Source organism: Cantharellus anzutake (assembly GCF_015039405.1).
Source record: "Cantharellus anzutake strain C23 chromosome Unknown EI90scaffold_42, whole genome shotgun sequence".
Taxonomy (NCBI): domain Eukaryota; kingdom Fungi; phylum Basidiomycota; class Agaricomycetes; order Cantharellales; family Hydnaceae; genus Cantharellus; species Cantharellus anzutake.
In genome coordinates, this window is record NW_024066992.1 from 365,286 (window position 1) to 498,551 (window position 133,266).

Consider the following 133,266-nt stretch of genomic DNA (forward strand, 5'->3'; position numbering starts at 1 on the left):
TGGATTTGGTCAAAGTGTTTGAAATGTCAAGTCAGCTTGGGGAAAGCTGCCGGCGAACTTTGTTGTTATTCTTGGTGTTGCATGTGGGGGGGGGAAGTGCATGACATCCCCGCAACTCAAAAGAAGCAGATGTTTGATTCGGACAACGGGGGTTGTTGCACGGGGAATTGGGGAGGAGGAGGGGTGTGGGGGGGGGGAATGGAAGTCTTGCACATGGACGCCATCACACTACCGTCATGATATGTCAAGAATTGGGTATGCGCGGTGAGGGAGGTGTTAATTGCGGCTTCGAATGCACGTAATTACATTTGGAAGGTGTCATGACCTCGAATGTCATGCATACCATACTAGTTATTTCATAGAAGTAGATCGCTTCGTTCGGGGAGGGAAAGGTCCTTCTGGAAGCTCGTAGAAAGGTAGAAGGGTCGAATATCCGCTTCTGTACGTACTTGGTGAGTTGACCCAACTTTGGGGGACTTCGAAATGGTGTTGGAGCCACGTCACGAGTGATCTGGGGGGGGTCTGGTTCATCCATGTTACATTGCCAATCCATCAACAACTAGACCGTTGGGTGCGCGGCTACACGGCCGGTATACCAAGGCTTGTTTCACCCGTACCGTTGGGTATGCACAACGGCAATGTGATTTTCCCTGTACTTTTGGAGATAATATATATATCGTCCCAGAACGAAAACCAGAACAAAAAAAAAATTCGGGAGAGCGAGATATTGGATTCCCGGGACCTTTTTTCATTATTGTCATAGCTGACGTCTAGAGAAACGCCCATATGGTCTTGAGTTAGATGTGCCTGATGATCAAAAATTGGCGTTGACAAGCCTGAAGCTGGCCAGGCTCCTGGGCCCATTAATTCAGTTAACAATAGCTTGATTGGAATGCACACATACAAGTGAGCGGAGGAATATTTGTGCAGGGAATTATGGATCAGAATTAAACGGTTCGGACTGATGAACGATCAGTACTGGAATGATCCAAGATCATATCATGATTCATCAGCGTGGTGGTTACGCTAGGGTGGTTTGTAATTGTAGCCAGTATTGTTGTATCGTTCAGGAGCGCTACATCCTTTCGCCTGGCGAGTATGTAAGATCCAACGCATGATACGTTGAAAAGGGTAATCGTTTTTGCCAGGACGGGGGTCACATCGAGGCGGCGTCTTCGGCCTGCTCATGCTTCAATTTCGGGGACCCGCTTAACGGTGCCCGTGCCTTGCGTTGGCCGTCATATGCACAGGGTTAGATGACTCTGGCTGAGGCCTCAGGCTTGCGTCTTGTGACCTTCGGACAAGTGACTCCGTCGCTCGTCATGGCCTATATTGAAGCTCCATGGCAACCGCAACGACTCTGCTTCACGGAGAGACTAATAGGTGTGCCCATAGGCCGTCATAAGGGCTGACGGAGAAGTCTCTCTCGGCCATGACATTATTGTACATCCTCGGGTCGAAGCAGGCTGCGTGTTTGACTTCTGGCCCTCTCGTGGTGCTTGACGAAAAGTCTAGAACGACCTAGAACACGTTAAAGTTTCCTTCATCTGAAGGTCGTGCACGGCCCCGTCATTGGAGGATTGCCGCAACCCGCCGTTCGGCACGGACGGTGTGGATCTAGGCTGGGCCTTTACGGTACGTAGCACACAGATTCCTGCAGATGTTCTCCCGAGTAAGCCCTTTGATTGGCCGCGCTTCGTCAAGTACAAGCGTCTAAGGTATGATAAACCTCAGCTGAACCATTAGTCCATGGAGCCAGTAGCCATGCAAAAACCATTGCCAGCTACAGTAATATCAGTCATTCCCTCTCAGACGTCTCTTTCGCTGATCAGATATGATCACGATGTCAGGAGGGCGCTTTTGTTTCTCCTGGCCGAGGAGAAGGTCTGCTATGGGGCAGGAAGAAAGGCGATTCGCCTTCCGTGATTGTAAATTGAAGCCGCATTAATGAACTGCGGTTCATCTTCCCGTGCCACGTATCCCGGCCATCCACCCTGTTTAGTAGCCACCCGCTCGTAACAACTGAGCCCCCCTTCGCCCAGCTTACCGTGCGTTTGCGAATATACCTGCAAATTTCAATCTCAAACAATGTTACTCATGTGCGGATGGCGGGAAGATCGCGGTCCCTCAATTAGTCAGCCTTATTTTTTCGCACGGGCGCGTGCACCCACGGACTTCTTGTTTTGCATTTGCAAGGCTCCCGCTAACTCGGACAAGCTAGACGGATGTTTGCACTTCTACGCGATGGCAGAGCAGATTTGCTTCTCAGATCGAGAGCCGTATTATAGATTTATGAAATAATTGTTGGGCACACTTGGGGCCTAGAATTAATAGGGTCGGCAGTTATCGAATACTCGTGCATTTTTTCATTGCATGCAGCCCTTAATTGCCGCAAATGGCATCTTGCGTGCCCTGTCTGGGTTTGGCAGAAGGACCGGGCTCACGCATTTCACACTTGTAGGTGAGAGACGAAGTCCAATCCCAAACTGTGCAGTCGATAGATAAAAACCGATGGATCTGAGATAAATAGTAAATCTCGTGCTCTTAGAACCCTGCTGATGACACGATACTATACAGACTTCCAATGCACGAAACTAATATACGATCAAGTGAGTGCTTCTTCCGACTGGCTTCTTAACCCTCATGTTTCTTCGCTGACATGTCGAGTCCGAGGACCTGGAAATTGTTCGAGTCGTTAACCAATACGCATGATCAGCCCAACTTATCGATCTTGTGCGCTTTGTGGCTTTCGTGTTTGTATTTTTTTTTCGGGTAGCTTCCTAGGATGGGATATTCGTCCCTCTGTTCACTGAACAGCCGCACCGAAGCCGTTCGATCCGAGTTCTTGAGAGATGTTGGTCCCATGGAGGTTACGTGCTGCAATTTTTGTTCGGATGAAGATTGACCGGAATGTCCTTTCGGCAAATTTCTCCGCAGGTGTTGGGTCACATCTCGTTGGAGAACTTTCTTATTCAAAGTGACAGGTTACATCGGTGGGTTGCCAGACTGGATGTTTTCCTTGATTGACTAACGATACAAAGCGTTCCTACAAAAGACGCTAAGCAAGCAGTGTGCCGTTTTGCAAGACCAAAGAGACGTGGAGGGAGATACGAGGCAACAATTGTTGTACAACCAAGGTTGTGACATCTGTCGGCATGAGAAGAGGGCTGCTGGAAATTTGAGAAAAGTACCCAGTGTCATTGACAAGTTGGCCAAACGAAAGGAACAGGTGTTGGAAAAGATCAGCGAGGATCCTTATAACGGCGTTAGCTGGAAGGTAGGACCGTGGAAAGTCAAAGGGTTGTAACAATGAATATTGAAAGAGGGTGGGAGGAGGAACGTCCAGTGTAGGTGGGATTGAATGAATGGATGCGGCGTCCAATTTTGATGGACAATAGAGACGCGAGCTTGTTATGGTCCCTATTATGCCTTTTATTTACCCGTCGATGCTCAATTTTAGAATTTGACCTAGGCGCACAGGCTGGGTGCCGCATGCACGACCGTGTTGAGCCTTTGAAACGGGGGTTGATGCATCGTTCGAGGCATTCGGTGGATCCGACGTAAGGTTGTGTTGGGGATGTTGGTCAATGGGCGGAGTCTCGGATGTGTAGAAACCTTGATATACGAAGTGGGTGAATTGGAAGGTCTGAGTCCGCCATCACTAGAAATTTCAACTTGTGGGGTTCGGTTCGGAGAGCCGAACCGAAGGTCCTAAGTCGCAAACGCGATAACAGGTTCGCTCACACTCTGGTACAGTTTGAAGAGTTGAAGGAATGATTGCGTTCGGGCTCGAACCAATTGTCAAGTTGACGCTCCATGACCAATTCGGTTCGGCTCCGAACCGAACTACGGCATCCCGAGCATGTATGAAGCTGGCCAGGCACATGAGGGAGTTAGAAGGACGACAGGGGGGATGGATCACAGTGTAAATTGCTGCAAGGTGACCCCTGAGAGTGCCAACAGATTAAATAATCTCAAGTTATTTTGTGCCACCCAGTATGGTCCAGATGTGAGATAAGATACTAATCGTTGCAAGATGGATAGAGAAAGCTTAAATTGTTGGGCGATGAGATCGACGCAGTATCGGGCGTTGATCTCGGTGCAACGGTAGGATCGAGGTTGGTGGCTAGGCGCTTTGTGCCTACATCCATTATTTTCTCACAACTGACGTTTATGGAACAAAGTCCATCCATTTATTCGGCATTTTTTTTGCCCGACGCCCCCACATAAAGTGGGAGCGCTGTGGCACCGTCGACATGGGTTAAAACTCTCAAGCGCTGGATTGAATCCAAAGAGCCCGGGAAGTGAGCCGGCTCCGTCGTTCAGGATGCATGGCTACGTCAGGAATGACACAATTAATTACTGCACACAATATTCAGATAGTGGTGCAGGTACCGCACGCTCCCAGTAGCCTGAACGACGGTGATAATCGCAGGAGTCCGTCCTACTTTCCTTGGTCAATGGAAGCGCGTGCGCGAAAGAATGGATGTGTTGAGATACAGTCATGAATTTCGACTCTCCTCCACCTATCATGCTATCCGTTTGAAGTCCCAGAAACAAGTGGGGGGCGATGCCCCATAAGAGTGTAAATCGGAAATGATTGGATACTGCTGAAGACAGCGGAGAGCTGTGCGACTCATCATGTAGCCCCTGACACGAGGGAAATCCCGGTATTTTCGGGGCTCCCCAACGTGAAACTTATTCCAAACCAGCATTGTCCCCGAAGGCCGAGATGTTGTGGTCGGGAAAAGTCTGAGGCCTGGCTATGCGTCGGATGCAAACTGGCATCTCAAGCTTCCTTCTACTTCTCATTCCACCATACCGCTCCAGATGCAACTTTCCTAAGGCGTCCTTTTGCACCGTTGACCTCGTTTGTAGCTTTTGTTAGACCAATACGCCTCATATTGGTTAGTTTTCTGTCCTGTTGAGTACTTGCATCGGAGTCTTGCGGCGTTCCATCTCAAGATTCACAAAGTTACCTTTTGCCGTATTCACTCTCTCAGAGGCCGGGATTGACCCTTCGCAACAAAGCGGAAGACTTATGCCAGATATCTCTTCGGCCAGCACCATGATTGCTTCGCGACCTCCCTTCAATTCCGATTCGCCTCCATCGATCGCTATGCGTGGTGTTGGGGTCACAAGCGACCTTGCTCAAGTCCAGCGAACGCTCACGTCCCAACAGTCGAAGCCTTCTCTGACGTCGAGTAGCACGTCCGATTTAGGGGCTAGCGCTGATTCCCAGCCAGGGATAGGCCCTTCAACAACTACCGTCAACGACGAGTCTGAGGTTCCCGATGGGGCCATAATTGACGCACTCAAGAATGCAAAGGAAAGACTGTTTGTTCTACGGATCGGAGAGCAGATGGAGAACCTAATTCAAGAGCGGGCGTGAGTTGGTCTTAGCCTGTGAGAGAGTCGTTGCCACCAGCGCTAAAAAATTGCCAAACCTTCCAGGAAACCTTCCTTTGAGATATCGCCCTCAACTTCCTATCAGCGCATGCTGGTGCATAGATCGGCACAATATTACAAGCTTTCTCAGGAGACTGATGTCCAAACGAAGGCCATTGTTGTTGGTATCACTTCGGATTCAAGAATGTTCGTGTGCCTATTTTTCTTCGCCCCATTGTCCCCATTTTGACATTCGGAGATAACGTAGACCATCGCTTCGTATGGCGGAGATTGTACCGGTCGAGAACGCACCCGCTCCAGCCTTCAAAATTATGCGCCGATCAGCCAATGATCGACCGGTACCACGGAAAGCCCTCTCGAATTCTGGGGAAGGCGAGTCAGATGACGGACAAGGTTCTGAGGCGGGAAGCTCCATAAAATCCGTGGGTTTAGCCCAGAGGAAGAAGCAACACATGACAATTGCTGAGCGTGAGGCTGCTTACAACGAAGCACGATCACGAATCTTCCTTAGTGAAACCCCCGTTGCCAGCGCTGCAAGTTCGAGTACCCAGAGTTTGAACAGCACCCCTGTTACTGGCGACAGCACTGCCAGCGTTACGAGCGACGATGTGGGTCCAGCAACTCCTTCCGAGACATTCGTGCCTAAAGGAAATCAGAAGAAGCGTCACAACCCCAGTAAGGAACGGAGGAATGAGTCTCAACGGGCGTCACCGAAAACTCCGTATGATGTGGGTGACGATTCAGATTTCAATCGTAACGCCTTCACCTATCCATCTCTGTACGAGCCCTCGGCATCCGTGGCTACGCCTTTCGACCCATTGCAGTATATGGGAGCCGCGCAGGCACCGCCTCAAGCTAATGAAAACGGGCCTGTCCCAATGGCTTATCCTTCGTATCCGCCATTTGCTGGTTACCCTGCCCCATACATGGCACACTATCCTTTCTACCCGTATGACCCACGACAGTTTCCTTACCATCTTCCGCAGCCAAATAGCGACGCCCATAACACAGCTATTCCACCGCCAAATGCACCTCAGAATGGGCCATCGTACCCCGTGTATCCTCCCGGCGGACCCTGGTATCCTCCTCCAGGGCAAGTGATGCCACCGCCACTTGGGGTACCCGTTCCCACAAATACGAATAGTCCCCGGATGGGACTACCTGTACCCACCGGCCCATCCAACCCATCTCAGTTTCCAATATATCCGCCAGGACAACCATATTACTTCACACCGCCACCTCAGCAACACGGAAGTCCCCTCACTGAAAGTCCTATCCAGCAGCATCCGACCCCCTCAATGATGCCCCCATTCACTCCTCCACGGGATAATGGCTTCCAAACCCGTGCTCAACCCATGTCTAGAACTTCGTCTCGTGGCAGCATCCAGAATTCACCTGGTGGGGTGGGTTCTCGGTTAAGGCTTGGCACGGGGAGTATTGGTCTGGGAACTGCGCCCCTAGTGAGGCAACCGTGGATTCACAGTCCAGGGATGAGCGTGCCCATGAGGAGTGATAAGAGGAAAGGACCTTCGAGCGGTTCGAGGGCTGGATCTGTTTCTAGTCGATCAGGTTCTGGAGGGGCGATGACTCCCGCAGATGAGACAGGGTCAATTGCTGTAATGTTCTTGCATTAGCATCTGTCATTCGGGAACTAATCTTCATTTTTAGTCGTCGGAGACTTCATCATCATCATCAAGAAAAACATATACTTCAACAGCTTCTTCTGTTCATCCACTGCCGCCCCGTCCTGATTGGGCCATTGGGCTCACACCCCCACGGTCACACAGTAGCCACAGCAGGAATTCCAGCTCCTCGAACTCTACCTCCGCCCTTCAATCCATCTCTGACTTCCCTCCGCTCCCGTCTGGAGGGATTGTTCAAAGTGTGACGACGCTCGCAGGAAGCAAGGCATCAGAGCCTGGCGTATCCAACGTAGTGATCACTGCGGGCGTAACGCCTATCTCTAAGGGCGTGTGGAAATCGCCGTTGGTAAACCGGCCACTTCTACTGCCGAGCGTCCAGCCAGATCCAACTCCCATGCAACAGTCCCTGCAATCGCCTCAGCAGCACACGCAGCACTCACCGCATCCATCCAATGGCGTTTCGGGTGCGGTACATTTGGGGGTGGGAATGACACTCCCCCCTTTGACTTTTCCCCCTCCCAACCGCACGTTTAACCCTGGATCTGTCCCCAATCTTCCTCAGCCTCCAATCAATCATTCCACTGCATTTCGACAGTTCCCGGGTTTGCACACTCGGCTTGACGAGCACGACGGCTCGTTTAACAGACCCCCTCCGAAATCGGTGGAATTATTCAACCCCAAGGGTGGCAACCAGCCGAAGAGGACACCAGGTGCCACACCGCCACATCCTGTGACCCCGCCGGTGACCCAACCGACGCCAGAAAGTTGCGACGGGGGTAAGGATTCTGTCGTCAACGTGCCGGTGCTGAACAGAGGATCCGTCAATACTGAAACTGAAGACCGGATCCGGGGGGAAGCGGTCGCAAATGCGATACTTGTGGATAAGCTCGCCGATCTTGAGATCGGGTTTGACAAGGATTCGAACTCAACGATAGGGAATGATGGCAAGGGAACCGATAGACCTCTAACTTTCAGCTCAACTTCGTCTCTTCTCGAAATTTCAAATACCGAATTTCCGAAAGATACAATCAGCACTGTTGCACTAGCCCCACCCATGGCCGTCGCTATGAGTGACTGATTCCAACTGTGCATAATGCATGTGTGGCCCCCCGGTTTAGAGGTTGGGGAAGCATTACACGGGTCCAGTAGAATGCCTGGGGACATTAGGCGCTTAATACTCGTTGCTTTCATCAGTAGTTAGTTGTTTTTCTGCCGCATTATTATTGTTGTTCATTTCTTGTAAACTTTGTGCTTTTGTCATGGGGTGATGTTGAAACTATCATGTTGATGAAATTCTTGGCGGCTTTGATTGATGCTGGGGAGCAAAATCAACCCCAAGCAAGAACCATAAAAACACCATTCTACACCGTAAGTACAACTCTGTGGTCCCTTTAGCTAACCCTACACAAGAAATGATTTGATATGCGGCCCCGGCTCTTCGTTACGGGAGACTGTCCATATGTTATATGTCAGGCTAGATATGTTTGCTTGTTAGCCTGAAATAGAATCAACAATCAAGTAGCACGTACCAAAAGACGAAGATAACGAAACCATAAATGGTGAGTCCAACAGAAGCCCATTTAAGTCTCCGGGGATGATCGGGTCGAGTGCCGAAAAGCTGCCATGAACAGATGGAGATTCGTTGATGCGCACTCGAGAAGAAAAGATAGGTTTACCTTATAGTAGAACAGACCTGGGAGAATGAGGGTTATGGTTGTAGAGCCCGTAGATCCAACGAAAGACAGCACTGATAACAGCCATCGATCAGCCACGGCCCACGGTGAAGGAACGAACCATAATCAGTGGACACACCCATTTGAAGGTTATCTACAAAGTACGCGATCGTGAAACCAGCGATGATGATTCCGCTAGTCAGGACTACGTGCTTAAGCTCAGACATATTTGTAGCTGGTCCATGAACGGACACGTCGTCGTCATCTTCGTCCGGAAGGGCGAGGGCCTTGTGGGATATGATGACTCGGAGCCGAAGACTTTATCAAGGCAGTTCCGGCAAGGGTGGACCTGGAGGGGTAAGAGAATAGGATAAGAACGACGATGGCGAACTGGCCGAGGGCGATGAAGAGTGTCGTAGATGGATACATGGCTACGATGTCCGGTCCGACCTGCGCAAATGGTCCAAATTCAGCTGCAACCTTGGAAGTCGAGAGCATCTAGGTGCGTACGTTGGAACCGAAGGTAATATACCCGAGAATACCAACTACTTCATACGTGACCATTGCACCCCCAATGGAAGAACCGATGACGAAATTCATCCGTTCTTGAGTATTCGAGGCGAGTTCATTATATATAGGAAACAGCTGTTGTCAAAAAGTTAGGAATGCGGATGATTAACGTGATTTGAAGAAAAACAAACATTCTGTGCACATGTGAAGGCGAAGACTTGGACCGGAAAATTCGAGATAAATGAAGGCGTAAAATGAACGAGGTGCCATTCCCCAGGTTCTGCGCTTCCTTCCGGCGGTCTAAAGTGGCACGCGACCACGATGATAACCACATAAACTTATCGTGCGTTTTGTCCGTCAGAGATGTGACATTCCGGAAATGAAGGAAGAGCCCTCACCGACAGAGAAGAGGGCGACATAGCTCGTGTGTCGCAAACTATCTAACCGCTTGAGGAAGCATAGGGGGACGAGAATAGACATTAATACTGTAATCCAAAAATGTCCGGAGACGATCCACCAAGGCAACTCCGATTTAGAGTGTGACACATAATGCAGAGAACGAACGACGGATGGCATCAACCCTTTGATAATAATTAAATAACTACGAGTATGGGATATCGATTGGCATGCCAAGATGTGAATGAAAGGTAAGGGGAAAAACCATACCTAATTGAAACACCGAAACACTTAATTGCAATAGCGGCATCGATGAGGACGGAAAACGAAGGATATGTAAGCTGTGCGACAGCGAAGAAGGAAGATCGTCGTGGTGGACACTGAGCGGCGCATCGACTGAGGAACCACAACCCGAGTCCGGCAGTGGCGCCGGAGAATACGCATGTGAAGATACCGGGAATGAGTCCACCTGAAGCCATAGCCTATAAATTTTATTGAATTTTTAGCCCATAAATGATAGGGGAAACTATCCATTGGTCATACCATAGGGAATGCAAGCAGGCCAGTTCCAAGGAGAGTGTTGCTCAGGTTTCCAATACAGCCCGCCATCTGGGCGGTCCCATCTAATACTCCTTTCTGAATAACTTCTTCGTCTGGTGACGACCTACTGGAACTTGCAAGCAAAGGAGTTCGGGAATTTGTAACATTATCAAGAGTCGCAGGATCTTGGCGTGTAGTTTCTATCGCGCCATAAATTGGGGGCATTTCGGTTTAACCGTAACTAGCTCCCCGTTTGTAACACTCTTAAAGAATGGAGCGAAAAATAACTGGGATGGTAGCCGGAGAGGAGGAACAGGGGTGTGGTTGCAGCGGCCCTGAAGGGACTCGGATTGGTTCGGTGCGGCTGTGTTGGAGCAGGGTGAGTCACGTTACTTCCTACCCTTAGTGGCCGTCCTCAGCGCGTGCGCTCTGCCTGCTCCTTTCATTGATATCTACCTTGAGAGTGTGACATCGAGGATGGCGCCCGTTGACATGGAATATTATGATCTGGTGGGTGGTTTTTATCTGTCATCCTACCTTCTATCACTCTGGATTTACCTCCATTGCGTAACACGCCCATTCAATGGATCAGTTAGGCGTCAAGGCTGACGTCGGTGACGCCGAACTAAAGAAGGCGTATCGCAAGATGGCCATACGGTACCATCCGGATAAGAACCCGTCTCCAGATGCCGAAGAGATGTTCAAAGAAATTTCAAAAGCGTATCAGATTCTTTCCGATCCCGTGAGTGCACTGCGGATTGTGATTTCATGATTCCAACCAGATGGGTGGGTTTTGAAAGAATTTACGAGCCTCTTATGACAAGAATGGAAAGAAAATGGTGCATCTATTCGAATTGCTATACTGGGTTTGCTCAACTGACACTTCGCGTTACGCCTACCAGGCCGACCAGATAAATCCTACCGATGACACTCAGGGATTCTTTGCCAGTGTCTTTGGTGGAGACGCTTTCGAGGATTTGGTGCGATTGCCTCCGTCGCCTCTTATATTCTAAACTCATCGTTCACCTTAGATAGGGAAAATATCTCTCCTTTCTAACATGAGTGCGAAAGCAGAGGTGCTCATGACGGACGAGGAGCGTGAGGCATTTGAGGCTGAAAGAAACGCTGCTTCTGGATCGCCGAAACCTCCAGAACCTAGCCCACCGACGAACGAGACCCGTCCAAGTAATCTGCTGGATCCTGCATCGACTGCTGCTGGTGCTGCAAGAATGAGCTTAGCACCTGAACTAGTTCCTAAACCTGGGACGCCATCGTCTGATGCTTCTAGATCTCCAGAGAAACCTTCGACTGAAGGGAGAGTGAAGGATAAGAAAGAGCGAGCGAAGGCGAGGGCCGAGCAGAGGGAGAAGCTGACGAAACTGGAAGAAGAGAATCAAAAGGCTTTGGAAGAGCGGTGAGCTTATTATCTACTATGTTCCTTTTGGATGTTGCTCACGATTGGGCTGTCAAGTGTTACAATATTGTCGCAGAAGCTCCTGGATCGTCTGCGACCTTTCTTAGAGCTACAGAACCCGGATGATGTGAACGACCCAGGGAGGCGTGCCTTTGAAGAGAAAATCCGAAAAGAGGCTGATGACTTGAAATACGAGAGCTTTGGCGTCGAGGTGAGTAAGTGGGATCACTAGGTGAATCGGAAAGCTCAGGGTCTTTGTTGCAAAGCTCCTGCACACTATCGGTGGGTCCGGATCATCTGGATGCCATCAATCGGTTAAGTTCCATGCACAGGCAACGTTTACCTCATGAAAGCTACCTCTTATTTCAAGTCAAAGAAGTTCCTTGGGATACCTGGTTTCTTCTCTAAATTGAAGGACGTAGGTTCTACTGTAAAGGATTTCTGGGGGTTGGCCTCAGGTGCACATTCCGTGATGAAGGTGAGTCAATCACCAGGGGTAATTGCGCCCATTGGGTTGACCCCTTCTCCGGTTACTCTAGGATATGACCAAGATTCAAAATGGTCAGCTACCCGAAGAAGACCTACGCGCCCTCGAGGCTGATTTGACCGGAAAGGTGCGGTTATTACCTAAGTAGACGATCACTATTTCATACGCAACGATGTGTAGATCCTTCTCATCTCATGGCAAGGTACTCGATTCGAAGTCTCCCAAGTACTGAGACAGGTGATCGACCGAACTCTGAAGCACAATAATGGAGTGTCGGAGGAAGAACTCCTTCGACGTGCAAAGGTACGGGGGGGACCGGCGGAGCAAGATCACGTGTGACCATTGATTGCATGTACAGGGCATTTTTCTTCTTGGGGCGATTTACAAGTCAATTGAACCCGACGAACCGGCTGAAGAAAGGCGGGAACTGGAGCGGTACGCGTTCTACCATTGGATGGATCTGATCCGCGTCAACTAATGTCCGATCGATACTCTTGTTTTTCGTTTTGCTACTCACAACATAGTCTCGTTGCTGAAGCTGCAAAGCCGAAGAAGAAAGTCAAGAAATCCAAGCGTAAGGCACAAGAAGCGCGAGAGACGCCAGCAGCACCAGCCACAGTTACTCATGACTGAATTTGCGGCATGCAGTGCCAAGAACACCACAGATGCCCCCGCTCGGCTACTGCACCATCTGACTAATGTACATATTCCAATTTCTCACTGCTTTTCCTTCTGATCGTACTCTACGTACACTGGCGGCCGATGATTGTTCCCTTGGATAATAACAATTATAATAGTAATATCGCTGCTTGTGGTTATCACTTCCTATGAGCAATGTCGGCAGTGAGTACCGCCAAAGTTGTGATCCTCACCCGATCCGATACCTGAAATTTACATCCGGGAGGACCGTCGCAGTCAAAGTCAATTTGTGAATATCGACTTTCAGTTTCCTAATAAAATGCCTGTCCAAGGTCAACCTCATCCTTCAAAGGTGCTTGTACCCCCCTCACCCAAAGATCCTTCGGCGACCGACCTTTAATCAGAGAAATGTCTAATTGTGGTGCGGTCAACAATTCCAATAGCCATACGGGCTTGAGGATTGGCGCCATCTTCATTCTACTTGCAACCTCCCTCTTTGGTACCCTCTTCCCAGTCGTGACCAAGAGGGTCTGGAAAATCCCCGTCGTTGCATTTGACTTTGTCAAATATTTCGGTTCAGGTGTCATTGTAAGTCCCCACGCCGTCCCCAAATCCCCCTTTGGTACCCGGCCACTGACATCGGAATGACGACTTCGCCGCCAATAAAAACCTTAGATTGCCACCGCCTTTATACACCTTCTTGCTCCTGCTTTCGCGGAGCTCGGTTCGCAGTGTGTTACAGGCACATGGCAAGATTATCCCTTTGCGTCCGCCTTTGCAATGGCCTCCGTCTTCGGCCTGTTCTTCGCCGAGCTGTTTGCCTTCCGACTAGGCTCTAGCATTCTCGCAAGGATGGGAATGAGTTATGGTGAGTTTTTTGACGGATCCTCAGATTCTTGTGTTACCGTCCGACGAATCTGGTCGTTTCTGACGCCCCTAGACATTCATGCTGGACCCATATCGCACTCGCACGTCCAATCAGGTCGGGATCATTCCCATGCTGGAGCAACGAGCATAGAAGTTCAGCAGAACCCGAGTGCAACTGAGAAGCCACAGGAGGGGTCCCGCAATGAATCTTCAATCGAGGATCTGTCTGCACCAGTCGAAAGCAATTCTGATGTGCTCGCTCAACTCGTTGGAGTGGCCATCCTGGAGTTTGGTGTTATATTCCACTCCATTATTATCGGCCTCACCCTTGCCGTTAATGAGGATTTTAAAACCCTTTTTGTAGTGATCGTCTTCCATCGTATGTGATCATTTCCAGTTTACCAGTTGCTCGGCTCTTCATAATCATATTTAATTAGAAATGTTCGAGGGCCTTGGTTTGGGCTCGCGATTAGCATACCTCGCTCTCCCGAAATCATACAACTGGGTACCTTACATTGGTGGTATAACCTACTCCATCGCTACCCCCATTGGAACCGCAATTGGGCTCGGTGTTCGTTCAACGTACAATCCAGATAGCATGAAAGCCAGTCTCATCACTGGCACACTGGACTCTATATCAGCGGGAATCTTACTGTACACTGGTCTTGTTGAGGTACGTCTTCCTTGCTCAAGATGTGAGAATGTGATGGAGATACGTTTTGAATCATCAGCTATTGGCTCACGAGTTCTTGTTCAACCCGCGGATGCACAACGCCCCTATAGGTAAAGTCCTTTATGCCGGCGTCTGTATCCTGTTAGGCGCTGGAATCATGGCCCTTCTTGGACGGTGGGCATAAGGTTTCATTCCCTTCCGTGCTCTGTGCTCTGTAGTATGTACTAGTACTTCAATGTATGTTCAGCGTTCTTCCCCGCAATGCATGTATTGGATCCCCTGTTGGTGTTCTTTAAACCCCCGTGATATTGAATGAACCACTACATATCACATCCCAATTCTCGGAAGATCGTGACTTTTAGGGATCGTTGTACGAAGCCCGAAGTGGAAAATGCCGAACTGCGCCACCGGATTCAGCTGAAAGTCGATCCCCCTCGTGTCGCGAGGGTCATCTTATGCGCTCGCCGGCGAAGCCCTTACCTTACCTTCCATCTGGACCGGCTGTTCCGGAGAGTGGTGTACCACCATTAACCCCTCAAGCTCATGACCACCTCCGAAAAGTGATAGCACGAGGCGTGGAAGACGAAGACCTGCCAACGTCATGGGTCTCTCTAGTCTTGCATGCCGTCTTGGAAATGGGAAAGACAGTGGCGAGTGAGACTTCTCTCGAAGGTGTGAGACGAATGAAACTCTTGAATCGTCGTGTCGTGAGAGACCTAGAGATTGGAGCGGGTGTGGCGGTCGGCTCCGGAAATGCCAAGCCCGGAGAAAAGGGCCTGAAGGAGATGGGAAGATCACAGGAGATCGGCTCGCTGCTCCCGAGGAGTATCATTATCAGGGAATTCGGCCTCGCTCTCCGTTTCGCTCAAGGGGGGTGGGGGTGAAGGACCACAATGGCGAAGAGGATATTCAGGGGCTCCTTGCATTACACGAGAGAGTCTCACACTCGGCCGCTTCTTCATCTTCGCCTTCCATGCACCATTTGCTTATTACTCTTGCTCCCCTGACTGTTTTCTCTCATTATTCATTGGTGGGACGACCGGCGTGCACGTTTCATGCTAACAGGTTTGAACTTCCTCAATTTGAGTCCCTTTCGAAGGGTTGGTTCGGGACAGGTGCCGTCGATATTACCGGCATCGAATCGTGGAAAAGTACGCTTTTTATGAATTTTCCATGATGCTAAATCTGAGGTTTCAATCATAACCCCTCCTAGCACTCTATCGTCGGAGTCTAAACTCTGGGTCAGATATCCGTTTAGAGGATGTTCATGTCATAGGCGGATGCTTCTCTGTGTCTCACCTTTCATCAGAAGTCTATGATTCGCTGGTCAAAGTTCTGCGTCTCTCCGTAAGTTTAGGTCTCCTGTCATCTTTGTTTTCGAAAAAATAAATCACTGGATTTTTCAGGTATACACATATCTATCCATCCTCATCGAGCTTAGCTTCCTCCGCGACAGTGGTGTCAAGCTCGAATACGTTTTATCACCACCCCTTCCCTCCATTCCTCTGCCTCCTGTCGAACCTATCCCAAAAGGCCGCCTTCACCTGATAGCACACACGAAGGAAATCTCACGGCGGGGGCTATGGTCTTTCATCACCAAGAAGACGGCCGACTTTAGGAACTTAAGACCTCGATCGATTTTTGCCTCTCGACACTCCATTACTGACTCTCCACCATTGCGAACCGCAGAATTGCCTTCACCAACGATGGCCCCTCCACCTACAGCTATAGGAGTCATACCTGTGTCCAGTGCGCCACCCCCACTCCGCCAAGTCGAACGCCAGGCCCACTCACGACTGCATTACGAGGTATACAACATGAGTCGTCTATATTTTCTACATCCCATTCTGTCAAACCTGAGCCGCCTCCAATTATTGTTCGATTATCAAATGAAGAAGGCGAGAGCGAGGCTAAGGTCGGAGGAGAGACTCCTTCCAAGGCACGACACCGCAAACGATTGACAGGGGCTGATAAAGTCACTCTATCGACCATACTTGGCTGGAAATCGGATGGTACAGGATTTGGAAATGTTCATGGGTTCCTAAAACACCAAGCTATCACTGTGCTCTATTCCTCCCACATGTTCATCATGAACAGGGTGCAACAGGTAGGACACGCCCTTCGACCCCTGTACCTATGCCAGGGGGTTTTAGCGCTCACTTAACACCTTCTCATCCACGTTGGAAGACGTACCGATATTATGATGAGACTTATGAGACTCTTGGAGCCTGGATTCAGGAGGTTTCTTCTCAAGCTCAGGAGAATCCCCACACCGGAGAGGTGCTGAAGTATACTTGGTGTCATAGTACTTTTATGTTGACGGCCGACGTGCACCGTGCACCGGAGGCTACTCAAGAGGTGGGGCCTGATGAGGACACGATTACGACGTATCTTAGCTGTAATATCTGTGACGCAAACACGACCTCCGTGAAGTTGGAGAATGCTTCATTGTGAGTTTCGAATCTCAGTCATCTTGGTCAGGTTGACTTTTTTTTTGCTCTCGAATAGATTACTGGATTTCGGAAAATACCTCGAACTGGTCTTCTATTCGAAGGAATTGACCAACCTATCGATACCCCTGTGCAGCCATACCTCGACACTGGGCTCAACATCAGAGTCATCACACTTAATGCCACAACTCAACCTGACTCGACATTACAAGTATCATTCCATAATTATATCGTTCAGGCTATCATCCATTGGAGAAGACATGTATAATGCCCAGATCCCTCGTACTCAAGTCTTGAAAAGCCTCACAGAAGTGGTGAAGAAGGAACATCCGTTCTCATCGTCCTCGCCATCCTCGTGGGGAGATACATGGCTACGGGAGGAACGCGAGAAGATCCGATTGGATATGACATTTATTTGGAAGGCATTAAAGGACTACCTTTTATTACTGGTAAATGCCAGCCACCCTTTGGTTCATGCCCCGAAACACTGCCTAACGGCCATTATGCAACTTCGTAGGAAGAAGATGTCTTGTCAGGCTTCGGTCATAAACAATTACCTACGCCACCTCCTACAGAATCCCCGGAAGATATAACGCCTACACGAAGTAGTATTCAACCCAGTGGTTCTTCTGAGTCGCCCTCGACAAGTCGTAGCTCACCTGTGGTATCAAAATCTTCGAGAGCTAGTTTCACCCTGCCTGGAACAATTTCAACGTCCGTCTCAACGTCAAGTATTGCAGGCCTTAAGAGCCTGATCCACTCGGCGGAGCGTTCCTTGTATGTGCAACTCTCCGAGAGCAGCATCGATAGCCTCAACAATGTCCGGAGGGCGTTTATCAGCAGCGCGTCGGATGCTCAGCAACGGTTGTATGGTTTGCTGCCGCCAGATGAAATTCGAGTCCTTGATGAGCCGATGATTCCGCTTCCAGAGTGGTGGCAAAAGGGCGTGCACTGTTTACCTGATAGCAGTGTTGTAGTGAGGGAGAACGATTTGGGTTCGTTGATCGCGTTCACGCTTCGGTACGTCCTTAGCCTGTATGATATGTATTCGTGTTGCTCAACCAATGTTGCACAGGTCTCCTGAATATCGCTCTGAAGTGCAAGAAATGAGTCTAAATTCCAATTCATCTGGAGATCCCCCCACGATAATGAAAGCTGTACCGTCTATTGGGAGGCGTACATCATCCTTTACATGGAAATCACTCAGCCATCCGCCATCGCCTGCGTCCTACCCCGGTTTCCACCTCGATGGGTCTCTGAAGCACAAGGACTCGGAATGCTCCTCCATCTTGGACCCCGAAGACTTCTCGGCCGGCATTACAAGAATGGAGAATCCTCGCGATGCTTCATCACTTCTGAGCTTTCCGAGTGTCTTGTTACGCCGACGCTCGCATGATGAATCGGGGGCTTCTTCTAAGTTTGCCACTCTTGGGACAGCCGCGTCGCGAATCTCGGGCATCACATCACCCGCTGCGGCCTGGTCCAAGCCGGATGTTCGGGTGAGCCTAAATGTTGGACGGGGCGTAGTATCTGCAGGTACTGGCATCAATGATTCCTCTGGAACAAAACACCCCGAGAGTAGCGATAATCAGACCTCCGAATCTGTTGCTCGGGTGGATAGTGCAACACTGTCACCGTCGTCCTCACGTCATGTCAAGCAGAGGCTTCCGAGCGAACTCTCGACTACCACAATTAGACCTAATCAATCGCCTCCCGATGCACAAGTACAAAAGGAAGGAACGACCACCGCACCTACTCAGCCCCCTTTGGCTCCACCATCTCCACTGTCGTGAGGAGATTATCACTCCTCATTCGAGTGCTGAAGCCCCCACCGCTCCTCTCGCTGAAGATGCTCCTTATCGCCTAGCATTACTTGGGCCGGATCAGAATGTGTCATATCCGAAGATTGATGAACGCCCTCATCTGAAGTACGAGTTCGTCATTGGGAGACGTTTGCACATATCATGCACTGTGTACTATGCGCTTCAGTTTGCTGTGCTGCGCAAACAATGCGGCGTCGAAGACGCACTGATTCGGAGCCTTGAAAGGACCGCGGCATGGGTGGCTGAAGGGGGAAAGAGTCGCTCGACCTTCTTTAAAACGTCAGATAATCGCTTCATCTTGAAGACTATGGTATCCTCTTGGAATGTAGCTGATTTGTAAGTATTCGTTGGACGTCGACGTCCTGTTCGAAATGCGTAATCATCTCTTAGACCTGCTATTCTTGAGATGGCTCCTGCATACTTTGCTTATGTCGGCCAAGGTCATGACAAGACTTCTGCTTTGACAAAACTCCTCGGATTTTACACCGTCGAGATCAAAAACCTCGAGACCGGATTGATAGAAAATAAGGCGGACCTCCTCGTGATGGAGAACCTTTTCTACTCACAAGATGTGGTGGAGTCTTTTGACCTAAAAGGAATTAAGGGTCGAAAGATAAAGGACCTTACGGCTAACGTCCGTACCCTCTTCGATCAGGAATGGATGGATAGTATGTACAGCCCCTACTATTTCTGCGGGTCCACACTTAACGAACGTACAGAACAACGGCATTCTCCTCTCTATCTACATCCACAGTCAAAACATGTGCTGCAAGAATCGCTTAACGCCGATGTGGACTTCTTGTGCGAGAGCAACGTCATGGATTATTCGTAAGCCATCCCAACCTCAAAATAAGAGACCTAGTATTTATTGCAACCGGATACCTGTTTCGTTTCTCTCAAAAAGGCTACTAGTAGGCATCGACAAGCTTCATAAGGAACTTACGTGCGGGCTCGTCGACACGTTTGGTCAGTTCACCCGCTCATTTCACGTTGCGCGTGCTGAACCATCCCCATTTCCAGGCACCTATACCTTTGCGAAGACGCTCGAATCTAAAGCAAAACAAGGGCTTAAGACAGACAAGGAAAAAGAGGTTAGACCTATGCTACCTGTGGTTGCAATATGTTCCTAATCGATTGAATTAGATCACGGTTGTTCCGCCTTCGGAATATCGTGCCCGATTCCTGAAGGCTGTTGACAAATACTTCCTTTCCGTACCAGGTGGGTTGGGACCTCTCTGACTCCTCATCTTTTTTGCCTAGCGTTGCATTTAACTCATGATCACGTCTAGACAAATGGACCAAACCCCTGAATGGTTTCTTTACGCCAGGGGAATTCTTCCGCGCAACTCAAGTGCTCTGAATCATGTGCATACACGTATATGAATCGTTTCAGACCCTCAGTTTCGTATTTAAGATGTAGCATGGTTTTTAGATGCAAACGGTGGATTGATGCGTGAGCTGAGGCATAAACATGCAGTGGTTGTCCCCTATTTTTCGAACCGTTCAAGCATCACCGATAACTGCCGGAGGGGTGCACTGAGATATCTTGGAGGCCAATTGCGTTGAACGGACCACATAATACTATGTGGTAGATAACGGGGTTCGTACGGCAACGAACTTTGGGGGGAGGAAGGCATACCTTCTTCCTTTACGGAGTGGGACGATCAAGTTTCCCTGGAGACTGGTTCGCGGGGACCCTGACTTCATGTCAGCTGGTTACCAGTTCTCGTCAACCTAAGTTCCACTCCCTAGGAGCCTGCCAAAACTGAATAGTAACAAGTTCATCGTTGATAACGATTGTCACATTGCTAAGGGTCTGAATGAGGTCGCGGTTATCAGCCTAAAGGTATTCCACTGTCTGACATGGATCGGGCAACACGAGGGAAGTCCAGAATGACGTAGTATATAGTGGAATATCCTTCTCTGGAATCACAGACGGCGTCCAGCGCTGTAATGAAGTTCCACCCGTTAGCTGGGATGTCTCCCAGAGGATGGAAATTACGAGGGACTGCAGGATAGGGTGAATGCTGCAGCCTATTGATGTGTCGTCGGAGTCTTCGTTACGAGGTCGCCCGCTGTCGATGAAGACGATGAGACCGGGACGCCTGTAACGGCCATACCCGTAATGGATGACTTGATACCTAATGGGCGATTCTCAGGGGTTGCGAGGGCGACCTGAAGGCGGGGTGGTAAAGTATAGCCTTCGAGGATGAGGCAGGCTATTCTTACAAGTATGCGTGCATTCAGTCGTGTTTCTATGTTTTTCACACAGTCTGTCGCATCTGTGCCTCGCGATCAAGACTGATGTTAGGTGTTTCCAAAAGAGCGTCTAGGAAAACCCATGTCAGACAAGTTGGAACAGAAAAATAAATCCAAGCAGAGCCTGCTGCATTTGGCAATAAAAATAATGAAATGACCGGGGAAAGTTTCCGAACCAGGGGTTGATTTAGTGAGCGCTCGGAAGGTGAAAGCAAGCCTTACGGACCGCAGATCCCCAAAGTTGCTTGTACATTTTCTCGCCCTCCTACCGAAAATTTCACCCAGAATCAAGCCGGCGATTTGACAATCCGAGAGCGCAAATAAAGGCTCGAGATACATGGGCACAGAACTTTATACACAGTTGGACGCATCGCGCGACGCATGTCTCTTAGATGACGAGATATCCACCCACGCCAGCAGGCCAAATTCAGCTCTGAAGAACACTGGGATGGATATAAGGGCCTTATCCTGGTAGCTCTTTCCCAAGTGTTCTGTGCTTTGATGAATGTGGGGGTGAAGCTTCTGACTGCCTTACCCGATCCCCCGCCAGCACTGGAGGTAAAGTTGTCATCGACTATTTGGTACCAGCGAATTAATGCATTACATTATCTAGATCTTGTTCTTCCGAATGGCAGGTGCAACCTCTGTCCCTACTTGTAGATAGCTGACAATAAGGGTTCATGAAGATCCTCACATACACGTGGTGTCTCACCTACATGTGAGTCTTTCCCTAGCCCTCTGTTTACGATGGAGGGGGACTTACGTTGCTTCCTCGCACAAGGCGCTTCAAGGAAATACCAGACCCTCTTCTGGGACCTTCTGGTCTTCGAGCGGCATTTGTCCTCAGAGGCGTATCTGGGTGAGAACTCAATCCACCCCGATATTCATGCTTCCGAGTATCGAGTATGCGCTGACCATTTGCAATGCAGTTTCTTCGGCATATTCGGAATATATTACAGTCTCCAATTCCTGTCCCTTTCAGATGCTGTTGCAATCACTTTCCTCTCACCCACCTGTATCGCTATAAGTGGATGGCTATTCCTAAAAGAACAATCAACTTTGAAAGAGCTAGGCGCAGGTTGTAAGTAACTTCTTGAGTGCCATCCTCATGGACTCACAACTATATCGAAAGTCGTATCAATGTCTGGCGTGGTGCTCATTGCTCGACCGGAAACGATCTTCGGAACCACATCATCGAATCCGTCAGTAGAGAAAGGGACGCCTACTCAACGTCTGATAGCCGTGGGGTGTGCAGATTAGTCCAGATGCAGTACTCACCGGAACTGATCAAAGCATTCACGACAGAATAGCACTGATTGGTGTCATAGGAAATACGGTATCAAGTAAGCAGTTAATACCCATCAATCTCTAACGGTGATGTACTCACTATTTCTAGTTGTAACTATCAGATTCATAGGCGACCGAGCGCATCCCATGCATTTAGTAGCATTCTTTGCTGCCTGGTGTTTGGCTCTATCGGGTGTCGGAACGGTCACTATGGACATCAAATGGATCCTTCCTGCCGATCCTAAATCTATGATTGGAATAGTTTTTGTCGCCTTTTGTGGGTTCGCATTTCAAATACTCCTGACGGCTGGTCTACACCACGACACTGCGGGAAGAGCGTCCATTGCTCTGTATTTTCAAGTGCGCTGGATGAGTCCTTCGTTGCGATAAACCCTTAACCTGATTTGGTACTTAGGTGGTATTCAGCCTCATTTTTGAGCTGACCATATTCCACAACTCACCGCACTTCCTCGGTATCCTTGGGACTGCAATGATCATCGCTGGCGCAATGTATGTCGCTGTAAGCCCGATCCATGTTTCGCCAAGCGGTATGGCTCAGACTCACCGTTGCTCTAGGCTTCAAAGAAACCCCACGAATCAATAATGCCTGACGACGACACTTCCATATCGCTCCTCCCGCTGGAATGAGATATGCCTAGTGCCCCATAACCGCCCGTTCTTCTCTTTCAACGCTACTCAGAAATATAGACAAACACACGAATCCACCCATTGATCCGCAGGGTCGACGACGAACCCCTTTCGAGTGTGCAAGTTCACTAGAGGAACTTGGAGAACAAGGAAAGTTGTCCATGCTTCTCTTGCCGCCAGAAAGCATTCCCAGACTGAGTTAATAAGTCAACTTACCGGCTGAATCCTTCGTTTGAGCTGTTATTGTCCATGTTATCTGCTTCAGCGGCGCACAAGTATTAGCTCATACCGCTAGTTGGGATTGACGGTCAAGCATGTATATAGATGTAAGATCCTCAAACAAGACCGCACTGATACCATACGAACTCGTGGCAGAGGGACAGCAGAGCTACCAGTAAGTTATGTAGGCCAGTTTGGTCACACTCAAGCCAGGATCACATTGCCTTCGACTGGCGTACAGTATGTGCTGGTATAATTGATTAACGTGGGATAGGACATTATGGTTAGTAGGGTAACTCCGTTACAATCACAGCGAAGGGATGATCTCCCGGAAAGTAAATCAGTGTAGGAAAAGAAAAGTTTAGGGTGGGAAGCGACGAAACAAAGGAGGAAATCTCCCGAGAGGTTGTGGTTTGGTCTTTAGTTCCTAATCTTTTACCCTTTACGGACCAACGTAGGCGGGACCTCAGCCTCCATGATATCGTAATAGGACCGAGCAGTATCATGGATGTCGAAACAGCAAGGCCGCAGTCCTTAGCTGTTGTGTAGCGGAGCGGGCCGAATTCATTTGTTCGAAACCACGTGTGAAGATTGTCGCCATGAATTTTCCGCCCTGTGGGGACCTTTTTTTGGACTGTAGCTTACACGGTCGACCGCTTTCAACGGAACATATCCCATCCTAATTAGCTACTCTGAGGCAAATTTCGGATATAAGGAAACACGTTCTTATTTTTTCCCTTCTCAACTTTCTGGCATGCCTGCATCAACGACTGATTTCGCCTCTTTCCCTTACCTGGAACCGTCCAAGGCCTTTGACGAACTGAAGAATTACAAGAGGCAAGATGGACTTTCTGCTGTTGAGCTCATGGACTCGATCAAGAATGGGGGCCTTACCTATGATGATTTTCTCATATTGCCCGGGAAAATAGACTTCGCGGCCCACGATGTCGCCACGGAAAGCAAGATTACTCGCAATGTCATTCTCAAAACCCCTTTCATGAGTAGCCCAATGGACACAGTGACGGAGGCTGAGATGGCCATCAGCATGGCTGTGAGTTGGCCCTGTTCTTTTCTTGCTCAATCGATGTTATCCTCTCGAGAACAAGTCTCTCTTGTAGCAGTTCAATTCGCTGACATGACGTTTGGTAATAGCTTTTGGGTGGTATAGGCGTTGTTCATCATAACCAGCCAGCTGAACAACAGGCTGCCATGGTTCGGTCAGTTAAGCGACATGAGAATGGGTTTATATCAGATCCCGTGGTTCTCGCTCCCCATAACATGGTCCAAGATGTGATCGACATAAAAGAACGTCTTGGTTTCTGCGGTATTCCCGTCACAGGTAAGCGACAAATCCCCATCTCGTACCCTGATGATTCTTGCACTTGTCCTGCTAAGTAATGCGGCCTAAGGGTTGCGTAGTGTGCGGACAACGCTTAATTTTTGAGTTCTGATTTCATCTTGTGGAGTGTCGTTGTTTGTATGTTGTGTCGATGAACTGATGAACCCTTTCATTTCTCAGATACTGGAGTTATTAACGGCAAACTTTTGGGTATGGTCACGTCTCGTGATATCCAGTTCCGTGACCCTCGTTCGAAGCTTATTGAGGTCATGACCACTCAGCTTGTCACGGCTCCCGCCGGGACAACCCTTATCGAGGCCAACCAGATTCTTCGTGACTCAAAAAAAGGGAAATTGCCCATTATTGACCCAGAAGGCCGCCTTGTCGCCCTTCTATCCCGCTCTGACCTTCTTAAGAACCAGAATTATCCTCTCGCTTCCAAGAATCCAGTGACGAAACAACTTTATGCTGCTGCCGCGATTGGCACCCGTCCGGCTGACCGGGATCGTCTTCGTCTTCTCGTTCAGGCTGGTCTCGACATCGTCGTCCTCGATTCGAGTCAGGGGAACTCTATATATCAAATTGAGATGATCAAATGGATCAAATCAGAGTTCCCCAAATTGGAAGTGATAGCTGGGAATGTGGTGACTCAGGCTCAGGCTGCTTCTCTCATTGCCGCGGGTGCCGATGGACTTCGTGTTGGTATGGGATCAGGTTCGATTTGCATCACTCAGGAAGTGATGGCTGTTGGGCGTCCCCAAGCCACCGCTGTGTATGCGGTCGCTGAATTCGCGAATCGATTCGGCGTGCCTGTTATTGCAGACGGTGGTATTAAGAACGTTGGGCATATTGTTAAGGCTCTTGCCCTTGGTGCCGGTGCCGTCATGATGGGTGGTCTGTTAGCAGGAACGACTGAGACTCCCGGAGAGTACTTCTGGCATGATGGGAAACGTGTCAAGACTTATCGTGGTATGGGCAGCTTGGTGAGTGCTGCGCTATATTCTAGTGACTTCCCCTCATCACCTCGTTCGATTGCAGGAGGCAATGGAGCAGGGGAAACCATCCCGATCATCGGCTCCTCATGTCAACGGCAAGAAGTCTTCTAGCCCCGTAAATGGTTCTTCAGGCACTGGTTCGGCCTTGGCTCACGAGAATGCCGCGACGTCTCGGTATTTTTCCGAGTCTTCAACCATCAAAGTAGCTCAGGGAGTCTCTGGAGACGTCCAGGACAGGGGTTCAGTGAAGCAGTTCCTGCCTTACTTGCACACGGGCTTGCAACACTCATTCCAAGATATCGGCGTAAGAAACATCCAAGAGCTGCAGGAGAGTGTGAGGCAAAGCTCAGTAAGGTTTGAGTCGCGGAGCGCGCAGGCACAGCTTGAAGGCGGTGTCCATAGTCTGAACTCGTGAGTGTTCATCTTTTCCGAATATTCGGCACGACCAATGACGCTTCTCCAGATACACAAAACGTTTGTTTGCTTAGATGCCGTGCATTATTGTTGCACCTGTGGCCTCTGTAAATATAATCCGCCTGTTGTAAACTGCAAGCACTACCTCTTACTTGTTGATCATATTCGCGAAAAATACATCTACTGGCGAAAATTAAATCCAGCCACTGGATGAACGCTGCCCGGGTACAGGTTGCACCGGAGTGACCCGTCTTGTAAACATCGCTTCGTTCATTATTCTGCTGAACGGTACCGGTCAGTATTTTGTTTTCTTCCCATCTAACCATATCCACAGCATGGATTTGTGCTCTTCGAATAGTTGCTCATTTCACATTCCTTCCATCGTCTACCGTTTCATGATCACCACGCTCTTCTCAGTCGGTGCTGTTCACTTGAAGCCACTTGCGCTGCCTGATCGGTGGTCCCAGCGCACGAAGGACTTTGAACACCGACTGGTATTGATTGAACAATGTTCTCGTATTATTATCAGAGCCTAACACTCCCATCGGGTTCCCTTCCAGGGAATTTTACAACGATCTTCCCAATTTGTGCACCTTCGTTCAATAATTTGAATCCTTCGTGGATTTCCTCAAGTCCACGCAAGACATGCGAGACTTCGGGAACGATGCGATGCTTCTCCATGAACGCGGTCGCGTCCAGCAGATCCTTACGTGAGCCCATGGTTGACCCTAGGACGGGTAAGCATTGGTATCGTCAGATTAAACAGACCAATAGGGTTAGCACCTTTGAGCTCCACGTTCCTGAGTACCTCCCTCATTGTGAATTCAATTTTAGGCACTGAAGTCCTGTACCAGCAATGGGGAATGAGCTCTTCCCAATATGAAGAAATTAGACCTACATTCCGTAACATACGACGATCCCACCATGTTTCAGTATCTTGAGGGATTTCGCGCAGATATCTCCACCCGCCGAGTCAATGACAGAATCTAACAATGCAGTTCCCTCGTTCTTAGCGTTGGCGATGAGGATCTTTCCAAGATGTTCTGGCCACGCCTCTGGGCATGAAAGGCGAGCGTGTCAGCCGATGGCGGATCTAGACAATAAGACATGGCACCCACCATCTCTATAATTGACTCCATCTATAGCACCAAGTTCCTGTGCGCGAGCAATTTTTTGTGGGCTCGAGCTCGTCACATAGACGTTTGCACCAAGTGCAAGACATATTTGCATTGACACTAAGGCAACTCCTCCACCTATCCCTGTCTGGTGAACGCCGATATCGACCGTGCATCCCGAAGGAACAAATAGCAGACTTACGATAAGGACGTTATCACCTTTCTTTACATTTGCTTTAATGACAACGGCCCTAATTTCATGCATTTAGTCAAGCAGTAAGCAGATAAATGAACGGGCTAATATCTACCTCCAACCAGTTACGCCAGCGACGGGCCATGCAGCAGCATGGACCATTGGGAGATAATCTGGAACGGGGAAAACGTGCATTCGATGAATGACGACAAAATCGGAATATATCCCGCCCAACGGATTACCACCCAATAGTTCGAGCCTTTACAAACACGAAATAGAAGGTGATGTGCCTCGTGATTGAGCTGGGCAGGTGAATAAGGCATTACCTAGCCTCCTCTGGTCCATCCGGATTTGATTCCCACCCACGGGTTGGATGGAAGAAGACACGACGTCGAATAAGGGGATCTTTGGGGTGGTGGGCAAAAATTACTGTTCCTAATGTTGATCGTTAAGACATGGTGGACTTTGAAGTGGCAATGGAGAAGTCCAAACGAACCAACTCCGTCCCCTCCCATCACGCAGTCAGCTGTCGTTCTGGGATATAGGTTCTTGAGCTGCCATAGCTAATAGTAGGGGAATTTTCCATGTATCACTAGAGTTGGTAAGCGACTTGTTTCCAACAGAACCCAGGACCCACGTCGCGGTGATTGAGGCTAACTGCACCTATCCTGACGAGCACTTCCCCATCTTTCAAAGCCGGAACAGGACGAGTCTCCAAGACAGCATCAAAGTGATATCCAAATGAAGGCGTGGTCTTCTTCTTCAGGACGAGGGATCTAGTTTCCCTCGGATAGAGAGCCATGAAAAGTCTTTAGTTCCGTGCTGGGTCGCAGTGGCTAGTAGCCGGCATCAAGCCGCCCGGATATCGTAATTTGAGAGCGTGCGAAAAGCAGTCGTCTAGTTGAATCCCGAACCCGACGCCAGCATTTCGTAACAAAGGGGGACCCCAGTTTGTAGCTTTCCAAGTGACCTCTATTAATAAATCCCTGCCGAAGAGCCAAGTTGCTACGTCCTCTGATGCATGGGCGATCTGGGCCCGCATACCCTGCTCTATGATCATGGCATGATCATGGGCCAATTACGCTGCCGCAAAGGGAAACTAGCGGAGGTCGAAACTGCACTCGATCGAGAAGTCGACGGGAGCGCTACTCGCCATAGTGCTGACAATCACACCTGAACACATTGAGCAGATGCTGTGTGCTCCATGTTGAGATTCGTCTCAAATAACCCTGGGATCACCTGCACAGCAGTGTCACTCTCCACCTAGTTACGCAATGACTGTAACCGTGTTCTTTCTTGTTTTTCATCATTAACAGGAATGTCCTACTCGGAGTACGTGCGTATTGGATTCGATATCGCGCACCATCCTCCTTCGACCGCGTGGATCGACACCGGTAGGTCATTTCTTTGCTTCTCTAGTTAACCACAATGCCATCCATATTGACTTCCGTTTTCGGTGTGTTCTTGATGGGGACTCCCTTTCTCAATAGGAACTTTCTGTATCTCAATAACACTAAAGGGAAACTTGAGACTATTGGAACATCTGACCGCAGTGCGTAACGTCAGAAAAACAAAAGGGAAGGTTAAGTGGCGAAAGGGTGATGTAAGTTAAGTGGGAAGTTGCTGAGGAGGCAATAAGGCTCTCGCTAAGGTTCACTTTGACCCTTTCTTATTTATCTCTTATTTTATTGCTTGTTTATACAGTAGCAAACATTAGGCGGATTGAATGTGTCTCAGCTTAATTCTGTTCCCACGCTCTCGAGGTCAAAACAACGACAAGGGGACAATATTTGGCGTGTGTCACGCGACTCGTCGGCCGGGGAAGCTTTGTTTCACTCTGGGTCAGGGTGCTGCATAAAACAAACATCTTCATCGCAGGGCCAAACCTGAATCACTCCGCGTAGCAAAGCGTCGACCACTATATTTATTGAAAGGTCATCCTCTTAATCTCCTCAAGGAGCCTGTTTACTAGTGTGGACTCCTGTGGAAGATGGCACATCGAGTATTCGATCCCCAAACACTTCTTCCGTATTGGAACCGCGATGAGGTCGTTGACCCAAACGATGTGGCAGTTTACAGCAGGTACCTGAAACATTACCAAATGCTGACTCGCCTCAATGGAGAGGATGTGTACTCAAAATCCATCATGGTTTTTGTTGATGGAGCATGCCTCGACAACGGCAGCCCTAATGCGCAAGCTGGTTACGGCGTCTATTTCGGAGATGATTCACCTCATTCTATCAGCAAAGCCGTTAATCCTTGCGAACCCCAGACAAACCAGCGTGCTGAAATTCATGCCGCAATTGCTGCTCTATACCAAATACGCCGCTTGATCGACTTCAGGAACGGAAATCTCACCAAAATAATCCTCGTTACGGATTCGGCTTATGTTGCGCGGTCGATGAGCGAGTACATCCTCAAATGGCGGGAGAATGATTATACGAATTCACGTGGCTCTGACGTCGTTAACCGGGATCTCTTCAAGCGCCTGGATGGCCTCATCATTGAACTGGAGGATGGAAATAGGCGCCAAGTTCAGTTTTGGAAGATTCCTAGGTGTTGGAACTCGGACGCAGACGAGCTGGCAAGGGACGCCGCTGATGGTTGCTGTTAGAGGACTGTCACAGAAACGGATTATCACCATGGGTACCGGTAAGTAAGCTTTCGTTCATGGAATGATCGTTTTATCCCAATCAGTTGAGTTCACAAAAACATTTTTTCTTCAGATCCGCGTTGCCTGCCTCCAAAGACGGAACAAATCCTCTTCATTGATCTCCTCTTGGATTTTTTTTGTGCATAGCATAGTGGAGGGAAGCGTTATTTGTATATCCAACATAATATTGTTCTTGAGCCCTAGTCGCTTGACTCACCGATATATGCAATAGCATTGTGCAGGGATAGCGAAGCTTAGTTCAAATTCTTTGAACCAATTGCTATACTTGTTTGAAACCTTCGCGTCCTCTAACCCCAACTTTGGGCCAGGCTGACGCCAGCTTGAGTCCTCCAGGTAGGCCCCATGGCCTTCTGACAAGTGGCGACGTCTGGATTATGCCATACAATCACGAAGAGGAAAAATCGAGTGTCACGCATGTGTCGAAGAAAGGAAGCAGGCCACTGCCGAGAAGGTCAAGCGAGCATAGAAACAGACAGAAGAGAGGCAGCTCGCAAGACGTCACTAGTTGAATATTCCACACCGAAATAGTGGCAACGGAGTTGACGACGTTACCATAAAGACCAGCAGACATAAATAAACTAACTAGGTCTGGCTCGTCTAATGATAGCATCGATCAAACGCGGAGAATAACACCTGGTCCTCAGCCTAGCACGTCCTCTGGGTGATGATAGGGAGCAGCAACATCTGATTGCCGTACGCCAATAATAAGCAATATTGATAGTGGATATTTCCAGATCAATTTGCAGAAACAAAATCTTGCCATGAGGGTTTCAGGGCTCAACGCACGGCTTCACTCTGACTCCATTCATCAGATTGGTACTCTTGACATTGACTGAGATCGAGACGAAGGCTCGCCCCGATGAGGGTTCCCGAACAGGTAACCGCGGCTGCTATGGCCTTGGTTGTGGGGGTCGGCAATCCACGTTGAAGCGTGCCACCCCCACGTGACCCACTTTTCCCCGCGAAACCTGGCGAGTCCTTTGATCATCCAACAAAGTGCTCAAACTCTCTCCGATCTCTTGATTATTGTTATTAACGTCAATATATGGTCTCTAGTAATCTAAATGGCCAGTTATTTTGAAAATTACTCTGTGGGATTGTGCTGATCGGCTGTCATCATCTCGCTATCTCCCGCATCCTCCATTTCTCGCCCTCTCCTGCGCTCAATTGCTACCACCAGCTCTCTAACCTTGTCGGCCTTCTTTGGCATGCGACTGCTGAGAGGAACTAATGCATCTTGGAGCCTATATGCATTTAGCTGAGGCTCCAGCTGCGCGATAGTTGTCTTCGGGTTTCTTGCCCATTCTATGTCGTTGGTGAGTTCAACCGCCTTTAATGCCTCGATTTTAGCGGTGTATTTGAGTTCCTTTATCTGCCTTTTCCTCCTATTTTCTGCAACCTTCGCTATTCCAGCATCTGCAAGCAATTTTCTACGAGCTTTCTCGGATCCCGACGCGCTGATACATCGACCGGCTGTCCGCAAGATCTTGTGTTTTCTTGGCGTAAGCTTTGCTGTGATGAATTCGTCGACATCATTATGACGGATCATTAGTTCTGCGTTGAGAGTATCTAAAGTCTTTGTTGGGTTTTTGGTCAGTGCACTGCGCATTTCTCCTAGAAGTCCCTCATTTGTGTCGTTGGTTGTAGGCATGAAGGCAAGCTCCTTCTCCTCTGGACTCATCAAATCGATCTCAGACCCTTTCATGAGTTCAGCTGAGAACCGTGTAAGGGTGTCAAGTGCCCGTTTGGTGAATGCGATGAATGCGTCACGGAGGTTGGGGAGGTGTGGAGAAAGATGTTGGATGGCCTGAATGGTATCGGGTCTAATCCAATGGTTCCGCTTGTCAAGGTGAGCCATGTTTGGTTCTGCATCTTTACCCAAAACAAGGTCGGGATTAGCTATGAGGGATTGCATGAAGGTAAAAACGTGTTCATGCCATGCTCCCTCATTTAGCATGTTTACTTCCGTTGGCCTTCCCCTCCTAGCGTGTTCCACATATGGGTGAGAGACACAGAGTGAGAATAGAGACATGACTGCAAGTTCTGTGAGCGTAGGAATATCGTTGAGTGCATCATAGAGGTTTGCCTCAATGTTGGTAAATTCTTGTTTGTCCTTTAAGTCCCGGATGTACTCAAGGAAGCTTCGGTACAATGGTGCTCTAGCAATTAGCTCGCTTGCCGCATCCCCATGTGAACAATAGCGAGTGTTGGAGACATCCGGGAAGGGAGGACAATTTTTTCCGAGAGTCCTTTCCATAAAGTGACGGTAGGTATCATGATATCCTTTTTTGTCGTCACGGTGATTTAGTAGGAGACCGGCAAGCATTGTAGCTTTAACCCCTCCAGCATCACGTCCCGAAGATGGCTTTGACTTTGCATCAGTAGAGGCTGATGCTTTATCTTTGTTGAGAAGTGGCTGAGGTGGGGTAAGGTTGTTATTCCTCCAGAAATCATCAAGAGAAGCGCAGCCAGCCTTGAATATATTGAGATCTTTGTGCATGGAACACCCAACCCAGACAAAGTTGAAGATGTCACGGTGTTCGTGATCTGTAAGTTTGTCCGATACTTCGGTACCAAGCTGATGAAGTGACTGAAGCTTGGCCGCTTCAAGACTTTCCTCCCTCTGAGCATCTGATAAGGCCTCCCAAGCGCTGTTCCCACCCACTGCTGCAATGGCAGCAATCTCGTTCCTTGCATTGATGAGATTTCGCTCATGTTCTGAGAACCCCGACCAAGCATTGTGGCCAAGCTTCTGGATACAGTGCTCCGCCTTCTTTGCCTTCATTAGCCGAGCCCTTTTCTTCTGGTCCTCAGCATGGTCAGAATTAATCCCCCTGAGTTTTGTATAAATCGAGGAAATATCCCCCAGAGTATCGGGCTCGGAATTGCAGTGTCCAGTACGCGTCTGTAGGATATCCCGGAGCGCATCTTCAAATCCTTGCACCTGTGCCTCACTACGATGCGATGTTGCAGTTTGCATGGCAACAAATCGGTTCTTCCGGACTTGAGGGGTGGTGATACCCTGCTCCTTGCGCTTGTAATCGGGAACCTTCATCATGATGCTTGTGGCTTCATATTGTGTTTTCCTGTGAGAAGTTCCATCTCCACTCGTAGTAAAGGCTGTCAGAAATTACTTAGAATAGATATGTGTCTGTAATAGTAATATGAGGCAAACCTTCGGTGCGGATGAGTTCTGAAGCTAACTGGAGCTTCCCCGCTTCAAGGGCTTCTAGGACTATTCTTTGTATGGTACGGGGGCTTGGAGGGTTTTTGAGTGGTTTTCCAAGCATTTTGGAGACCTCATATACTGCCTTTCCAACACTCCGGAAGGGAACTCCATCTCGGACCAAGCGACGAATCAGCGTGCGGGCTTCCGGTGTGAATGTACCATTTAAGATCAATGGAGAAGACAACATGTTCTTCATGCATTTTTTTATCTTGCTTATTTGCCGACAATGGGACCGTTTGAGATTTTTGACCTTCTGACGGAGTTTTGCTATCAAGTTGGACTTCTTAGTGCACGTCTTCTGGGCATCCCTGGTGGAAGACTGTGCGATTTCTATCTCCTTTGCATGGATTTTCGACTTCCGGATGAGCTGAGCCTTGATGTCTGCACATTCCTTCTGTAATGCAATATTCTTTTCTGCCCGGATTGCATTTGACTTTGCTGCACGTTTGATCCTTTTGTTTTGGTTCCATATTTGACATTGTAGGTAGTTCTTCTCTTTGTTCCTCTCCTTGATAATTCCTGGGTATGTTATTGTTGCTTTCTTTTTTGTGCAGGCTTTGGCATTAGAAGGTAATTTGATTGATTCCGTGCCATTGTGTTCCATGATATTAACAATTGATGCAGCTTTTTGATTACGAGAACGGCCATTCCTTTTGACCCGGTTCCGCTGTGAAGCCATGCTACAATAGGATCCCTCATCAGTACCTAACCCCATCCCTTATGGTGTGTGAATGCACTTAAAAGAGCAAAAAGGGCCCACTTTGCGCGCGCGAATTCGGGCTTCGGCAACTGCCGCATGCTCTCGATAACCACAAATCCCGCTGCCCAAATTTCTCCTTCATCTCATAGTGTCTTGACTTTACAGATGAATTGAATATATATTGTATTGGATGTATCTAGGTATCCGTAGGTTTCGTTTTTAAAGTTAATGGCATCTTTCATGTTTTTCACTGTGATTTCTCGCCATATCTCAACAAAGAAGCATATTCAAAACGAAAAAAACCTAAGGTGCACTGGTATGGGTCACCAAGAACACTATTTTGCAATCACTTGAGTTCTATATCTGTTGTGTAGAGAGTCAAATGTCCTGCCGTTCCCAGCTTTATTTGCGATAGACAGCACAGCCACAGGTGGGTGGACGGTCGTCAACCTGAATTGCCGACCCCCATTGGTTGCAAGTTGGTAACATTCGGTGAGTGGCCCGGCAGTGTCCGTTACATTCGCACTCTCAATGCAACGAGATTTGATGTGACCGCCATCGCCAACCGTGTTTTTCCACTCCAACGAGCGAGTGCCGTTTGCCTTGCAACAGTAGCAAGCTCGTATGTAACAATTGCCGTCTCACTTGCAGGGGTGTTGTTGTTGTTGTTGATATCATATTTGTTACCCCGCGGTCACGTTGGCACGTGACAGAGCGGCATATCCCACTACATTACATCTGTACATGAGGGCCTCGACGATGGATGTCAGTCGAGGGGGAGTTCTGCTACCACAGCGAACACCCGGCACGGGCCTAAACCTTCACGCGGTGCCCCTGTTTAAAACTAATTAGGCCTCTAACATCTGAAGGGAGGATGACGTGGCCACCGTGGTAATGCCAATCAACCGCAACCCCGTAAGCCCAGAGCCGCACTGGCTGGAGAGATGCAAGAGCGCGGGTGCATGTCCCGCCGTCAAGCCAACCCTTCCTTTTTCTTCTCACCACTACCTTTTTGGGATGACGAGCGCGATAGTGGCAACGCCAATGGTGACCTCCGTAGGCCCAGACGGGACTGGCCAGAGGACTGTGGGTTCAAGTCCCACCGTCACCCCAACCCTTCCTTCTTTTCCTCTTCTCCACCACCTTTTGGGATGGTGAGGTGCAATAGTGGTAGCGCCAATGGTAGCCTCCATAAGTCCATGGGCAGGCCGGAGGAGTGCAGGTTCAAGTCCTGCCATCACCCCAACACCCTTCCGATTCATCTTTCTCTCCACTACCTCTTCGTGACGAGGCGCAATAGTGGTAGCGCCAACGATAGCCCCATATGCCGACAAAAAGTTGACTGCAAGGAATGCAGGTTCAAGTCCTGCCGTCACCCCAACACTTTCATTTCTCTCCACTACCCCTTCTACCAAAGGCCTATCTGCCACATGCCTTTATTCAACAAGCATGAGCAAGATGCCACCAACACCCATCGCCTTTCGCTGCCACTGGAACATTCACCAGCCTACCGTGACATAAACCCGTGAAAGCACCCTCCAACTCACCCACCCGCAAGAACCGCGCACTCAAACATTGACTTAACCATAGGCACACAGCAGCAAAACATGCGACCCCAACACTGGGGGTCGCGTGTCCTTTTCTCTATCCAACCTCTTTCCACCTCCATTCTCCCTCACCCGTTGTTCAATCTCAGTGCAGGGGTCGCATGCCCCTTTATGTGTTATTGCTTCATCTCACTTTATTCTCCTTCACACCATTGATTACTCGATGTCTCATACTTCCTAGGTCAAACAAATTCCTTTCTTCACATCCTTATGTTCTCCAAACTTTTTTCACCCGAGTCACTATAGTACGGCATATGCCGATAGGCACGGTTACGTACTCTAAAATGAATCCATCCATCCATCCATCCATCCATCCATCTGTACATGAGGGGACTTTCACAACGTGGAGTGTCGTCGGGTTAGTAGGGTCGGGGTGACGGTGTCCTCTGGGGTCTGGTTTCGGGTTGGTTTGGTTCGTCTGTGGATGGGGTTACTCCCCGGGTTCAGTGCTGTCACGATGGGTGGTTTTCTTGGAAGTTTCGGTCGATGGGAACCGAGGTACGATCGGGGGTAAGTCTGGGTCTCTTATCGATGGCGTGCGACTTCTTTAGGTATTTTGCCAGCCTGAGGATTCCTTTCGGTCTCCCCATCAGCATCATGGGTCTGGTCTGCCGTCCGCTACCCAGCAGGTGTCGAAACTTCCTGAGTTGCGGGCAGTTTTGTAGGACGTGGGTTCGTGTCTGGACCGCTGCGCCGCACTGGCATTCTTGGCTCTCTGTATGAATGCCGAAGCGCTGGTAGTATTCCCCAATGTGCGCGTGTCCGGTGCGAAACTGGATTAGTCTGCTGAATGTTTTCCGGTCTAGTGACTTAAACCTCAGGGTGGGTCTGAGTGTCGGGGCGATATGGTTCGCCAGGTGGAATCCGGAGCTGGGGGGGTCACTTGCAGGGGTGTCGTGAGCTTTGTGCATCAGCAGCGCCACTTTAATTTACTGCGTTCAGGCCCAAACTTCAAGTCATGTCATCGTTTAGGCAACACAGCGCCAATGACACTTGCGACACTGCCTCCCCGATCCTGGGTCCGTGCGCTGATCGCACTGCAGCACAGCCTCTATACTATAAACGTTGGAGTAGTGATAATAAAGCTTTGGCATTTACCTTTGTCTCTCGTTAACTCGAGTGTTATCGCTGAGCGCCTACAAGTCGACTGATAACAACACTTTCTGCAATGGAAAATGGTTGCATGTTATTCGACAGCGGGAATTGATGAGGAAACCCACATGTCCACCAATTCTTCGCAATCCTCTTGCTTTCCGTTACCTCCATAGACCGATCACTAAATCGTCTCGGCCACATGTCTGTATTGTTATCTGTTGGCATTTGTTTCTACTTTGTTCCCTTTCGACGTTCAAGCTGGAACATCAAAAGGGTGGCACACTTTCTGTGCAGTGCCAGACTCCATGGACTCTGATTGGACTCCTGCTCTGGGCTACTTTACTAGAATCCCTTTCGTGGCTGCTTGTTATTCTAGATGTACGGGGGCTATACATGTTATGTTCAACATCCAGGGCCATCTTTGGGGTGGTAAAGTGACGCTCGATCCGCCGGCGGACAGACCTAATATCCGACGCGGGAAATTTCGGGGAAATCGGGTTAATTCTCGCCATTTCCTGTGCGGAATTTTTTGGCCCAAACTGTGTACTGGGTAACTCGAGAATAGTGGATGGCGTGTAGACAATGGCAGAGAACTCTTCCCTGCTCATTGACAATGCGTTCATCGATGAACAAAGCACAGGGTGATGGTGTAGTTACAACACAAACGTCATCAAGGAGGTGTGTGGAGAGAACAGTGACAGAGTAGCCACATCCTGATATCTTGAACTGGCCGGGGAACTCAAGGAGATTATCTCTCGAGCCGGAGACTAAGTACTTCAACGTTTCTGCAAACCCGGGAGCGCAAGAGAATTGTGGCTAGAAGCATGACCCAAGTGAACAAGACCAGTGGCACAGAAGATGTGTTGGAATAAACACTGTCGCTTTCCTCAACCGGAGGTAGGCGCCCTGAAACGTCCAAAGCTCGCAAGCGCTTAAACCGTGGCGGGGTTGGATCATACCATGCCCCGGCGCTCTGATTAGTATTTGAAGACATTCGTGCCCATGAGGGATTGCCATCAGTAGCGCTAAATACCCGGCGATGGCGACGGATCCGAGCGTTTCTCGTCGCGGCTCCATCGGGGCATTCCCGTTAAAAGTCATCTACATCGGGGCTGCATACGTGCATAGCGGTGTGTTTCCGTTCAAGCTCCATATTTCCCCTGGACTATCTCCCGGAGTTCGAGCTTTGAGTTCCCGCGGAAAGTGTTTTCTATCATTGGGTAACGAGGGAGTGGGAAAGCGGCATGTCAGGCCTTTCAATACCAGGCTGCATCCGTGTCTTCATTCGTGAATAATTCTACTAGTAGGCGGGGTCTCCTCATAAGCTCGTGTCGTCGTTCAACCCTTTTAACCTCATGCAAGCTCTCCTACTCCCCACTCTCTGTCGTCGTCCCGGTGGTGCCTAGGCTTTTGAGATGTGTCATACTGTAACGCAGCGAACAGGGACGGGCTTGGTCAGCTGTTCTACTACCTTACACTTCAACGCCGCAAATTCATTAGGGTCTGCACTCTGAACTGTTAATCCACTTTATCTAAGCGCGATCTGGAATTAATCGACTTTACCGACGTCTTTTTGCATTTACATTGTCTTGCCAGTGGCGAGGACTTTCCGGAGCATGTCTGCCCGAAAGTTGTCTCAACATTGAGCCGCGCCGGGATCTTCCTGTCGGATGAACACGGGTCATTTGCATCGCCGAATCCCACCGCGGAACGGACTGAGCGGTATTCACGTTCGCGCACAATGTGAGTCGTACCCTTGGTCCGCAGTATGCCGGATACTTCATGCATGGTCAGCGTGCTGTAAGTGACGACTCACCAGGGGAATATGGTTTGGGTTTCATTCGGACGAAGAAGGACGAATTTTTCTCGAGACCCCGCCCTTGGCGCTCGTGTGAGCAGCCTGAAGCTCTGCAGGTTAAATATCCAGAATAAAACAAACAAACAAACATGGTCAGCGCACTCTTCGAGTTTTTTGGGTTTGTAAATCCCATCTTATGGCGCGTGAAGCTCTAGAAGCAATTATGCCACAGATCGCTTAGCCCACCTAACCTGCCTTCAGCGCATTGAATCCCTGAACACGCCCAGAAGCGAAGAGCGCATCATCTCGAGGGCGTAAACACAACCTTGTGCAAGATGTTGGCGTCTCGGGATAATATATGTCGTCGCGAGTTCCGCAAGCGGGTGAAAATCGAAGAGCCCCGGAGTGGAAAACTGAAAGCATTGCCGCACAAGCTCCATTTGTTGCCACCGTTAATTAAGCTCCACTTCACGGGTAAATGTGTTACATCTCTTTGCACCACTTGAAACCGACAGCAGGCCCCAGTTGTGCGGGTCGCTATTGTCTCGTAAAGATATAGACGGGTGCGCAGAGAACCCCCCGAGTCTCAGATTAGCACAACCGGCCTGTCCCTCTTCTGTTGTTTCTCGACCTCAGATATCATGGACGGCTTCATCACTCTCGCTGTTGCTCCTGGACATCTCTTATTTCATCATCAGAACTACTGTGCTCCGCCTCGGTGATTGAGCTTGAGACTGGGAAGGTAGCAATCAACTGAGTTACGGATGCATTATCGGGTGAATCTCCTCGATGTCAGCCAATTCCTCGCTCTTGAATTGCGTTTATCGATCAGGCAGCTCGCCTGTTTTTTCTATCATGATGGAAGACAGCCCACCGATAGAGCGTGAACCAACCTCTCTCCTCTTTCTCATGCCCCATTCACCCTCGAAACCGAATATATCCCTACTGCATTGAACCTCAATCAGTTGTAGTATATCTGGGCCCCTTCGTTCTGGGCGCATCATTCGTTATTTAACAAGCCTGCCCGATCCCGCTTCTTTGTGTCGATGTATATACTACATGCACTGAATTCCCTGTACATTAATCCGGACGCATCTCTTTGGTCAGGAAGCATTTGCGTGACCGCTCGTTGTGACCGTCAACCAATTGTGTGACTGACACCTGTTCTAGATCTGGATTCTGTTAGCCATTCCAATGATGAAGAGAGCAGCATCACTGGCATCCGGGCGTCTAGAACAAATTCTAAGACATGTTTCAACATCCTTCAATGTCCGGCCTCTCACTAAACCAGTAGATTCAACTTTCTTTTCCGTTGCTGAACCCCTTACATCCGATGCTTTGCGTGCTATCTCACGGCAGCTGGAGAAGTATACGCCAATGACCGCTGCAGCCATCGCATGCGACAGCCGGCCCGCTGCCTCGGTCCTCATTGGACTCTGTAATGTTGACGGTGTTTCGGGTGTTCTGCTCGAAGTAAGAGCGAAACTGCGGACGCATTCCGGAGAAATTAGGTGAGCTTCACATCTTCGTATCAGCGGAATGACACGTTTAGCTCCTCCAGTTTTCCTGGAGGGAAGGCCGATGAAGTAGGTCCCTGCTGCATGACCATGTCATTCGAAGTTAATCTTGCAGCCAGATTGACGCCAACCTCGTGGATGCCGCTCTTCGTGAAGCATTTGAGGAGATAGGGGTCAGACCTTCCCAGGTAGAGATACTGGGATGTTTAGCGCAACCAACTGTTTCCTCAACAGGACTTACAGTGCACTGCTATGTCGTAGGTTTTTGCCCACATAATTGGCGGAATGGAATACCCTAATTGTGTATTTGTCCCAAGGGGTTTATACATCCGTATGAGGAGCTGTCCCCCGGTGCCAGGAAGCGTACACCATCACTTGTACCGAACTCACACCCGGTTTCTATCCCATCCTCAATACCATTGCCTTCTCTTTCAATCAACTCCCTCCGTCCGAATCCTTCGGAAGTCCAGCAAGTATTTCAGTTCCCTCTCTCTTATCTCCTATCACCACTTCGCCTTCGCCCTCACAATTTGCTTATGCGCTCCTCTTATTGGGCGATAGACGTTACGGATTTCATCAAGCCTGAGCTACGGGGTTTGCTACCCAACGTGCCGTGCTCGCCAAATGACGGGGACGAGGCGGGACGTATTGTAGATCCTGCAGTGCCCAAGATCGAGGTCTGGGGACTTACGGGTCACTACATGAATGTGTTCATGCGGAGACTCATGATGCTATGAGTGGTACGCTTGAAGATCTGATCCGCATAGGTCACCCCCCATCGCACTGAGTCGCATGTGTTATTGCCTCGTGCGGACGCGCATCAGCGCCGACAATGCTGGCCCATATTCTTCCTGCATATGTCTTCTGTCTCGAGCCGTCCAACACATTATCACTGGGATCTAACACTTGAATCGCCGTCATGCTTTCAAACGAACCGGAATACAGTTAATCGGCAGCATACTTTACTCACGGTTGTTTTGCCAGGCATCTACTTGACGCGCCTTTCTGCGTTGCTGTCCCCACTGGTTCACTGCCAAGAATTTGCACCCACGGGGATGATCCACAGAGTTTGCTGTTACTCGAACAATGTATCATCCAGCCTATGAATCTTCACAAGCAGCCAGAAGCGCACGTTGAATACTTCAAGTTCGTATACCCTACTCCGTGTCTGACGGAAATGAAATCGGCGGTGCATACCCACTGTTATTACATACCGTTCTCGCGAGTCATTACAAAATAAACAACATACACTTGGATACACAGGTCAACAAACAATCTTTCCAAATGGAACCCGCACGGCGAAGCGTGAACATAGCATAACCTGGTCTTCAGTGCCAACAGTACGTTGTTCCCCTTGAAAAGCTTTGAGTGGCACCTGATGCCATGGTCGCCACACCACCACCTCGCTCCCTGCTCGAATATTGTCCAAATGCATAAGGTCAATGCCGGAAGCCCTACCAACGCCAAGCCTCCGCAAACTGGAAAAGAGAACGGTCTCTTCAGCTCCATTGATTGTTGAAGTCGTATGTTTCACTTCCACCTCTGCTTCTGTGCTTTGGTTCGCCCCATTCAAGCTTTGGGACTCGGTTTCGGGATCAGTTGGTTGCTCTATTAGTTTCACTTCTACCTCTTGTTTGAGAACCCGACAGCGTGTTAGAGTGAAGCTGCGACTATCTTTCCCCAGACCTTCAAAGCACCCACAAACATGGATAACCAGGAAGCGTAGATCAGGTTTCAGTACGGTTGAAAGCTTATGAGATGTCGTGCTCTGCTCAACCTTCGAAATTTGGGGCTTTCGGGTGGGGTGCCGCGATTTTGTCTTGGAGGCTGCTGGATTGACAGAATGGTTTGCATGCGTTATTGATCCTTGCCACAAGGCAATCCTCATTTCGTACGACTGTATTAGACTTGAAGCTCGCTCTGCTAGACCATTTCTGGGTCGCATGGTACTGACATGAGCAGGTCTAGCCATAGGCACCACGAAATGCGTACCGTGTAAGTGAATGGTGATTACCGCCAGACTGACGGAGGCGTCGTGTCTTGGACGGGCTCAATCCAAGGCCTCGCTGCAGTTCTTCTTTTTCTCGAGTGTTTTCGGGACTTGTCGGGGGAAGGATATCTTGTCAACGATACGCGCAGTCAGCGGGGTGACGATTATCCTATTATGGCCCTCAGTTTGTTCGTCCCCCTCCGAGGACCCAAACTCGGAAAGAGGTATTGGAGCAGGGAGTGGGCGCGTGGGAGTTGTGAAGACGGGCTTATGATGGTATTCGTCGCGGAAAATTGTTTCAGCAGCGTCAAGGCGCGAAGATAGGGAGGCGAAGGGCTTTTGCCAGTGAGGCGTCTGCGATACGTCTGGAGTGAATTGGCCTGAGAATGGATCGAGCAATGATTTCCGTTTCTTGGGTTGTGTTGGTGTGTCAGGAAAAGTGAATGGTGGTTCTATAATGGTTTTCCGGGCACTACTTGAGGCCGGCTTCGATCCGGGTGAGGCACGTTTAGAGTTCGAAGCCAGGAATTGTGCGAAGTCTTTAGCATCCCGGTTGAAAAGCTCCTTCGACTTCGCAGATGGACATCCAGGCTTCCTTATGGGTATGGAGAATGGACTTGATGATGTGTTAGATGCAAATCCCGCAGTGAACCGAGTGATGGGGTCGTCGTCAACAATTGACTTGCGCTGTTTAGCAGTAGTCACATCTTTCTATTCACGAAAGTGTTAATTAAAAGCATTGAAAAACTCCTTCAGGCTTGATCATACACGCAGAGGTGTGCTAGGACCAGCACGACCGGCCTCCAGAGGCGGATGCTTCGACATCTTTGAAGGAGGCCCATCACGGGACCGTGTGCTTTGCCAAACAAACAATAACAACGCGTCTCCGGATCATTTTTCAAAACAACTCGAGCTTTCCTATCCAATATCTACATGCCACCGAAGAGCAAGAAGCCTAAGACAATCCTAGAGGACCTCGAGTGGACTGGAAGCCAAGATAATGATGGCAGTGATGATGGGTAAGGCCTTTCAGCACGCCCCTTATATTCCTGCTCAAGCCGCCGTGAGATAAGACAGCAAGCATATCTGGAATTATTCATGAAGATAGAGGGTACTCTGGTCGAGGAACCTCCTCATTGCCGCATTTGTCTCTGATTATCGATATGTGGTTCAGCGGACAAAGCAAAAAAGAAGAGACAACAAGAGCTACAGCTTTTGACGACATCAAGGAAAAACCTCGACAGCTGCGTATGTGGACGCGCTAATACGTCAGTTTCTCTGGTGTTGAATACTACGTTAGCTCGTAGAGGGTGCAAAATCGATGAATGAGGTTTACTTCAACCTGTAGGCTCGGAGACGGCGTTTCCGATGCTTACACCGGCTAAATTTCTGGTAGTCAACACGAAATAAAAGGCATGCTAACAGAGTATGCAGAGATAGACGATTCGATAAGGAAGTTATGGGTAGCGCTGATGGAGGAACAGAAGACCTACGTGGTGAGTTGCCCTTCGCTTTCACTCGAAGGAGACAAATTATCGTGGGGCCTTGCTCCTCCCACTTGTTCTTAACCTGTAGGCCCTCTGCGAAGCACAGGACGGGGAGTTCGACAAGATTCGGGAGGAACGCGATGAAGGGCATGATTCAGCTCTGCGATCAATGAAGTCCGCTTGTCAAGGTTTGATGCATCTCTTGTCTTCTCTGAGCCGTTAAACATCTTTGCATGACCAGAACAATCGAGAGCCATTGAACACATCAGCGGCCCATTCCCATAATTTGATTCAAGATCTTTTGCTCGCTGGGGCGTCGTTCAGACTTCGTAACCGTCAGGCCTAAACCTGTTCCTCCGCGCAATATGCAGCGTAATATTAGATAGAGTGTCTGCCGCACCCGTACCGTTGAATCAATGATCTTGAGTGGGAATGTGAGAATGACTCTGGATCATGTAAGCAAGACTGAGTCGGCCATGATTCTTCGCCTCAAGTTATATCGGACGGTGAGTTCATGGCTACCAGCCTTTTTTGACACGGGTATGTTCATGCCGAAGAGGCGAATCTTCAGAAATTGAGACGTGCCCACGAGGGGTGCACGCGTGTTGGGTCAGGCTTGCCGCAGTCACGCCATTTTGAACTACTCCAGCCTTGAAGATGTCCATCGATCTTGGGCTTGACAGAATCAAGGCTCTCCTGGAACATATCCCATATGCTAGACCGACAATTCATGTAGTGGGAACAAACGGTAAAGGAAGTGTGTCATCTCTGATCGAACACGCCTTGCTGTCTGGTGGTCTCTCGGTTGGTAAATTTACGAGCCCTCATCTCGTCCATGCCTACGATTGCATTTCAATCAACGGTCAATCTGTCTCCCCAGTTACATACGAGCGTTTGTCGTCGCATCTCAAGTCCTTATCGGTGGATCACGAAATTGACGCGAGTCCGTTCGAGTTTTTGACTGCTACAGCACTCTCGGCGTTCGAGGAGGAAAAGCTGGATGTCGTCATCCTGGAAGCTGGAATGGGTGGAAGGCTGGATGCCACGAATGCACTTCCAGATGAAGTCATGCTGATCACTGTCATTACTGCAATCGACTTCGATCATCAAGCATTCCTTGGGGATACAATATCTTCTATCGCTCGCGAGAAAGCTGGAGTAATACGAGAGCATGGTTCGGTGGTTTTAGGGGATCAATCACCAGAAAGTGTTGCTGAGGTCCTCCAAGCCGTCGTCGAAGTTGCCTCACAGCAGAGCGCCAAAATAATTAAGTCAAAGCCCGCTACTCGTATCACTGAAGGACCAGGAAACTCGCCTTCCGATGGTGATGCCTGGGAGCCACCGGCTCCCTTCCAGAGCATTTCCCTGCCTTCACTGAACGGTGACAAGGAGATCCGGATACAACTTCCGCTTCTTGGCGAACATCAGCTTGGCAACGCCGGAGTCGCCTACGAAGCTCTCAAGGCTCTCCGGGAGCGACGACCTGCCTTATTCCGAGCTGTGAGTGACGATAGTATTTCGAATGGTTTTGGAAGCGTACGCTGGTTGGGACGCCTTTCTTGGACAACCATACCGTTGCCCGCCTTTCCGCCCAGTGAGGATAAAGATGGCCCGCCTTCTCTAAGGGTCCTTGTGGATGGAGCACATAATGAGGCTTCTTCACAGGCGCTTTCCTCCTATCTTGAATCTGTGGGATTGGGAGGGGGTCGAGGCCATACTCCACGGACCTTCATTGTTGCCTTCTCACATTCTCCACCGAAGACTCCGGAAGACATCCTCAAAAAACTGCTGAAATCAGGAGATCGTGTTGCGCTCATTCCCTTTAAGCAACCTGTCGAGGGCATGCCTTGGGTTCGGAACGCCTGGAGGGATGATGTGAGGCGTTCCGTTACAAAACGAATCGGCTCGTCGGGCGAGATATGGGAGCCTCAACGACATGTCGCCGATTCGCCCTTTCTACAGGCCTTACACTGGGCTAGGCGCAGGGGTGAAACGGCTATCATCGCTGGCAGTCTTTATCTGGCTGGCGATTTCTACCGGGAATTTGGGATTCTATAGCACGCCCGCTGAATGAAAAGGGATTTGAGAAGCGGTACTTCACAATGGCCCTGTCCATGATTGATTAGCAGCATGATTATGCATAACGAATAAGCGTTCTTGGAATCCCGGTCGAAAAGGCCACATTTCATTCACTACTGCCACATCAGATTACGGAAACACTAACACAGGTTTGTGCGCCAGACACGGCTGGAAAATATCAAGAGGCTCAACATCTGCAACCCCCTGCATAATTAAATGGTTCCGTTTTCTAGAACGACATCTAGTGACACGTGTTCAAGGGCCGGGCATGTCAGCCTGGTGAACGGGAAGGCCCCTGCCCCTTGATTTCTTTAGCTGCCCCGACTTTGCTTGTACTCCGACACTCAGCATCCCAATCATTCGGAGTTAATTCCGCTACACGTCTCGAGAACGACTCAAGAGTGCATAGCTCTGGTGAGCCGGGAAGGTGATTCCCCACCGGAGAGCATGCCGGGAGTCTAAGTGATCGATTCTGATATCTTAATCGAACATCTTGGAAATCTAAGATTTATTTGAAGCTTAAGTTGAAAGAACAATTCGCTCACAGTGAGTGGGTTTTGGAGGAGAGATCCATTTTTGGGAAAGTCCCGTAGGCGCGGGAACTGGTGTCCTAAAAAGTTCGACACTGATGTACGCGGTGAAGTCGGGCCAACTGCGGGAATGTGTCAATACGAATTCGCAGATGGAAAACAAACCATCGCCTTGCCGTCCATCAAAAACATCCAAGGTCTGAGCCATCCCAGCTAAGGAAGTATCGTGGCATCCATGAAGCGTCAGCTTTAGAGGATCATGGTCACCATTAAAGGCCTTGTTCCTCAATCGAACTACCAGTTCGCTGAGCAGCCGTCCCTGTGCTAATCGACGGACTTCTTCGTCTTTATCTGAGGGAACATTTCGAAGGTTCGAAGGGGAAGGAGCGCAGCAGTCAGTTAAACGTCAATCTAGGCTGGGTGGATAAACCAAACAATTTGCTGACATCCGTCAAACCACTCGGCTACCACCGCTTTCTCCTGCAACACAGATGACGGTTAAGTCAAGGTTTTCGGGAACATACGACTAACTATTGTGTCTATGACTTCAGGCTCCTCGAATTCGGGCGGTATCGTTACTCCATGCGCTTTTGCGCATCGAACCTTGTGAGAGTCAGAAACCTTAGGGTAATCCCGTGACGGGGTGGACGGGACTCACGGTATCAAGTAATCCAGAAGCACGCGGGCGACCATCAATTCTCACCGGCTTTCCATTGATATACTTCGATATCTTATTGTCTAATTTTTCCAGCTCTGGTGCCCATCGATCTGCCGCAGCTATTGGTTCGGAAGGTAATTACATGAACGACCAAAATACTCATAGCATGCGATATACCTTTCTCGAAACTTGCCATAAGTTCCTTGTACCTAGGACATGCAGCCCAATTTCCCATGAGGTTCTCGTCGGATGGATGCCTCATCCGTATTCTCGGGACACTATTATTCAGAAACATATTGGTCGGCCATAGCCCATGGATGATCTGTTGTGTAGTTTCGACGGTGCGGGGGAAGTAGGTGGATCGGAAATATGCAACTCCCGAATTGGCATCGATCGAATCCGGCAAAAAGCCAAGCCTAAACAGTGCCTATGGGCTTGATTGGAAGCGGGGGAACTTGAAGGATGCCATACTTCTTTACATAAATGTCACGTATCGCGTGGCCGAATTTCAAGCTAGATCGACGGCCCTCGTCTGTAAGTTCCCCATATAAGCTATCGAACATATGTAATTAAAAAGTGCGTCAAAGAAATAGCCACACGGGCGGCGCACCATTCTCCATCGTTACTCTTCCCATCTTTCTTTTCCGTTACGCGCAAAACTTCCAGGGACTCAAGTGTGCCGCGTGTCCCGATAACAGAAGCCTTGAATTGTCGTGCAATATTACAAAACGGCCATACAGAGGGAATATTAGCCGGTGGTCCTGTCATTCTGGCTCCCACAGGTGTCCTTTCTCCTGAGCAAACCGCAGGAAAATACCAATGACGTATGAGCGCCAGTGCAGGGCAAGAGAAACATACCATGGCGAACATAGAAATGCACTTGCTCCAGCACTAGGTTCCGAGGTGCATCATAACACTTAGATTCGAGCATTGCTGTAGAGGGGAAGAGCGCGTGGCTCGCGTGGGGGATGCGGAGAGTGTGGGAGAGTAAGAAAGACGCCGGTCAGATGATCTCGCCGCAAACCATTTCACGCTTGGCTGAGCGGTTGCTCTTTTTAATTTGCTCATGCATCCGTGAAGAGGCGCCCCTCCGCACGTTCGCCGTCTCCTTTCATCGATGGATGTCCCTAAAGTCAGCGATGAGCAGCAACTCGACGTTGTTCGCGCGGTAAAGGACATCACTTTTGGTAGTGTGAGTCAGATTAGGTTCCAAACTGTTATATGACGTCTTCATGATTTTGGATTTAGATTGCTGGGATGGTTGCAAAAGTTTTTGAGCACCCTTTCGATTTATGCAAAGTCAGACTGCAGAGCCAAGTGCTCGATGAGACTCCTCGATTCAATGGACCAATAGACTGTTTATACAAGACTTGGAAGTATGAAGGGTTTCGTGGATTATACAGGGTGGGCACATTCTAGGGACTCGTCGTACCCGAAGGCACTCCTGAGGCTATTTTACACAGGGCTTGCCACCGCCCGTTGTTGGCGCAGCAGCGGAGAATGCAGTTCTTTTCCTTACTTACAATAACATACGACGATCCCTCGCATGGATGGACCCGTCACCGATTAATGACCCTTCCAAGATGCCTTTATCTCATACCTTAATAGCTGCTGGCGGCGCTGGTGCTGTGACAAGTTTCGTCTGTAAAATTGACATCACCTTTTTCTTCGTTCTCTACCTGACATCCCTTCCCAGGACACCGATAGAACTTATCAAATGCAAAATGCAAGTTCAAATGCTTGCAGCTCCCCGCTGCTACCAGCAAGTGGCAGTGCGGGACTCCCACTGCCGACAGTTCAAATGTCCTCACTTCCAGGCCCGATTGAGATTCTTCGCTCGATCACGAGAACAGAAGGCATCCGTGGCTTATGGTTGGGCCATACGGGAACATTGATTCGTGAAACCGGTGGCGGTGTCGCATGGTTCGGCATCAAAGAGCTTGTTGCTAGATCACTCGTTGCGCGTCATGCGCCCAATAAGGAGACAAGTTCCGCTGAACCGCATTTAAAATCTTGGGAATCGGCCCTTGCAGGCGCATGCGCGGGCGTCGGGTATACTGTCTTGCTTTTCCCCGCTGATTGTGTCAAGTCGACGATTCAGACAGAGGAGAGTTGAGACCTCGAGCCCCACCGAAGTACGCGGAGTCTACCCCGCCAAAGTCCACCTTCACTGGCGTATTTAAGGAGATCTATCGGACTAGAGGGCTTAAAGGTCTATATGCTGGTTGTGGAGTTACAGTTTGTCGGAGTGCGCCTAGCAGTGCGCTTATCTTTTTGGTTTACGATGCACTAGAGAAACATTTTGGCCAGCAGTAATAGAATGTATGATGTGGGTGGCCATGGTTATCTTAATAAATTGTAGAATAAGCGCCGGCCTCGGTCTTCGCCGATTAAATCGATATTTGAGGATGTCGACACGGACGCTCGCGTGGGCATCTCGCTCACTGGCACGTCTCCTAGGAGCGCCAGGGCTATCTACCCATCTGCGTGCCGCAAGGCATTGCATCCCCGGGATCGCTCCAGCCTTCTATTACCCTTCATTGCAGCTTATTCGCACCAAACAGACTCGCGGGGCGGACACGCCAAAGGCCTCAAAACAGAAAACATCCACCAACGCACCAACCAAAGATGACACTGTTTTTAAGGCGGAAATGTCTAAGATGGAGGAGAAGATGACAAGGATTGTGAGCGCATTCACGAATCATGTCGCAGTGATGGAGAGCCGTGGTCTGGGGCGAGCTCAACCCAATTCATCGAGAATTTGCCTGTCGACTGCCTTGAGAAGGGTATTAAAAAACCCTTGAATGAAGTTGCCACTATCGGGGTGAAGGATGGGACTGCGCTTATTGTCACAATATTTGAAGAAAAGGTGGATACAGATATTTGTTCCCTTCCGTCACGCACTTACTGGAGGCCATAGTGACTGTCTATTTAGATGCTGCGGAATGTCGAGAAGGCACTGCGCACTGAAAGCATTTATGCCTGCGAGCCTGTCAACACGACAACACTACGTGTGTTCGCTCCCAAGTAAGTCGTGCGCTCTCATCTACTGCGGGGTGGAGCCGATTTTTATCGCGTAGGCCAACTTATGCCCTACGAGAGCAACTGGCTAAGGAGGCTGCCAAACAAGCCGAGCAGAGGAGGATATCCGTCCGGAACGTGAGACAAAACGTGATGCGGACCACAGGTGTCGACAAAAACTCCGCTGAGGCAAAAATGGTACGTTTGGATCCTTAGCATACCATCCCCACTCGCTGAGTAACCCTGCATTCATTGCTAGATCCAAATATATACGGACAAGCACATCGCCAAAATCGATGACTTGTTGAGAGTGTTACAGAAAATGGCGGATCCGAAGGTCAATAGTGGTCGATGACTCTTGGTAGAACTCCCCCATGTATCGACTGTTCCCTGTTGCCAATCCAATCAGCAATGTTTTTCTCACCCCGCGGGTAAAACCGAAAGTGTGACTCGAGTGATGTGACAATCGGAGGTTGAGTCAGAAAAAGCTAGGAGGATTAATTTTTATGTTCTTGAAAGGATCACGCGTTGGACTTTCCACAAGATCGATCCTACTCGCGCGACTATCTCTCAATCTTGCTCGATCTACCCTCGAAGCATACACACACACATCTGGCATTATTGGAAAACATTCTGCGATGTCTATGGCAGATATAACCTCTAAACTACGTGCTTTGAACTTGACTCACGGCGCGTTTGTGTCGCATGCTCCAACTACTTCCCCCGCCTCATGGAAAGAAGAACTCACCAAGACAGGGAACGTCCCTACTCCCTACCAGCTCGTCAAAACCCTTGTCTTTAAGCCAAAAACTGCAAAGAATGCGACTCCGATCCCAGTGATCGTGATCGCCAGGGAAGACACGGAGACAAACTCCTCTGCACTTGGGAAACGATTGAACTTGAAGGACTTGAGACTAGCATCAGCGGATATCTTGCAAGAGTTCCTCGGCGTCGATAAGGATGCCTGTAAGTCCTCTCTCTGCCTCATTCAAATACGATCGGGCACTAATGAATGCTTTGTTCTCTAGTGTCTGCTCTGTCCCTCACCCCTGAAACATTCCCTAAAGTCCACACTATCATCGACGCGTCTCTAGCCGAGTCATCTTCTTTCTATGCCCTTCACCCTTCCAAATCCGACGCAACGGTCTTCCTACGAGGCCAAGACATTGCTACATACCTCAGGAGTCTAGAAACCCCGGAGCACACAGTTCTCGTAGAAGATTTTCAGGCCTTGAAGGCTGAATCGCTTGTTCAGCCTGCTCCGTCGGTGTTTTTTTCCTTGTGGGAGTAAAAAAGAAACTGATTGCTTCGAAGCGCTGCCAAGAAACCGGAACAAAAAGGGGAGAAAGAGGATGCCCGCATAGAGGGCGCAAAGCTCATCGCTATTGGTATAAAAAAAGAAGTAGATTTCGCAGGGTGGTACACGAACGTAGGTTTCACTCTCGGCTGTCGTGTGATGATGATTACGATTTTTCAAGGTTCTGATCAAATCGGAGATGATCGATTACTATACTGTCAGTGGGTGCTATATTTTAAAACCATGGTCGTACACCATCTGGGAAGCCATTCAAGGTCAGTGCTTTCGTCGATCAGTACCATATTCCATGGGATCATTGGGTTTCGTAGAGTGGTTCAATGCTCGGATCAAGGATATGGGTGTTGAGAATGCCTATTTCCCACTATTCGTTTCTCAAAAAGTCCTCGAGAGGGAAAAGGACCACATTGAAGGCTTTGCCCCGGAGGTTGCGTGGGTTACACGAGCGTAAGGGATGGCTTGGGTTCAGGGTTTTACCCGCATGTTGAAGGACTTGTTATGATCTATTCTAGTGGGAGCTCGGAGCTAGAGGAGCCTGTCGCCATTCGTCCCACGTCAGAAACTGTCATGTATCCCTGTAAGTTGTGTCATTTCATGTCGCTGGATAATTCTCATTGGGTCAACGAAAGACTACGCGAAATGGATCCAGAGTTATCGTGATCTTCCTCTCAAACTCAACCAGTGGAATAGCGTTGTGAGATGGGAGTTCAAGAATCCACGTAAGCCGGTTTTGGGTATCCTTCCCGTCAGATATTAATTTCTATATCCTTAGAACCTTTCCTCCGTACACGAGAGTTCCTTTGGCAGGAAGGACACACTGCACATGCCCGAAAAGAAGACGCAGATATTGAAGTCCGCCAAATTCTTGACCTCTATCGCCGCGTCTATGAAGAGCTCCTTGCTGTCCCAGTTATTCCTGGTGTCAAGTCCGAAAAGGAAAAATTCGCTGGAGGGCTGTACACTACCACTGTCGAAGGCTTCATCCCCACCTCAGGCCGTGGTATCCAAGCCGCGACCTCACACTGCCTCGGACAAAACTTCAGTAAGATGTTCGAGATTGTCGTCGAGGATCCTGAGAAACCTGCCGGATCAAAAGACTCCAAATTATTCGTGTGGCAGAACAGTTGGGGTCTGTCAACTCGAGCGATTGGTGTGATGGTTATGGTGCATGGGGATAATCAAGGGCTGGTACTGCCTCCACGCGTAGCTAGCGTACAGGTGGTTGTCATTCCTTGCGGTTTGACGGCTAAGATGTCGGCAGAGGAAAAGAAGAGGATTTTGGATGCTTGTGATGACACGGCTGCAACGTTAAAGAAGGCAGGCGTCCGTGCTAGAGCCGATTTACGGGATACGTATACTCCTGGGTGGAAGTTTGCTGATTGGGAGCAGAAGGTACGGTACATAAAAGATTATTCTGAGTCACAGGGCCATGAATTAGACCGGTTCACTGTTAGGGTGTCCCACTCCGACTTGAGATTGGACCTCAGGACCTCAGAGCTAACAAGACACTTGGTGTTCGTCGTGATGATGCGACAAGACATGACATTTCAATCAAAGAGCTCACAACTGCGGTTCCAGCCCTCTTGAACAAGATTCAAGATGACATGTACAAGCGCGCAAACGATATTTTCCAGGCAAGATTGAAGACGGTCACCGAATGGGATCAACTCGTGCCTACGTTGGATGCTAAATGCATTGCGGTCATTCCTTGGTGCGAGGAAACGTCTTGCGAGGATGACATCAAGGAGCGTAGTGCCCGAGCGTAAGTGCTCTTTGTTCATTTATTTCATTTCATAGGCTCCATTCTGCGTGTCGGGTCTTTCAGTGCTGAGCAGACAGATGAGCGTGCACCATCGGCTGGCGCAAAATCGCTCTGCATTCCATTTAATCAAGAACGTTGGGGCACTCCAGCCGAGGGGTACAAATGCCCCGCCTGTCAACGTCCTGCTAAACGCTGGTCGATGTTCGGGCGCAGCTATTAGCCGTTGACGTTGACGTCAAATTACAAGGGTTGTATTTTGTCTGGGGAATGACTGGCGACTACAGTGGTATCCGCAGTGCTGTATTTTTTGTAGCCTCTTCATCAATTGCTCAGTACGCTTATGCAGCGATGACACAAATGATCAGGTTGCTTCGCTCTCCATTGCCAGCATCTTGGACATTTGTGATCTGATGAAGGGTGAATCGAAACAAGCAAGCCATTATAGATATCTGTGTAAGTGACTGATGAGCATGCTTTGGTTTGGAATGGACCGACATTTTACCTTCATAACCCCAACCATCCAAGTGCGTGGAGTGTAGGGAGTGTAGTGAGACATCTGACACTATGAACAATGTGCTCAGGTGGTCCTCTGTTGGTGCATGAGGGTCAGACGGTACCACCTCGGCGAACAGAGTATAATTTACTGTGAGACTCCAGCAGCCGCATGGCCTCCATTCCAGACTCCTGGTTGGGAATGATGCTTACTGTGGCTTCCAGAGAACTTCGCAAATTTCTGGGACGGTTGGAGTAAACCGCTGAACACAGCCCAACTTGGAAAACTCACCCTTCGCTACGGGCTCGCTCGAGGAGTCCGAGGACAGTATTTCGCAGACTGAGTAAATCGTTCATGTCACGGAGCACATCATAGTCCTCCCAAGCAGGATCCTGGCCCAAATTGTCGTCTCGGGACCGCTCCACGTAAAGACAGGGTGAAATAACTTACCATTTGCTTCCAGCCACGCTCAAAAACGGAGCTGGTAGAGGACCTCCCAGCTGCAAGCTGGCGAATTTGATGCACCTCCTCCGCAAGAAAAGGTATAATGGGCGAAATGATAGTTGTGAGTTGATCAAGGACCTATTGTTATTCGTCAGTTCGAAGGATAGGGAGGAAGAAAAAGGAACCTGACATGCAATAAAACCGTCACTACTGCCCGGCGCGAGATGCTGTTCGGGGATTCGGCGTAAAGAATGTCCTTAGTGACGTCAAAATATAAAGCAGATAACGTTGAGTTCGTGAATGCAACAAGTGCCGGTATGACTGTGTCCCGGCGTCAATTCGGGATGGTTTGTAGGATGGGGGAACACGAGCCTGATTGAAAATTGAAGGATTTAAAGGCTTCCTGAGCAACACTGTCGAGGGTAATGAGCTGATGCATCACATAGCGGTCGATCTATGAAGGTTGCTTCGTCAAGGACGAGCATAGTCGAGTTTACTCTACACTGACTATTGTCATATTTTGTTTTGAGACAGTCAAAGAATAATCAAGGGTGGCACCCTCAAGAGTGTTGCCGAGCAAGAAACGGATGGTGTTACGTATTTTTCGGAGAGTGTCAGACACTTGCGCGAGGACTTTGGGGCCTATCGCAACATCCTTGCCATAATCTACGCTGGCTGCCCATAGTCGAAGGACGTCCGCACCATACGCGGGGTCCTTGGTTTTATCCTAGGTGAACCCTGGCATATTAGACACGATTCCCAATCTTAGCAGACCATACCTTGCCACCAGATGTAATGACCGAGGGGCTAACGACGTTCCCAGAAGATTTACTCATTTTCCTCCCCTGCTCATCTAGCACAAAACCATGGGTGATAAGATGCCGAAATGGTGCTCTCCCAGTGGTACCATCAGGCCGTGACCCAATCGCCGTCAGCAGCATAGATTGGAACCATCCTCGATGCTGATCAGATCCTTCCAGACACGCATCGGCAGGTACAACATGCTCTCCACCTGCTCCGAACCTTCGAAGCATTGTCCAGGAAGTACCGCTATCGAACCACACGTCGATGGTATCAGTTCCTTTAACCCAATTCTCAGCATCGTCTGAGTTCCGGATGCTTGTCGGGAGGAATTCTGCGCTAGGTCCCGTCCACCAGTATGCAACACCTTCCTTTTCGAGGATGGATAGGATATATTCAAGGCTCTCGTGACTGAGCAATGTCTCTCCAGTTCGGGTATGGTGTAGCGATGGGATAGGTATTCCCCATACACGTTGGCGAGAAATGCACCACTCGTTCCTTTCGCGTATGAAGGACTCTAGACGAGTCCGTGCTGAAGGAAACTTGGTGAGCTTGCAGAGGATTCAGATTAATGTGAAGGTATCCCTACATGCATCTGGGTGGAATATGACGTCTTTGAGGGCTTCAAGTGCTTCGCCTTTAATGTCACCAACACGAGCGAACCACTGCGATGTTGCACTAGGTACGTATGCGCATTGTCAGGTCAAAGCTGGACTCCTCTCATTGAGCGATGCCTACCGCACGATCATTGGTTTCTGTGTTCTTGCATCGTATGGGTAGCGGTGCCTATACCTGTGATCATGTACGAATATGCCAGATTCCCGAAGGATGGAGACTATTTCCGCATTGCCTTCCCCCAACACACTCTTTCCGTATAATCTCTCCCCTATTTCTTGAGATGGAGCAAGCGATATTACATCATGGCTGAACCGTCCGTGCTCATCAACAGAACAGAGTATGTCAGCGACGATTCCCTCTTGGTTCGAATCTAGGGATGCACTCGAGAGAAATGCCAGATAGTCTTCGAAACCATGGGCAGGTGCCATATGCACCAAGCCAGTGCCAGATGACGGGGAAACATGACAAGAGGCAATCACTTCCAGGGGGGCGGAAGATTTAAAGAAGTGAGAGTATTTGGTGCTGACGATGCTGCTTCCTGATAAAGATGAGTCGTGATTTGGTCGTGATGCGGGCATGAAAATTACCTTGAATGGTGGCAATGATGGAATAACTGCCAAATATGTCCTTCAAACCCTCTAGAAGCCCCTCCGCAATGACCACAGGATGGCCTGTACGGGGTCCACGACTAAATGTGGCAATAGCGTATGTCAATTCAGGGTTGACAGCAATCGCCTGCAATGGTCATTTCAGCACTTCCACATTTACCAAGCCGAAGGGCACGAACCATGTTCGCGGGTATCGTCCATGGGGTAGTGGTCCAAACCAGAAGCTGCAGTTCGGACACGCCACGCGAAATTAAGGTGGTTCTTAAATCTACCGACGTGGAATCAAGGGAGAGTATCGGGAAAGCAATATACGCCGCATGTGATATATGATCATCGGAATATTGCAGTTCGGCTTCGGCTAGTGCAGAGACAGAAGAAGGAGACCAATGGACGGGGCGATGCTTCCTATATATCAAATCTTTCAGACATCAAAAGGCTTGACAGATTAGAGGATAACCGAGGGGTCTCACTTTTCTTAACCATATCCTGAAAGATACGGAGCTGGCGCATCTCGTAATCATGATCTAATTTACTGCACGTATGAAATGTGTTGCACAAAGAGCGACATCCACCTTACCCAAAGTACGGTACGTCCCGTCTTCGTTCCAGGCAGCCATGATGCCGAGGGAGTGAAACATTGAACGTTGCACAGAAATCTGGGACCTTGCAAACAGCTCAGCCTCCTCTCTAACCTTCGCGGCAGGAAGAGTGTTTGGCATCGACTGTGTAAATCAGAAGTTTTAATAAATGTGGATGGCATAATATATGAGCTATACCTCGAGTTTTTCGAGAGCCTTGGTTTCAATGGGTAGGCCATGACAGTCCCATCCGGGCACATAACTGGGATTCAGACAGTGTGGGCGAAGGCAGAATCATTGTCCTCAGGACACGCACTTAACACGACGGCCCTGAAGGACCTGGAACCTATTGACTATGTCTTTGAGAACTTTATTCATTGCATGACCTGATGCGTGAATAGAGTCGTTAGAGTTGTTCGATAGCACGAGTGTATTGCAATACCCATGTGCAGTTCTCCATTGGCATATGGCGGGCCGTCGTGGAAACTGAATAAAGGGCCTTTGTTATTCTCCCACTAAGGTGCATAGATCAGTTGGCACGGGAAAAGCAATGACATATAGCATGAACCCCACCTGCCACGCGTATAGTCCTTCGGTTGTCTTGTGCTTAAGCTCCTGCTCACGTTGAGTAGGATTTACCCACAGTTTGAATTTTGTTCTGGGGAGAAGAAGGGTGGATGCGTATGATTTCGCTATATCTGCACTCTCAGAACTAGCAACGCGGCATCCTGATGAAAAGCACCGAGAAAAAACCATTCCGTTAGAAGACGACCTTGGATTCGCATTGCGTCGGATCCCATGTGTCGAGCTCCGATATCAATAACCGTCAACAAAGCCATCGCTACCAACATTCGATGCGTCGCCCTCCTTCACCTCCTGCTGGCTGGCAATCTGTTCGGCCATGGGTGCATCGTCTTTCCCTAACTGTGAAGGAGATAACGCCCGTGTCTGTTACTTTTGTGCTTTCTTGTGCATTACCGGGCAACCTGCTGGACGAGGACGATGAAGCTGGGACGCCCTCGGATCATCACATCAGCCTCAGTCCACCTCGCGCTGTAATACACAAGCATCTTTCCATATCTGAGTCCCTTGGGAAGGGTCTCTCTATCAAAGTCAATGGCACACCATGGCAGAGAGTGGTGATGCACATTGATGACGACACGGATGAAGACGCACTGGTAATTTTATACGGTCTGTTGCCTGCCCGAGAGTATGAGATTGAGCTGGCTATTGCTTCCGGGGAAGACAGTATCCGCGGGAAGATTACAACTGAGCCTTCCCATGTAGGTGAGCATTGCGAGTCGCGTAGAAGATTGCTGTTGATGTGCGTGATGTGGATATAGACGGGTCCGTTCTTGATTCGGATCTCATCGACGAGGCTCACACCAACATCAATTCTACCCAACCCCCCAACCCTGCTACAACGCGTTCAGCAACGCCTACCTTAGATTCTCCCCCAAATCCACCCCTCACAGTGGAGGAACGCGCATCTCAACTCCTCCAAGAACTCTCTGCGCTGAGCGCAGAGAAGGAAGCCATTGTGGCAAGACTTAAATCTGCCCGAAAAGAGTCTCAACGAGCCGATCATGCACTCCGCAATGAGATAGAGGCTCTCAAACGAGCGTCTGAGAAGGCGGCTCAAACTGATTTACGAAATCGCCAGAGGTTTATTGCTTTGCAGGGGGCAACAAGGCAACTGTTGTCGGCCTCAGTGGAGGCAGACGAGCAGGTGAAGCTTGTGGAAGAGTCCTTACCACCACTTGAGGACCGGCTGCGTGCTGTTGAAACCGAGTATCAGGAAGTGCAGAAAGAGGCCGCTAGATCTAGAGCGCAGGTCCAAGAGGCTCTCAAGTCCGACAAACGACGGGTGGTGGAGATGGAGGTGCAGCTGGCTTCTTTAAGCCATCGTCTTGATAAACTTTCGACCAAAAGAGACAAATTGGTATCAGATACAGTTCCAACATTAGAGGACCGCTTATCTCAGCTAGGGAAGGAAATTGAAGAAGTCGAACGCTCGAACGAATCTTCGGAAACGTCAGCACCTATTGGTGCTGCAGTCGCAGATTAAGCACACCGGCTCCACGCTACCTAAATATCTCATCGCGCCGATGTTGGCCCACCCGTATTCCCCTTGCGTAGTGATACACCTCTGCATGTCCTACTGGCCGTCCATCCGTCATTATCTCAAGCCACGCACACCAGCATACCGCCTCCGCCTCCGCCATCAAACCGTAAGTCTTTGTCCCGTCAATCAATTATCTCAAGCCCCTCTGTGCTCTGTACCTGTTGGGCCATTACGCCTCGAGAGATCGCATAGCTCAGATAACAAGATTTGTAATTGTAATCTATTCGAGGATTCATCTATCGTATTCTGGAGATTGTCTTAATTCAAATAATTCCCTAATGGATTAAGTTGTAACAATGGTATTCATTAGATACAAGTAGGAGTGTAAATCAAGGAATAAACAACGCGAAGTGTATAGATGGATGTAACGTACGAATCCAGTCTGTCCGTTCCGGGGATTTAATGGCAGATACAGTCGCTGTGTCCGAGGATACTGAGGTAGGAGGTCTAATAAACTCATCTACAAGCATAAATATAGACGACCCTAGAGTTCAGCGCCATCGCGAGAACCGGTCAAACCAAACATAGTGCGCAGTTCGCGAACGTTAAAGCCTGCGAAACACCAAGCTAAATATAGAGTATGTGCACCGAATGAGACGGACGTACGGTTGATTTTCTTGCCGCTGCCTTCTCCCAAGCTCCCCTCTGCCAGTTCTTGCTATGGCGGATATAAGTCAAGAGATCCATTCTTGCGTATCAGGGACCCACCTTCCGTCGCTGCAACTCTAGTACTCGGGCCTCGACTGTGTTTCGAATTGTAAGGCGATGGATCAAAACTTTTTTCTGCTGCCCAAGGCGGTGTACCCGATCAAAGGCTTGATTTTCGCCTAGAGAAAATTTAAGCCAATCGTCAGGGGAACGACATAAGCACTCACTCGCGAAATTCCATGCCAGATCTAAACTGATGACACGATTAGCTCGAGTGAGGTTCAATCCCACTCCGCCAGCCTTCAAGGACACTGACATTACATCACATCAGTGTGGGGACTGGTTCAAAACCTTCTGTTACTGACTGAGCATAACAGTGACCTTGGGGTCAGTCATAAAAGTATCGATGGAGTCGTTCCTTTGGCGAGGAGATAGTCTCCCCGAATACCTGACTCCATGGTGAGAACTACCCAGCCGAATCATACCCCATACTCACATAACATGCTTGAATCCATTCTCCTCCAGGTACGAAGCACATAGGTCGAGCACAGAGGTCCATTGCGACACGATAACCACCTTGTCCGGATCATGATTCAAGTCACTTTGGGGAGGTGATGTTCCATTCTTATCGCTGGAGTCTTGATTACGCCACTCCAATAACAACTTCATCATTTCCTAAAACACGAATGTGAAGAAGAATCTTTTATGAGATGATTGTGACGCACCTGCATTTTGGTAGACGGAAGGAATTTGGACAGCGCAGGAGGGGCAGGTCCATTAGCTATATCACTCCCCGTGGACCTGCTCCCGACTCCCCGTTCGTCCTCAAGGGTGTCTGGGGTAGGACTACAACCCTGCTCCCCTCCATCTGAGCAAATGAACGCAAGACATGATTTCTTTGGGGGGATTCGGACCTGCCTCTCGTTCGGATAAACTCGAGGGCTGGAGAGCCGAATCCACCGGCCGACTCATCCCCGCCCATATCCCCCGAGGCTCGAATGCCGACCTCATATAAGAATACTTCTTAGAGATCGGTTTCTTGCAAAGAGGGCCTATCATGCAATAAATCGCACAGCCTTTGTGAAATATGCACACCCCGCTTACATGGGCGCTCATCCGGTTTGCATTTGTCATCCCGTAATGGAAGTTCCGCGACGCTGTGACAAAGGTCAGCCGTCCTCATATGGCTGCGAGGAGCGACACTCACCTGTCGAGGCACTCGCCACAAAACGAATGTCCACACTGAGTTACCAGTGCATCCTGGCCCAGAGGCTCATAACACACAGGGCAAGACTCTTCAGCAATGGGGACATCCTTCGTATAAAGTAGTGAGCTGGCAATCATTTGAGAATGATGTTGTGACATACCTCGCTTTCCTGATGGTCACTGGTCGTTCGCAGTGCGAGCAGGCGTGCTTCAGCTTCTCTTGCTATCATCTGGGTGATTCTTTCTACAAAATCGACCCCCTGCTCCCTGCTCGCTCGCTGAAGCTCTGGACAGGGACATTCAGCGGACTTTGTGACATAAAACCGGCCAGCCGTGTACCGTACCGTTTCTCAAATCTTTGGGCATTTCCTCAGGAGTGCGGAATGCGTCTGCATACTGTTCGATAAGGCAAGGGTGGACACAAATCTGACGAAGCCGGAGACTTTGCCAAGATTCAGGGCAAAGTACCCAAGCGAATGGACTCAATACCTACAGCATAATCAGGACATGGGCGTAGTTCTACCCTCGTCCCAGGTGGCTTAGAAATATGTCTCGGCGAGAAGATATTCTACCGTACCTTGAGAACGGTGCCTTCGCGAAGATACTTGTTGAAAACCATGTTCGACTGCATAGCTTGTGAGCTCGACGCCAGGTAGCACTAATCCGGTAAATTACGAACCCGCGCTGCCACGAACTTATAAATATCCGCTTCCTACCACAAAGATGCGTGAGCAAAAGTGGGTGATGAACTGTTTAACCGAATGGATCAACAGACCTCAGGAGAGAAATAAAGTTCAATATTGAACATATGGCGGGAAGGCAAATTCACGAGAGGCTTCCCATCCAGAAGAGAATCCTTCTTTCGACGCAGCCTAAAATATCGCATCTCATTGGTACGATGCTGAGGGTTCTTGGAATTCCCTTACATGGTGCTCTTGAAGATTGCCTGCAATTTTGTACTAGCAGAAGTATGAGTTAGCCAACACGCCATTCTCGGACTTGGGTTGTTGACGTACGCGCATATAATGGCCTTCTTACCCTCTCCATCGGATATGTGATCCTATCCCATTCTACACTTGTATCATGTCTAGTATCAGTAAGCACAATCCAAGCTTACCTTGAATGTGACCCAATCCTGCCATGGACGGATATTGAGAAATCTGAAGAGTGGATACGCATCATTTAGGCCATTCACGATGGGCGTGCCCCTTCGGACGGCAATAAGCGCAAGCACCCCAAGGAATCAACACCAAGAAACCTACGTCAGACACTGTAACGGTATGAACGCCCGTAAATTCGGAAGGTTGAAGAAAACCTTATAGAGTAACTCACCCAACGATACTTCGCCACTAATTCAGCAACGGCTGAAGACACATGCGTCTTGCGATTGCGTCTGAAATCGCAGGGTAAGTCGAAGGAATGCCATGGACGGCGTCATCACAGCCTACATGATATGGGCCTCATCCAGGACGATCTGTCAAAGTGGGCTGAGAAAATAGGGCCCCAGAAATCGAGATCGGGACGTTCTCCACGTACCCTATACCAATCAAATTGAGCGAGTAAACCCTTTGACCACTTCTTTGCCTCCTCTGCGTCGTTATCACTGCCAGCGTCATCATTCATAGTTTCGTCGCCCTTCAATTTCTTGGCTTTTGATTTTTGAAGACGGTTGTACTGACGGAAGCGAAAGTTAGCAATGCAATGGTGTATTGTTCCGTCAATTACGCACATTGGGACTTGTTTGGATAATGTGTGGTAGGATGTGATGACAATATCATAGAGTTGAATAGACTTCTCGTCTTTCAGGCGATCCTGGCCGTGGTATATGAAAATTTTAAAGCAGTTGTTTGTGGCCATTTCGATCTCAGACTTCCATTGAGCGAGTAGCCCAACAGGTGCCACTGAAACAGGACTTGGTGAGACATAAATTGACGTATAAACTGCATGCATGCCTATGAGTGTGGTTTTGCATGCAGGATCCTCGGATCGATTCTGTGATATTGTTGCGATGCTGGTCCTCGCCGTAAGTTAGTTGAATCATTTAGCGGAAACTGAGGCTTACGTTTGGATGCTGTGGACACGAGAAAGCAAGTGACCAGGTAGCTTAGCCAGATCACCAGATCACCAGATCATACAAGTTCAAACTCACGTCCTGCTTACAATTAGCGAGATTGATGACTGTAAGAAACGCTACACTCACTTTCCCAGGCCTGTCGTTCATCAATTGGGCCATCTATATTCAGCGACAGGGTATGACGGACGCAAATAAACCGCAATCGTCTTACCCATTTCATCTGCCAAAATTCCTCCGCGATTGCTGAGGTCAATGTGAGAAACAAGCATATGAGACGGAGCATCTTCCAAACCTTGACCTCTCCCGATCCAACATCCATGCAACACCTAGTATCTGGTGGGGTAAAAGGAGGATGGACATTCCGTCCAGACGATCTTTGATACTAGAAAGCCCAAGGTTTTTCAATGCATCTTCGATCTTGACGTTTTCATCAAAGCCATCTGACGCAGATTCGATGAATTCTTGAACGCTGCAATGAGAGAACAGCATGAGTGGCGTAGAATATGAGACAACCCACATCAAGACCAACCTAAGATACCGGGAACTCAATCCTGCGCCAGATCTGGTAGGAACGTCGTTACCCGAATCTACAACGTCACTCGCGCTGCCGACTTGGCTTAACTGGACCATGATTTGACTGAGGATATCAATTGAAGGCCAGGTATCATCTTGGGGAGCGCCTGGCTCTGCAATCCCCATATCGTTCATGTATTGAGGTGCATCGCCTTCGCCGATAGGCACTGGGAGCGACTGTGGGGTTGTGACGAGGGCAGGAGCGTGGGGGTCAAAATTTGTCCATTGACCAGGAGAAGACGTCCAAAGGGGCACTGGGGTGGTCAGAAGGGGTGTGGGTATCTGGAACTGTGAAGCTGGTGCAGGGGGAGAAGGTTTCAGGAAACGCGACGGGACAGGAGCCGATGACCAAGACTCCGGCGGAGCCAAGGCAGGTACAGGGGCAGCCATATGAGCGAGGAGTTCTGAGAGCCGAGCCTGGTCTGCGCCTCTTAACCCAGTGTAATAATCATTGACACCACGCAGCCTCTCAATCTGACTTTCATGCCTCTTGGGAAGACCACCAAGGAGGAGCCCCTGCGCCTTCAAAACCTCAATGGACTGATTATTCTCTTCAATCCAGTTGTCATAGCCTTGAATGGAGGCTTCGAGAGAATCGATTTCCGCAGCATTCGCGGACAGGGGCTGGGGCGTGATGTTTGCATTGCTCGACAATGATGCTGGTAGAGTGAGTGAAGAGGAGTCACCGAACCCGGAGACACGGTTTCTCTTAGTATCTGGGAACACCAGCGTCTTCGTATCGGCTTCTTCGTCCTCGATTAGGCTCTCCAACCTCTCGAATGAGCCAAAGTCCCGTTTCTGAGGAATTAGTGAAAATGTAGACATGTTTTTTGTAGACAGGCGGCTTATCAAGAGCAGCGGATCCAGCGCTGAGCGTATTGTATGGCGTCAATTTGTCAATGAAGGGAGTGGGAGGGATGGCCTTTAAGGGAGTCCAAGAGGCGAACCACACGCTTTGGTTTGTATTGACTAATTCGTCTGTCTCCGCGCGGCTCATCAATTCATCAAAGAGTTTGACGCCGGCGCTTTGTTACCCGAAGTGTTGGAGTTCCGCAGTGGCGAACTGTAGGATGGTGCGGCCCTGCCGGTGGGACAGCAGTAAGCGTGTAGTTGAAAGCCTTTAGCCTTTCCTTGGAACTGGGAACTAGGTTGAGGCTCCAACACGTGGGAAGTGGAGGGCGTGACAAACACAGCATTCTTGGCAACTGATTTGCAGACGCGCGCCGCGCATCAACATGATGAAATCACGCGTTCTGCATGCCACACGAACACATGATATTTGTCTCACCGCTGATCGAGCACGAAGGCGCCCAAATCTAGATTGCGTGAGGTTCACAGGTGCATATATATGTTTGTGACATTCGCCTAGGCTTGAAGGAAGAAATCGATAATGTCGATGCAGGTCCCAGTGGAGCATAAACTAAGAATGGTTGTTAGTTTGCGTGCCCATCATCGCCTTCCCGCCGGTTCGCTCGACCGACATGCCCCCACGGCCAGCTTCAAGATACTGAATTTGGTCGACTGAAGAGATTAAAACATTCGACGCCATGAGGCACATTGACGCGCGAAATCTACTCACTCCATGTCCTGAAACCATGCGGCAAGGGACGCGTTCGACACGTGAAGGGCGTTATGAAGGAAAGGGCTGGGAGAGTTCACGGTCTGGCTATCACGGTAGAGGAGAGCGGTACGGCTAAGACGATTGAGAATCAGCTTCGGATATATGTATGGAACAGCCAACAAGCACCATGGCGTGGGGAGGACTCCAGCCTCTATATTATATAGTCATGGTGAAGGAAGAGGCAGTATTCTGTCGGGCATATTTAGCAAAAGACCCAGCCATTTCACTATAAGCGATTTGATTGCTTGCTGGTTCGTTAAGAATCAATTACTCGTGGGCGTGAAAAGGGGCTGGCGAGGCGGAAATTGTGCAAAATGCTCTTGAAGCGCTCACCCGACATTCAATTAACTTGGAGTTCGATGGCGTGGGAAACGACCGATGGAACGATCATCTCCCGACAGACCGCGTAGGTGATCGACCGCAAAGGTGCCCGACACACCCTGACATGCGCGTTGGGAAGGGAGGCGCCTTGTTCGTGTAATGTGTAGCTTGCTGTGTGAGCGAAATCGAGCTCCAATGCTTATGTTTGTACCCAGTTTCAGCACCAGGGGGAAGAGGAAGCGGTTCATCGCACAATTAATACCCCAGTGAAGTCGCAATGCCTAACACGGTAGTTAGATGTCAAGGCACTCTGGTTTACGAGGTGTAGGCACTGACATCATCAGCGCGACGGGCGCAAGAGGCAATGATGATTGGTGGCTGGACATACTCTTCGCCCTCACACTGACCCAGCTCACTAGCTATGATGCATGCATGTACGTCATAAAATTACCGTCGTCACCATGGGGTCGAGCCATGTCCATAATCTCAATGGTACGATCGCGACAAGATCCAAAGCTTCTGTCAAGTGCAATTCGGGAGACGGTGAGATCGGAAGATCGTGCGTGGTGTCATTGTCCCACCGCACGACGGGAAAAAGGTGCGAACCGGAGTCTCACACGTATGATGATAGTTCATTAACGGCAATATTGAAGATACATACAGCACTTCGCAGTTGAGAGAACGGATACGAAACACACCCTTATTTTGCTCTCGTCAAGACCTTGGAGGAAACATCATAGGCGCTTCAACCTCTTTTCGTTTTTCCTCGCCAGCCAGCATGTCAATTATCTTCAAAGCGAAAGGAAAGGCCGTGCCTAGTACCCAATATGTTCTCATCCTTTCAACATACCTATCCTTCATAATATGAAACTTACCCGGTCCACGGCTAAACAACAAGTAAATAATCGAAGTCATTGTGCGGAGACGACGGGGGACATACCTTGTCACCAACGTTCCAGACACCACCACGCTTTCCTCTGAGTATTCAAACTCTATAAAAGGCAGATGGTTGGGAGAAATGATTCCATTCGAGATATTGTTATTACCATTTTCTAATTCGGATTTCACGGAGGGATGAGAAGTAAGTGGCTGGCGAGCTAACTTCGCATTGAGCGCTGTCAGTGTGCCTGAGACGTGTGTTAATACCCGCAATTCGCTGACAATCAAGCAGAAATCGGGTTTACCAGCGCAAATCATGCCGACGATGTTCTTCTTGCTGATGAAGGTGCGCACAAGTTCCTGTACCTTTGCATTATTCGAGAGCGTTTCCGCCCCTTTCGCCCCTCCTGGAATCAGGAGAGCATCATAAGAGAGCTAAAAAGGGTTCATATTTCCAGCATATCTCCAAACAGGGGCTTCGCACTGCAGCCTACTGGATCGTTCACGTCGTCGAACCTGACGTCCGGCACAATCCGTACGCCCCTGGAACAATTAGCGAATGTATTCCCAGGAGGCCCCACGTATGCCGATGTTACTTTGATGCCTGCACGTACAAGTGCGTCATATCTGCGAGAGCGACGAAGTGAGTTCCCGCTAAATAAGCTCTCAGAAGATGAACAAACGGTACAACGCTGTTGAGGCTGGAATGAGTGCCCAATATTCAAGCTTTATTTCATACCGACTCACAATTCAATCTCTTCTGTCCCGTCAGCAATGAGAACGAGCGCGGACTTTGAGTTCGTCATAGTGGCCATTGCACAGCCACAGGGTCTTCCCATGAACAACTTCAGCCAAACCAATGCGAACCCTCGAAGCCATTCGATAGCAGAGGAACCATCGAGGCCCTCCTCTATTGTTGAGAACAGACCAGCTAACCTGTCCACAGGCGTGAAAATCGCGTCTATATGCACTGTGGGCCAAACATTTCACCTGTCTTCGGACCGGGTTATCTGACTTTGGGTACGTAGGTTTCTCTGACGATTGGACTCCTAATTCCACTGGTATATGCAAGAAGAAAGTCTGGGCACTTGGTGACCGAGGTCGCTCCGATCATTCATACCGCTCAGTCTTCACCCTCTGTCCTTCTGCAGGCGCGAAATCGGTTCCCTAGGCCATATCCCACTCCATCCCCAAGTCCCCAAACGCCATCATCATCCTTAACAACCCAGGGAGGATTCGATGCCCTGGGAAAATCTTCGTTTCATGGAGTCAAGGATGCATTACAAGCACTCATTATTGCTACAGGGCTTGTCGGGACCATAGCCAGCGCGTCATATTATGTGTTTAAGAAGGCAACAGGCATCCAAACTGTAAGCAACAACGTATTTCGCAGATGCCATATATTTCTCATTTTTTCCCCAGATGCCAGAATTCTCTAAATTTATGCGTCAACGTATCTCAGCATCGGTTCCGTCTTCTTATCAAGCCCGTCTTGAATCTGCCTCTCAAGAGTCGTACGTTTCCAGAGATGAATACGAGGCTACCCGACCGAGCGGGAATCCAAGGGTAGACGCAGTGGAAGATCGCCTGCGCCAGGCATATCTGGATGGAGGTTTGACACGGTGGGCCGACCAGATCTGGAAGGAGCTAGAGGGGGAGTTGGAGGAGAGCAATAGGTCAAAGGGCTAATGTGGTCTGTGATGGTGAGTTAATGCTAACTCACCCTGCCCACTCATCCTTTGTATGGCTTATCGGCGATCCATAGTCCATAGAATTTTTCTTTTTTTGCACGTACCAATAATCCCTAGCAATGATTGTCTAGTAGTTGCAATTTTTTACGCCAAACTTGCGCACTCCTCCGCATATTCTGAGATCTTTGGCCATTAGCTGCTATTCTGAATATTTCATCTAGGTCTCATCACCGACAGCTTGGCTTCGTGTTCCAGTGCATGGATATGGAGGCGTGATTACTGGAGGCTTTAGCGGCACTTGAACGCTTGCGTGATCCCCAATGGAGGGAAAGGCAATCTGCGCTGCGTTCAGTTATATCCCGGGACTTTTCAAGGCCTGAGCGTGTCGATTCAACCTCGGGAAAGTCAGGCTTACTGTATCCCACTGGACTTCAATGAAAGCGCGCCAATAACCAGTAATGAGTATTTCCGCATAGGGCAGCGTCAAGTGTCTGGACATCACCCAGAAGGGTTGTGACACATCACATACAAGGCTATGATAATGTGTGTCCTGGAGTAGGAGTGGACAGTGATGCTAGCCATCTTCTGTATCGCTTAGAACGGTTTTCGCTGCCACAGTCTCCCCACCTCTCAGATGCTGAATCATGGAATACAAATTTATCCCCTCCTGGCCTCGGCCCTTCATCCATTCGATCCTGCATAAACCACTGGCCGTCGCACTCGCTAGGAGAGGCGCAGAATGCAGTCCCCCACCAGAATGCCACGCTACACGATGGACACCGACTTCAGCAGGCCAGGCACCGGACCCGTCATAACTGCGCCCTTCCTGAGGAGCCACTGCACCGGATTCACCTTTACGCCTCTTTGCGTTCTTCGTTGTCTGTGAGCGTTCAGTCAATTCCTGTGTGCGGTGTGTCAATAGCAATGTCCACGATTCGAGTTTGCAAATCTTCACCATTGGCAAGAAATTATCAAGCATCCGGTACTGATTTGTGTGGGAGTTATAGTCCATTTGATAGGCTTTCCATTGGAGAATCGGCTGCGGTGATTGCGAATGCTATCAATACCAAACCACGTTAAAAAAATCACGTACCGCGGACGAGCCTGCTTTCCTAACGTTTTTCATCAGGCAACTTGTCATTACAGAGCCATCCGAACAGGCAACAGCAACGTATGGGTGAAAATCGGATGTCGAAATGTCCTGCGAAGATGTGATATGTGGTGATGAGTGGGCGTGAATATTAGGGAATCATACCCATATAGGGCCATTGGCAATGAGAGTTGTTGTACCATGACCGATAAGTTGCGGAAATAGCCCATAATATTTCAGGAGGTTATCATGCTCGGGTACAAGCACTCCCCCGATGTATGGGGCGTACTCGACACAGTACGGGATATCTAAGCGTGAAAACTATCAGTATCACAACCTCAAACACCTGGAATAACTCCAGCTAGCCTCTAGCCCGGAAAGCCGGATAAGCTTGGTTTTCCCTGGTATCGGCAAAGTACATAGTTCCAGAGTAAGAGGTGGCCAATATCGTTGTGGGATCAGAAGTGATATCTCCCTTCAGTTCTCCGTCAGAGAATATGTATGGCGGCTGGCGCGCCCAGGTGACGGATCGAATTGCGATCTGGGCTGCAGGAATGACCGCATACGGGAGAGGATCGATGACTGAAAGTTTCGGTTAGTCCAACAAAATTCCGAGTGCTCTCTCACATTCGTACCGGTCTCTCCTGGTTTCCGGTGTAGCAGTGCCTCTTTGATATGATATACCAAAATGGTGCCTAGGTATTGCTTGAATAAGCCAACTGAACGAAGTGGTATGCAACATCATGCAAAGCACTTGCCATTTGAACATCCAACAGCAAGTAGTTCGCTATTTGCCCAACTCAGACACGCACAAGCCGAGTTACTGGGGAAAACCTTGAAAATTGCCTTGGTATGCACTACAAATAAGCCTGAGCGGCAGTATGGCTTCAAAACGAGGAGACCACTGACTATATATCGGATCTTCAACATCCTGACCCAAGTTACTTCTCAAATGGTGGGGATCAGGAACGGAGTGGATCGAGAGCGAGCCATCCGTGAATACTCCTGCAAGAATACCGAGTTTTGGAACTGCTGATTCAATGTTGGCCTACAAAAAATGAAGACAGCTAACTAAATTAGGGACTGGGCAACTCACTGAATCATGAGAAGGCAAAGGGTACCATTTTATTTCGAATGAGGGTCCATCATCAACACAGAGTATCATTTCACATTTAACGTTTGCATCGAGGCCGGATGCCTCCTCTACCGGTGGACCGTAACTCCATAACTGTAGGCACGCCGGCCTTGAGAATGCCGTGTCTGGTGAAGGGGACAGAGAAAATTTCATGTTGGGGAAAGTTGCAACGGCGAGATATCTATGATAGTTTCTCTCTGAAGAACGTAGGCAGTGTGTTAAAGTGTGTAGGGGTTTCGCATGTACCTTTCAACAATCCATCCGTCATTGGGCACCAATCAAGTCCCCATGCAGGCCCCCCAACATTGAAAACTTGGGCGGTCGATGTGCTGAGATACTTCGCTGCATAATGTTGTTACGTCCCAGATTCGTCGAGGCGATAGATGAGCATAATCACCTAGGGAAACAGATTCGAATGTCCCTAGAGACACGATGGTTTGATCTCCGAGCGGACCAAAGAAGCAGTCAACAGGTGGAGGTGGTGTCCAGTTCTCGCTCTCATCGTCAGCAGTCGGAGACGGCAGATATTTACGCCCATCGCTGAAAAACGATCAATTATTCACCACGCAAACCAAGTTGCAGAAAAGTTTCGAGCTGTGCGGGGCACTTATACACACATTGTGGTCAATATTTCAAGATCGGAGGCACTACTAGAGACGCCAACGAGTGTCAGTGGCCTAGGGTGAGTGCCATCTGGTTGATACAATCGTTCTTTGTACCATCCAATATCTTCCATCAGCTCCCAGGCAGGCCCTGGAAAGAGGCTGCGCGACCAAGCTTGGGTGAGTTTGTGTACATGTCTGTAGTCAATTGATGGCATGGTCGATAGGCTCAGTTCCCGAAATGGTCGAGGCTCAGTTGTCAAGCGGAAGGAAGTCCCAGGAGGCACAAACGCGGGATAGGGCCGGACTCTTACAGAATTGTCGCGAGACGCAGATGTAGTTTTATTGCCAGCACGAGATTTAGACGCATGGATAATGGGTACAGAGTTGAGCTATTCACTTGTCGGACGTTGAGTCTTCTCTCGCTGTTTTTTGGCCAACTCGCTACTTGAAGATAAAGTACGATGAGATCTCCCCAAAGGGATATTTCTAGACGTCGATTCTCCTGAAGCTGGAGTAGAAGGTTCTAGAAGGTCAAGGTTTTGACCAGAATTACTACTATCATCATCAACAAGCATGTCCTCAAAACCAAGATCTCCTTCTTGGTCAAATTCGCTCTCACTTGCCTGATCTTCGATCAGAGGTCGCCCTGAGCGGGTGACCGATGGCCCAGCACTTCCCTCATGAGCAGCACCCCAATCTAGGATATAGCCGTCATCTTCCTCTAATTCAATAAACGAAGCGTAGGAGGGCTTTGTCTTCCGCTGGCGCAGCTGAACCATGGCGAGCCGACGGGATTTTTGTGATCACGAGACCTGACACCGGATTTTTTCTTTCAAGTCAAATGAAAGTTCAACTTCGGGCGTTGTTGGAGACGATTTTCATAAGGCGGTGGTCAGGAGTTCATCAATGCAATACTGCCTCTCTTAAGTATGGCGATGCGCTCCCAAAAGGATCACGAGCCTTTTCGTTGACACTGGCTTCCCTGAGTCGCGTTAATCCCCAAGCTCCATCTGTACCTACGGATTCTGCACCAGGTGAGCCACTCCGGACTATGACTTTCTGATATTTTTAACATCAATGCAGATCTGCCCAAATCATCATGCGTTGCGGGAATAGTCATGCCCGGTCTTAATTACTTGAAGGATCAACCGCCCGTCGTGGCAGTAGGAGATAAAGAATATCCTTCATGGCTTTGGACGATCCTCCAGCCTAAATTATATCCTCCGGAAGAACAGGGGCTTGGGGGTGCGGCCCAGAAAGCGAGGCATAAGAAAGAACGAAAGGAGAAGATTCGAGCGCAAAATTTCATGAGAACCCAATAAACATAGATCCATTCTTGCATACATATAATTATGTGGTATTTTCTGCACCTGTCTGCGCTGTGCGTGTCCAGGTAGCGTTGGGGCTTATGGCGTTTTGGGTTTATTCCCGAATTGCTCGTCCGCTGCTCGTTGGACGGGTCGTATTGAATATGTACATCTCATGCGGAGGCGCCGCACCATACGCTGTCTATATTATTGTCCCATCGGAGCAAAGTGGCACCCTGTTGCCCGCTCTCATCAAGATGCCTACCGAATGATGATGGATGTCAGTGGCGCAAATCGTAATGTTTATTTTTCCGTGGATCCTTTAGGCCCGCAATACTTAAGCTCTCGTCTCCGTCCATGGTCTTCCTAGTCCGTGCTATCTCAAGCGGAAAGGGCAAACGTATATATAGAAAAACATTCAAGATGACCGCCGAGTCTTCAACATGGGACATACGGAAATCGCTTTACTTGATCACGGAAGATTTTTGCTTGATTGCTGCTGATGGTTTTGTGCCTCCAAATCCAAGTCTTCTTCAGTACGTAGTTGTGCTCTGGGAAGCTAACCTCTCATACTCGCTTGACACTTGCATTAATGGCTTGACAATTTGTCGACTTCTCACTCTACCCAAACATACGCAATAGCAATGACTCAACATTATACGAACTGCCTGTGTCTAGATATTATGCAGTTATAGCATGTTACGGGCCAAGTACTCTAGGGTGTATTTGCCCCATGCTCGGGCTACATTAGTTCTTGGGCTGTACTGGGGCGGTTGGAAAACGGAGTCAGTGGGGTCAGTAGTTGTGGTGTGTGTGGAAAGATGGACAGAACATTGATAGTGGGAAGGCATGATGTCTCAGACAAAGCGAGTATTCGCGATATTAGAGCCGTAAGTTACGATCATAAAGGAACAGTTGGGCCAGGAAACCGCGCATGAACAATTGCAAACCGAAATCAGCTTGCTCCAGTGTTCTCGAACCGATGTCTCGACCTTGCACTGACCAAAACTGAGCATTCGAGATTGGAAAGAGCGGGTACGTAAATTGTCGAGTGAGGCCCTGTAGTCCAGGGTTCAACAGCAACCAGCTCGCGATGAAAGTTTTCCTCATGAATGGGAGTGCCTGGAAGTGCGACGTGCCTTTTCTTCAATTGTTCGGAGAGTATTTCCTAAAACCCGGACATCATCAGCCTGCAAGATTCTCGGATCAGTCCCCTCTCGCTCATCCATGAGCTCAGGACAGAGCTGCGCAGATGGATAATACACCTCCCCGACTTTCCCACCCCAATCAAAATCGATCAACATCACCCGGTCTCCACTGCAAAGGATGTTTGGTTCACGGAGGTCCCCATGAACAAAGCCAGCGGAATGAAAAGATTGCATGAGTTTGCGCAATTCATTCACCCACTTCTGGCAGTGATCCGCCAGGTTGTCAGAATCACCGGGGTGTACAGTGGGGGTGATATAATCCATGGCAATGGCGAACCAACCTCCCGGTAGTGGCTCATAGCCGAGAATTTCCGGTGCATGCCCTTCTTTTGCACACAGAGCATGCAGTGCAATTGAGTACCGACGCGCAAATTTCACAATGATTTGCTCCTTGCCGAAAGTTGTGGTTTCAGCAATGTACAGATGACGAATATCATGTACATGTGGATGAAGCCCGAGAATCCGGAAACGGATTTTCCCACTCTTTTCATACCTGGGTAGCTCTGAAACATATGGGAGTTTGTAGTAACCATGTTCGAGCTTGGGCCGAGTGTGCATCAAGCGTTTCGCATCCGAGTCTATGCAACTCAATAGGTCCAATGCAGCAGAAAAGGCAGCATAGAGTGCCTTCTGGTCACGACCTTCACATGCAGATGGAATGCATGATAGCGTGGGGGTGAGACTGACAATGTGCCACTGACCGAGGAAAATTATGGCATAGAAGGTAATATATGGGCCTGGCATAATGTACATCATACTGGACCGTTCCAAAGACATTCAACTTACCAATAACAGTTAGACCAAGGCATGGGACCCTCCAACCTTTAAATAATGCTGGCCCGCTGGGACGGTTCATTGCATCCTTATGCGAATGTGCGATACAAGAGGCAAGCGTAACTGTAGGCATCAAAGCAATGTCACAGAGCTCATTTCTGAACTCAACAATGCAAGATGCTGCTCCATGCGGTCCATCATAGTGACCGCTTGTGCAGGAATCACCAAAGTCAAGCCCAGGGTGATCGCGAAGAGAGAGAATTTCGTTCAAAGCAAACAGGCCCTTCCCCATCCTCTTCGTCTCATGATGATAGAATTGGGTCATATTCTGCGCGAAAGAATCAACAGCCAGTTCGAGGTTCTGTCGCTCCATATCCAGGCGATCTGGATAATGATTGAAGATGTCCTGGAAGCGACCAAAGCCGTGGTACAAGAGGGAAATTGGGGGAACTGAATCTGGCGTAGGACGGTCATCCAAGATCCTTTGGTTCGACTCTCTTTGCAATAACATGTACTCGACCTGCTTGCCTATCAACGAAGGGGCAGTTTTGGCGAGTCTGGATTCCAGCGCAAGGTCGACATCATCAGAAGGACGAGGTCGCTTGCCAGGGGCTAGGGCTATCGCTAAAGAGATGAACGGCGTTCAAGCAGGTAAGGGGTGAACACGACATTTAGTCGATTAATTGCACTCACTAATAAGTGGAGGTTGAGCAATAATGTGTAGATGTTTACTCAGAGGTGGAGGCGAGAAAATGTCCGACAATCTTTGCAGAGGGAATAGCTTTTTCTCATCTTCAAGTTCCGCGTTCTTCACATTCTCCTTGACATTGCCGTCGTATGGGATGGAAACCATCCAGAGTGCGAGCTGGTCTGCGTCAATGTGATCGAGTGCGTTCTTGTTCTTCTCCTTGATAGCATCCTTGAGGTTGGCAACAGACTTGTTACTCGCAATTTTGACCGGAAACATGCAGTTAACGTCATCGCCACGCATGATACACCACAGTTCGAAGATAGGAGGATCTAATTGTGGGACTGAAAATGAGAAAATGGGTCACAGACAGAGAAAGCTCCGTGACTATTACCAACATCCAGGAGCTGAACAACGATGTGTAAGGTTTGATCATCCGGTTCATCCGAGAAAATGTTGGACAATGTCTTCATAGGCCATAGTGCTTGCTTGTCTTCAAGTTCAACCTTCCCCTCGAAACTGTGGTCGACTGGGATGGAAACCTTCCAGAGTCTGAGGAAGGCTGCGCCAACGTGATCGAGTGCGGGCTTCTTCTCCATGATGGCTTCCTTGAGGTCATGAACATCCTCTGCATTCGAAATTTCCACTCGGAACACTCGGCCAACATCATCGCCAAGTACCCAGCAGTTGAGATTGAGCATGATAGACATGGATTATTGGCAAGTCTGCTTAAGAAAGGACGTAAAGCTCGAATGAGGTCGACTGGAGTTCGCGGTGGAGAACAGGATATATAGCCGCACTGCCACGTGACAACGGAGGGCAATAACACCACCGCCGCTGGACCCTGCATCACGCAGACTTGTGCCAAGCGCAAAAGTTAAATCGGTTGAAGCTTCATGATTGAACGACCATTGGCGCGCGCGGCCATGCTATGGCGACTGAAGGATTGACATGACCCGGCCGCCGACGCAATTATATAACGGGTGTAGCGTAATACCCATTTGGATGTTTGGCCGGCGCTGTGCTCCTCTCAACGGGGAGCCAAGACTCTTGCGGAAGAGGTACTTAGAACCTCCGGATCATTCCACGAAAAGGCGTATAAACCCTGACGAGAAGAAGCGCCGAGAGAAAGTCGTGGAGGGGTTGGGTTGCGGGATGAGGCGATTGGGGAGATATATAAAGGGTCAGGAAGAAGGCGGCAGCGAGTCCCCGCTTGTATGTGTACCATCGCCGCGTGGAGGCTATCTGGGGTTAGCGCCGAAGAGTTGACCACGCCAAGCTTGTAACCTGTTGAATTGGTGTAGGCTACGTGTCCTATGAATTTATGCATGCGCAAGCTGCGGCCACGGTCAGACTCTTACCCAGTTCGTTGTCGCTCCGTGGACGCGCGAAATCTGAGCTTTTTTGTTACTACAAGTGCCTGACGACGAGGATCCACCCAAGTAGTCGTCCGTGTGTTGTGGTCAACATAGTAAGGGCGACCTTCAAGTGTATGCCTTTCTTCCCATCCAACGGGCAGAGGCCCACTTCCGGCGGCTGTCTGCGGATCATTTGCACCTACAACAGCGGTGGCATCACCAGTTGCAGGATTGGCACCTCCCGAACGTGAACCGCTTGCAGTCCCCAAAAGGTCATCCTCCGGGATGGCAGTATGAGTATCCTGCTGCGCTTGAATGTTCGCCGTCTGGTTGTTAGAGGGTCTCTCCCATGTCGTAGTTCGTGTATTGTGATCGGCATAGTAAGTGCGACCAAGGCGTTCCCATCCAGGGGGCAACGGGCCATGTTGATCCTCGTAGGGATTGAAGTCCCGCATGTCATTCACTGCTTGAGCATTTGCGGAAGTGGCAGCTGCGTCCGTCGCCGCGTTTGTAGCTGGTGACGAGTTACTGTTCGGGTTGGTAATCGCTGGGGAGGTGGCGTTAGCAGGGTGACTACTACGAAGGGAATCGGAGTGCCCGAGTGTCGAGGCTGCTGGAGGGCTCGATACCCATGCAGAAGCGGGGGACAGAATATCAGAAGTATCACCGATGGAACGGGTATCCCCAATGGTGCTTGTGGAGGCAGACAGGTCAAGACCTTCCAACGCAGCCACCGCTTGGGACACACCAAGATTTGGATTAGGCATGTTCGTATCCGTGGATAAACAGACCGTGAGCTTTCCATGTACTACGAAGTTATCGTTTGACCCCTCGAGGCTCAAGGTGAGCATTTCTAAAGAGTTTACCCCACGCTCAGTTGGCCATTAGATTGGTTGAACACTGCTATCGGTCATACCTCGCCCTTCACTGTGGATATCGATGTGATCCCGCACACAAATATTGACAACTCCAAGGAACCCCTGATCCGGCTCATCAATTTTTCCCTGATCAAGTACTTGAATTGCGATGACAGATGATTCCTTGACGTTTCTGTGTGGATCCGGAACTCGGTCAGCATGTATCGCAACATGACGGAGCCGTGGATTGATACTCGCACATCGAAACCTTCGTTCCAGTACGGATCGAGAGTCCTTTTGATTATACTGGTAGTGGCAGTCTGTTCTGCGTCTACAGTTATGACAGCGAATGGGTCTGGGAACTCGAGGGCATCGCGCTTCGATAACCCATTCGCTGCGACAGCTATTCAAGGAAGATGTGAGTCCCAACAGGCACCATAATCCATTCCGTGCTTGTACTTGCCTGTGATGTGCAGTTTCTTCGTTCTTGGTCGAGCGCAAAAAAGGACGTCGGATCAGTGGCGCTTGGTGGCTCCTAAAATAGCCCCAGCAGCATGCTCACGCATTAACGTCAGAAACAGCAGCCATGAAATCACCCTCCTTTACCGGCCGCTTTCGATGGTACGTTCTACACGAATGAAGACGAGCTACGGATTCCTGTCCACGACAGGGGTTGTCGCACTCTCGCACAGCTCAAGCACTAGTTGGAATCGGGGCACTTGGGCCGCCTTTCCTTGCTCGGCCAAAGCATCTCTGACGCCCAAATCAATCATTGGTTATAACACTGGGTACTTACCGAGAGAAGGACATCCCGGTAACGCGCCTCCGATCCCGAGCGGCTCGTCTAAGCCTTAAAACGCTCACTTTCCTATCCCCTAGCTCATTGGACCCTTACCCAAGACTGCTTCACACCACAGTTCGGTATAACGGTCCACCCCCTCAATCTTAAAATTCTAAGTTCGATCAGTTCAGCGGCGAGACGTGTTCCCAGGCTGGGCCCAACCACCAGACTGACATACAGCAGTTATACCCTCCGATTCACTATTGCTTCCCCCAGAATCTGAGCTCTAGAGTGCCTCATCTCTTGCTAAGCGCAAGCAAATAATAGGAGAGCTAACGCGGAACGTAAATGAAGACTATGGCTAGTACAGCCTAGTCAGCCATCTAATGATGGCCTATAGAGGGGGGGCCGTTTGGTCTTCAAATGGGCCTAAAAGGGGGTATTTACTAGTGGATGTCCTGGACATCCTGGTGAAGACTGATCCATTCACCAGGACGTCCCCAGGATGTCCTAGGATGTCCTGGGATGTCCTGGGATGATTCTATAATTCAATCAAATTCAATCAAATGCTTCTGTGATTCAATCAAATTTGTATTATTCAGGGTAGACATTCAAAACATAATGCCGCAATTGAATCTGATTTCCCATGACAATCCTCAGGCTGCTCAACTGTCTGTGCACAATGCTGGCCACTGTCTGAAGGGGTGTCAACACTGTTTCCCACGTCCCCAACACACTTTACGCAGATGGATAGCCCCTTTGAATAGCTTCCAGAATATATATTTTGAGACTGAATTGACCAATAAATCATCGAGAAAAATGCAAAATACTTTTTTGGATGCAAGTCTTTTGGGTTAGTGTGGCTGTCCACCTCATGTCTGTGCACAGTGCTGGTCATTGTCCGGAGGGGTGTCCAGACTGTTTCCCACGGTGTCAACACACTTTGCGTAGTTGGATTGCCCCTTCAAATAATTTGAGACTAAATTGACAAGCAAGTTATTGAGAAAAATGCAAAATACTTTTTTGGATGCAAGTCTGCTTGGGCCACTAAATTTCACTGACAGTCATCGAAGTCATCGAAATTCCTGGGTCACTGATATCATATCCATTCCTGGCCATCGACTTCCGGTCCCTCCAATCCCTCTGGCCTACCTCCGCTCCTTTACTAACCTCGGAGCTCCCATATTCCGCAATCCTCTCGGTACCCCTTGATGGTCACCACCCCCTCCTTTCAATTTATTACCAACGCCTCCCTAAGTACGGAGCCCCAAAGACTTCCAGACAGCTCCGACGTCCACTAGTGCACCCCTGCCTCCGCTGGGCAATACACTCACCTGCCCTGCAGAGCCCACCTTTGGGCCCATCCCTCCTTTCTGTTTCTGGGTTATTGCCTGCCTTTCTGTTAACCCTGCGACCTGACTCGTCGGTAATATTCAGTCGGCTAATGTTTAACCCCGTTAGCTCCGCTCCGTTCGGCTCCGCCATTTGCGGACCCATCCTTGCTGTAACCATATATATATCTCCAGCTTGTACATAGGTTACACCTCAGTAATAAAATCGACTAGAGTTACCCCCCTTCAGTCCTGGTTGCCAGTTAGTAAGTTAGGGCACAGACGTGTTACTAGGCACAGCGCTCTTGGCATAAATCGCTGAGGCCGAAGCCCTCCGCCATGGAGACTTTCCTTCGTCTCGAACCTGGTCTCTGACAGATATCCCAAAGACTCGTGTCCAAAAAAGTATTTTGCATTTTTCTCAATAACTTGCTTGTCAATTTAGTCTCAAATTATTTGAAGGGGCTATCCAACTACGCAAAGTGTGTTGACACCGTGGGAAACAGTCTGGACACCCCTCCGGACAATGACCAGCACTGTGCACAGACATGAGGTGGACAGCCACACTAACCCAAAAGACTTGCATCCAAAAAAGTATTTTGCATTTTTCTCGATGATTTATTGGTCAATTCAGTCTCAAAATATATATTCTGGAAGCTATTCAAAGGGGCTATCCATCTGCGTAAAGTGTGTTGGGGACGTGGGAAACAGTGTTGATGTCATATCCGTGCATACCCGACCCCGACCCGACTTCCGGACCTCCACCCTCTTCACCTCCGGAGTCATAACCTACTGCTGCCGCTCCGATACTCACCTTCGGTCCTGGCAACACACCTCCTCCTTACCTCTCCGACCCTATCTCCGTCTGCTCCGATACTCATCTCGGACCGAACACCGCCCCTCTCGCCACCCTCCTACTACTCCGCTCCCCCTTCACAACACCTCCACCCTCCCGTCATCCCCCTACGCTTCCCCCGTCCGTTCCGATACTCACCTTCGGACCTGACTACTCTCCTTCCCGCCACTCCTTCTCCCTTACCTTTCCCCTCTCTCCTCCCTCTGTTACTCCTCCGCCACCCTTCCGCCAAGTTACGACCTTCCACCGCTGTTCCGTACTTCGCACTCGGACACCGCTCGTACCTTACTCCGAGCCTCCGTCATAGTCCCTACCTCGGACTTTGACTCCACCTCGGTCTTAGTCCATTGCATTGGTGACCTCATACTATGTAAACACCATTGCCAAAATCCCTCGGACTTTCAACCCCGCCTCCGTAACCTCCGTAAGCTCCGCAACCCCCGAGCTTCGCAGACTGCCTTCGGCGCTCTCGCCGCTTGTAATGTATTTCTCGCGTTTTTCCCTCATCCCTATTTGGACTACTGCTTCTTTCTATTCTAGCCAGTTAGCCATCATCCCCACTTCCCCTCATCCTCCTGCCCCTCTGGGCCTCGCCCTCCCTACCTCCTTTCGGATGTATCACAGGTCCTGCCTTATGACCTTCGGTACCTCTCCACTCCTTCTACCCTTTGTTCCCGTTCGGACGTCTTCGTTCCGATTCGGTTACCCTTTGTCCTCCTTGTGCTTTTGCCCCTTCCATTATATATATCGGCGCTTGTACATACTCGTTTTGGTTTAGTCCGAAATCGACCTGAAATGCCCCCTAGAGACTTCCTGCTCACCTACTGTGAAATTAAGGACCAAATGGACAAACAGCAATGGCACAGCGCTCCGCTTGAGTCGCTGAGGCCAAGGTCCCTCCACGCTAAGTCTCCGATTCCACTCCGGAGTCGTCTGTTCCCGCCCGGTTCTAACAGTTGACACCCCTTCAGACAGTGGCCAGCATTGTGCACAGACAGTTGAGCAGCCTGAGGATTGTCATGGGAAATCAGATTCAATTGCGGCATTATGTTTTGAATGTCTACCCTGAATAATACAAATTTGATTGAATCACAGAAGCATTTGATTGAATTTGATTGAATTATAGAATCATCCCAGGACATCCCAGGACATCCTAGGACATCCTGGGGACGTCCTGGTGAATGGATCAGTCTTCACCAGGATGTCCAGGACATCCACTAGTAAATACCCCCTTTTAGGCCCATTTGAAGACCAAACAGCCCCCCCTCTATAGGCCATCATTAGATGGCTGACTAGGCTGCATCTCACTGCAACTGACACTCTGGAGCATATATTTTATGAGGTAGAAGGGTTCAAGGCAGTGAGTGCCTTTTCGAAGAAACAGGATGGAACTCATGTGCTGCGACTTGGTTGGTGGCAGTTTCATTTTCATCTAAATTATCATTAACTTAATACCTTTTAATTAGCCCCATATCTCGACCATCTTGGAGGACCTCTTCCAGATGAGATCCAGACTATCTTGAATGATGGTTTATCCACACCAATCCAGATTCATTTTTGCAGTGGGGTTTGCCTCTGCTGAGGGCTTGGAACCAATTGGCCCAATTTGTTACACAGGCTCGGAGGCAATGATACAGCCATGTCTGATGTGACACTCTGCAACATATGTCATATTCAGGCTGCTTCTCAGGCCCACCTTATCCATATCCACACTGATGAGCAGAATGATGAGGCAAGTTTGATGCCAACAGCAGTTATGATGTCTATGGCTTATCAATATTCAATAGGATGAGACAAGTTCAGTCAGTACAGTGGATAATGAGATCAATGAGGGCCTTGAGAGTGAGGTTATTGCTGTTGGGGATGCTTCGGAGGTGCAAACACATGGGGTACAATCAATTGTCAGCTAATGTTAGATGAAACTTATTTAATTCATTTTCATTTAACTAGGATTTGTCTGATCTTTCGGATGGTATGGCCTCTACTTTTAATGGATTATTAGTTACTCATTCTTCAAATCCAGATTCTTCACTATTCTACCCTAGTGTCTCAGCAATATTGGAGTTTGCTGACTGCATTAGGGGTCTTGCACCTGATGACTCATCAGACTCACACTCATTCTTAATTTCTGCTGCAATGCAGGAAGATCTTGTGGAAAAACTCAAGGCAGAGATCATCTCCTGCTACAATGATGATACCTCTCACATTGCACTTGACAAATTTTCCAGAGGATTGTCATTTTGGATGTGGGTTACAAGGGAGTTTTTATTTGGCATGCTAGGCTCATATATATTTTAATAATAGTTGAAACTCAGACAACACTCAGTGTCAGGGCAATAGCCCCGAACCCCGAGTCACATGTAAATTAGATACATATAGTCACGTGGGCAAGCGGGAACCTCTGGGTAACTGCTTACACACCACCGTAAAATACACTATCTTGTATCACTTACGGCCTTGTGTGCTGAGCCACCCTAAGACCTCACACTTTTTTAAGTGCATGAGGTGTGTTTTACAACACAACCCACAACTCTACAATCTTAACATCTGACTCGGAAGCGCCTATGGTGCCTAAACATGCCCGCAAGGGCAAAGTCACATCTGCAGCGACACTAAAAAGAAACGAGCAGTTTATAAAGAAACCGCAATCTCCCATCATGGGAGATTCAAACCAAAAGCCGTCGTCAGACGATGACGAGGATCAACATGATCCGGCATTAGCAACCACCTCAGGGCTGGTCCCTGAAGGTTTTAGAAACTTATGTGGAGTAAGTGCGGGGCAAAATACCCCCAGAACTCCACAACATACCGATCTAACCCAAGCTGGGGAAGATCCCTCACCTCCTCACGAGGTGATTGACTTGCACGGAAAACGCGTAAGTGCCGAACGATCAGCCCAAAAAGCTGATTGGATAGAGTCACAGGAAACTCCAGGGCCCCACTATCCCCTGGAGCCCCCCCTCACGTCCCCAAGTCAAGCCCCAAAGGCAGACAAAGGGAAACAAAGGGAAGAGCCCCTGCGTCGGCTATCCGAAAAACTACTGGACTTGTTCCAGGTTCCGTCTGAATGGAGGACGGAAAGTGAAGATCAACTTCTTCTCAGGCTGAAAGCCCGAGAAGGCGCGAAAATACACCCTGAGAGCAGGATCTCCCAGAGCGTGGAAGCTCCAAAAGAACTTCCGCTGTTTACACTCCCACACACCATGCCAGACAAGGCAAGGTCGCCAACCTCGGAGGAGATCTCCGAGATAATGAAGAGGAGGCGAACTGAAATGAGGGAGTTCGCTGAGGAAGCCTTACGTAAAAGTAAGGAAAAATCAGCGAACAAACCCCTCTATGAAAGGGAAGCACCCTCCACAATGGCCTTGCCTAAACAAAGCGAGCGTGGAGTGTTCACTCCAAGAACCCATTCTGGAACCCCCAGAAGCGGAAATGTCAACTGGGGAGAGTCTCTGCTCACCCAACCAAACTTCCTCCTGGAAAACCAGGAATCACGCATAATAAACGCGATAAACTCGATCCAAAAAAAGATCGAGGAAACGAACCATAATAGCACGGCTCGTCTAGACATAACTCTAGAAAGAATGGCCAACGCAATCGATGCATTGACTGAAAAAATCAGTGAACAAACAGATTTGCTGAAGGAAATAAATTTCTCACAAAAAAGTGAGGAAACAAATAAACACCCCTGGACCACGGTCCAGGACATAAATAGAACTCGTGAAAAATTCACGAAAAGAACCACCAGTGAAAGCACACTGGAATATCATCAGCGACTCGACAGAGACGCTAAGGAGATCCTTCTCCCAAGGATAGGAGAAGATGATGCCGAAAGAAGGCATCGTTCAGAGATTAGGAGGAGAATTGGCACATACCAAAGGTTCGGCCAAACGTCCACTTATGATGGACCTCTCGAACAGAGAGGTAACTCATTCACACCCTCTCAAAACAATGAGAGAATACAAATACAACTTCAGTGTCAGGGCACACCTGCCTGACCCTGCGCTGCACCCCATGCCGTACTGCCCTACTCCGCTTTCCCCACTATCACCCCCCGTCCCTCTTTCCTCACTTTCCCCTTTTCTCTCTATTTCTATTCTACGGTCGATTTCCCTTTTCTCCATGTACCACTATGTACCTAACCCCGCTCCCCTGATCGCCACACGTGCCGCGCACACTCCTGCCTACTGAGCGGCCACCTCTGGGATCTCCCGCAGAGACACCCAGGGAGGTGTGGCTGTGTGCGGAGATGACGTGGCTTCTCCCACGTGACCCTAACCGCATGTATATAATAGCGCCTGGGGTGGGAACAGAAGAAGCAGCCTTCTTCTCAACTTCCCACTTCAGCCCAAGTGGTCAGGGACGCTCACCCCACGACGGGACTGCCGCTATGCATAGCCAACACCTGTCCCATTGAGTCCCTCGCGCCGGGACCTCGCCGCTCTCGGAGCTGTCCCTGACATTCAGGTGAATTTGCCTGAAACCAAAGAAATGCTGTGAGGAAGATTTCCCCCAGCAAAAACCCCCCCAAAGGAGAGATCTCCATTGGATAGCGACCCCATGAAGGCAGGGGAGCAAGAAGAGTACCTGGAGAAATGGTACGAAAAGGCCATAAGAATGGCCGAAGTGAGAATACTCACTCCCTACCCAGAAGGAGTGAAACCAGAAGCCCTAAAGAATGGGCCAGCATTCCCTGACAAGAAATGGTCAGGGGAGAACGACATGGAATCGTTCTGGCAGTGGTTCACAGAACTACTGGGATTCCTTGCCTCGCGAGGATGCAAAGGTCCCCAATTTGACAAAGTCCACCTGGACTGCTTGATTCGTGGATTAGGGGGGCCCACATTTGACCTCAGAATTAGACTCTGAGACGAAACTCTCCTCAGAGGAGACAAGGGCATGTTCCTCGAAGTTCTCAACATATTGATGAGAACCTTCATCAAAGCCTCCGCTGCGTTGAACGCGACAAAGAAATACCACAACGTCAAATATGAAGCGGAAAAAGGCCTAAAACAGTTCTACTTAGAACTGTCAAAAGCAGCGTCCCAGATGGTGACGCCGCCAGACCAGGCATCCTTCAACGCCAGGTTCCTAAACTACATTCCCCTTGAATGGAAGAGGGAAATGATTGCTCATGATAGAATCAGAGCAGACTTCTCCTCAAACGAGGAGATGTTAAAAGCAATATCTCATGTAGACGAGATAATTGACGGGCTGAAGATGTCTTCAGCCTACAAATCAGGTTACTATACCAGAACAACTACCATGGCAACCACGAGCCGCGGCAGAGCCCTCCCATCAGGAAAGAAGGCAGAAGAGCTGAAACCCAGATGGAAAGAGGATACATCCTCGAAAAACTCGAGGAAAACTGACCAAAAGTCAGTTCCAATTTGCGGCAAATGTGGCAAAATAGGGCAAACGAAAGATTGCCCAAGACACAATATAACGAGCGATGAAAAACCAAGGCACATAGCTGCCATGGAGATCGCGAACTCAAGGGATGAAGAGTCGAAAGGCTCATCAGATGAGAAACCAGAGAACAACTCTGGTAACTCCGAAGCATCAAGCTTCGAAGTAGAGGACCCATACGAAGGACCTCAATACTCACCCGACTCAGAGGGTGAGGAAGTCAACGTCGGGACCATAAGAATGGGCCCAATGTCAGTCATCGACCACGATGACATAAATTATAAAATCAAACTGGCTGTAGCACACCAGTTAGAAAACACGGCAGACGAAAAAGTCGCTGAAGCCTTGGTGGAAGCACCAAGAAAAGATGCCTTGGGGAAATACACCAAAGTACCCAAGGAAAACAAGGACAAAGGGAAGAAGGACCAAAAGTCCATCGAAACCCAGTCCCCCTTGTTTGATGCGAAATTCCGCATCTCAAAAGACGCGGGAAAATACCCCGCAAACAGACCGCTCTCAACGAAGAGAACGCTAACGGCTCACATAAAAATAGCAGGCATAAAAGCCTATGCGCTATTCGATAGTGGAGCCAAAATGGACGCGTTATCGCCGGACTTTGTCTGTGCGGTCCACATCCCAATTCTCCAATTGGAGAACCCAGTCGTCCTTCAAATGGGGACGAAAGGAACAAGATCACAGATCCTGTTCGGAACCAATGTGGACGTTGAGATCAACGGCCACGTAGAAAAACACTACTTCGATGTAATTAACATCGACAGATACGACGCCATCTTCGGCGCCCCCTGGTTAAACAAAAACCAGGTAAGCTTAGACTTCCAGTCCCACAAAGTGAGAACGGTGAACAAGGGCAACATAGACACCCTTGGAATAAGCGAAGACCGTGTGACGAGATCACACGGATGGAAAACTCGAGCAAGAGCCCGAGAACAACCAAAAAAGAAGCCCCCCTGACAGGGAGGTGGGATTGAAACACACCTCAGGGTAATCACAAGAAAATACCCTGAAGGTTGGCCCAATCCTAGTCCGGAAGGACTAGAACTTCCAGACGTACCACACCTGGAAGGTCTCTCCATGAACAACCCCGAGTTCGAAATACTCAGGGAGTGGTGGAGAGAAAAATTTGAAACCGTAATGGTGCCAGCGCCATTAGAAATGCCTCCCTTGAGGGAGGTGAACCATCGAATCCCGTTGAAGGATCCGAACAAGAAATTTCGGGAAAACACCCCGAGATGTCCCGCAGCACTGCAGGAAGCACTAGCGACCAAAATAGATCGCTATGTAAAAGCAGGATGGTGGTATCCTGCGAACAGCGAGCGAGCATGCCCACTACTGTGCATCCGCAAAGCAGATGGATCTTTGTGCACAGTAATAGATGCGAGGAACCGTAACTCAAACGCGATCCTCGACGTCACACCAATGCCAGACATGCGACTGATCCAAGAATCAGTCGCCAGAGCAACATACCGATCCAAGATCGATATGTCGGATGTGTACGAACAAATACGCGTGGATCCAGAAGACGTCCATAGGACGACATTCTCCACGCCCCATGGGACGTTGTTGTGGGGACAAGTCCGCGCAGGTCAAACCAACACTTATCACACATTTCACCCCCTACTGCATCAGGGACTAGGATTGGTGAGTCATGGTAATAGTAGGAGTTGTAGAGACTGTGGAGGTGGTTCTGACGAGCCCAAGATCGTCGGATTTGGTGGAGTAGTTGAGGAGATCTGACATTTTCTTTATTTTCTTTACTATTTTCATTCATTCACGCATGTGACTTTCCTTTTATATTTGTATCGGACTCTTCCGAGACAACTGTACAGACAGTTAGTTAGAGGTTAGACAGAGTATCAGCACCGCACTCACAGGACCCACATCTACCCTAGAGATAGAGAGAGCCCTACCCCCCCCAGACCTGAGTTGCGAGTCTAGATTGATAGACCCGTTACAACGTACAACTCGAACACGATGCAGCAAGGAGACTGCAACGCTCCCTGCACCTTCCAGCGTGCACTGACCTGGGAACTACGAGGAGAAGTAGGCAGACGCCTACACGTCTGGTTCGACGATATATTCACCAGCACAAGCTCGGTGGAAAACCACAATAAAGCACTATTGTGGTTATTCACTCGCCTAAAAGGGGCGAAATTCTACATAAGCCGGAAAAAATTCCAGCCATTTGCCCCAATATATATATATACTTATATCTCATATCTCATATCTCATAATGAATATATATATATATATATATATAATCTATATCTCATAATGAAGTGAGGTTGAATCTCATAATGAAGTGAGGTTGAATGTATTGATCAATACAAATTAAATTCATAAGCAATTCAGTTTTGCAAGCCGTGGGAGCGATTTCAATGTTAACAATTGTACTAGACAACCTGTCGTGGTGTAATAATATCAAATGGAGAGGTGATCATGACGCATCGGTTGCAGAAAACCCGATGGAAAACGGTTGAAAACTGAGGGAGATACGAGTGGTGGCCCATCCCAGCGCGAGCTGTGTGCGTGGGAAACAGTCTCCATGGCCTCATACAGAATGTTTGACGATATGTACCAATAATACGAAATACAGAGGACGCTAACAGAAGCTCATTAAAAAAAACCTGACGAAAAACGAACAAGATCTGACAGAGATATGCATGTACATGTCTTTTGTGTGTGAAAATAGGTGAAAAAACGTCCCACCGCCTCATAGACCCTCATTCGAGATGTACGACAATAATATGAAATAACAGGGACGTTGATACAAGCATGTACGAAAAAGAACGACGAAAAACGAATGAGAATTGACAGAGATACGCATGAACATTCCTTTTATGTTTACAAAATGTAAAAACACGTCCTACTGCCTCATAAGCGCTCGCTCGCGACTTGCACCAATAATATAAAATAACCAGGGAGTTGGTACGGGCCCATTGAAAGAAACCCGACGAAAAACGAAGGAAAATTGACAGAGAAACTAATGTACATGCTTTATTTGTGGAAAAAACGTTCCCCCTCCTCATTCACGCTGATTCACGACTTTCACCAACAATAACAAATAAAAGTAGAGTTAGTACGGGCCCATTGAAAAAAACCCGACGGAGAACGGTCAAGAACTGAGGGAGATACCAATCCAGTGTCAGCTCCGCGGCTGATCTGTGCGTGGGAAACGGTCCCCAGCACCCTACAGATGTTCTAAAAATATGGATAAATATTAGGTACCTGCGTTAATACTATATAAAATGGTTCGCAAAATTTCAGGACATTCGGCCCAGTATCAAGCGAGATATAATAAATTATGTGATTAATTTTCACTTGGCACCCTCAAAATCGCCAAATATCGAGTTGAGGTAATAATACAAATTGTAGAGGACATTAACACGCGCGCGTTGAAAGAAACCCGAAGAGAAACGAATAAGAACTGACAGAGATACGACTACAGTGTCACCTCTGCGCATGATTTGTGCGTGGGAAAACGCTTCCCAGTGCCTCACAGATGTCTTAAAAATATGTAAAAATACCGAGTACTTGCGTTGATACTATATGAGATAGTTCGCAAAATTTCAGGACATTTGGTCCAGTATCAAGCGAGATATATGGCAATTGTCTACTTTGCTGGCTTTCAATTCAACGGAACAAGTCATGTGACTTTGATCGGTGATCGGATCAACATCTCTCTCTCCCTCTCCCTCACACACACTCTCTGTGCTTTCTGCAACCCCTGTTAACTATAGCACTCAATATCACACTTGGGATATCTCTGATATTGAGCAACTCAACACTCTGTTGCCACTTCTGGGGGAAATCTTGCAACATCTTGGAAAACTGTGATCACAATGTGAGATTCCCTCTTAAACTCAATCATCAACTGTGGTTCATGCCCAATCTTTAGGGCTGATGAAAGGCAATCACGACCTGAAGTACGAACACAACGAACACCAAGCCCTGAGACTTTTCGACGTGCCCACCGCTCAGAAAGTCGTGATGAACGCCGCCTCCATTCTCCAACTGCACGGCGTGCTCCTGCTCCTAACCAACAACCCCCTCAGCCCCCACCACATGATCCATGGGTACAACAGCTCAATCAACGCTTGCAAGCCTACAATGAATTGCCCCCTCATCGGCCACTTAATGTGCGTGGAAGGCCCCGTGGAAGGGCCCGTGGTCGAGCAGGCCATGTTCGTAGCCAATCTTTACCAAGCCAAGGAGAGCATGGGCTACAACAGGGTCCCAGAGGTGGAATTGCAAGCCGTGCCCAATCACTTGGCCACCGCTTCCCCTCTCCTCCACCAGCACCACGTGCACGTGGTCGCAATCTCCCTCCATCCCCACTCCGTCCCCCAGTCCCCCTTCATCCTGATCATCAGATCATCCAGCAGTATTGGCTCCCATATAGGGAGGGTCCAAATATACAAAATCCATCAGACGATCTTGGCAGAATGAACGTTCGTTGCCCCCACTGCAGTGCTTTGCACTGGGAGAGAGAGAAACTTGCAAATTCACGAGTCAATCATCCACGTTTCGGCTCTTGCTGTCTGCAAGGAAAAGTTCGACTCCCTCACCCACTTCCCCCACCTCCACTGCTCCAGCGGCTCCTCACAGTCCACTCTCACTCCCCAAACGAATCAGAAGCATTCAAGACCAAAGCTCAAGAGTTTCAGACAAACATTCGTCGCTACAATGCTGCACTCGCATTCGTCTCATGTGGGATGAAAGTCGAGGATGGTTTCACGAATCACATGAACCAGCGAATCCCAGGTGCTGGGCCATACACGTTTCAAGTCCATGGGACGTTGTACCATCGCATCGGTTCACTGCTGCCACAACAAGGGGAACAACCAAGATACGCTCAGCTGTACATCTATGATCCCCATGACGATGCAGCAAGACACCACATGAACCAACTCCGTGTCGATCAGAATGCAGACCAAGACCCACAACTCCTGCTTGACCTGCATGACCTCATGGTGGAGCATAACCCTTGGGTGCAAGTATATAGGTGAGGCATGCAGATCCAAAGGAAACTATGCACTTATATATATGTAAAACAGAACTGGGCATGAGCGAATGCGTGACACCCCTCCCGATCAGCGTAACCTCCCCCTACGGATTCATGTTGACATCCACCAAGATCAACGGCGCTACAATGCACCAGTTGTGGATGAGATTGCAGCCATCGTTCCTGGCGATGGTACAGATGCTGACAACACCCGTGACATCATTTTGCATCGAGTTGGTGGCCCACTTCAGCGTATCTCTGAGTCCCACCCTGCCTATACTCCCCTCCACTACGTCCTTCTTTTTCCATATGGAGAGTGTGGTTGGCATCTGGGGATTCCTTTCCATGATGCCCAAGCTGCTGATGAGGGTGAAGGTCGTGATGAGGAGCGCAACAACGATGGTGATGATGATGAGGAACCAGGCATCGCTGTGGTGCGGAGGAAGGTCACAAACGTCACTCACACCTGGTTCCATGCCTATCGCCTGTTCAAGCGTGAGATCCAAAATCAGAATGGTCAGTGGGTCTCAGACTCGAGCCTTCTTTTGCATGGTGGTATGTAATTCTGAAACCATATATGACCACTTTACTCACATGTTATTGTAGGCTGCTTATTCCTACAGTATTTGGTCGATCACTGGGCTGCAAATGAGCAGTTGCGACTCAACTGGGTCAGGGCAAATCAGAGGATCATTCGTGCAGAATGCTACCAAGGCCTCATCAATGCTGTTCGCAATGACCAAGATCCTGCTCAGGTTGGCCATCGAATCATCCTTCCATCCTCCCACCCTGGCAGCACTCGCAATATGCTCCAGCTCTTCCAAGATTCCATGGCCATCACCCGCTTCTTTGGCTTTGCATCGTACTTTGTCACAGTCACAGCCAATCCCCAATGGCCAGAGATTCAGGCTGCTCTCGAACCTGGCCAGAAAGCTTCTGACAGACCTGACATCGTTTGTCGAGTCTTCCATCAGAAGCTACGTGCATTCCTCAAGAATCTTGACAAAGATCCTCTCTTTGGCAAGACGATCGCACGTGTCCATGTCATCGAGTTCCAGAAGCGTGGCCTTCCCCATGCTCATATCCTCATTTGGGTCCAAAATGAGCATCAGCCAAGGGATGGCAACGACATCGATGCCGTTATCAGGGCTGAAATCCCTGATCCACAGACAGAGCCTGCCTTATATGCATTGGTCGTCCAGTGCATGATCCATGTCTGTGATCGCCACCGGTGCCTTGATGATGGTGGACATTGTAAGAAAGGTTTTCCCAGACCCTTTCAAGATTCTACAACCTTGGATGAAGGTGGCTATCCAACCTATCGCCGTCGGGATGATGGAAGGATAGTCGAGAAGGCTGGAAAACAACTGACCAACAGGCATGTCGTCCCCTACAACCCCCATCTCTTGCTCCGTTTGGGATGCCATGTCAATGTAGAGTTCTGCGCAAACATCTATGCAGGTGAGCATCCTTTTCAGCTGTCATTGATATGCAAATGCTAAGTTTCTCTACAATATAAGGGACCAAGTACATTCACAAGTACATGGTAAAGGGTCCAGACCGTGCAACCGCTGTGCTTGGGGATGATGAAGTCAAGATTTACCTGGACTCTCGGTGGATTGGTGCATGTGAGGCATTCTGGCACTTCATGGAGTATGAGCTTCATGTCCACAAGCCCAACATCGTCCGTCTCCCTGTGCATGAGGAGGGTATGCAGCATGTCGTGTTCAATGAGGAAGATAATGTTGAGGAGATTCTGAGGCGCAATCAGCAGACAAAACTCACAGCCTACTTTGCAGTGAGTAATTTGCGCATTTTTCTGTACAACATTAACTAAATTTTTTTTCTACCAAAGGCCAATTCCAATCCACTCACCCGAGGTTATGCCAGGCGCTTCCTCTATCAGGAATTTCCCCAGCACTTTGTTTGGGTTGCCCAAACCAAGACTTGGAGACCACGTGCTCAGCCTTTCTTTGCCATTGGCCGTATGTATGCAGCTGCACCAGCTTCAGGTGAACGCTTCTACCTTAGGCTGCTGCTTACAGTCGTTCGTGGTGCCACTGGCTTTGAGAGTCTCAGGACTGTCGATGGCATCATCCATCCTACCTTTCGCCAAGCCTGTCTTGCCTGTGGACTGCTTGAAGACGATGGTGAATGGCGTCTTTGCCTCAGAGAAGCAGCACTCCTTCAAACTGGATCGACACTTCGCCGACTCTTCACCTCCATCCTCCTTCACTGCAATCCTGCTCACCCTGAAGCCCTCTGGAATGAATTCCGTTCCAGTATCTGTGATGACCTCCGACAAATCCTTATTCTGAGGGAGTTGCGTGAAGTACCAACCCAGGAAGAGGTCTATGACTATGGCCTTCACTTGATCGAAGCGTTGATGCGTCAGGCTGGAAGAGACATGGCTGTCTCCTTTCCCTCTATGCCCTGTTCACAGATCGACTGGGATCACATTGTTGGCAATCCTCTCTTAGCTCAGCACAGACGCTATGACCATCATGCACTTCGTCAGGAGGTTCATCGTGCACTTCCATTGCTGAACGCTGAGCAGCGGATTGCATATGATGCCATCGTTGCCGCTGTTATGCATGAAAGGGGAGGTGTATACTTCATCCATGGTCCTGGAGGCACAGGCAAGACCTTCCTCTACAACCTTATTGCCAAGACCATTCGTGGCAGGGGTGAAGTTGTGTTTTGCACTGCCTCTTCTGGAGTAGCTGCTATTCTTCTCCATGATGGTGCCACAGCTCATTCTACCTTCAAAATCCCACTCCTGATACATGAGGATTCCACCTGCAATATCCGTCGTGATTCTCCATTAGGTGACATTCTCGCTACCCAGAACGTGCTATGCATCTGGGACGAAGCTCCTATGCTGTCACGTCATTTACCTGAGGCTCTCGACAGGACTTTGCAGGAGTTATGCAACAATAATCGTCCATTTGGAGGTGTGACCATGGTTTTTGGAGGAGATTTCCAGCAAGTTTTGCCAGTCATCCCAAAAGGTTCAAGAGAAACAATTGTGCATAAAACCCTCTGCAAATCTCCCATCTGGAGGAACCTCTTGGTCTTCCATTTGACACGGAATATGCGTCTGGAGAATGGGGCACTTCCTGAGGTCATCCAATTCACTGCATGGCTCCTTGATCTGGGCCATGGACGCAACCAACACTCCCCAACTCATGTTCAACTTCCCCAATCCATGGTCATTTCAAGAGGTGCCACACTTGAAGACCTGATCACAGTCATATATCCCAACATTGCCACTGCTAACCACCCAGATCAGTACTTTTCTGATCGTATGATCCTTGCTCCACGCAATGCTGATGTCCATGACATCAATGATTGGATCTTGGAGAAATTCCCAGGGGAGTCGACGATTTATGACTCTGCAGATTCTGCTATCATTGAAGAGGGTGTTGATCATCCAGAACCAATTCCAGCAGAGTATCTCAACTCCATCAATGCATCGGGTCTTCCACGTTCAAAACTGGCACTGAAAGTGGGATCTCCAATTCTTCTCCTGCGCAACCTCTCAGTGACAGATGGACTTTGCAATGGAACACGCCTTCGTGTTGAGCATTTGGGACGGTGGGTCATCCAAGCCCGCATCCTTGGAGGGTTTCATCATGGAAAAGTTGCATTCATTCCAAGAATGACGCTCACACCAACAGACTTGGGGCAATTGAACTTTATCCTGCAAAGGCGCCAGTTTCCAGTTGCATTGGCATTTGCTATGACGATAAACAAGGCACAGGGACAGTCTGTGAAGAATGTAGGGGTTGATTTGCGTGCACCATGCTTCAGCCATGGACAACTTTATGTGGCACTGTCAAGGGTGACTTCTCCTCAAAACATTAAAGTGATTTTCCCTCCTGGGCAACATGATCGTTTGACACCAAATGTAGTGTATCATGATGTTCTGATTGATTAATATATATCCCATTGCATCTTTACTTGCACAAGGGAACAAGAATAGGCTTTTCTCATTTCTGTGCATGATTAATGGAGGGGGGGTTGGGGCGCAGCCCCAAGGCTCTCCGCAGGAGTGGGGTTTGGGGCAATGCCCCAATGGCCCTCCACAGGAGCAGGGGTTCAGGGGCTGGCCCCTTGGTGTAAAAAATAATCAAATATATCCAGGGGGTTTGGGGCGCAGCCCCAGGCTCTCCGCAGGAGTGGGGCTTGGGGCAATGCCCCAATAGCTCTCCGCAGGAGCAGGGGTTCAAGGGGCTGGCCCCTTGGTGCATAAATAATCACCATATATCTCATTATTTCTTTAGCACATGGGGAACAATAATAACAAGGATGTTGTTGCATGGGGCGGAGCCCCAATGGGGTCTGGGGCAACGCCCCAGGGGGGTTCGGGGCGCAGCCCCGATGCCCTCCGCAGGAGCTAGAGACCGAAGAACGCGTGGGTGTGCGAGGAACGAGCACCCCACGGGTTTAAGGTCTCTAGTATATAATAAAGTCAGGTTGAATGTATGGTTTTATTCAGTTTTTGAATGGGTCAATACAGTTTAATTAACGTAAGCAATGCAGTTCTCTGAGCCGTGGGAGCTGTTTCAATGTTAACAATTGTACTAGATGACCTATCTTGGTGTAATAATAAAAGATGGAGGGGACGTTTGAGCGATTCCATTGCAAAAGACCCCATGAAAAACGGTTGAAAACTGAGGGAGATACGAGTGGTGGCCCATTCCAGCGCGAAATGTGTGCGTGGGAAACAGTGACCACGCCTCATACAGGCTGTTTGACGACGCGTGCTAATAATATTAGATGAGGGGATCGTTAATACAAGCTCATTAAAAAAAACCCGACGAAAAATGAATGAGATTTGACAGATATATGCATGTAAATGTCTTTTGTGTGTGAAAAAATGTGAAAAACGTCCCACCGCCTCATAGACCCTCATTTGAGATGTACGACAATAATATGAAATAACAAGGACGTTAATACAAGCATGTACGAAAAAGAACGACGAAAAACGAATGATAATTGACAGAGATACGAATGTACATGGTTTTTTTGTGAAAAAATGTAAAAACACGTCCTACCGCCTCATACGCGCTCATTCGCAGCTTGCACCAATAATATAGAATAACCAGGGAGTTAGTACAAGCCCATTGAAAGAAACCCGACGAAAAACGAATGGAAATTGACAGAGAAACTTATGTACATGGTTTATTTGTGGAAAAAACGTTCCACCTCCTCACTCATGCTGATTCACAACTTGCACTAATAATACCAAATGCATAGGATGTTGGTATGGGCCCATTGCAGCAAACCCGACGAGAAACGGTCAAGAACTGACAGAGATACCAATCCAGTGTCAGCTCCGCGGGTGATCTGTGCGTGGGAAACGTTCTCCAGCACCTCACAAGTGTTTTAAAAATATGTAAAAATATCAAGTACTTGCGTTAATAATATTTAGAGTAGCATGCAAATTTTCAAAACATTTGGTGCAGTATCAAGCGAGATATGATAAATTAGTCCATTAAATTTCACTTGGCACCCTCAAGATCGCAAGATATCAGGTTAAGGTAATAATACACATTGTATAGGGCATTGACACGCGCCCGTTAAAAAAAACCCGAAGAGAAACGAATAAGAACTGACAGAGATACAAATCCAGTGTCAGCTCCGCGCATGAACTGTGCGTGGGAAACGGTCCACAGCACCTTACAGATGTTTTAAAAATATGTAAAAATACCAAGTACTTGCGCTAATACTATATAAAATAGCTCGCAGAATTTCAGGACATTTGGTGCAATATCAAGCGAGATATGATAAATTATTCCATTAAATTTCACTTGGCACCCTCAAGATCGCAGAGTATCAGGTTGGGGTAATAATACACATTGTAGGATAATTTAATACGCGCCCGTTAAAAAAAACCCGAGGAGACACGAATAAGAACTGACAGAGATACGAATGTAGTGTCTGCTCCGCGCGTGGTCTGTGCGTGGGAAACGTCTTCCAGCGCCTCATGGCATGTCAAAGAAAATATGAAAAAATGTCAAAAACTTGCGTTAATAATATATAAATTAGTACGCAAATTTATAAAACATTTGGTTTAGTATCAAGCGAGATATAATAGATTACTATACAGTTTGTGCATGGGGAATGCGATAAATCGCCATAATCTCCTCAGGATCGCCGAACGACGAGTCGGACTAATAATACAGCATGTAGAGGACATTGAGACGCACCCATGGAAAAAAACCCGACGAGAAACGGATGAGAACTGAGAGAGATATGATAGGTTTATGTGAAAAATCACGTGTATATGTTTAGTTTGAGGAAATTCACGTGAGCAATTGAGTGTAACCTCCCACAACTTTTTTCGCGCACAGACATATGCGAAAAAGTACTAATACCCCCACTCAAAACCGGTTTACACCCCCCCATGGGAGCAATTCTTTTTTGTTCCCATGTGACTTTGGCATGTAAAATAGATGAAATAGATAGATAGATAGATAGATAAATAGATAAAATAGGTAGATAAATAGGTCATAATAGTCGAAAATAATAATAATAATAATAGTAGTAAATAGTGAATAAATAAATAAATAATTAATTATAGTAATAGTAGTATTTTTGTTGTATAAGTTATTGTTTTTTGTCGAAAATTGGCATGTACAATCAATGGTAGTATTGTTTTTTTCTTTGTATTTTCGCTATTAGCATGTAAAATAGATAAATAAATAGGAAGTAAGTAAGTTAAAATCCGGAGTTTCCAACAACAGAACCAAATGAACTAAGGTTCCAGATAAGGTAAAAATTTGAAAAAAATTCACGGCAATGTGGGACAACATGAAATAGAAACAACCAAAAATAAAACCAAGGTATTCTATGCAAATTAAAATCCAAAAAATTCACAGCAACATGGGACAGTATAGAATAAAAATAAAAGTAAGGTGCTCTCTATAGAATAAAATCAAAAAAAATCACGGCAACATGGGGAACACTGCTTTATAAATAACAGCAAAAAACCTGATAGAGAATGAACAAATTTCATGGTAAATTTGTGGAAATAGCCAGAAAAACAGCAAACAAAAATACACAAATGTGCTCAAGGGTGTAAGGTGGGTATGTGGTCCATGTAATTTGTGTGTAGCAGGCCCCACTTCCAGTGCATTGTCAACAGGGGAAAAGGCTTTTCTCATTTGTGTACATGATTAATGGGGGGGGGGGTTGGGGTGCAGCCCCAAGGCTCTCTGCAGGAGTGGGGTTTGGGGCAATGCCCTGATGGCCCTCCGCAGGAGCAGGGGTTCAAGGGGCTGGCCCCTTGGTGTAAAAAATAATCAAATATGTCCAGGGGGGTTTGGGGCGCAGCCCCAGGCTCTCTGCAGGAGTGGGGCTTGGGGCAACGCCCCAATAGCTCTCCACAGGAGCAGGGGTTCAAGGGGCTGGCCCCTTGGTGCATAAATAATCACCATATATCTTATTATTTCTTTAGGACATGGGGAACAATTATAACAAGGATGTTGTTGCATGGGGCGGAGCCCCAATGGGGTCTGGGGCAACGCCCCAGGGGGGTTCGGGGCGCAGCCCCGATGCCCTCCGCAGGAGCTAGAGACCGCTAAACGTGTGGGTGTGCGAGGAACGAGCACCCCACGGGTTAAAGGTCTCTAGTCTCATAATGAAGTGAGGTTGAATGTATTGTTCAATACAAATTAAATTCATAAGCAATTCAGTTTTGTGAGCCGTGGGAGCGTTTTCAATGTTAACAGTTGTACTAGACAACCTGTCGTGGTGTAATAATATCAAATGGAGAGGTGATCGTGACGCATCCATTGCAGAAAACCCCATGGAAAACGGTTGAAAACTGAAGGAGATACAAGTGGTGGCCCATCCCAGTGCGAGTTGTGTGCGTGGGAAACGGTCTCCACGGCCTCATACAGGCTGTTTAACGATATGTACCAATAATACGGAATACAAAGGACGCTAATAGAAGCTCATTAAAAAAACCCGACGAAAAACGAATGAGATTTGACAGAGATATGCATGTAAATGTCTTTTGTGTGTGAAAAAATGTGAAAAAACGTCCCACCGCCTCATACACCCTCATTCGCAATGTGCGCCAATAATATAAAATAACAAAAGAGTTAGTACAAGTATGTACAAAAAAGAACGACGAAAAACGAATGAGAATTGACAGAGATACGCATGAACATTCCTTTTATGTGTAAAAAATGTAAAAACACGTCCTACTGCCTCATACCCGCTCATTCGCAGCTTGCACCAATAATAGAAAATAACCAGAAAGTTGGTCCGAGCCCATTAAAAGAAACCCGACGAAAAACGAATGGAAATTGACAGAGAAACCTATGTACATGGTTTATTTGTGAAAAAACGTTCCACCTCCTCACTCATGCTGATTCACGACTTGCACTAATAATACCAAATGCATAGAATGTTAGTACGGGCCCATTGAAGCAAACCCGACGAGAAACGGTCAAGAACTGACAGAGATACCAATCCACTGTCAGCTCCGCGGGTGATCTGTGCGTGGGAAACGTTCTCCAGCACCTCACAGGTGTTTTAAAAATATGTAAAAATATTAAGTACTTGCGTTAATAATATTTAGAGTAGCATGCAAATTTTCAAAACATTTGGTGCAGTATCAAGCGAGATATGATAAATTAGTCCATTAAATTTCACTTGGCACCCTCAGGATCGCAGGATATCAGGTTAAGGTAATAATACACATTGTATAGGGCATTGACACGCGCCCGTTAAAAAAACCCGAAGAGAAACGAATAAGAACTGACAGAGATACAAATGTAGTGTCTGCTCTGCGCGTGGTCTGTGCGTGGGAAACGTCTTCCAGTGCCTCACAGCATGTTAAAAAAATATGAAAAAATATGAAAAACTTGCGTTGATAATATATAAATTAGTACGCGAATTTATAAAACATTTGGTAAGGTATTAAGCGAGATATAAGAATAATACCATACAGTTTTGTGTGGGAAATAAGAAAATCGCCATAGTCTCCTCGGGATCGCCGAACGACAAGTCGGACTAATAATACAACATGTAGAGGACATCAAGACGCGCCCATCGAAAAAATCCCGACGAGAAACGGATGAGAACTGACAGAGATATGATAGATTTATGTAAAGAATCACGTGCATATGTTTAGTTTGAGGAAATTCACATGAGCAATTGAGCATAACCTCCCACAACTTTTTTCGCACACAGACATATGCGAAAAAGTACTAATACCCCCACTCAAAACCGGTTCAAACCCCCCCATGGGAGCAACTCTTTTTTGTTCCCATGTGACTTTGGCATGTAAAATAGATAGATAAATAGATAAAATAGGTAGATAGGTAAATAAAAGTAGATAAATAATCGTAAATAGTAATAAAATAATAACAATAAAATAAAAAATAGTAGTTGTTTGTTGTTGTTGTATTAGTTTTTTTTTTTTTATTTTTTTGTTGTTTTTGCTAATTAGTTATTAAATAATAATAATAATAATAATAGTAGTAGCAGTTTTGTTAGTTATTCTTTTTTGCTGATTAGCATATACCATTAGGTAATAATAGTAATAGTGGTGTTATGTTTTCGAAATTGGCATGTACTATAAACAGTAGTACTGTTCTCTCTTTTTCTTTGTATTTCGCTATTAGCATGTAAAATAAATGGGTAAATAAAATCGAATAATTAAAATGCGGAGCAGAATCAAATGAAGGGTTCCATATAAGGTAAAATTCGAGAAAATTCATGGCAACACAAGGTGTTCTGTATAAAATAAAATCTGAAAAAATTGCGGCAATGTGGGACAACATAAAAAAAAATCAAAGCACAATATTCTATATAAAATAAAATCCAGAAAATTCACGGCAACATGGGACAACATAGAATAAAAGATAGAAAAATAAAAGGAAGGTGTGCTATATAAAATAAAATCCAAAAAAATTCATGGCAACATGGGGAACACTGTTTTATAAACGTTGAAGGAGAGAACGAAGGAAGGTCAGTTGGGAGGTTCAAATGAGACCACCACCAAGCTGTTCCCTGGTTCTTTAGTTAGGATGGGGAAGTGTACTAATGTTATTTATTGTAAATAAAGTACCAATCTGAGTGTTTTGGCTAATTCTATTTTTATGGGTTAGTTTTAAAGTTCCTGGGAATTGACTTACAGGTAAACTGAGCCCTGCAGAGCTGTTTCTTTATTGAAATTTATTAATTTGTCTAGGTGTAATTCTGTGTGGCGTTGTTTAATTTGGATTTAAACTTGAATTTAATCTTCTACTTAGTGAAGTTTCAAAGATTTTATTCAGTTAATGAATTTGGATTGTGTCTGGAGTGTCCCTTGAGTTTGTTCTATTTTTGTCTTATTTTATTGCTTGTTTTAACAGTAGCAAAATAACTGTTTTGTGTTTACACTTTGAAATCTGGAGTGTTAACCAGCTCTCCTGTTGAAATATCTAAATATTTCTCTCCTTTATTGCTGCCTTTTACTACAGTGGCAATCTTAACTGTATATCACTTTTTCGCACTGGAGTGACAACCAGAAATGCTTGAGAAAAATAATACTCTATTTTCTTACTTCTCTAAGGGGGGCGAAAAGTCGCAGAAAGGGTCTCCCTTTTATACTCCTTGGGTCACCTTCCTTTTTCACGCTCTACCTTCTATTTACAGGATTTATTTACAGTGTATTTTTCTCAAACTGAATAAAAATGAAATTTCATGCTATAGTTCTACTGCGCTTTTGCTGCGCTGAACTGCGGTTCTACTGCGGTCAGACTGTGCCTAGAATTCTTATTGACCTCCCTCACCTAAGCTATTTTAATGGTTAATTGGAACTTGGCTGCGCTGCATTTGCCGCAGTTACCTATTTCAAATTCCCTATATATACCGTTAAATTTGCTATGACTCGATGATTCTGAATTCAAACTTCGCATTACTATGCGTACGGCTATGCTGAGACCTTCAGCTGATTTATTCCATTTTTATTTAGTGACATTTAGTTAAAATGAGACTGAAATGGTAAATGAGTGAATTATTCAGGTTTAAAACTGAAAGAAAAAGTTGCTAGTAATCAAGAATTACTCAAACAAATGTGTTATAGCTCTCCTCATTAGAATATCGTTCCCTAAAATTCCCGCCATGGTCCGTCGTAGTTTAGTGGTTTTCGTGAATTTCGTTCATATTCCCTGATTCCCTTTTGTATTATCACATCCTAATCCTCCATGTGTATTGTTGGTTGTTATAGTAGGTCGTCCTTGAAGATTTCATATTTTTATGTATTTTATTTAGGACTCTGGACCTCTTGAAGCTGTTTTCCCGCGCGTTTTCAGGTTTCTAACTTCATGTCCCTATATCTCATTCATTTCTGGATGTTTTCTCACGTTCTTGGTATCATAAATTTTCATTTATTCCCACCTTTCCAATGGTACCAAGGTTGTGTCCTATTTCCTGGTATTCGTTGAGTTAGCAAAAGTTTGCATGCACATTCGGTAATCACATGCGTCATTCCCATAGTCGTTCGTATGTGGGCGCCATTTCCGTTTAATTGTTCGGGATTTATGATATGCGTGGGTGTTTATTTCTTTCATATGGGCTTCTGTGATTTATTTCAGATTTTTCCCTCATGATTTAAGGTTGTTTTGCACTTTCCGTGCTTTGTTTTGACCGGGCTCTTCCTTATTTGGACGGAAATTGGTCTTCGCGATCTGCCGAAGTGTGGATCTCGGTTCCGACGGCCGGTTCCCTGCGCATCGCCACCCTCACGTGTCATTACACATGATGTGGATTTCTATATTCCCGTCATGGGTATAACTTCACAACAGCTGGACTGTTTGGGCTGAAAATTTGCATAACTATAGTTCCCCATTTTTAATAATTTCCGTGTAAATTTCGTTGTATGTTTTAGCTATGGATCCTACGCAAACATCGTCTTTTCCCTAAACTCGGACTTTCGATGTCACTATTCCCGTTATTGGATATCTCATTAACGCATGATCCTTTTATTATGAAAATTTGGGAGGATTAAGATTGGATCCCTTCCTTTCTAATGGGCTATCAAGCTTGTCTCGGTCGTTACTGGTTAATCTTCGCGCTTCCCTTTTAGGCATTGTCCTCGTTTTGCAGGAGTTTTAGTCATATCTCCATCGTTTATAGGTAGTTTCCCCTGTAATTACTCTCATTGGTTCCGTTTGGAGGACATCTACATTTCCTATTGTAAACACGACTCTGACTTTTGCATTAGTTCCTGAGGAATCTTCGTTCCGTGGTACTTCCATCCTTGGCTATGTGTTCGGACGTGGGAAAGTAGTTTCCGTGGAGGTTCTCTGATTATTTTTATAGTCAAATCTTGGTCGATTGTCCTAATTCTTGGTTTAATATTTGCTATAAATTCCCCCGAGAATTCCGTCTCGTTGATAGTAAGCTTGAAGTATTTTTGCTATTTTTCTTTCTTTCGATTTATCGTGTATAGTCATAATAATTCGTAAAAATTCGTAAAATTCGTTAAAATTCAGGTCCTTCTATTTTCTCATATCTACTTGTCGTATGAGGTTTTTGTGATTTATCTGGCATATTTCCATAATGGGTTTCCATAGTGTGGCCATTATTTCTCCTACAACGTACAAAGGAATTTCATGTGATGGGAGGTGGTTGGGGTGGTGGATTTGGAGAAATGGCCAGAAAATGAAGAAAAACAACAAATAGAAGGGCCTCACTCCCAGTGCATTGCCAGGAGGGGGAAAGGCATTTCTCATTCCTGTGTATGATTGATGGGGCAGGGTTTGGGGTGCAGCCCCAAGGCTCTCCGCAGGAGCAGGGGTTCAAGGGGCTGGCCCCTTGGTGTAAAAAATAATCAAATATGTCCAGGGGGGTTTGGGGCGCAGCCCCAGGCTCTCCACAGGAGTGGGGCTTGGGGCAACGCCCCAATAGCTCTCCGCAGGAGCAGGGGTTCAAGGGGCTGGCCCCTTGGTGCATAAATAATCACCATATATCTCATTATTTCTTTAGCACATGGGGAACAATAATAACAAGGATGTCGTTGCATGGGGTGGTGCCCCAATGGGGTCTGGGGCAACGCCCCAGGGGGGTTCAGGGCGCAGCCCCGATGCCCTCCGCAGGAGCTAGAGACCGCTAAACACGTGGGTGTGCGAGGAACGAGCACCCCACGGGTTAAAGGTCTCTAGTCCTAGACGTTCTAGGAAGCCGAGTGGACAAACAGGGCATCCACGCTCAAGTGGATAAAATGGAAAAAATCCGCAACTGGTGAGAGCCAGTAGACCACACAGGAATCCTAAGATTCCTGGGAATGGTAGAATATCTATCGATATTCATGCCAAACGTCAGTGGTTACACAGGACCACTGCAAACAATCTGCTCAAACAAGCAGACATTCAGGTGGACACCACTCCACCAGAAATGCTTCGACGAAATCAAACGTCTAGCATGCAGGGCTCCGATCCTGAAGCCCGTCCAGTGGAACCCACTGGAAAGCCTCTCAGAAGAAGAGAGGACCAAACTCCATGTCTGGGTCATAACAGACGCATGCCCAGCGGGCATGGGTGCATTAATTGGACACGGCGAAAGGTGGCAGACTTGCCGCCTGGCCGCATTCATGTCCAAAAAGTTCACCAACACACAACGTAGGTACTTCGCCTACGAGCTCGAGGCACTGGGTGTCCTTGAAGCACTCATGAGATGGCAAGACGACCTCATGGGAGGCCGTGAATTCACAGTAATCATGGACCACAAAGCTTTGGAATATTTCAAAGCGAAAAACCACAACTCAGGGAGACACCTGAGATGGCAAGCCTTTTTCGCAAGCTTCAATTGCGAAATAAAATACGTGGAAGGCCACAAAAACAAAGTGGCAGATGCACTCTCACGATACTACGACTCGTCAATGGATGAGGATCTGCATTTCGACGATTATGTGTCGGCAGACATCCACCTGGACAAAAATGCAGAAGACATTATCCCCGACAGAATCGAGGAATACGAAGAACTGCTACTAAGCAGTACCCTGAGTAAAAACTCAGAGAGAAAGAGACTCGCAGCGATACGCGCGAAAAACACCCTAGAGGAAGCTCTAGGGGGGAGCGATAACCTAGAGGAAACTCTAGGGGGAGCGCCCAAAATCTGGAAGAAATCATAACTCCAGAAGAGAACCTTCGAAAACAATTCGAAGAAAAAGACCTCATTGAGGCAATAAAATCTGGATACTTGAAAAGCCAGATCCACCGGGAAATCCTAGAGAACCCGGGGAATTTCAAAAACTTCTCCATAAAAGACGGGCTGATAACCCGACTTGGAGGAGGAACGACCCAAATAGTAGTCCCGAAAGGAAACTACGAAAGGAAGTCCATTCGGGGAATAATCCTCGAGAACATCCACAAAACACTTGGACACCTAGGATCCAAGAAAACAGTGGAAACCCTCCATTGACACTTCTGGTGGAAGTCGATGAGAAAGGATACCCACAAGTTCTGCAGGTCTTGCGGAACTTGTCAAACGACAAAGAAAAGCACCAGGAGAAATCCCGGAATGCTTCACCCACTCCCGACCCCGGAGACACCATGGTCGTCAATAGCCATGGACTTCACAGGTCCATTCCCAACAAGCTTGGGATATGATTACCTCTGGGTAATCATCTGTAGGTTGACGTCCAACGTCCACCTAATTCCAATAAAGACAACAACGAACGCACTAGAACTAGCATTCGTATTTCTTCGTGAAGTTGTAAGACTCCACGGTCTACCACACTCGATCATATCAGATCGAGACTCAAAATTCACGTCAAAATTTTGGTGTGAACTACACCGAATACTCGGTGTACAGTTGAAATTCACAACTGCATTCCACCCGCAAGGCGATGGCCAAGCAGAAAGAATGATACAAAAAGTAGTACAAATACTACGCGCGATGGTTAGACCAGACCAACGTGACTGGGCAGCAAAACTGTCGATGGTGGAATTCGCGATCAATGCGAGCTCGAACACATCGACAGGATTTGCCCCGTTCGAATTAATCTACGGCCATATGCCAAAGATGTGCCTAACAGCACCACTCTTGGACTACCCGGGAGTAAATGACTTCGCTCAAAAAGCGAAGGAGAACCTCATGGCAGCACACGACGCGATAATACATAATCGTGCTGCTCAAACAATCCAGGCAAATAAGAAAAGACGCCCAGCCCCGCCTTTGAGAAAAGGCGAGCTCACATACTTATCCACAGATAAGCTGAACCTACCCAAAGGCAGGGCAGGAAAACTAAAGCCCTTATACATAGGGCCTTCAAAATTCTGGAAACATTTCCAGAAACGTCAAACTATGTCCTCAAGTTGCCACCACAACTTGAACAACTGTTAGACACTGGTCCGGGGTCGGCACCGAAGGTCGCCGATGCGGGCTGCTATAGGCCGCAATGGCCGTGATGCCGCAAACAAGGCCCGGGGGTAGGGCATTTGGCCTCAGCAACTCTAAAGGGAGTGCTGTGCCCCCTAGCTGTCTCTTGGCCCTCATTTCGGACTCACTGGGGTTGCCTTGTTGGGGTCAGGACTTAGGGGTCGTGGTCACATCGATATTAGAGCTAAGGTACTATAATGTAGTATACAGGATATATATATGAAGGTGGAATGAATAGAAGCGGACCCGGGCCGAAGGCCGAAGGGTCCGGAAGCAAATAGGAACAAAGAGCGGGGTTGGCTGCACCACGGCCGGCAATGACCGAGGGTCAAAACAAACAATAACAGATAAATAAACGAAGGGGTGTAGGGCCGTGATAGCGGCGATGGTATCATAGCGGAGTAGGCGATGTTGCAGAGTCACGCTAGGTCGGTACCAGAGGCAGACTCGGGGCAGGGAGGTCGGTGTGGCTGTGGGGGAGTCGGCCAAGTGTAGGGGAGCCTAGGGGCAAGTGGGGGAGTGAGCAGGGAGCCCTCAGGGAGGATAGGGCTGAGGTTGGGGCTCGCACTCGTGCTTGCACAGCGGGAATAGGCTCGGGCGGCATCGGGACGGGCGGCTAACGGGCCGGAATGCATGGTCGTGACAACAACGCGGAATCCACCCAAGATTCCATGTATCCCGGCTCGTACCTCACGAGCCGAATGACCAGGAAATCTTCCCAAATAGGGAAGTAAACATATTCTACGATTTTGGGGAAGACCCCGATTGCGAAGCAGTAGTTCGCGAAATCCTAAACCACGCGTGGGTTCACAACGAACTCTGGTTTAAGGTTAAATGGGAACTAGGGGACACCACATGGGAACCCCTAGGAAATTGCAATGACCTCGTCCACCTGGACGAGTACCTCACCTTACAAAATGTAAGGGAACCAGAAAAACTCCCTATCAAAGAAGACAGGGAACTCTCGGCATCACTATGCCCCCAAAAACGGAGGCGGAGGAAGTAAAGCCGAGGGACGATGGCCCACAGCCAAGAGCGTGGGAAAGTTCTGGGCGAGTAACCCGCCTAGATCATGTGAACCACAGGCTCACATGCAAAGGAACACACATCTGCGGCGAATCCCACGCACGCAAGAACGAAAACCCCTCCCACCACCACGAGTAACATAACGACGAAATGTCGTTCTCTGGGGGAGGCAACCCTCGGTTCGATCCAAACAAACCACCGGATATCGAAATATGACAACCCAGGGAGCAAGGCTCCCTGGAACAACAACAACACCAGGCGCAGATAAGCGCCATGGATTACGCGACGCACGCAGCGCAAATGAGTGCTGCGAACCAACAACCATCCGCGTTGCTAACAGGCACCGCATACCCCCAGCCTCCCCAAAGAGGCTTCCAACCATACGCGGTGCAAACTGCACCGATGGCGCAACAAGTGCCATTCCAGGGGCAGCATTTGCTGCTGCAGCCCCAGGCATACTCCCCAGGGAACTTCCCTGGCCAGATCAACCCCTGGATTAGCCAATTCGGCCCAGGTCCAACAACACCCCAGCCAAATGCAGGCTGGGAATCAGCTATCGCGTCAGCGGTAGCAGCTCAGACAGGTCAGCTCCGTGAGGAGCTGAAAGAGATGAAGTCCCTCGTAGGAGGGAGACGAGGGAGCGACAGCGGCTCCTCGTCCAGACCGTCCAAATGGGCACGGTCTGATAACTTGAGGGCGTCAGAAGACGCCTGCAACCATTGCGCCCACTGGAGGCACGAATACAACAGAGCACGAAGAGATGCTGAGGGCATCTTTGACTCTCTGAAAGACACAGAGAGAGAAGTCAATCTCCAAAAAAGGGAGATCAAATTACTGAAACGCGAGCTCAGAGAGGCACGCGCACTGGCAGACCTCGCTGCCAAACCCATCATGACGGGGGCCTCCCAGGTCAGGGGGAGGGGATACGGTTCCGGGCCTCATGAGACGCGACCCCACATGGGGACTAGTGCATCAAGGGGTGGGGCACCGACTATCCCGCCACCCCATGGGCAGGCGACCCTGTCCGGGTTGCATAAGGGCCCACCCTCAGAGGGGCAAACCCATGTTGAGGGGAAGAGGGAGAGCGGTAGGCAACCGACGGCAGACCCTAAAACGGGGACCACTGCCAGAGGTGGCGGGCCGCTGAGTACCTCAGCACCCTATGGGCAAGCTACCCTGCAGGGAAGTGTCCACATGCTATACGAGACCGCTGAACTCAACGAGTTCGGCAAAGTCGAAGCTCCAGTCGACATAACAATTGACCCCAACTTCCCCATGAGGAGAATAGCGGGGTCAGAAGCGGTGCATGATGCCGCATATGCTTGGTGGACAAGTGTGAGTGGGAAAGAATTCGTACACTGGTACGAACAGGCCGAAGCTGCCTTCAAAAGCGGCAAGGTACACAGAACCCTTCGCGAAAAAGCGAAGGAAACCAAGAAATACTTCTTGGGACTCCCGAGTATCGCAAGACTTGCAGAGGAATATAATTCCCCAGAGAATAAGGGAAAAATCTCCTGGGAAAGTCTAGGCAAAGCTGCCTACTTAAAGTCCCAGTTCAAACCACTCAGGACTCCTGAGGAACATGCCACAAGAACTGCAGAACAGGAAGCGAAAGCTTCCAAATACCGGGAAAGAGACACAAGTCTCCGTGCTGGACAACCAGCCCAATGACCATCCTTCCCCACGGGAAGAACGGTAGACCTACCGTACTCTACACCTGAGCCAAGCAGCTCAGGAACACAACAACCCGCTCCCACCCAGGGAGCACCCACTTCGTCGAGCCCACAGCCTGACAATGTAGCCCAGGCTACGTCATCGCATCCGACGCAGCAATCGGATGTCCAGATGAACAACCTGGAGGAAAACCCTCCTCCGGGGCAATGAATCCACCCTTGAGAGAAGGGAAAGTGACACAGTAATACGCCATCGAGGCGCCCGTGAAAACACCTTCCCCCAACTCAAGGCCCCGCACACAATACTGTATGCGAGGAACCGCAAGTAACAATTGCGGAAATCTCCACTCCGTCAAAAGACCCACATCCACCACCGCTCGTGTGTAAACACCACTTACACATGAACCCTCACAGAACAAGTGAGGAACACCAAAGACATACAACCTTTGGGTCAAAATTCATTTTCGACAAACTCCACCATTTTTTTCTCTTCTCTCCCTGCGATACCAATGTATCGCCATTCACTTCAAAGTAACGGCCCACACTCATTCATTCCTTAAACCCCCTCTCTTTTCTTCACCGACATGTACAAAATCGCCCACTGTAAAGTGGCGACAACAAAACACTCATTCCAAACTCAATGTAAATCAACTATTAAAACTCTGTTTTATTCACTATCAACCTTGTATGCATCGCAAATGCAACGCAAGGGGGGAGAATGTCAGGGCAATAGCCCCGAACCCCGAGTCACATGTAAATTAGATACATATAGTCACGTGGGCAAGCGGGAACCTCCGGGTAACTGCTTACACACCACCGTAAAATACACTATCTTGTATCACTTACAGCCTTGTGTGCTGAGCCACCCTAAGACCTCACACTCAGGGAATTGGTGTTGTTTGTGAGGTCATTTTTCAGCTTAGTGAATTGCTCTTCTCATGAGCTCCTGAGGGCGAGCAACTTCGTATCTCATATGATGATTGTCTGATCTTCTTTTCTCAAGTCTACTTTGATGGTATTCCTTCCACTCAGCAACATAAGGAACTTGCATTTGTTCGGGGTGTCATCATAGCCCTGTCAGTTGTACACCTTTCTTGCCTTCCTCACCAACTCTGCTGTTTATCTGTCCTATATCATCTTGGTTATGGGAAGTCTGGGCTCCTTACCAAGAGCATTCTGGCCAAGCATCACCCCAAACTTGCAGCTGCACTTAATGAGTTCAAAGCCAGTGGCTCATTCACTGCTATTGAGCAAATTGCAGTTCCCTATTTGGATATTGATGTAAGTATCAATCACATTTCTTGTTTGATGATACTGATTTTGTTGCTGTAAATGGAGCAGCACCTATGATTGCAAGTGATGAGGCTTGGGCTGTCTTCTCACACAAATTGCTCCTTGCCTGTGTTTGGGGTCCAATTGCTATGGAGGCTAATGATGAAGAGGTAGCTTTCAGTGCTGGGCTGAATCTCCACTGTTCAAATGGCTTTTGTTTTGGAAAAGTATGCTGTACTGTCTCTCAATAATTATATACATGCTAACTAATATTTGAAAGCTTTGCAAGGCTTATGCTGATGGGTGGGAGGGCCTCCTTGAAAGCCTAGATGCATTGGGTATTCAGTCATTTGATGATCTGGCCCCTTGTCAGGGCACACCTGCCTGACCTGGGTCCACCCAGACCCACCCACCCACACCTCACCCACTGCCCCACTGCCCATCCCTCTCCTTCCTCCCTCCTCCCTCCTTCCTTCTTTCTTTTCTCTCTTTCTTCTCTTTTCTTTATTTCATTCTTCCCATCATTCTCTTCCTGTTTATTCCTTCTATCTACATGGACCACTTTCCTTTGTATCAATGTACTATTGACCTGTCCAGCCCAGACACCCTGGACAGCTTCCTGCTGTGCCCAGCACGCACACCTGCAGCAGACGCTCTTGGGATCCCACATGGGGACACCCAGATGGCCACAGCTGTCTCCGAGGATGATGTGGCACCTGTCATGTGACTCAAGCCACATGTACATAAATGTACCTGAAGTGGGAACCGAAGAAGTAACCTTCTTCTCACCTTTTCCACTTCAGGTAAGTAGCATAGCTTTCCCTTTTAATAATAATAACACCTTTTCCACTTCAGTCTGAGTGGCCAGGGACTGCTGTCCCTTTCCAGGCCTGCCAGTATGCATGCCTGGTTTACACCCTGCAAGGGCCCCTCTGCCAGGTGCTACATCCGGACCCCCTCTACCCCGGACGTGTCCCTGACACCCCTACTCTTAGTTTTGTGGAACCTCAAACAGCTGTCAGGCTTCTTTGCCAACATTCTGAATTCCAAAGCTTCAGCTCTTTGATTGAAGGCTTTCTACAAAGAACTGGTTGGCCACTTGGTGATTCTGGAAATGACCCCCTTGGACTTGCCAATCGTTTGTCCAGACTTGGCTATGATGATCTACAATCCCATCTTAATAGCCCAGTCACAGCTTCTCTATCACTGTGCTACTTCTTTTGGCCAGCAATTAAGAGTAGGCTCATTTCTTCCACCCTATTATAGACCTAACACCCCTCCTGATTTTATAGATTGTGTTTTCTGACACTGGTAATTATTCTATTGAAGGTTTAACCCATAATATGGCAGACTCGGCAATTCGTGTCCAGACATGCTTTGGTAGCCTTGCAATTAACTCCTCAGCAATACTTTATATTATTCCCAATAATCCACCAAGCAATCAATTAGCTGAGGTTGATAATTGGCTGTTATCAATGATGGTTATCTCCCTGGATTCTATGGGTGGTACTATGTAGTGGAATCTGATAGTTGCCCAAATTCTTCTCCTTTTTAGCTTATATATATTCTCCAACTGTTTCCCCTCATTTTTTTCCAAATATTCCTTTAACACAACACTTCTGAGGCTAGGAAGTTGTACAACTAGTGTAGTTTTGTAACTCCCTGGTTTCGGAATTTTAAAATTCTTTGTTATTGCCAAATAAATCTCAAAATACTTTATGATGTTGAAATCAACATCTCTTTTAACACTGACCACAATCCAATTAAAATTAAAAAAACAGGTTTCAAGTTTGACTCGCATGGATAGAGTAAAATTGAATTATGGCTCTTGCCAAGTATGTCATATCCATCCACCACCACCACCTTCTGTCACCTCCACCCATCCTGGATTGCCTCTGCTCCTTTGTCTCCAACCTTGATCCCACAATCTCCTCCGACCCCCCCAACAGTCACCACCCTCCCATTTCAATATATTACTTACACCTCCCTAAGTACAGAACTCTGAAGGTCTCCAGACAGCTCTGACATCCACAAGTGCACCCCTGCCTCCTCTGGGTCATTTAGTTGCCTACCCTGCAAGTCCACCTTCGGACCGATCCCTCCATTCCACTTCTGGGTTATAACCTGCTAACCCCATAACCTGAGTTGTCGGTAGCATTCAGTCAGCTAACCCTTGACCCCGTTAGGTCAGCCCCATCCAGCCCCTGCCATTTATGGGCCCACTGCCTAGACTCCCTCTGTAACTATATATATACATAACTTGTAGTTATGGTACACCTTAGTGAAAATATCGACTAGAGTTGATCCCCCTCTTCTAGAAGTTCCCTCAGTCTGCAAATTAGGGTACTGATGTGATACTGGGCACAGTGCTCCTGGCAGAGTTGCTGAGGCTGCAGCCCTCTGATTACAGGGATGTCTCTGTTCATCCTGAACCTGGTCTCTGTCAGAGACCAGGTTGAGACGAAGGAGTGTCTCCGTGGCGGAGGGCTTTGGCCTCAGCGACTTATGCCAGGAGCGCTGTGCCAAGTAACATGTCCGTGCCTGTTAGAACCGGGTGGATTCGGACGACTCTGGAGTGGAATCGGAGACTTAGCGTGGAAGGACCTCGGCCTCAGCGACTCAGGCAGAGCGCTGTGCCATTGCTGGTTGTCCTGGGGGTCCCTAATTTCGGATCTAGCAGAGGGAAAGTCTCTTGGGGGGAATTCAGGTCGATTTCAGACTGAGGTTACAAGTTACTAGGTACATTGTATATAAGGAGGGGTCCAGAATCAAAAGGAACAAGGGTAGGACAAAAGGAGACAAAGGGAGATGGAAAGAGGAACAACACCGAGGGTCAAGTGTTTGACTCAATGGTGTTTCCCAAAGGAGGAATGAAGGGCCAAGGCCCAAGAAGGAAGGAAGGAGGATGGGAGTCGGGAATGGCTAGCTGACTGAATAGAAGGAAGCAGCAGCCCAAATAGGAATGAGGGAGAATAGCAGAATTGAAATGGACAATGCAATAGTTGCAAGGTCCGGAGTAAGTCCAGAAAGTCCGAACTCGGAGGTTAAACTCCGGAATATTGGCAAACATAATTAAATGGAATGAGCTAACCAATACAATGGGTATAAGCGTAGGTGGGGTCAAAGTCCGAGGTTGGAGCTAAGACCGGAGGTTCCAGAGATGGGAACATAGGTGTTGCATGCTCGTCTGGAAGGTGTCGAGGATGAGGTCGGACCCGGAATGTTCCGGAGTCGGACCGAAGGTGGTGTTGGAGCCGGAGGTGGGATAACCTCTTGGAAGTCAGCAAGGAGGAGGTGGCAGAAGGGAAGCAGGACTCTGGAAGTCAGGTTTGGAGTTCCGGGAGCCCGGAACGGAGGTCAGGATTGTATGGATATGACAGTGCCCTAACTTACTAAACTGGCAACCAGAACTGAAGGGGGTAAACTCTAGTCGATTTTATTACTGAGGTGTAACCTATGTACAAGTTGAGTATATATATAGTTACAATGAGGGCGGGCCCACAAATGGCAGAGCTGAGCGGAGCAGAGCTAATGGGGTTAGACATTAGCCAATTGAATATTACCGATGAGTCGGGTTACAGGGTTAACGGAATGGTAGGCGATAACCCAGAAATGGAAAGGAGGGATAGGCCCAAAGGTGGGCTTGCAGGGCAAGCGAGTGTATTGCCCAGCAGAGGCAGGAGTGCACTAGCAGACATCGGAGCTGTCCGGAGGCCTTCAGGGCTCCGTACTTAGGGAGGCATAGGTAATAAATTGAAAAGAGGGGGTGGTGACCATCGAGGGGTACTGAGGTGATTGCGGAATATGGGAGCTCTGTCAGAGACCAGATTCGAGACGAAGGAATGTCTCCGTAGCAGAGGGCTTCGGCCTCAGCAACTTCTGCCAAGAGCGCTGTGCCTAGTGACACGTCCGTGCCCTAACTTACTGACTGGCAATTAGAACCTAGGGGGGTAACTCTAGTTGATTTTACTACTGGGGTGTAACCTATGTACAAGTGGGATATATATATGGTTACAGCGGAGATGGGTCCGCAATTGGCGGAGCCGAACGGAGCAGAGCTAACGGGGTTTAACATTAGCCGACTGAATATTACCGACGAGTCGGTTCGCGGGGTTAGCGGAAAGGCAGGCGATAACCCAGAAACGGAAAGGAGGGATAGGCCCGAAGGTGGGCTCTGCAGGGCAGGCGAGTGTATTGCCCAGCAGAGGTGGGGGTGCGCTAGCGGACGTCGGAGCTGTCCGGAAATCTTCGGGGCTCCGTACTTAGGGAGGCGTAGGTAATAAATTGAAATGAGGGGGTGGTGACCATCGAGGGGTGCCGAGAGGATTGCGGAATACGGGGGCTCCGAGGTTAGTGAGGGAGGAGCGGAGTTGGAACGGAGGGATTGGAGGGACCGGAAGTCGATGGCCGGGGATGGATATGACAAGCTCCGAGGTTAGTGAAGGAGTGGAGGTAGACCGGAGGGATCGGAGGGAGTGGAAGTTGATGGCTGGGGATGGATATGACAGTCTCTGACAGTATATTTTCACTCCCTGACAGTACACATCTTGTATGTCATATCCATACAATCCTGACCTCTGCTCTGGGCTCCCAGAACTCTGAAACTGACTCTGGAGCCCTACTTCCCTTCTGTCACCTTCTCCTTGCCAACTCCCAAGAGGTTATCCCACCTCTGGTTCTGACACCACCTTCGGTCTGACTCTGGAACATTCTGGGTCCAACCCCAACCCCAACACCTTCCAGACGAGCATGCAACATCTATGCTCCCGACTCCGGACCTCCACTCCGGAATCCTGTTCACGTCTCCATCTCGGACCTCTGGTCTTAGCTCGGACCTCGGACTTTGACCCCCACCTCTGCTTATACCCATTGTATTGGTTAGTCCATTCCATTTAATTACCCTTGCCAATATTCCAGAGTTTAACTTCCGAGTTTGGACTTTCCAGACTTACTTCGGACCTTGCAACTATTGCATCATCCCATTCATTTCTGCTATTCTCCCTCACTCCTATTTGGGCTGCTGCTTCCTTTCTATTCAGTCAGCTAGCCATTCCCCACTCCCATCCTCCCTCCTTCCTCCTTGGGCCTTGGCCCTTCACTCCTCCATTGGGAAACACCATTGAGTCAAACCCTTGACCCTTGGTGCTGTTCCTCCTTCCAGCTCCCTTTGTCTCCTTTCATCCTACCCTTGTTCCTTTTGATTCCAGACCCCTCCTTATATACAATGTACCTAGTAACTTGTAACCTCAGTCCGAAATCGACTTGATTCCCCCCTAAGAGACTTCCCCTCTGCTAGATCTGAGGACCCCCAGGACAACCAGCAATGGCACAGCACTCTGCCTGAGTCGCTGAGGCTGAGGTCCTTCCATGCTAAGTCTCCAATTCTGCTCCAGAGTTGTCTGAATCCACTGTATCTAAGAGCTGAGCCTATCCCAAATGTAGCTATCATGCAGCACAAGAGCATAAGTGCCATTGTAGGCAGGCACAGCCTGTTAGAACTGGGCGAGGGCAGACGATTCTGGAGGGGAACTGGAGACTCAGCAAGGAGGGACCTTGGCCTCAGCGACTCAAGTGGAGCGCTGTGCCATTGCTGTTTGTCCATTTGGTCCTTAATTTCATAGGAAGCGAGCAGGAAGTCTCTAGGGCGAAAGCACAAGGAAACAAAGGGGGTCCGAATCGGAATGAAGGCGTCCAAACGGGAACAAAGGGATGACAGAAGTGGAGCGGTACCAAAGGTCATAAGGCAGAACCTGTGGTACGTCCGAAAGGAGGTGAGGAGGGTGAGGCCCAGAGGGGCAGGAGGATGAGAGGAAGTGGGGATGATGACTAACTGGCTAGAATGGGAAGAAGCAGCAGTCCAAATAGGGATGAGGGGAAAACACGAGAGATACATTACAAGTGGCGAAAGTGCTGAAGATGATCTGTGGAGCTTGGAGGTTATGGAGGTTACAGAGGTTATGGAGGTGGGGTTGAAAGTCCGAGGAATATTGGCAATGGTGTTTACATAGTATGAGGTCACCAATGCAATGGACTAAGGCCAAGGTGGAGTCAAAGTCTGAGGCAGGAGCTATGATGGAGTCTTGGAGCGAAGGTACAAGCGGTGTCCGAGTATGAGGTATGGGACAGTGGCGGAAGGTCGTAACTTGGTGGGAGGTCGGTGGAAGAGGACCAGAGGGAAGAGGGAGGAAAGAGGGAAGAGTGGCGGAAAGGAGAGTTGTCAGGTCCGAAGGTGAGTATCGGAGCAGACAGGAGAAGAGTAGGAGGATGATGGAAGGGTGGAGGTGTTGTGAGGAGGGAGCGGAGGAGTGGGAGGAGGAGTAGGAAGAGGGTGGCGAGAGGAGTGGTGTTTGGTCCGAGGTGAGTATCAGAGCAGACGGAGATAGGACAGGAGAGGGACGGAGGAGTGGAGGTGGCATGGGGGTGAGAGGAGGTGTGGTGTCAGGACTGAAGGTGAATATCGGAACGGACAGCAGTAGGGCAGGACTCTGGAGGTGGTGAAGGAGGAGGTCCAGGAGTCGGGTCGGGATTGGGTATGCACGGATATGACACAGCCAAGTACCACACAAACAAGCTGATTATCATGATTCTACCACCCATGTCAAGCACCCCACTCCCAAAACACATCTACCACTGTTCCAGATACCCCTTCCAGGTTCCCCATATTTTTTCCGATTTTCTCAAGCCATTCCTGACCACGGACAACCATCAGTTTCCAAATTGGGCAACTGTCACCTGCATATTCCGCTGCTTCCTCCATATCTCCATCAATTCTCTACCGATCCGGACGAATTTGGTATCGTTGGAAAGTCCTTGTCAACACGGGTCGAACGGTGTTATGAGTGACGCATTTGGTTCAGCGATTGAGGCGATCGTCATGGTTCTTTATTTCCTTAACAACATTAATATTTCTTTGATATTACTTTTTTCTTAAGTGTTCCTTGTGGATCTGTTGCCATCCTAAACCCATCGGATCATTCGGATTTCCACGTATTTCTTTCATATTTATAGTTACCCTCTTTCCTGTATTTACAAAGAGGACTCCCCCAACAGACAGAGGTGCTCCCCAACAGACATGAAGTTCTAGCAGACATTTCCAGCGCCCAGAGTGGCAAATACGAAGCCAAAGAGGCTCAAGATATAGTACAGGGGCAGAGTTCCCCATCAGTTTGATTATTAGTGAGATTTACAAGTTTATCTTTTTTTATCACATTGCACCCAGACCATTTCTCCCCCCCCCCCTTCCTCTTCATCTGAACCTCCCCTGAGCATTTCCAACTCTGTGGCCCCCTCTCTTTCTCATTAGGGTGGTAGATCCCTTGCCCCCTTACACTGTCTTGATGAGAAACTTTGCATGTTCTGTGGACAGTCTGGCCACATGGTCAAGGACTGCCCCAAGTCTTCTTCTCATGCATCTAAAGCCTGTTTGGACAGGACCACTGAGCAAGGTTCCGCCTCTGCAGAAGCAAAAAATTAGTCCACACCCCCATGGACTCCACATGGACCGGGGGTTGTGATTCTTCCCTCCATGCACTCAAAGAAGTACATCTAAAGGTGTCCTCCATTTCTGACTTGTCCTCCCTTCACATTCCCATTTCTTTCTCTCTTTTGAATGGTCCATTTCCTCCTTTCAATGTTGACCCTCCAGTTGATGTTCTACCCATTGTAGATAGTGTAATAACTGTGCAGCGCGATACCTCAATTAGTGAGGTATCAGCTGCTAGTGCAAGTCTGGTCCTTATATACATCTTGTAATGACTCTATGCCACTGAGGTGAAACATGAGTGGTAAACAACAAGTTGAAAACAAAGCATGAAGACAAAGGGTCAAAGAGGTTGCCACTGTTTGTGCCTCAAAGCACCCCTCCCCTTCCCAAAGCATGAATGTCCAGCCTGGGTGACTCCCTTGACCACCAGCGGTGTTGGGCTGCAACTTCTAACACTCCCCCACAGTCCAACATCCACACATCCATCTAGGCCATGAACTCCATCCCAAGCATCAGGCAGAAGCGATCATGCTTTGCCTTGACTAAGGACTTCATAAGTATGTCAGCCGCCATATCATTCGTTCCAATGAGCTTCAGATTGACTGTTCCATCTGCAACACATTCCCATATGAAGTGATACCTGACATTGATACTTTTGGTCGCACCGCTCCCGGCTGTATATACTATCCCTCAGTTCATAGTCCCCACAAGATATTTCATTATGTGCCTAAGTCCCTCGATGTGTTCTTGTCCGAAGGTTGATGCAAATGGCGCCAGCGCTCTCACAGATGCGCAGATATCTGGACAGGTTCCTAGAGCAGCATACATGAGAGATCCGATGACTTTGAGGAAGGGGTGTGAGGAAACTCTCAAATGGTCTTCTGTTGGTACCAGTTTGTAGTGTATCCCAGCAGGTAATGGCATGGTGCATGGCATGCAATCTGTCATGTCAAAATGAGTGAGAATATCCTTGATATACTGCGACTGGTCAATTGATAGTGTGCCGGCCGATATGTCTTGGTGAACTCGGATCCCCAGGATCCATGACACTTCCCCTTTGCTTGAGACTTTGAAATGGTCCCCAATGGTGTCTTGGATAGATGTAAGCAGTTTTTCGTTGTTTCCAGCAAGGAGTTTGTCATCAACATAGACAGGAATGATTACAATGGATTGTCCTCGTTTGAATACAAAGACTGAGTGGTCAGCATGTGTTTGACAAAATCCAAGGTGAATCAAGAAGTCATGTAAGGTTGCATACCACTCCTGTCCGGCTTGCTTCAATCCATAGAGCCCCTTCTTAAGTTTCGCAACCATTTGTTCCCTCCCCTTTTCCTCAAATCCCTTCGGTTGATGCATGTATATATCTTCTGAGAGCACCCTGTTGAGATATGCCGGTTTGATATCCATCTGGTGGACTTTCCAACCATGATGGGCACATATGGCAAGAAAAATGCATAGGGAGGCTGATTTCATGATGGGGGCAAATGTCTCCGAGTAATCGATCCCCTCCCATTGACCAAAGCCTTGAGCCACCAGACGAGCCTTAAAACAGGTTATCTTTCCATCAGCATCATGCTTCTTGGAGCACAAATTGACAGCCAATGATGTTACAGATACTTGGAGATGGGTCAACCAGATCCCAGGTGCCGGTGTCCCAGATGGCAGCAAGCTCTTCTAGCACAGTGGCATGCCATTGGTCTCGCTTGGGGCCAGCCAAAGCTTCCTGCAAAGTCGGAGTGTCTGGCAGATTGGCATCTTTATCCAATATGGGGTTCGCCAGATGGGCCTCATCCAACACAATATCCAGGATGTCTTCCATGGTGACAGTTGCCGCAATCGGTACCTCATTCAGGAAATCTTCATACACATTGGCAATCAGGTCCTTGTGCTGGCCATGTGCACCATAGTCTGATGGGTCAAAGCGATGAGGTGGGTCTGGAAGATGCCGCTTCAGTCAGGTGATCCGAGTCATCTGACTCATCACCAGAATTGTCATGTGCCCTTGACTCAAAGACAGCACATGGCTGGATCTTCGCCTCCTCCCAGAAGATAGGTGAGTGGGTCAGCTCATCATATGCCTTATACCCAGAAGAATTCTCTGGGTACCCCAGAAACTTAGCCAGTTGCCCCCTCTCCCCCAACTTCTGTGCTCCCAAATCTTTCAGCTGGTGAATAAACATGTTAGTGTACCAAACCCTCATGTGTGCGACACTTGGCTTCCTTCTGTGGAATTGTTTGAAGGGTGTCGTCGTATTCGAGTGGGTATTGATGGTCCAGTTCATAGCATAGATGGCTGTTGTAGGAGAAATAATGGTCACCCTATGGAAACTCATTATGGAAATATGTCAGATAAACCACGAAAAACCCCATACGTCAAGTAGATATCAGAAAATAGAAGAACCTGAATTTTAACGAATTTTTACGACTACATACGATAAATTGGAAGAAAGAAAATTAATAAAAATACTTCGAGCTTAGCACCAACAAGACGGAATGCTCGGGGGAATTTATAGCGGATATTGAACAAGGAACTAGGACAATCAACCAAGATTTGACTATAAAACCAACCAGAGAACCTCCACGGAAACTGTTAGAACCGGGCGGATGCAGATGACTCCGGAGTGGAATTGGAGACTTAGCGTGGAGGGACCTTGGCCTCAGCGACTCAAGCGGAGTGCTGTGCCATTGCTGTTTGTCCATTTGGTCCTTAATTTCACAGTAGGTGAGCAGGAAGTCTCTAGGGGGCATTTCAGGTCGATTTCGGACTGAACCAAAACGAGTATGTACAAGCGCCGATATATATATAATGGAGGGGGCAAAAGCACAAGGAAAACAAAGGGTAACCGAATCGGAACAAAGACGTCTGAACGGGAACAAAGGGTAGAAGAAGCGGAGCGGTACCGAAGGTCATAAGGCAGGACCTGTGATACGTCCGAAAGGAGGTAGGGAGGGCGAGGCCCAGAGGGGCAGGAGGATGAGGAGAAGTGGGGATGATGACTAACTGGCTAGAATGGGAAGAAGCAGTAGTCCAAATAGGGATGAGGGGTAAACGCGAGAGATACATTACAAGCAGCGAAGGTGCTGAAGGTGATCCGCAAAGCTCGGGGGTTGTGGAGCTTATGGAGGTTATGGAGGTGGGGTTGAAAGTCTGAGGGATATTGGCAATGGTGTTTACGTAGTATGAGGTCACCAATGCAATGGACTAAGACCGAGGTGGAGTCAAAGTCCGAGGTAGGGACTATGACGGAGGCTCGGAGCAAAGGTACGAGCGGTGTCCGAGTACGAAGTACAGGACAGTGGTGGAAGGTCGTAACTTGGCGGGAGGGTGTCAGGGACAGCTCCGAAAGCGGTGAGGTCCTGGTGCGAGGGACTTGATGGGACAGGTGTCGGCTATGCGTAGCGGCGGTCCCGTCGCGGGGTGAGCGTCCCTGACCACTTAGGCTGAAGTGGGAAGTTGAGAAGAAGGCTGCTTCTTCTGTTCCCACCCCAGGCGCTATTATATACATGCGGTCAGGGTCACGTGGGAGAAGCCACGTCATCTCCGCACACAGCCGCGTCTCCCCGGGTGTCTCCATGGGAGATCCCAGAGGTGGCCAGTAGGCAGGAGTGTGTGCGCGGCGTGTGCGGCGATCAGGGGAGCAGGGTTAGGTACATAGTGGTACATGGAGAAAAGGGAAATCGACCGTAGAATAGAAATAGAGAGAAAAGGGGAAAGTGAGAAAGGAGGGACGGGGGTGATAGCGGGGAAAGTGGAGTAGGGCAGTATGGCACGGGGTGCGGCGCAGGGTCAGGCGGGTGTGCCCTGACATCACCCCCCCTTAAGCCGCTTCGCCTTGAAGTGGCTGGGCGGTTCTCCTTCTCTCTCCCTGGGGCGTGGGGGTGCGTTCGGTGGAACTCCTCAACTAGGTCGGAGGTGTGGGTCAGGTGGTCACGCGTGAGCCATTGGTTTTCCGAGTGTGGCCAGCCTGTATACTTTACCAGGTACCGGAGTTTTCAGCGTAGCCACTTAGAGTCCAGGATTTTCTCGACCTCATACTCCTCTTCTCCATCTACGAGGTCTGGGCCCAAGCGGGGGTCAGCGGGGCGTTCCGCGATTTCATCAGGGCGGTGCGGTCTGATGTTCATCATGGATACAACTGGGTGGATCCCCCTCTGTCGGGCGGTGAGCCGGAGTTTGATGGCGGTGGGGGAGATGACTTTAACGATCGTGAAGGGGCCAGTCCATTTATGGTCTAGCTTCTTGGTTGGGCAATCAGTTGTATAGTTCTGGGTGCTGAGCCAGACCCGGTCACCTTCTTGGTATGTAGGGGCCGCCTCGCGGTTCCGGTCATAGTAGCGGGCCATCTTGTCCGCCGCATGCTCTAGCACCGCCTTCGCCTCTTCCTGCATCTTCATCATCCTCGTTGAGAAGGCGTCAGCGGCTTTTACCTCGGATGTGCGTGTGGGCTCTGTCCCCATCCTGGGGTGTTGGCCAGTATCGAGCTCAAAAGGGGTACGGCGAGTAGAGGAGTGGACGCGGTTGTTATAGGCGAACTCCGCTAGCGGGAGCCAGTCCGCCCAATCATCTTGGCGGTGGTTGACAAATACCCTAAGGTAGGCTTCCACTTCTTGGTTTACTCGTTCCGTCTGCCCATCTGTTTGGGGGTGATAGGGGGTCGAAGGGGTGAGCTTGATGCCGAGGAGGTCTGCGAGTTCTTTCGAGAAGCATGAGATGAAGGCGCTCCCTCTGTCACTGAGGATCTCTTCCAGGAGGCCGTGGTGCTTCCAGACGTGTTCGAGGAAGAGCCACGCAATTCCCGCCGAGTCCACCGTCGTCACTGTTGGGATTGCGTGGATGCGTTTGGATAGGCGATCCACTACGACCAGCACGGCATTGTAACCCTTTGACTCGGGGAGTTCTCCAATCATGTCCACCGAGATCACTTGCCAGCGGCGAGTGGGGATCTTGTTCGGGATGAGCTTCCCCACTTTACGGGAGGGGAAGGATTTGACACGGTTGCAGGTGTCGCATCCGCGTTGTAAGCGTGCTAGGGATGTAACCCAGCAGCAAACAAGAAAAGAGAAAGGGGGCAAAGGAAATCTTACTACCAGTATGGCCGCACATGGTCCCAGTGCAAGTGCACGATACTAATAAATTCTTTTAAAACTCAGAACTCACCCTGGTCCTTCTTGGACAGTCGTCAGGGAGTCAGACTAAGCTCTTTAAACGTATGGGAGGGTCGCTCAACACCACAGTCTTTGTAGCACAGATGAGGGGTCCAACAACTGTAAGTACAACGCAAACTGGGTGTATATATAGAAAAAAGAGAAATCAGAACAAAAAAAAACAAGTAAAATAGCCGATGGGTGGTGGCGATGGAAACAGGAAGAATGTTGAGAGCTCGGCTAAGAAACAATAAGGCAAAAAAAATGTCCACAAGGTAACAATAAAATCAATAATTGAGGCCCATAAGGTCAATATCAACCATCAATCTCGCTTCTCCACCGCATATCCGTCATCCTAACTCCCGTCCCGTCCTTCCATCCTCTTCTCCTGATCCGTCGCTGTCCTTCAAGCTCAAAATCGTGTGAATTGGTGGAGAATTGGTGGAGATATGGGGGAAATGGTGGATATTCGTGAATTTTGGGGAAGTGGCAATATGAGTCTTGAGAAAAAAAGCATGGAGAAAATTGGAAAAAATGGGGAAATGTGCCGTGGGCATTGTGAATGTGTCGGAGGCTTGAGGGTGCTCGTTGGAGCCTCGAAAAACGTGGTTCTGGCCTTGTTTGTGTGGTACTTGCTGTGCCCTCCTACAGCGTACGTACCGCCCGACATACTCCGCCATCCGTGGCCACCAGTAGTCGCGGGAGACGAGTTCCAGGGTTTTCCACCGCCCTGGGTGCCCCGTCGCCTGCGCGTCGTGGTGGAACCGCACCAAGTCATGGTGGAGTTGCGGGTCTTTCGGCACGTATACCTTTCCTCTGTACAGAACCAGCTCTCCTTGCCTCTCCCACTCATCCGACCTCAGCGTGCCCTCCCCAAGTTCTCGCATCGCCTTCACCACCTTCTCATCTAGGTCTTTTGCCCTGCTGATCCTCTCAAGGATAGTCATCTCTTCGCCTTCCACTAAGACCGCCTCCACTGCACGGGCCTCGAACCAGGTGGGTTGGAGGAGAGTCAGCCCTTCGTTGTCGTCTTTACCCTTTGGGTGGTCAGCACAGCATGAGAGTGCATCGGGTTTTCCCATGAGTTTCCCGGGGCGGTGGATGAGGGTGAAGTGGAACTGGGAGAGGAAGAGTGACCACCACGCTTGGCGCCAATTCAGCCGTTGCGCGGTGCGGAAATACCCTAGGTTGCGGTGGTCGGTGTAGACATCCACTTTCTCCTCTACTCCTTGTAGGAAGTGCCGCCATTCCTTGAGGGCGCGCACTATTGCGAGCATTTCCTCATACACCTCGTAGTTGCGCTCTACATCCGTGAAACTCTTGGACATGAAAGCTATGGGGTGGAACTCCCCGTCTGTTTGGAGCTGGGATAGGACCGCGCCAGTTGCAAAGTTAGAGGCGTCGCACTCAAGCTTGAAGCGGCCTGTATCAGTGGGGAAGGCGAGGACTGGGGCGGAGGTGGCGGCGTCTTTAAGGGTGCGGAAAGCATGGTCCTCGTCTGGTCCCCAGGCCCACACTTTGGTTTTGCGGGTCAGCGCGTGGAGGGGGCGGGCTGTCTCGGAGAAGTCCTTGATAAACCAGCGATAGAAGTTGACGAATCCCAGGAAGGATTGTACTTCTTTGACCTTGGTCGGGGTTGGCCAGTCAAGAACTCTGCGGACTTTCATGGGATCCATTGCGACGTTTCCCTCGGAGATGATAAGGCCGAGATACTCGATCCGCTTCTGCTCGAACTTACACTTCTCCGGCTTTAAGAAGAGTCTCCGCTTCCGCAGCATCTCTAGGACCTCTCGGACGACCCTCCGGTGCTCCTCTAGGGTGGCTGTGAAGATCAAGATGTCGTCCATGTAGCAGATGATGACCTCTCGATCGATGAAGTCTCGGAGGATGTCGTTCATCATTGTCTGGAATGTCGCTGGGGAGTTACACAGGCCAAAGAACATGACGGTGGGCTCGAACAATCCCCTGTTGGTCGAAAACGCCGCTTTCCACTCATCGCCGTCCTTGATGCGGACATTGTTAAATCCCCAGCGCAGATCTAGTGCCGAGAAGTATTTGGCATTTCGGAGGCGTGCGAGGACGTCCGAAATGAGTGGGAGGGGATATGAGTTTTTGACCGTGATCTCGTTGAGCTTTCAGTAGTCTTGGACTAGGCGCAACGATCCATCCTTCTTCTTGACAAAGAAGACCGGCGCTCCCATCGGGGATTTGGACGCCCGTATGCGCCCGTTCTGCAGGTTCTCACGCAGGAACTCGTCTAGTTCCTTCTGCTCTGGCCATGACAGGGGGAAGGTCCTCCCTCTTGGGAGCTTGGCATCCAGCACTAGGTCTATTGCATGGTCCCAGGGCTTCCGCAGAGGTAGCTGGTTGAAGGCCTCTTTAGAGAATACGTCTCTGAAGTCTTGGTACTGTTCCGGGACTAGTGCTTCGAACGGTGCTGGGTCCGCTCCTGGCTCGCGGGCCTCCTGGGCCATCCGCTGGGATGGCGTCGTGGTCGCTCTTAGCTCGTGTCCCCACCCCGGAGGGATGATAGCGGCGTAAATCCCGTCCCCAGGTTCCACCACAGGGTCTGGGTCAGCCTGTCCTCGTGCCGACTGGCAGGAGGATGGGCACCGGGACATACTGACCTTTTGCCGCATCCAGTCTACCTCTGGGTTGTGGTGCAGCAACCACAAGTGTCCTATGATGAGGGACTGCCGCCCAAGGTTCGCAACGGCGAAGCAGGCCCGCTCCATGTGCCGCCCGAATGTCAAGAGGGCCTCCAGTTCCTCAGTTATGGCTCCGTTCTCGTTTGGGGTTCCGTCGACGTTGCGAACGGGGATGGGCTGGGGGAGCGGGGTCGTCTCGAGCTTATGCTTCCTAATGAACTCGGGGCTTACAAAGTTCCCAGTGGCTCCCGAGTCTAGGAGCGCTGACATGGAGACGGTGGCGAGGGAGGTTAGGGTGGTCAGCTTTACAGCCATGTTGAGGGATCTGGGGGGTTGCTTGGACAGCACGTAGATGGCGGGTGGTGGGACCGCTACCTTCGGTGCTGTACTTGGGGCTTCTTTGCCCTTACTACTCGAGGACACGATTTTCCTCTTTTTCTTGGTGATGACTCGGTGGAATTTGGACGTCAGCACTGGCTTAGGTGCCTCACGGTATCTACACGAGCTACTACTATCGCCTACAGGCAGCCGGGGCGCGTCCCTCACCGGTCGCCTTCCTGAAAATCCTCTTGGGGCTCTGTCTCTTGCCCCTCCCCTCATCCGCTTCTGGTTTGTCTACCAACTGCCTTCTCAGCCCTTCCATGAGTGCCCTAAGGTCCTCTGGGTGCATTCGCCTGGCTCGGTGGATTTTCGGTTGCGGGCAGTCTCGTGCGACGTGCCCCAGTGCGTTGCAGTTATAGCACAGCCTGTTCCGTCTTTGGTCTATCCTCGAGCGGTCGAGGTCCATGGGCTGCAGTCCCCCTCCCGTCGCAGGGCACGCTGCAGGGGGCGGCGGTGCAGCGGTGGCTGGGGGGCGTAGGGGTGGGGGAGCTGGGTGCGCTTGCAGGAAGGTAGTAGGGAGCGGGGATCTCGTGGGTGGGAGTTGGGGTCTGACTGGGGGCAAGCGGGGCTGCGTTGCCTGGAAGCACCGCCACTGGTTGTCAAGGAGGGTGGCCTCACGTTTCCACTCGGCCCAGGTAGTCGGCATGGGGCGGAGGCGGTAGATGCTCTCTCGGAGCCGGGAGTTGATCGCCTGCTCGAAGCGGTCCACTAGCCCTGCATCTCCTAGCCGCAAGGCAGGGCTGAGGATCTCGAACTCTTGGATGACCTTGTCCACAGAGTCGGTGCCTTGTCGCAAGGTGGCCAGCTTCTGCCTGGCCGTGGCTTCGCAGTTCGGGTCTTGAAACATGGCGTCGAGCTCTGTGTTGAACTCGTCCATGGTAAGCCCAGGGGAGCCCGTCGTCAGCAGCGTGATGGTACGCTGCGTCGCCCATGCTCCCGCAGTCCCTCCCTTCATGTAAGACAGGACAAAGAGGATCTGGGAGAGGGCGTCAGGAAACTCCACCGCCCGAACATGGAAGTAAATGCCGCATTCAGCCTTGAAGCGGTCAAGGTCTTCGGTTGCTCCAGAGAAGGGGGTAGGAGGGGCAACTTTGGGCGGTTTGGGTCTGGGGGCGGGTGTGGGCACCGGTGCGGGCGCTGGCGCCAGTGCGGGCGCAGCTGGGGGTTGGCCCTGGAGTTGGCTCTCTACGATGGCCTGGAGCTCCTGGAATCAGGACAGCAGCTCGTCATACTGCTCTTCGGTCACCATAGCGGGGGAGATGGGGGAGGCGGGGGAAATGAGGTTAAAGCCTTCTTCTGCTGTCAGGGACAGCTCCGAAAGCGGCGAGGTCCCAGCGTGAGGGACTTGATGGGACAGGTGTCGGCTATGCGTAGCGGCGGTCCCGTCGCAGGGTGAGCGTCCCCGACCACTTAGGCTGAAGTGGGAAGTTGAGAAGAAGGCTGCTTCTTCTGTTCCCACCCCAGGCGCTATTATATACATGCGGTCAGGGTCACGTGGGAGAAGCCACGTCATCTCTGCACACAGCCGCGTCTCCCCAGGTGTCTCCACAGGAGATCCCGGAGGTGGCCAGTAGGCAGGAGTGTGTGCGCGGCGCGTGCGGCGATCAGGGGAGTGGGGTTAGGTACATAGTGGTACATGGAGAAAAGGGAAATCGACTGTAGAATAGAAATAGAGAGAAAAGGGGAAAGTGAGAAAGGAGGGACGGGGGGTGATAGCGGGGAAAGCGGAGTAGGGCAGTACGGCGCGGGGTGCAGCGCAGGGTCAGGCGGGTGTGCCCTGACAGAGGGTGGCAGAGGAGTACCAGAGGGAGGAGAGAGGGGAAAGGTAAGGGAGAAGGAGTGGCGGAAAGGAGAGTTGTCAGGTCCGAAGGTGAGTATCGGAGCGGACGGGGGAAGCGTAGGAGGGTGACAAGAGGGGCGGAGGAGTAGAGGTGGTGTGAGGGGTAGGAGGAGGTGTGTTGCCAGGACCGAAGGTGAGTATCGGAACGGCAGCGGTAGGGTATGACTCCGGAGGTGAAGAGGGTGGAGGTCCGGAAGTCGGGTAGGGGTCGGGTATGCACGGATATGACAGAAACTACTTTCCCAAACCCGCACACGTAGCTGAGGCTGGAAGTACCACAGAACAAGGATTCCTTAGGAACCAATGGAAAATTCAAAGTCGTGTTTATAATAGGGAATGTAGGTGTCTCCCAAACGGGCCCAACAAAAGTAATTTCAGGGAAAACTACCCATAAACGACAGAGATATGACTGAAACTCTCGGAAAACAAGGACAACGTTTAAAAATCCAAGCATGAATAAAAGGTTCACTCATCAATGAGATATTCAATAACAGGATGAGCAACATCAAAGTCATGGCTCAGGGAAAAGACGATGTTCATGCAGACTCGTACCCAGTCTGAGGAGCTCTGTGGACGCGCAAAATAATAGCTTTTTTATGCAATGTAAATAAATGTTCTCACGTTTTGCTTCCGCCATTAAAGTCACGTTCTGTACTCAATACAAAAAATCACATGGTACGGAGTTAAAGACATAGCCGATCACCTACTCCGAAACTTGCCCGCGACACTTCGCTCCTCAGACTGGGGCAAAATGTAGTATGGCAGTGCTACGGCACTTTCCGTCCCAAAGTTTCCCGCGCTAATCCTTGGCCCAATTAGGCACCCTCCCCCGCCCTCCATGTCTGCATCCCCTCTGACTGCAACCGACACCATGATAAATGCTAAGCCAACGGCAGAGCAAATAAGGGTCCTAAGCGAACAGAGGTGTGTCAGGGCACACCCGCCTGACCCGGGTCCACCCGGACCCACCCGGCCACACCACACCCACTCCCCGCTGTCTATCCCCCTCCCCCCTCCTTCCTCCCTCTTCTTTCCCCTTTTCTTTATTTCATTCTTCTCATCTTCCTCTTCCTGTTTATTTCTTTCTATCTACATGGACCACCTTCCTTTGTATCGATGTACTATTGACCCGTCCGGCCCACACACCCTGGACGGCTTCCCGCTGTGCCCAGCACGTGCGCATGCAGTGGACGCTCTCGGGATCCCCCACGGGGACACCCGGATGCCTGCGGCTGCCTCCGAGGATGACGTGGCACCCGTCATGTGACTCAAGCCGCATGTACATAAATGTACCTGAAGTGGGAACCGAAGAAGTAACCTTCTTCTCACATTCTCCACTTCAGGTAAGTAGTATAGTTTTCCCCTTTAATAATAATAACACATTCTCCACTTCAGTCTGAGTGGCCAGGGACCACTGTCCTGGATCGGGCCCGCCAGTACACACGCCCGCTCCACACCCCGCGACGGCCTCAGTGCCGGACATTACCCCGGGCCCTCTCGACCCCGGATGCGTCCCTGACAAGGTGGTCAAAACATGCCTGCTGGTTTCAAGCTGAAATTGTGGAATACCTCCTTCAATTTCCCAAACGCAATCTCGTAGCTACTGCGGCAACTGGGACAGGAAAAACATATACTTTCTTCCTTCCAGCACTCTATGAGAAATCCGGTGTCACCTTTATTGTTGTCCCTCTAAAAAAACTGGCTCACCAGCACTGTGAGAGTGCAGTTAAGCTAGGCCTGACAGCGATAACTGTAGAAGCTGAAAACTGTCAGGGCACACCCGCCTGACCCGCCTCCACCCGGGCCCACCTCACCCGGTTCCCCTTCTCCCACCCTGCACCCCTCCTTCATACCCCTTCCCCCTCTATCCCTCTCCCACTTCCACTTCTATTTCCATTTCTACTTCACACGGACGACCTTTCCCTTATATCCATGTATTATTGACCCGCCCACGATGCACACACGACGTGCCTAGCCCCGGACGACCCCGGACGGCTCTAGGGCGCAACCTAGTGCGTGCGCGTTGTAGGAGAAATAACGGCCACACTATGGAAACCCATTATGAAAATATGCCAGATAAATCACAAAACCTCATACGACAAGTAGATATGAGAACATAGAAGGACCTGAATTTTTACGAATTTTACGAATTATTACGACTATACACGATAAATCGAAAGAAAGAAAAATAACAAAAATACTTCAAGCTTACCATCAACGAGACGGAATTCTCGGGGGAATTTATAGCAAATATTAAACCAAGAATTAGGACAATCGACCAAGATTTGACTATAAAAATAATCAGAGAACCTCCACGGAAACTACTTTCCCACGTCCGCACACATAGCAAGGATGGAAGTACCACGGAACAAAGATTCCTCAGGAACTAATGCAAAAGTCAAAGTCGTGTTTATAATAGGAAATGTAGATGTCACCCAAACGGAACCAATGAGAGTAATTATAGGGGAAACTACCCATAAACGACGGAGATATGACTAAAACTCCTGCAAAACGAGGACAATGTCTAAAAAGCAAGCGCGAAGATTAACTAGTAACGACCGAGACAAGCTTGATAGCCCATTAGAAAGGAAAGGATCTACTCTTAATCCTCCCAAATTTCCATAATAAAAGGATCATGCGTTAATGAGAAATCCAATAACGGGAATAGCGACATCAAAAGTCCGAGCTCAGGGACAAGACGATGATTGCGTAGGATCCATAATTAAAACATACAACGAAATTTACACGGAAATTATGAAAAATAGGAAACTATAGTTATGCAAATTCTCAGCCCAAACGGTCCAGCCGTTGTGAAGTTATACCCATGGCGGGAATATAGGAATCCGCATCATGTGTAATGACACGTGAGGGTGGCGATGCGCAGGGAACCGGCCGTCGGAACCGAGATCCGCACTTCGGCAGATCGCGAAGACCAATTTCCGTCCAAATAAGGAAGAGCCCGGTCAAAACAAAGCACGAAAGGTGCAAAACAACCTTAGATCATGAGGGAAAAATCTGAAATAAATCACAGAAGCCCATATGAAAGAAATAAACACCCGCGCATATCATAAATCCCGAACAACTAAACGAAAACGGCTCCCGCATACGAACAACTATGGGAACGACGCACGTGATTACCGAATGTGCGCGCGAAACTTTGCTAACTCAACGAATACAGGGAAATAGGACACAACCTTAGTACCATTGGAAAGGTGGGAATAAATGGAAATTTATGATACCAAGAACGTGAGAAAACATCCAGAAATGAATGAGATACAAGGACATGAAGTTAGAAACCTGAAAACACGCGGGAAGACAGCTTCAAGAGGTCTAGAGCCCTAAATAAAATACATAAAAATATGATATCTTCGAGGACGACCTACTATAACAACGAACAATACATATGGAGGATTAGGATGTGATAATACAAAAGGGAATCAGGGAATATGAACGAAATTCACGAAAACTACTAAACTACGACGGACCATGGCGGGAATTTTAGGGAACGATGTTCTAATGAAGTAGAGAGCTATAACACATTCGTTTGAGTAATTCTTGATTACTAGCAACTTTTTCTTTCAGTTTTAAACCTGAATAATTCACTCATTTATCATTTCAGTCTCATTTTAACTAAAATGTCACTAAATAAAATTGGAATAAATCAGCTGAAGGTCTCAGCACAGTCGCACGCATAGTAATGCGAGGTTTGAATTCAGTATGACCGAGTCATAGCGAACTTAATGGGAAATATGGGGAATTTGAAATAGGGAACTGCGGCAAATGCGGCGCAGACAAATTCTAATTAACCATTAAAATAGCTTAGGCGAGGAAGGACAATAAGGATTCCAGGCGCAGTCTGACCGCAGTAGACCGCAGTTCAGCGCAGCAAAGCGCAGCGGAACTATAGCGTGAAAATTTCACTTTTTATTCAGTTTGAGAAAAATACACTGTAAATAAATCCTGTAAATAGAAGGTAGAGCGTGAAAAAGGAAGGCGACCCAAGGAGTATAAAAGGGAGACCCTTTCTGCGACCTTTCGCCCCCCTTAGAGAAGTAAGAAAATAGAGTATTATTTTTCTCAAGCATTTCTGGTTGTCACTCCAGTGCGAAAAAGTGATATACAGTTAAGATTGCCACTGTAGTAAAAGGCAGCAATTAAGGAGAGAAGTAAGAAAATAGAGTATTATTTTTCTCAAGCATTTCTGGTTGTCACTCCAGTGCGAAAAAGTGATATACAGTTAAGATTGCCACTGTAGTAAAAGGCAGCAATTAAGGAGAGAAATATTAAGTAGATATTTCAACAGGAGAGCTGGTTAACACTCCAGATTTCAAAGTGTAAACACAAAACAGTTATTTTGCTACTGTTAAAACAAGCAATAAAATAAGACAAAAATAGAACGAACTCAAGGGACACTCCAGACACCATCCAAATTCATTAACTGAATAGAATCTTTGAAACTTCACCAAGTAGAAGATTAAATTCAAGTTTAAATCCAAATTAAACAACGCTACACAAAATTACACCTAGACAAATTAATAAATTTCAATAAAGAAACAGCTCCGCAGGGCTCGGTTTATCTGTAAGTCAATTCCCAGGAACTTTAAAACTAACCCATAAAAATAGAATTAGCCAAAACACTCGGATTGGTACTATATTTACAATAAACAACACTAGTACACTTCCCCATCCTAACTAAAGAACCAGGGAACAGCTTGGTGGTGGTCTCGTTTGAACCTCCCAACTGACCTTCCTTCGTTCTCTCCTTCAGCGTGCAGCATACACCCTTGGGATCCCCCACGGGAACACCCGGGTGACTGCGGCTGTATGCGGGGTGACGTGGCGGACCTCATGTGACCCAAGCCGCATGTATATAAACACACCTGGGGTGGGAACCGAAGAAGTAACCTTCTTCTCAACATTCCCACTTCAGTCTAAGTGGCCAGGGATCGCCGTCCCACATTGGGGCTGCCAGTACGCACGCCCGATCCACCCCCCATGAGGTCCTCAGCACCGGACGCTACTCCCGGACCGCCTCGACCGCGGACGTGACCCTGACAAAAACATCAGTAAAGATCTAATAAATGTATGTTTCTTTCACTCTCCACATACCAATAAGCTAATTCCGGTACAGGAGATAGCGGAAATCAAATACAGATACGTTATCCTTGGACCGGATTTGCTCTGCGGTGAACTCTTGAAGCTACTTTGGAGGAGTGCAAAATTTGTTTCTCAAATCAGCTGAATCATAGTTGATGAGGCACACTGCGTTACACAGTGGCTGTCCTTCCGTTCTAAATATGCGGATCTTCACTCATTGTATGCATACCTTCAATCCCGATGCCAATGGTACCTTACATCCGCAACCCTCGATGCACGTACTTGCAGCAAGGTACTTTCCACCATTAATATGGATCCATATCATACTACGCAGGGTGGGGATTATACAAAGTGGATCCGCTGTTCAAATGATCGTCCAAACTTACATTACTGTGTACGGCCAATGCAGTACAGTAGAGAATCCTGCAAAGATCTTGCGTTCCTTGTGCCGTTGGGACTCAAAGAATCCGACCCTGTCATGCCAGTGCCATTCTTTGTTTACTGCAATTCTCGAAATGATGCAGAACGGAGTGCTACTTACCTCCGGTCTCGAGTGGACGGGTCACTAAAGAAGAGGATAATTTGGGTCCACTCAGGGATGTCGGATAAACACAAACAGCAAGCAGTTGAAATGTTTAGGGATGGAAGACTTATTGGAATAACCGCCACAGAATCCTTGGGGTTGGTAAGTGCAGCACTCCACATGCGATACCCACACTGACAGTAAAACAAAGGGTTTTGACTTACCAAATATCGCAAGACTCGTCCAATTTGGCCCGCCTGACAACTTGAGTACGCTTGCACAGCGCTTTGGTCGTGCAGCAAGGGACCCGGACATGAGTGGTATTGTCATCCTTCTTGCACCACGAGATTATTTCGAAGAAACCCGCCTTGAGCGAGAAGGGAGGGCAAAGAAGATGGCCAAACGGAAAAAACGTAAAGCCACTATGCAGAAAATCACAAGCACAGATGACCAGCCAAGGAAGCGAACAAGGCAACTGCTTACCATGGTTAATCACGTGGATGCCCACGAAGTTGCCCCATCTAACAATGAATTTGACGAATATCTGCTTGATCTTCATCAACCAGATCCGATGCTGCCATTGCGAGAGGATGTTTGGCCGTCAAGCGACAATGATCACCCTGATGAGGGGCATTGTGATTTGGAAACATCCAGTGTATCGGAGGATGAAATGTGGGATGAGTTTCCGGATATCGATTTTGATGTGGTGTGTAAGGCAATGGAGGGTGGGAATAGCGCCACCGATGGGATAGAATGCATGGATGCCATTGGTGAGTCCTTCCCACGATAACGAGGTTTGTTGGGCAGACTCACATTTGAGCGGTAGATCACAATCAACCCAACGCTATTGATGATGAGGTGATAGAGCCATCTGTGGAGCATGTTGAAGACAGTGGCGTTCATGTGTCAACACGGAATAAACCAAGAATGGTGAAGGCGAAGAGGGGGCCAGCAGACTGCAAGAATATTGACCCAGGTCTTGATGCATTTATCAATGCTGACCTGCTGCCAGATGGTGATCCTAGGAGGGGTTGCCGTAGGTTAGTGTTCGACATATATTTCGGTAATACCCACACAAGTGAGTTTGAATTACCTTCCCAGCTTTCCCACCCTGAAATCCCCACCAGGGACGCCACGCGGCTGTTGCAAATGGTGTGATCCACGCAAGTCGACAAGTTGCTGTGACCTACACAGTCCTGGACACACATCAGGGATGTTTGATGCCGAAGTTGAA

General features: G+C 48.8%; 30 protein-coding genes across 30 annotated transcripts in view; 17 read left to right on the forward strand and 13 right to left on the reverse strand.

The window, feature by feature from the left end:
• The first annotated feature begins 4,783 nt into the window (after positions 1-4,783).
• EI90DRAFT_2975212 (uncharacterized protein) lies at positions 4,784-8,523 on the forward strand. The gene is made up of 5 exons (XM_039055844.1): positions 4,784-4,907; positions 4,976-5,388; positions 5,455-5,595; positions 5,657-7,025; positions 7,078-8,523. Exons 2-5 carry the CDS (start codon positions 5,042-5,044, stop codon positions 8,128-8,130), a joined length of 2,910 nt encoding a protein of 969 aa, XP_038913386.1. The 5' UTR covers positions 4,784-4,907; positions 4,976-5,041; the 3' UTR covers positions 8,131-8,523.
• EI90DRAFT_3068297 (transmembrane amino acid transporter protein-domain-containing protein) lies at positions 8,292-10,544 on the reverse strand. The gene is made up of 11 exons (XM_039061085.1): positions 10,175-10,544; positions 9,902-10,113; positions 9,634-9,836; positions 9,427-9,572; positions 9,272-9,370; positions 9,161-9,223; positions 9,045-9,074; positions 8,865-9,012; positions 8,729-8,799; positions 8,582-8,670; positions 8,292-8,526 (listed from the first exon to the last, which is right to left on the reverse strand). Exons 1-11 carry the CDS (start codon positions 10,394-10,396, stop codon positions 8,454-8,456), a joined length of 1,356 nt encoding a protein of 451 aa, XP_038913387.1. The 5' UTR covers positions 10,397-10,544; the 3' UTR covers positions 8,292-8,453.
• A 104-nt stretch (positions 10,545-10,648) lies between these two features.
• EI90DRAFT_2928846 (X-domain of DnaJ-containing-domain-containing protein) lies at positions 10,649-12,550 on the forward strand (the record flags this gene model as incomplete). Its single annotated transcript, XM_039054974.1, has 10 exons — positions 10,649-10,681; positions 10,764-10,913; positions 10,972-11,010; positions 11,074-11,151; positions 11,203-11,585; positions 11,643-11,800; positions 11,906-12,081; positions 12,125-12,199; positions 12,253-12,375; positions 12,431-12,550. The coding sequence occupies 10 exons, from the start codon at positions 10,649-10,651 to the stop codon at positions 12,548-12,550; spliced, it is 1,335 nt and encodes a 444-aa protein (XP_038913388.1).
• Positions 12,551-12,774: 224 nt separating this feature from the next.
• Positions 12,775-14,411, forward strand: EI90DRAFT_3068301 (Zinc/iron permease). The gene is made up of 3 exons (XM_039061086.1): positions 12,775-13,299; positions 13,387-13,957; positions 14,016-14,411. The coding sequence occupies exons 1-3, from the start codon at positions 13,120-13,122 to the stop codon at positions 14,363-14,365; spliced, it is 1,101 nt and encodes a 366-aa protein (XP_038913389.1). The 5' UTR covers positions 12,775-13,119; the 3' UTR covers positions 14,366-14,411.
• Positions 14,412-14,706: 295 nt separating this feature from the next.
• Positions 14,707-19,884, forward strand: EI90DRAFT_3127267 (uncharacterized protein; the record flags this gene model as incomplete). Its single annotated transcript, XM_039063996.1, has 16 exons — positions 14,707-14,991; positions 15,045-15,402; positions 15,465-15,598; positions 15,658-16,000; positions 16,060-16,358; positions 16,439-16,701; positions 16,760-17,150; positions 17,219-17,721; positions 17,777-18,425; positions 18,496-18,860; positions 18,915-19,192; positions 19,244-19,352; positions 19,429-19,490; positions 19,545-19,615; positions 19,668-19,743; positions 19,814-19,884. The coding sequence occupies 16 exons, from the start codon at positions 14,707-14,709 to the stop codon at positions 19,882-19,884; spliced, it is 4,257 nt and encodes a 1,418-aa protein (XP_038913390.1).
• Positions 19,885-20,668: 784 nt separating this feature from the next.
• On the forward strand, positions 20,669-22,718 carry EI90DRAFT_3146364 (drug/metabolite transporter; the record flags this gene model as incomplete). The annotated part of the gene is made up of 11 exons (XM_039065404.1): positions 20,669-20,713; positions 21,243-21,341; positions 21,397-21,418; positions 21,459-21,501; positions 21,565-21,642; positions 21,713-21,864; positions 21,916-22,030; positions 22,089-22,126; positions 22,180-22,430; positions 22,486-22,590; positions 22,647-22,718. The coding sequence occupies 11 exons, from the start codon at positions 20,669-20,671 to the stop codon at positions 22,716-22,718; spliced, it is 1,020 nt and encodes a 339-aa protein (XP_038913391.1).
• A 971-nt stretch (positions 22,719-23,689) lies between these two features.
• EI90DRAFT_2998724 (IMP dehydrogenase) lies at positions 23,690-25,874 on the forward strand (the record flags this gene model as incomplete). The annotated part of the gene is made up of 5 exons (XM_039056270.1): positions 23,690-23,988; positions 24,090-24,276; positions 24,457-25,259; positions 25,315-25,682; positions 25,735-25,874. Coding segments are annotated over 5 exons (1,682 nt in total), but the record flags the coding sequence as incomplete, so codon positions are not given.
• A 228-nt stretch (positions 25,875-26,102) lies between these two features.
• Positions 26,103-28,140, reverse strand: EI90DRAFT_3225625 (uncharacterized protein). The gene is made up of 9 exons (XM_039066484.1): positions 27,631-28,140; positions 27,490-27,556; positions 27,320-27,428; positions 27,109-27,252; positions 27,003-27,051; positions 26,804-26,948; positions 26,584-26,740; positions 26,469-26,530; positions 26,103-26,413 (listed from the first exon to the last, which is right to left on the reverse strand). The coding sequence occupies exons 1-9, from the start codon at positions 27,793-27,795 to the stop codon at positions 26,211-26,213; spliced, it is 1,101 nt and encodes a 366-aa protein (XP_038913393.1). The 5' UTR covers positions 27,796-28,140; the 3' UTR covers positions 26,103-26,210.
• A 535-nt stretch (positions 28,141-28,675) lies between these two features.
• EI90DRAFT_3068326 (ribonuclease H-like domain-containing protein) lies at positions 28,676-29,899 on the forward strand. Its single transcript, XM_039061087.1, has 2 exons — positions 28,676-29,645; positions 29,720-29,899. Exon 1 carries the CDS (start codon positions 28,984-28,986, stop codon positions 29,605-29,607), a length of 624 nt encoding a protein of 207 aa, XP_038913394.1. The 5' UTR covers positions 28,676-28,983; the 3' UTR covers positions 29,608-29,645; positions 29,720-29,899.
• EI90DRAFT_3068327 (uncharacterized protein) lies at positions 29,645-30,523 on the reverse strand. The gene is given in 3 exon segments (XM_039061088.1): positions 29,645-29,949; positions 29,999-30,421; positions 30,433-30,523. 1 exon segment carries the CDS (start codon positions 30,275-30,277, stop codon positions 30,053-30,055), a length of 225 nt encoding a protein of 74 aa, XP_038913395.1. The 5' UTR covers positions 30,278-30,421; positions 30,433-30,523; the 3' UTR covers positions 29,645-29,949; positions 29,999-30,052.
• Positions 30,524-34,344: 3,821 nt separating this feature from the next.
• On the reverse strand, positions 34,345-35,296 carry EI90DRAFT_3291074 (uncharacterized protein). Its single transcript, XM_039067256.1, has 3 exons — positions 35,144-35,296; positions 34,605-35,015; positions 34,345-34,532 (listed from the first exon to the last, which is right to left on the reverse strand). Exons 1-3 carry the CDS (start codon positions 35,263-35,265, stop codon positions 34,445-34,447), a joined length of 621 nt encoding a protein of 206 aa, XP_038913396.1. The 5' UTR covers positions 35,266-35,296; the 3' UTR covers positions 34,345-34,444.
• EI90DRAFT_1831779 (uncharacterized protein) lies at positions 35,138-35,617 on the forward strand. Its single transcript, XM_039052243.1, has one exon. The coding sequence runs from the start codon at positions 35,305-35,307 to the stop codon at positions 35,578-35,580; it is 276 nt and encodes a 91-aa protein (XP_038913397.1). The 5' UTR covers positions 35,138-35,304; the 3' UTR covers positions 35,581-35,617.
• Positions 35,618-39,211: 3,594 nt separating this feature from the next.
• Positions 39,212-40,614, forward strand: EI90DRAFT_1831561 (NUDIX hydrolase domain-like protein). Its single transcript, XM_039052242.1, has 4 exons — positions 39,212-39,607; positions 39,658-39,682; positions 39,733-39,870; positions 39,931-40,614. Exons 1-4 carry the CDS (start codon positions 39,291-39,293, stop codon positions 40,348-40,350), a joined length of 900 nt encoding a protein of 299 aa, XP_038913398.1. The 5' UTR covers positions 39,212-39,290; the 3' UTR covers positions 40,351-40,614.
• Positions 40,615-40,794: 180 nt separating this feature from the next.
• EI90DRAFT_3068348 (uncharacterized protein) lies at positions 40,795-42,453 on the reverse strand. Its single transcript, XM_039061089.1, has 4 exons — positions 42,372-42,453; positions 41,715-42,314; positions 41,606-41,679; positions 40,795-41,547 (listed from the first exon to the last, which is right to left on the reverse strand). Exons 1-4 carry the CDS (start codon positions 42,426-42,428, stop codon positions 40,878-40,880), a joined length of 1,401 nt encoding a protein of 466 aa, XP_038913399.1. The 5' UTR covers positions 42,429-42,453; the 3' UTR covers positions 40,795-40,877.
• A 35-nt stretch (positions 42,454-42,488) lies between these two features.
• EI90DRAFT_1832071 (uncharacterized protein) lies at positions 42,489-43,732 on the forward strand. The gene is made up of 8 exons (XM_039052244.1): positions 42,489-42,622; positions 42,677-42,714; positions 42,778-42,851; positions 42,904-42,947; positions 43,000-43,099; positions 43,179-43,278; positions 43,332-43,630; positions 43,683-43,732. The coding sequence occupies exons 1-7, from the start codon at positions 42,537-42,539 to the stop codon at positions 43,373-43,375; spliced, it is 486 nt and encodes a 161-aa protein (XP_038913400.1). The 5' UTR covers positions 42,489-42,536; the 3' UTR covers positions 43,376-43,630; positions 43,683-43,732.
• On the forward strand, positions 43,495-45,294 carry EI90DRAFT_1834176 (Mur ligase). The gene has a single exon (XM_039052246.1). It carries the CDS (start codon positions 43,748-43,750, stop codon positions 45,146-45,148), a length of 1,401 nt encoding a protein of 466 aa, XP_038913401.1. The 5' UTR covers positions 43,495-43,747; the 3' UTR covers positions 45,149-45,294.
• Positions 45,295-45,440: 146 nt separating this feature from the next.
• EI90DRAFT_2928675 (phosphoglycerate mutase-like protein) lies at positions 45,441-47,288 on the reverse strand (the record flags this gene model as incomplete). The annotated part of the gene is made up of 9 exons (XM_039054967.1): positions 45,441-45,661; positions 45,715-46,050; positions 46,146-46,179; positions 46,231-46,302; positions 46,358-46,476; positions 46,535-46,773; positions 46,829-46,909; positions 46,968-47,151; positions 47,216-47,288. The coding sequence occupies 9 exons, from the start codon at positions 47,286-47,288 to the stop codon at positions 45,441-45,443; spliced, it is 1,359 nt and encodes a 452-aa protein (XP_038913402.1).
• A 90-nt stretch (positions 47,289-47,378) lies between these two features.
• EI90DRAFT_3068354 (mitochondrial carrier) lies at positions 47,379-48,693 on the forward strand. Its single transcript, XM_039061090.1, has 5 exons — positions 47,379-47,549; positions 47,606-47,761; positions 47,821-48,001; positions 48,121-48,438; positions 48,459-48,693. The coding sequence occupies exons 1-5, from the start codon at positions 47,475-47,477 to the stop codon at positions 48,671-48,673; spliced, it is 945 nt and encodes a 314-aa protein (XP_038913403.1). The 5' UTR covers positions 47,379-47,474; the 3' UTR covers positions 48,674-48,693.
• A 1,299-nt stretch (positions 48,694-49,992) lies between these two features.
• Positions 49,993-52,892, forward strand: EI90DRAFT_2975240 (prolyl-tRNA synthetase). The gene is made up of 10 exons (XM_039055845.1): positions 49,993-50,344; positions 50,407-50,647; positions 50,693-50,807; positions 50,857-50,950; positions 51,005-51,140; positions 51,206-51,270; positions 51,323-51,412; positions 51,466-52,085; positions 52,148-52,455; positions 52,519-52,892. The coding sequence occupies exons 1-10, from the start codon at positions 50,017-50,019 to the stop codon at positions 52,673-52,675; spliced, it is 2,154 nt and encodes a 717-aa protein (XP_038913404.1). The 5' UTR covers positions 49,993-50,016; the 3' UTR covers positions 52,676-52,892.
• EI90DRAFT_3068362 (tRNA synthetases class I-domain-containing protein) lies at positions 52,593-56,792 on the reverse strand. The gene is made up of 19 exons (XM_039061091.1): positions 56,571-56,792; positions 56,440-56,512; positions 56,314-56,383; positions 56,196-56,259; positions 55,997-56,141; positions 55,890-55,943; positions 55,599-55,837; positions 55,399-55,546; positions 54,932-55,349; positions 54,783-54,871; positions 54,172-54,725; positions 53,901-54,119; positions 53,765-53,846; positions 53,583-53,713; positions 53,399-53,530; positions 53,240-53,340; positions 53,100-53,188; positions 52,958-53,044; positions 52,593-52,904 (listed from the first exon to the last, which is right to left on the reverse strand). Exons 1-19 carry the CDS (start codon positions 56,751-56,753, stop codon positions 52,777-52,779), a joined length of 3,006 nt encoding a protein of 1,001 aa, XP_038913405.1. The 5' UTR covers positions 56,754-56,792; the 3' UTR covers positions 52,593-52,776.
• A 347-nt stretch (positions 56,793-57,139) lies between these two features.
• Positions 57,140-58,065, forward strand: EI90DRAFT_3018291 (uncharacterized protein; the record flags this gene model as incomplete). The annotated part of the gene is made up of 2 exons (XM_039057217.1): positions 57,140-57,284; positions 57,341-58,065. The coding sequence occupies 2 exons, from the start codon at positions 57,140-57,142 to the stop codon at positions 58,063-58,065; spliced, it is 870 nt and encodes a 289-aa protein (XP_038913406.1).
• Positions 58,066-58,606: 541 nt separating this feature from the next.
• On the reverse strand, positions 58,607-63,448 carry EI90DRAFT_3127282 (P-loop containing nucleoside triphosphate hydrolase protein; the record flags this gene model as incomplete). The annotated part of the gene is made up of 30 exons (XM_039063997.1): positions 58,607-58,674; positions 58,729-58,780; positions 58,831-58,949; positions 58,998-59,081; positions 59,136-59,218; positions 59,267-59,445; positions 59,496-59,638; positions 59,685-59,822; positions 59,875-59,927; positions 59,978-60,084; positions 60,138-60,262; positions 60,321-60,418; positions 60,470-60,495; positions 60,554-60,601; positions 60,656-60,688; positions 60,752-60,848; positions 60,903-60,935; positions 60,993-61,036; positions 61,094-61,184; positions 61,239-61,246; positions 61,309-61,369; positions 61,425-61,450; positions 61,513-61,650; positions 61,702-61,968; positions 62,039-62,047; positions 62,112-62,128; positions 62,177-62,209; positions 62,262-62,293; positions 62,343-62,519; positions 62,580-63,448. The coding sequence occupies 30 exons, from the start codon at positions 63,446-63,448 to the stop codon at positions 58,607-58,609; spliced, it is 3,258 nt and encodes a 1,085-aa protein (XP_038913407.1).
• A 1,795-nt stretch (positions 63,449-65,243) lies between these two features.
• On the reverse strand, positions 65,244-66,584 carry EI90DRAFT_2975247 (DJ-1). Its single transcript, XM_039055846.1, has 7 exons — positions 66,192-66,584; positions 65,939-66,071; positions 65,750-65,879; positions 65,612-65,692; positions 65,506-65,557; positions 65,441-65,451; positions 65,244-65,380 (listed from the first exon to the last, which is right to left on the reverse strand). Exons 1-7 carry the CDS (start codon positions 66,281-66,283, stop codon positions 65,280-65,282), a joined length of 600 nt encoding a protein of 199 aa, XP_038913408.1. The 5' UTR covers positions 66,284-66,584; the 3' UTR covers positions 65,244-65,279.
• A 1,125-nt stretch (positions 66,585-67,709) lies between these two features.
• EI90DRAFT_3018294 (uncharacterized protein) lies at positions 67,710-70,180 on the reverse strand (the record flags this gene model as incomplete). Its single annotated transcript, XM_039057218.1, has 10 exons — positions 67,710-68,192; positions 68,229-68,336; positions 68,391-68,533; positions 68,861-68,944; positions 69,038-69,082; positions 69,135-69,273; positions 69,322-69,557; positions 69,607-69,702; positions 69,758-69,900; positions 69,978-70,180. The coding sequence occupies 10 exons, from the start codon at positions 70,178-70,180 to the stop codon at positions 67,710-67,712; spliced, it is 1,680 nt and encodes a 559-aa protein (XP_038913409.1).
• A 599-nt stretch (positions 70,181-70,779) lies between these two features.
• On the forward strand, positions 70,780-71,589 carry EI90DRAFT_2975250 (mitochondrial ribosomal protein L37-domain-containing protein). The gene is made up of 2 exons (XM_039055847.1): positions 70,780-70,999; positions 71,049-71,589. The coding sequence occupies exons 1-2, from the start codon at positions 70,807-70,809 to the stop codon at positions 71,285-71,287; spliced, it is 432 nt and encodes a 143-aa protein (XP_038913410.1). The 5' UTR covers positions 70,780-70,806; the 3' UTR covers positions 71,288-71,589.
• A 789-nt stretch (positions 71,590-72,378) lies between these two features.
• On the reverse strand, positions 72,379-74,652 carry EI90DRAFT_2975252 (uncharacterized protein; the record flags this gene model as incomplete). The annotated part of the gene is made up of 4 exons (XM_039055848.1): positions 72,379-73,217; positions 73,267-73,866; positions 73,948-74,062; positions 74,485-74,652. 4 exons carry the CDS (start codon positions 74,650-74,652, stop codon positions 72,379-72,381), a joined length of 1,722 nt encoding a protein of 573 aa, XP_038913411.1.
• A 154-nt stretch (positions 74,653-74,806) lies between these two features.
• On the reverse strand, positions 74,807-76,030 carry EI90DRAFT_3068391 (uncharacterized protein). Its single transcript, XM_039061092.1, has one exon. It carries the CDS (start codon positions 75,753-75,755, stop codon positions 75,300-75,302), a length of 456 nt encoding a protein of 151 aa, XP_038913412.1. The 5' UTR covers positions 75,756-76,030; the 3' UTR covers positions 74,807-75,299.
• A 226-nt stretch (positions 76,031-76,256) lies between these two features.
• EI90DRAFT_2886728 (uncharacterized protein) lies at positions 76,257-76,552 on the reverse strand (the record flags this gene model as incomplete). Its single annotated transcript, XM_039053967.1, has 2 exons — positions 76,257-76,340; positions 76,412-76,552. Coding segments are annotated over 2 exons (225 nt in total), but the record flags the coding sequence as incomplete, so codon positions are not given.
• A 4,212-nt stretch (positions 76,553-80,764) lies between these two features.
• On the forward strand, positions 80,765-81,423 carry EI90DRAFT_3127288 (uncharacterized protein; the record flags this gene model as incomplete). The annotated part of the gene is made up of 4 exons (XM_039063998.1): positions 80,765-80,878; positions 80,913-81,026; positions 81,076-81,097; positions 81,149-81,423. The coding sequence occupies 4 exons, from the start codon at positions 80,765-80,767 to the stop codon at positions 81,421-81,423; spliced, it is 525 nt and encodes a 174-aa protein (XP_038913414.1).
• Positions 81,424-131,987: 50,564 nt separating this feature from the next.
• EI90DRAFT_3127296 (uncharacterized protein) overlaps positions 131,988-133,266 on the forward strand; it is a gene marked incomplete at both ends in the record, with an annotated part of 1,681 nt that continues 402 nt past the window's right edge. Inside the window, 4 exons of the mRNA XM_039063999.1 lie at positions 131,988-132,194; positions 132,244-132,802; positions 132,859-133,110; positions 133,160-133,266. The exon at positions 133,160-133,266 is cut by the window's right edge and continues 402 nt beyond it. Coding sequence (XP_038913415.1) covers positions 131,988-132,194; positions 132,244-132,802; positions 132,859-133,110; positions 133,160-133,266 — 1,125 coding nt within the window. The remainder of the gene's footprint in view (positions 132,195-132,243; positions 132,803-132,858; positions 133,111-133,159) is intronic.

Excerpts from the sequence above, each read along its gene's own strand:
- EI90DRAFT_2975247 (XM_039055846.1), bottom strand. The coding sequence starts at position 66,283 with ATGGGAAGACCCTGTGGCTGTGCAATGGCCACTATGACGAACTCAAAG. Across the intron at positions 65,880-65,938 it reads TCGACGACGTGAACGATCCA|CTCTCTTATGATGCTCTCCT; the intron begins GTAGGCTGCAGT and ends AACCCTTTTTAG. Across the intron at positions 65,558-65,611 it reads GAAATCCGAATTAGAAAATG|AGTTTGAATACTCAGAGGAA; the intron begins GTAATAACAATA and ends TGCCTTTTATAG.
- EI90DRAFT_2975212 (XM_039055844.1), top strand. The coding sequence starts at position 5,042 with ATGCCAGATATCTCTTCGGCCAGCACCATGATTGCTTCGCGACCTCCC. Across the intron at positions 5,596-5,656 it reads ATCACTTCGGATTCAAGAAT|ACCATCGCTTCGTATGGCGG; the intron begins GTTCGTGTGCCT and ends GAGATAACGTAG. Across the intron at positions 7,026-7,077 it reads ATGAGACAGGGTCAATTGCT|TCGTCGGAGACTTCATCATC; the intron begins GTAATGTTCTTG and ends CTTCATTTTTAG.
- EI90DRAFT_3068327 (XM_039061088.1), bottom strand. The coding sequence starts at position 30,277 with ATGCTATCATTAGACGAGCCAGACCTAGTTAGTTTATTTATGTCTGCT.
- EI90DRAFT_3068362 (XM_039061091.1), bottom strand. The coding sequence starts at position 56,753 with ATGGTTTTTTCTCGGTGCTTTTCATCAGGATGCCGCGTTGCTAGTTCT. Across the intron at positions 54,726-54,782 it reads CATATTCCACCCAGATGCAT|CACGGACTCGTCTAGAGTCC; the intron begins GTAGGGATACCT and ends AGTTTCCTTCAG. Across the intron at positions 53,045-53,099 it reads GCGGCTGCTGGAGTCTCACA|AGGACCACCTGAGCACATTG; the intron begins GTAAATTATACT and ends ATGCACCAACAG.
- EI90DRAFT_2975250 (XM_039055847.1), top strand. The coding sequence starts at position 70,807 with ATGAAAGTTCAACTTCGGGCGTTGTTGGAGACGATTTTCATAAGGCGG. Across the intron at positions 71,000-71,048 it reads ACCTACGGATTCTGCACCAG|ATCTGCCCAAATCATCATGC; the intron begins GTGAGCCACTCC and ends ACATCAATGCAG.
- EI90DRAFT_1832071 (XM_039052244.1), top strand. The coding sequence starts at position 42,537 with ATGCCACCGAAGAGCAAGAAGCCTAAGACAATCCTAGAGGACCTCGAG. Across the intron at positions 42,623-42,676 it reads AATGATGGCAGTGATGATGG|ACAGCAAGCATATCTGGAAT; the intron begins GTAAGGCCTTTC and ends CCGTGAGATAAG. Across the intron at positions 42,948-42,999 it reads AATGAGGTTTACTTCAACCT|TCAACACGAAATAAAAGGCA; the intron begins GTAGGCTCGGAG and ends AATTTCTGGTAG.
- EI90DRAFT_2975240 (XM_039055845.1), top strand. The coding sequence starts at position 50,017 with ATGTCTATGGCAGATATAACCTCTAAACTACGTGCTTTGAACTTGACT. Across the intron at positions 50,808-50,856 it reads TCGCAGGGTGGTACACGAAC|GTTCTGATCAAATCGGAGAT; the intron begins GTAGGTTTCACT and ends CGATTTTTCAAG. Across the intron at positions 52,456-52,518 it reads AAGGAGCGTAGTGCCCGAGC|TGCTGAGCAGACAGATGAGC; the intron begins GTAAGTGCTCTT and ends CGGGTCTTTCAG.
- EI90DRAFT_1831561 (XM_039052242.1), top strand. The coding sequence starts at position 39,291 with ATGATGAAGAGAGCAGCATCACTGGCATCCGGGCGTCTAGAACAAATT. Across the intron at positions 39,608-39,657 it reads ACGCATTCCGGAGAAATTAG|TTTTCCTGGAGGGAAGGCCG; the intron begins GTGAGCTTCACA and ends TAGCTCCTCCAG. Across the intron at positions 39,871-39,930 it reads TTACAGTGCACTGCTATGTC|GGGTTTATACATCCGTATGA; the intron begins GTAGGTTTTTGC and ends ATTTGTCCCAAG.
- EI90DRAFT_3068354 (XM_039061090.1), top strand. The coding sequence starts at position 47,475 with ATGGATGTCCCTAAAGTCAGCGATGAGCAGCAACTCGACGTTGTTCGC. Across the intron at positions 47,550-47,605 it reads AGGACATCACTTTTGGTAGT|ATTGCTGGGATGGTTGCAAA; the intron begins GTGAGTCAGATT and ends TTTTGGATTTAG. Across the intron at positions 48,002-48,120 it reads TGCTGTGACAAGTTTCGTCT|CAAGTGGCAGTGCGGGACTC; the intron begins GTAAAATTGACA and ends CGCTGCTACCAG.
- EI90DRAFT_3225625 (XM_039066484.1), bottom strand. The coding sequence starts at position 27,795 with ATGGCTCTCTATCCGAGGGAAACTAGATCCCTCGTCCTGAAGAAGAAG. Across the intron at positions 27,429-27,489 it reads GATGGGAGGGGACGGAGTTG|GAACAGTAATTTTTGCCCAC; the intron begins GTTCGTTTGGAC and ends GATCAACATTAG. Across the intron at positions 26,949-27,002 it reads AAGGTGATAACGTCCTTATC|ACAGGGATAGGTGGAGGAGT; the intron begins GTAAGTCTGCTA and ends GGCGTTCACCAG.
- EI90DRAFT_3068301 (XM_039061086.1), top strand. The coding sequence starts at position 13,120 with ATGTCTAATTGTGGTGCGGTCAACAATTCCAATAGCCATACGGGCTTG. Across the intron at positions 13,300-13,386 it reads ATTTCGGTTCAGGTGTCATT|ATTGCCACCGCCTTTATACA; the intron begins GTAAGTCCCCAC and ends TAAAAACCTTAG. Across the intron at positions 13,958-14,015 it reads TGTAGTGATCGTCTTCCATC|AAATGTTCGAGGGCCTTGGT; the intron begins GTATGTGATCAT and ends ATATTTAATTAG.
- EI90DRAFT_3068297 (XM_039061085.1), bottom strand. The coding sequence starts at position 10,396 with ATGCCCCCAATTTATGGCGCGATAGAAACTACACGCCAAGATCCTGCG. Across the intron at positions 9,837-9,901 it reads TGTTTCGGTGTTTCAATTAG|TTATTTAATTATTATCAAAG; the intron begins GTATGGTTTTTC and ends CCATACTCGTAG. Across the intron at positions 9,573-9,633 it reads TGTCGCCCTCTTCTCTGTCG|TTTATGTGGTTATCATCGTG; the intron begins GTGAGGGCTCTT and ends ACGCACGATAAG.
- EI90DRAFT_3068348 (XM_039061089.1), bottom strand. The coding sequence starts at position 42,428 with ATGTCGAAGCATCCGCCTCTGGAGGCCGGTCGTGCTGGTCCTAGCACA. Across the intron at positions 41,680-41,714 it reads AGATATCCTTCCCCCGACAA|CGAGGCCTTGGATTGAGCCC; the intron begins GTCCCGAAAACA and ends GAAGAACTGCAG. Across the intron at positions 41,548-41,605 it reads AATCACCATTCACTTACACG|AAATGGTCTAGCAGAGCGAG; the intron begins GTACGCATTTCG and ends CATGCGACCCAG.
- EI90DRAFT_1834176 (XM_039052246.1), top strand. The coding sequence starts at position 43,748 with ATGTCCATCGATCTTGGGCTTGACAGAATCAAGGCTCTCCTGGAACAT.
- EI90DRAFT_3068391 (XM_039061092.1), bottom strand. The coding sequence starts at position 75,755 with ATGCGGGACTTCAATCCCTACGAGGATCAACATGGCCCGTTGCCCCCT.
- EI90DRAFT_3068326 (XM_039061087.1), top strand. The coding sequence starts at position 28,984 with ATGGCACATCGAGTATTCGATCCCCAAACACTTCTTCCGTATTGGAAC.
- EI90DRAFT_1831779 (XM_039052243.1), top strand. The coding sequence starts at position 35,305 with ATGCCCCTTTATGTGTTATTGCTTCATCTCACTTTATTCTCCTTCACA.
- EI90DRAFT_3291074 (XM_039067256.1), bottom strand. The coding sequence starts at position 35,265 with ATGGAGGTGGAAAGAGGTTGGATAGAGAAAAGGACACGCGACCCCCAG. Across the intron at positions 35,016-35,143 it reads TGCGCGGTTCTTGCGGGTGG|GCCTTTGGTAGAAGGGGTAG; the intron begins GTGAGTTGGAGG and ends TGTGGCAGATAG. Across the intron at positions 34,533-34,604 it reads GCGCTCGTCATCCCAAAAAG|CCAGTGCGGCTCTGGGCTTA; the intron begins GTAGTGGTGAGA and ends GCATCTCTCCAG.